Source organism: Phytophthora cinnamomi (assembly GCF_018691715.1).
Source record: "Phytophthora cinnamomi strain GKB4 chromosome Unknown Contig27, whole genome shotgun sequence".
Lineage (NCBI taxonomy): Eukaryota > Oomycota > Peronosporomycetes > Peronosporales > Peronosporaceae > Phytophthora > Phytophthora cinnamomi.
The window spans coordinates 143861-281948 of NW_027150960.1; the positions used below are offsets into that span (position 1 = coordinate 143861).

The 138088-nt window shown below is 52.7% G+C and overlaps 34 protein-coding genes across 34 annotated transcripts in view; 20 read left to right on the forward strand and 14 right to left on the reverse strand.

Moving 5' to 3' along the window:
• Positions 1-8895: 8895 nt before the first annotated feature.
• On the reverse strand, positions 8896-10137 carry IUM83_03878 (exodeoxyribonuclease III; the record flags this gene model as incomplete). The annotated part of the gene is made up of 2 exons (XM_067927911.1): positions 8896-8973; positions 9064-10137. The coding sequence occupies 2 exons, from the start codon at positions 10135-10137 to the stop codon at positions 8896-8898; spliced, it is 1152 nt and encodes a 383-aa protein (XP_067793649.1).
• Positions 10138-17784: 7647 nt separating this feature from the next.
• On the reverse strand, positions 17785-19227 carry IUM83_03879 (bZIP transcription factor 1; the record flags this gene model as incomplete). Its single annotated transcript, XM_067927912.1, has 1 exon — positions 17785-19227. One exon carries the CDS (start codon positions 19225-19227, stop codon positions 17785-17787), a length of 1443 nt encoding a protein of 480 aa, XP_067793792.1.
• A 505-nt stretch (positions 19228-19732) lies between these two features.
• On the forward strand, positions 19733-21286 carry IUM83_03880 (Ribonuclease HI; the record flags this gene model as incomplete). Its single annotated transcript, XM_067927913.1, has 1 exon — positions 19733-21286. One exon carries the CDS (start codon positions 19733-19735, stop codon positions 21284-21286), a length of 1554 nt encoding a protein of 517 aa, XP_067793734.1.
• Positions 21287-24699: 3413 nt separating this feature from the next.
• IUM83_03881 (Zinc finger, RING/FYVE/PHD-type) lies at positions 24700-25735 on the forward strand (the record flags this gene model as incomplete). The annotated part of the gene is made up of 5 exons (XM_067927914.1): positions 24700-24941; positions 24996-25060; positions 25122-25231; positions 25287-25462; positions 25537-25735. 5 exons carry the CDS (start codon positions 24700-24702, stop codon positions 25733-25735), a joined length of 792 nt encoding a protein of 263 aa, XP_067793850.1.
• A 1489-nt stretch (positions 25736-27224) lies between these two features.
• Positions 27225-27875, forward strand: IUM83_03882 (uncharacterized protein; the record flags this gene model as incomplete). Its single annotated transcript, XM_067927915.1, has 1 exon — positions 27225-27875. The coding sequence occupies one exon, from the start codon at positions 27225-27227 to the stop codon at positions 27873-27875; it is 651 nt and encodes a 216-aa protein (XP_067794022.1).
• Positions 27876-29367: 1492 nt separating this feature from the next.
• Positions 29368-34228, reverse strand: IUM83_03883 (Protein translocase subunit secA; the record flags this gene model as incomplete). The annotated part of the gene is made up of 3 exons (XM_067927916.1): positions 29368-29746; positions 33986-34063; positions 34152-34228. The coding sequence occupies 3 exons, from the start codon at positions 34226-34228 to the stop codon at positions 29368-29370; spliced, it is 534 nt and encodes a 177-aa protein (XP_067793849.1).
• A 1168-nt stretch (positions 34229-35396) lies between these two features.
• Positions 35397-39314, forward strand: IUM83_03884 (uncharacterized protein; the record flags this gene model as incomplete). The annotated part of the gene is made up of 2 exons (XM_067927917.1): positions 35397-36188; positions 39192-39314. The coding sequence occupies 2 exons, from the start codon at positions 35397-35399 to the stop codon at positions 39312-39314; spliced, it is 915 nt and encodes a 304-aa protein (XP_067793829.1).
• Positions 39315-40255: 941 nt separating this feature from the next.
• Positions 40256-40995, forward strand: IUM83_03885 (Serine/threonine protein kinase; the record flags this gene model as incomplete). Its single annotated transcript, XM_067927918.1, has 3 exons — positions 40256-40258; positions 40395-40439; positions 40837-40995. The coding sequence occupies 3 exons, from the start codon at positions 40256-40258 to the stop codon at positions 40993-40995; spliced, it is 207 nt and encodes a 68-aa protein (XP_067793852.1).
• A 4088-nt stretch (positions 40996-45083) lies between these two features.
• Positions 45084-45473, forward strand: IUM83_03886 (uncharacterized protein; the record flags this gene model as incomplete). Its single annotated transcript, XM_067927919.1, has 1 exon — positions 45084-45473. The coding sequence occupies one exon, from the start codon at positions 45084-45086 to the stop codon at positions 45471-45473; it is 390 nt and encodes a 129-aa protein (XP_067793851.1).
• A 680-nt stretch (positions 45474-46153) lies between these two features.
• On the forward strand, positions 46154-46516 carry IUM83_03887 (Molybdopterin synthase catalytic subunit; the record flags this gene model as incomplete). Its single annotated transcript, XM_067927920.1, has 1 exon — positions 46154-46516. One exon carries the CDS (start codon positions 46154-46156, stop codon positions 46514-46516), a length of 363 nt encoding a protein of 120 aa, XP_067793735.1.
• Positions 46517-48287: 1771 nt separating this feature from the next.
• IUM83_03888 (tigger transposable element-derived protein 6-like) lies at positions 48288-49823 on the forward strand (the record flags this gene model as incomplete). The annotated part of the gene is made up of 1 exon (XM_067927921.1): positions 48288-49823. One exon carries the CDS (start codon positions 48288-48290, stop codon positions 49821-49823), a length of 1536 nt encoding a protein of 511 aa, XP_067793854.1.
• A 296-nt stretch (positions 49824-50119) lies between these two features.
• Positions 50120-51377, forward strand: IUM83_03889 (peptidase m24; the record flags this gene model as incomplete). The annotated part of the gene is made up of 2 exons (XM_067927922.1): positions 50120-50202; positions 50279-51377. The coding sequence occupies 2 exons, from the start codon at positions 50120-50122 to the stop codon at positions 51375-51377; spliced, it is 1182 nt and encodes a 393-aa protein (XP_067793853.1).
• Positions 51378-51529: 152 nt separating this feature from the next.
• Positions 51530-53956, reverse strand: IUM83_03890 (E3 ubiquitin-protein ligase Smurf1; the record flags this gene model as incomplete). The annotated part of the gene is made up of 1 exon (XM_067927923.1): positions 51530-53956. The coding sequence occupies one exon, from the start codon at positions 53954-53956 to the stop codon at positions 51530-51532; it is 2427 nt and encodes an 808-aa protein (XP_067793669.1).
• An 884-nt stretch (positions 53957-54840) lies between these two features.
• Positions 54841-55576, reverse strand: IUM83_03891 (alcohol dehydrogenase; the record flags this gene model as incomplete). Its single annotated transcript, XM_067927924.1, has 3 exons — positions 54841-55135; positions 55201-55386; positions 55470-55576. 3 exons carry the CDS (start codon positions 55574-55576, stop codon positions 54841-54843), a joined length of 588 nt encoding a protein of 195 aa, XP_067793670.1.
• A 17458-nt stretch (positions 55577-73034) lies between these two features.
• On the reverse strand, positions 73035-73325 carry IUM83_03892 (Gag Polyprotein; the record flags this gene model as incomplete). Its single annotated transcript, XM_067927925.1, has 1 exon — positions 73035-73325. One exon carries the CDS (start codon positions 73323-73325, stop codon positions 73035-73037), a length of 291 nt encoding a protein of 96 aa, XP_067793671.1.
• A 397-nt stretch (positions 73326-73722) lies between these two features.
• On the reverse strand, positions 73723-76143 carry IUM83_03893 (necrosis inducing-like protein NPP1 type; the record flags this gene model as incomplete). The annotated part of the gene is made up of 3 exons (XM_067927926.1): positions 73723-74027; positions 75517-75862; positions 75943-76143. 3 exons carry the CDS (start codon positions 76141-76143, stop codon positions 73723-73725), a joined length of 852 nt encoding a protein of 283 aa, XP_067793672.1.
• A 3531-nt stretch (positions 76144-79674) lies between these two features.
• On the forward strand, positions 79675-80040 carry IUM83_03894 (putative lectin; the record flags this gene model as incomplete). Its single annotated transcript, XM_067927927.1, has 2 exons — positions 79675-79904; positions 79995-80040. 2 exons carry the CDS (start codon positions 79675-79677, stop codon positions 80038-80040), a joined length of 276 nt encoding a protein of 91 aa, XP_067793673.1.
• Positions 80041-84135: 4095 nt separating this feature from the next.
• On the forward strand, positions 84136-84956 carry IUM83_03895 (Replication protein A 70 kDa DNA-binding subunit; the record flags this gene model as incomplete). Its single annotated transcript, XM_067927928.1, has 2 exons — positions 84136-84872; positions 84935-84956. The coding sequence occupies 2 exons, from the start codon at positions 84136-84138 to the stop codon at positions 84954-84956; spliced, it is 759 nt and encodes a 252-aa protein (XP_067793674.1).
• A 6039-nt stretch (positions 84957-90995) lies between these two features.
• IUM83_03896 (putative ubiquitin-specific protease) lies at positions 90996-97997 on the reverse strand (the record flags this gene model as incomplete). The annotated part of the gene is made up of 3 exons (XM_067927929.1): positions 90996-91400; positions 91489-91552; positions 97795-97997. 3 exons carry the CDS (start codon positions 97995-97997, stop codon positions 90996-90998), a joined length of 672 nt encoding a protein of 223 aa, XP_067793675.1.
• A 1142-nt stretch (positions 97998-99139) lies between these two features.
• Positions 99140-102058, forward strand: IUM83_03897 (Zinc finger, RING/FYVE/PHD-type; the record flags this gene model as incomplete). Its single annotated transcript, XM_067927930.1, has 1 exon — positions 99140-102058. One exon carries the CDS (start codon positions 99140-99142, stop codon positions 102056-102058), a length of 2919 nt encoding a protein of 972 aa, XP_067793873.1.
• Positions 102059-102418: 360 nt separating this feature from the next.
• Positions 102419-102970, forward strand: IUM83_03898 (N-acetylaspartate synthetase; the record flags this gene model as incomplete). Its single annotated transcript, XM_067927931.1, has 1 exon — positions 102419-102970. The coding sequence occupies one exon, from the start codon at positions 102419-102421 to the stop codon at positions 102968-102970; it is 552 nt and encodes a 183-aa protein (XP_067793676.1).
• A 1738-nt stretch (positions 102971-104708) lies between these two features.
• IUM83_03899 (uncharacterized protein) lies at positions 104709-107005 on the forward strand (the record flags this gene model as incomplete). Its single annotated transcript, XM_067927932.1, has 4 exons — positions 104709-105268; positions 105346-105440; positions 105515-105591; positions 106928-107005. 4 exons carry the CDS (start codon positions 104709-104711, stop codon positions 107003-107005), a joined length of 810 nt encoding a protein of 269 aa, XP_067793677.1.
• A 686-nt stretch (positions 107006-107691) lies between these two features.
• Positions 107692-109212, reverse strand: IUM83_03900 (berberine-like protein; the record flags this gene model as incomplete). Its single annotated transcript, XM_067927933.1, has 1 exon — positions 107692-109212. The coding sequence occupies one exon, from the start codon at positions 109210-109212 to the stop codon at positions 107692-107694; it is 1521 nt and encodes a 506-aa protein (XP_067793911.1).
• Positions 109213-112388: 3176 nt separating this feature from the next.
• On the reverse strand, positions 112389-113690 carry IUM83_03901 (L-asparaginase, type I; the record flags this gene model as incomplete). The annotated part of the gene is made up of 1 exon (XM_067927934.1): positions 112389-113690. The coding sequence occupies one exon, from the start codon at positions 113688-113690 to the stop codon at positions 112389-112391; it is 1302 nt and encodes a 433-aa protein (XP_067793912.1).
• A 1240-nt stretch (positions 113691-114930) lies between these two features.
• On the forward strand, positions 114931-115618 carry IUM83_03902 (glyceraldehyde-3-phosphate dehydrogenase; the record flags this gene model as incomplete). Its single annotated transcript, XM_067927935.1, has 2 exons — positions 114931-114978; positions 115067-115618. The coding sequence occupies 2 exons, from the start codon at positions 114931-114933 to the stop codon at positions 115616-115618; spliced, it is 600 nt and encodes a 199-aa protein (XP_067793831.1).
• A 1111-nt stretch (positions 115619-116729) lies between these two features.
• IUM83_03903 (Eugenol synthase 1) lies at positions 116730-119874 on the reverse strand (the record flags this gene model as incomplete). Its single annotated transcript, XM_067927936.1, has 6 exons — positions 116730-116991; positions 118772-119164; positions 119231-119352; positions 119425-119518; positions 119585-119685; positions 119758-119874. 6 exons carry the CDS (start codon positions 119872-119874, stop codon positions 116730-116732), a joined length of 1089 nt encoding a protein of 362 aa, XP_067793910.1.
• A 340-nt stretch (positions 119875-120214) lies between these two features.
• IUM83_03904 (uncharacterized protein) lies at positions 120215-120918 on the reverse strand (the record flags this gene model as incomplete). Its single annotated transcript, XM_067927937.1, has 5 exons — positions 120215-120304; positions 120417-120449; positions 120562-120601; positions 120686-120763; positions 120827-120918. 5 exons carry the CDS (start codon positions 120916-120918, stop codon positions 120215-120217), a joined length of 333 nt encoding a protein of 110 aa, XP_067793973.1.
• A 1616-nt stretch (positions 120919-122534) lies between these two features.
• IUM83_03905 (putative lectin) lies at positions 122535-122939 on the forward strand (the record flags this gene model as incomplete). The annotated part of the gene is made up of 1 exon (XM_067927938.1): positions 122535-122939. The coding sequence occupies one exon, from the start codon at positions 122535-122537 to the stop codon at positions 122937-122939; it is 405 nt and encodes a 134-aa protein (XP_067793915.1).
• Positions 122940-126859: 3920 nt separating this feature from the next.
• On the forward strand, positions 126860-127968 carry IUM83_03906 (Eugenol synthase 1; the record flags this gene model as incomplete). Its single annotated transcript, XM_067927939.1, has 5 exons — positions 126860-126976; positions 127049-127149; positions 127216-127309; positions 127382-127503; positions 127596-127968. 5 exons carry the CDS (start codon positions 126860-126862, stop codon positions 127966-127968), a joined length of 807 nt encoding a protein of 268 aa, XP_067793913.1.
• Positions 127969-128345: 377 nt separating this feature from the next.
• On the reverse strand, positions 128346-129095 carry IUM83_03907 (necrosis inducing-like protein NPP1 type; the record flags this gene model as incomplete). Its single annotated transcript, XM_067927940.1, has 1 exon — positions 128346-129095. One exon carries the CDS (start codon positions 129093-129095, stop codon positions 128346-128348), a length of 750 nt encoding a protein of 249 aa, XP_067793914.1.
• A 2581-nt stretch (positions 129096-131676) lies between these two features.
• On the forward strand, positions 131677-132426 carry IUM83_03908 (necrosis inducing-like protein NPP1 type; the record flags this gene model as incomplete). The annotated part of the gene is made up of 1 exon (XM_067927941.1): positions 131677-132426. The coding sequence occupies one exon, from the start codon at positions 131677-131679 to the stop codon at positions 132424-132426; it is 750 nt and encodes a 249-aa protein (XP_067793643.1).
• Positions 132427-133441: 1015 nt separating this feature from the next.
• IUM83_03909 (necrosis inducing-like protein NPP1 type) lies at positions 133442-134155 on the forward strand (the record flags this gene model as incomplete). Its single annotated transcript, XM_067927942.1, has 1 exon — positions 133442-134155. One exon carries the CDS (start codon positions 133442-133444, stop codon positions 134153-134155), a length of 714 nt encoding a protein of 237 aa, XP_067793916.1.
• Positions 134156-136587: 2432 nt separating this feature from the next.
• IUM83_03910 (uncharacterized protein) lies at positions 136588-137461 on the reverse strand (the record flags this gene model as incomplete). The annotated part of the gene is made up of 2 exons (XM_067927943.1): positions 136588-136653; positions 136754-137461. The coding sequence occupies 2 exons, from the start codon at positions 137459-137461 to the stop codon at positions 136588-136590; spliced, it is 774 nt and encodes a 257-aa protein (XP_067793709.1).
• A 281-nt stretch (positions 137462-137742) lies between these two features.
• Positions 137743-138088, forward strand: part of IUM83_03911 (Niemann-Pick C1 protein) — a gene marked incomplete at both ends in the record, with an annotated part of 730 nt that continues 384 nt past the window's right edge. The window contains one exon of the mRNA XM_067927944.1: positions 137743-138088. This exon is cut by the window's right edge and continues 221 nt beyond it. Within this exon, the coding sequence (XP_067793708.1) occupies positions 137743-138088 (346 nt within the window).

The window sequence follows — 138088 nt, forward strand, 5'->3', positions numbered from 1 at the left end:
TTGTCTTTTGGTGATGAAGTTGATTGCATCCGAGCTGAAGTCATTCAGCTCGCTCTCCGCTAGAGGTCCGGCCTCTGCGTGGTTCTTTGCGGTGTCTGCCCCTGCGCAGACCCGTGGTCGTTGTCCTTGTTGGAGGAGTCTGCGCCCGCGCAGACTCAGTGGTTTGTCCATTGTGCAGCTGACACTGTGCAAGTGTCAGGGTTTTCGCGGCTGCTGTATTGCAGTCGTAGATCCTCCCCACTTAAAGGGAGCCATCACCCGAGTAAACTCGGTAGACGTGGATACCGCATGGCATTCATAGAACGGTGTATGCCCGGTCGAGGCATGCACTGAGTTATTGATGGCAAACTCTGCATCGATAAGCACTCGCTCCAGTATTGGAACGAGTGAGCGTAGCTCTTAAATTCACGAGCACGCGATTCACGCGCTCGGTTTGATCGTCCGTCTGCGGATGAACCGCAGTCGACATTGAAAATTGGCTCCCAAGAAGTGTAAACACTTCTAGCCACAGGTGCGCTATGAAGCGCGGGTCTCTGTCCGACACGATGTCGGACGGCATGCCATGGTGTTTGAACACCATGTCGTCGAACAGACGGGCCCACCTGGTCACCTCTGTGCACGCAGCAAGATGTACCATCTTGCTGAAGCGGTCGACGAAGACCACAACACCGGTGTTCCTCCGCCATCCGGGAAGACCAAAGATGAAGTCCAAAGACATGGACTTCCAACACCTGACGGAGTCGGTAGTGATTGTAAAGGAGCCTGCGCGAATGGTGCAGGCTTTAAGCGTTGGCATACCTCGCAAGCACGGATGTACTTGCGCACCCACTTATGCTGGTGGTGCCAGTAGAAGTCGCGCGTGAGAAGGACGTATATCCTCTCACGTCCGAGATGTCCCGCGGTCGGGTCATCATGATAATCGTACATGATCCTGAGTCGCAGGTCATGGTCATTTGGCACGACAACGCGATCCGCGTTGTCGTCGCGTGCATTAAAGCAGTAGTCCGTCGTGCACACGAAAGCGGTGTGCACGCGCTCGAAGGTGCTTGGGCAGCTTCTGACGGGACTTGTCAGAAGGCGCTGTGCCATAGGCCAGCAAGAGCTTCGCGTCCGCGTCGTGCGTGTAGGCGGCCTTCACATTATCCAACAGAGACGAGTGGGTTTGCGATCGTCGCATGCGTCAATGGCATTGACGTCAGCAGCTTCTGCTATCCGGCCGACGTGATAACGCGTCGGCTACATTCAATCTTCCGGGTTTGTACTGACCCGGAAGTTATATTCTGCAAAGAATGAGAGCCATCTCGCCATTCTTTGTGATATGTGTGGACTTCACTGCGGTGCGCAGTGATGGATGGTCGGTGTAGACCACAAACGGTCTACTTCCGCAACAATAAACCGTGGAACACCGCGAGTCCTGCAGGAATTCTCCAGCCGTTCGCAATTCACGCGTAATGACGATTACACAATCACGGCCCTCGTGATCGTGCGATCAATGCGCATCCGATCGCGAAGTCGGATGCGTCACACACAACGTGGAATGGACGATCTTTCAGCCACTGCCAAGATCGGCGCCTCAGTAAGCCCCGCTTGACTGCATCGAATGCCTTTGGCATCGGTGTCCACTTCCACACAGCTTCTTTCTTAAGAAGTTGGACAGCGGGCGATCTTGCCCGCTTAATCCTCCACGCTTGCACAAGTACGTTAAGCCAGAACTACCTGTTCCTTGAAACTTGAAGGTGTTGGCCATTCATTTATCACTCTGACCTTTTTCCGGGCCAGGGCGAACACCATTTTTCCCTACGAGACACCCGAGGACGGGTATCTCGCTTGCCCCGAAGATACACTTCTTCAGGTTCGCGTAGAGCTTATGCTTTCGCATAAGCTCAAGTAGCTTCCGGAGATGCACCCTGTGTATCTCTACGTCGGTCTTCCCGTCCACAGCGCGGCTGTGGATGAACACATCATCGAAGTAGCTCGGCGCGAAGTCGCGCACCGAGCGCAACAAGTGCGTCGCGCACCTATTGAAGGTCGCAGGGGCGTTCTTACGCCTCTGTGGCATTACTAGCCATTCCCAGAGCATGCCGCTTGGCGTGCTCACTGCCGTGAGAGGGATATCGCTCTCACGCAGGAGGATCTGATAGAATCCGTCTCGCAAGTCGAGAGCACTGTAAACGGTGCTCCCGACCATCGAATCGATGATAACATCTTCTCGCGGTATCGGCGTCTGCGCCGGTACCGTCGCATCGTTCAGCTTGTTGTAGGCATGAACGATGCACCATCCGCCCTGTGGCTTTTTTGACACAGAACGTCGGAGCACTGTGGGGGACTTCGATTCCCGCACTTGTGCAGCTTTGCGACGACTTTCAAAGAAGTCGTCGATCGCCTCCACTTGATCTCGAGGCAGTGGCCACTGCCGCGTGACACAGCACTTCGTGCCCGGCACGAGATCAATCTCGTGCTGTATGCCTTTGGCCTGCGGAAGCTCCGCAGGAATCTCTTCCGGAGGCGTCTTGTACCCTCAACATGTAATAGGGACTCGACTTCAGCGAGTCCCACCTTGTTCCTCGAAGCGCTCTCGTTGTCTTCGCACTGAGAGTGTCTTCACTCTCCGTGGTACTTCCCATGAAGAGCTGCCTCAGCTCTTCGCTCTCGCTCTTCGTTCTTTCGCTGTCCGAAAGAACGCAGGCTTGCTCGATGCGTCCATCGTGCAGGTCGCGCGTGAAGCACTTCCAGCTCATAACTGGAAGCGAAGTCAACTCCGACGCCCTCGTCGGAGGATTAGCAAGCCCCATTTCCTGATACTGGAATCCAGTATCGGTGCGCGTCAAGACGTTCAGCGTCTCGACGTCTGGCGTCACCGCCTCTGTCTGCCCGGCAGAGTTCTTGTACCGTCTCGGCCCCGGACCGAGACTTGCGCGGCGTTCTTCGCATGCGCCGTCTTCTTGTTGTGCGGAGCCCGGCTCCGCACGGTGGTTCTTCTGGCCCAGGCCCGGCCATGGACGGTTGTTCGCCGGCGGACCCTGTCCGCGGGCGCGCGGTATCAAGCCCGGCTTGACCGCATGCTTCTTCGTGCAGCCCGGCTGCACGGTAATGTGTTCCTTCGCCGGCAGACCCCGTCTGCGGGCGCGCGATATCAAGCCCGGCTTGATCGCATGGCGCTTCGTCGTACAGCCCGGCTGCACGACAGCATACAAATTGCGTCAGTGCGGGACGTTTGCAACCGCCCGTACTGTTTGCAGCATCAACTCCCGGAGTTGACACGCCTTTGTCACCTCGACGCCAGGTATTGGCGGAGCCCCTCATCACCGAGGGTGCGGCGGCTCCCGGAGTCGACGCGTCGATGTCGACCGGACCTTTTCGGGTCAGAGACTGTCCCATGCGTACTTGAACGCGAGTTTTGGTTCCTGGAACCAGCACATCCTCATCTTCCGACGTCGGCAGCACCGCCGACGTGGATCCCACTTGTGCGCATCCTCGCGCACCCTTGGGCATTCCGGGACAGCGGCATTAAGCGCTGTCTCGACTGGCGAGTCGCGCGCACCCGCTGGTGCGTGCGCTGCGGTAACAGGCACCGCGCTCTGTTCCGAGTCGCGACGAAGCCACGAGCGTGCGCTTCTTCCAGTCAACTACCGGATCATGTCTGCAAGCCACGGCATGCCCATAATAATGTCGAACTTATCGTCCGGTCCAGGACGATAAAGGTTCGAAAACACCGTTGTTTGTACGGGAAGCGCACGTTCACGACGCGCTTCTCGGTCTTCACGATGGCACCTGTTGCCAATCGAACTTCCAGAAGACTTCGAGGTACCTTTACCTCCTCGAAGTCAAGACTCGGTAAACTCCGCAGTCGAACAAAGTTGTTCGACGCGCCCGAATCTACCAAAGTTCGAAGAGAGTCACTCGCTCTCTTCGAGTAAACCTTCAAGATGACTAGGTTCGGCCTGTCATCTTGCTTCTTGCAGCGAGAGCTAGTCTCACTGGGGACTGCAGTCCTCAGCATCGCGCGCCCGATGTCGGCACGCGTGACTGCATTACCAGTAGGGCGCCCCGCGCCTACTGGATGTTCGCAGTTTTTGTTGGTCCGCGGCGATGCCCAGCACCGCCGCGACGGCCACCTCCAGGGGGCATGGGAGCTGTGCACTCCCGTGCAAAGTGACCGATCCTTCCGCAACGGAAGCATCGCACGTTGCCTCCCTGCTGCTGGTAGCCAGCAGTTGTTGCGTTCGAGAGGTCCATTGGTTCTGGACCTCCCGTCCTCACTACCGGGCGCGGTTGCGGCCTCGGCACGTTCGCATGGAGTTTAGCCTACCGCAGGCTAAAATCTTATTGTATTGCGAGAGTAATCGCAGCTTCGAGAGTACTCGGGTACTCTCGGAATAGATAGGTCTTCACAGGCCCATCTCTAAGTCCTTTCATGAACGCGACGACCTTAGTCGCCTCGTCAATTGGAATAGGCACGATATTTGAGACCAAGTATCGTGCGCGCTGCGCGTAAGCATGAACGTCATGCTTACCCTGCTGATGGTCGAGGAACTCCGCCCTCGACCGGAACTCGTTTTGCGGGGCCCAAACGCTTGTCTGAGCTCCTCTTTGACTCGTACGTGCTGAAGCACGTAGGATCGGAGAGTCGGCGTCCATACGCCCAACGCCTGCGCGTCCGCCAAGGCAGGACATGGCGAACGCAACCTCGACAGCGGGTCGACGATCGTCGAGCGCTATGGCTGTGTCGAGCTCGACAAGCCATCGGAGGAGAGGCTCGCCCTCTCTTCCACGTAATTGCTTACGCCCAACTTTAATGGTTGAGCACGCGGTGTCGTCCCCTGACGACGCCGTCACTGAGGAAGCAGCATCGCGCTGCTCCTTCTTCATGATGAACCCCAGAGCAACACCATGTTGCTCCGTCGGCGATAGCGTACGCAGCATTGTGGCTATCGCCGCCTCCCCAATGACTGTTGACAGTCGTTGAAGGACCTCCCACTCTGGGTCAGACAGGTGGGTGCCAGCGCGTGCAACATGCTGCAGGCGTGTGGAGCTCTCCGCGGCACCTCCGTGCTCATGTGGTTCGGCTCCGCGTCGTACACCTTGTACGGACGTCAAGCAGTCGGTCGTTGGACGGACTACAGTGCTACAGGTGTAGTGGGTCTAACTTGACTCACTACTTTAGCTTGACACGTCGCGCTACGTATGAGGAAGCGTAAGTATTTAGTAATATTTAGGTAATATATATTTGAATACACAAATATAATTTAACTTAGATAAGACTCCAAGTAGCTAGTGGTAAAATGAGAACTGTATTGTTTGTAATGATCTCTCCAAATCTCTAAAAACGTATCATCTATGGAGGGTTGGCAGCGGCTGGCTGTCAGAGCCCCGCTAATATGCATGTCTCTGATTGGTAGAAAGATGCTGCTTTCTACCAATAGGATATTTGGGTAGGTGTGGACCACTCATTGTGGTGGCCCACTTCAATGTATCCAATGGTGTGTCATACACCAATGTGAGGAAGTATCTAAGACTTTAACAGATAACCTATCTGTTAAATTCACAAGTGGCTTGTAGCCACTTGTACGTGTAACCCCGTTACAGCATCCACGGATCGCGCGCTGCACGCGCAGCGCGCGGAGAGCCTTGAGCTTTGGAATCACGCGCTGCAGATGATGGTGGAGAACTGAGAGCCCCAGCGGAAGGGAGTGGGGTATCACTCTCAGTTCGCGAACGCTTCGAACTCGAAGCGTCCGATTCGTCCCCTTCACGCGGGCGAACGTTCTTAGCGTGGGGGTCGAGCGACTCCTGACACTGATCTTTCGCTTTGAGGACGAGTCCCTCTCGTCCTCCATGTCTTCATCGTCGTCGTAGAAGTCGACGACGTTGCCATACTTCGCCTTCTGGCGCTCGAAGTAGTCATCAATGGAGAGATGACTCTCCACCGCTTTCGGGTTCTTCTTCTCTTGAGGCGCGCTCATCGTTGTATGAGCGCGGGTTTCTTCTCCAAACGCTGAGAATTGACGAATGGTCAATTCAGAGATTGACGTGCGGGGACCCCACGCGTCTAACCTTAAGGGGGGATGGTGTAACGGGGTTACAAGCACAAGTGGCTACAAGCCACTTGTGCTTTTAACAGATAAGATATCTGTTAAAAGTTTTAGATACTTCCTCACTTTGGTGTATGACACACCAATGGATACATTAAAGTGGGCCACCACAATGAGTGGTCCACACCTACCCAAAGATCCTATTCGTAGAAAGCAGCATGGCATAGTTGGCGGTTGTCGTCTTTGTTGTTTTGGCTTGTGTGGAGACAAAGGCATGAGTTCCTGCAAGAAAGGTAATCGTGATCAGCGCCGCTAGGACGCTGATCATTCGCATATCTGCCTCTAGCTTGGCTCTTGTGAAGTCCTTGATCAATTCAGGGTAAATACCGAAGTGGAAAAAGCGATGGCATGGTAGCCTCAAGGCGTCAACTCACACGCCAGGTTTCAGATGATGATGGGCAATCCGTGATTGCCACTGGCTCTTGTGGATTTAAACGAGAGTGCCACCCTCCACTGAGCGTTTTTAAATGTTAATGATGCGCTCACTTCCTAGAGTGTTTCGTTTAGATCGTGGATGTTTAACTATTCGAAACGAAGCACTTTACCAGACAAAACAATATAATGTTCATTTATGTACCCTCTAGCCCAGAGAAACAGTCCAACAAAGATACAGTAAAAATGGTGAAATCAGGAAAAACTATTATGCATACTTACATAATTAGAATTCTTGCGTATGATGAACACCATTCGAGGCTTCCACGGGTAGCCAACCTGAAGAGCTGACCCAGATTCTCGGTTGTCTATATTTGATGATGGGTTACGGGATGGTTTACAATTCTGCGAACACCAACAAAGCTCTTCTCGAAATTTGGGGAGTGATTTCCAGCTTCAGCTATTACTGAGACTCACAACGACTCACTGCTCTTTTGGAAATCCCAAGTTGAATATCAATTGACGCGGGTGATTTCGCCATTTAAGTCAGCGATCGACTGAATTCATGGTGCAGTTATGTAGGAACACGGTCGCGCCGGCAATCAGACTTCAGTTCTGTTGCTACATGGTGGCAGGGCATCTTCTAACGGAGCCACTTGGTTTGGCCGAACACGATGTTGGACACCAAGTTGGTTTAGACCACCACCTAGCTTTCGATCGAAAAAAACGATGGTACCCGCACAGAATCTTTCACTACAGGGTTGGCTTGTTGGCCTGAGATGATTCTAATCATGATCAAGTTGTCTCTCGGGACGGTAAACCAATGTAGGTTTTGTGGAATCAAGTAGTCGATGGCATCCTCCTCCATTTTCAACATCCCCAACGCTTTGAGAGACGTGACCTTGTAGTAAATTTTGCCGTGTTCCCACCGGTAGCCTCAAGCATCATGAGTCTGCTCCGAGGTCCCAAAGTTATCAAGCAAGCAACACCGCCAAAGTGCGGTGTGCAAACCACATCACTAATGTCATGCGTACGGCAAGATCATCCCAAGGGCAATCATCATGATGACACTGTGGCTACCCAAGCTCCAAACGTAGTAGGATACGAAAAGAGCGGTGGGCTTGACCGCTTGGAGTCGGACCCATTCAAGCCGTAGGCGTGGTCTGAAACGATAGGCTCTCGCAAATTCCCCACAAAAAAAGGGTCTCATAGCTAAAGAAAACGCGCTTGACTCGCTGTCGCCATTTCTCGCTGAGCCACTTCATACTCTTAAGCATATCAAACATTAGTAACAACCGCCCATACAAGTTGTATCCTAATGGCAAGTATTGAATCCGGGTAGTCCAGCCATCATTGCCGATAATAAGAAACAAGTCGGTCATAATACCTTCCACGATCAAATAAAGAAGCGCAGCCCTCTGATAGTTCCTCGATCCATGCGCAGACAACCGCAAACTCTCCTGCACGAAGACCATTGCTTCCTTGTGGTTGATACCCACTCCCATTTCGTCGCACTTTCGACCATAGCATCTGCACACCAAATAGCTTCGACGGATGGTGAGGCCACGATACAGTAGCCAAAGCCTCCCCGCGTGATGCCATATGTTTCCAGTATGAGATCCCCAAAACCCGCTATCCCATGTCCAAGAACACTCCGTTGATGTCATAAGTCCCGAGCACGTTAGCCATGACATGCCTGGTGTTGTCCTGGCACAGCATGTCCTATCCATCAATCTCGTCAGAACGAGTAGAACCTGATGCTGCCATGATACATGAGTAAAGCTGTGGAAATAAGCTGTCGCAGCGCAAGCGGGACGGTGTTCCTGATGGTGAGTTAAGGTGGAATCTCCTAATCCAGTAATTCCCATGCTAAAATTGAGTGAATGACGCTGTAAGTAAAACGATGTCGTGGTCGTTTTCGTAATAGTGTGTAGTCTCGAGGTTCCACCAGATTCCAGTCAGTATGAATCCCTTGGCAGGACGCAGGATCGTCGTGTTCTCCATTTCCTTTTGCGTGCCTGACGGGACTACTAGGGACTGAGGAATTTTGTGCGGCTTGAGGAACTTGGCATAGCTTCGAGCTTGAAGACCTAGAGGCACCAGACCCACAAAGAGTCACACTACCAGCAGCAACCGATGAGCTGAAAACACTCGGTCATTTATCACCTTGATTTTCTGGACAAAGGGTGTCATCGTGTTCCCCGCCAGTGTTATCACGTCGAGCTTCATCTTGGAGTGGTTGGCGAATACTTTGTCAAGGCGGTTGCTGCTTCGGAATAAATCAATTGAAACGAAGGAGTACTCGCGAGTCCCACATGTAGTAGATCATTGGGCTAGGATAAAACACGTTTTGGAGCGGCGTAAGCAATCGGTTTGACCGTGTTTATCGCGATTAGCATACGAAAGATGCTTGCACTCCAAATTCACCAGCTTACTCCAGGCCCCCAAGCTCCAAGCCGATGGGCAAGTGGTCACTGCCGACGACACTCCCGCGAATGTACGACGATCGCTACGCAACCAACCACGGCATAATTCATGTCAGACTTTCTGTTACAATACCCACAATACAAAACCCCTCCCCACCAACAAATACACGTACCACATTCGGCATCAGTTTCTCAGACACGACAAAATAATCCAGGCGCCATCCCTTGTTCTTGATACGCATGTTGTTGCGGTAGCCGAAATACGAGTACTCGACCTTGTCTGGGTGCAGGTGTCGGAACGTGTCGACAAAGCCGCTCTCCAAGATGTTCCCAAAGCTCTCGCGCTCTTCGTCCGTGAAGCCCGCGCTCTTGTGGTTGCCCTTGGGGTTGTGAATATCAATCTCTTGATGGGCGACATTCAGGTCTCCGCACCAGACCACGGGCTTGGTTTTCTCCATCTCCTTCATCTCGCGCAGCATGGCCTTGTCCCACTGGTTAGTGCGGAAGTCCAGGCGCTCCAGCTTGCCGCCAGCATTTGGGACGTACGTGTGTACCAGCCAGAATTTTGGGTACTCGAGCGCCAGAAACCGTCCTTCTTGGTCCTTGCCCCCATTGGCACTCTTGCTCACTCCTTTCGAGTCATGGTCACCCACAATGATCTCGTCCTTGACGCTCAGCGGCTTAGTCTTGCTGAAGATGGCCGTGCTGGCGTAGCCCTTCTTGACGGCGCAGGACCAGTACTGGTGTTCGTACTGCGGCAAAAAGTCCTCGAGCTTCTGCAGCTCGTCACGGCAGATCTTCGTCTCGCTGAGACAGAAAATGTCGGGGTCCTCCTGGGCCACGTAAGCGCGCAGGTGGACACTTTCGTCCCGCTTGAGGACAGCCCGGAGACCATTCACGTTCCACGCGACTATTTTTATTTCAGCGTCGTCCGACCGTTTCGAAACGCCCTCGAACGCTGGAAATGTCTCAATTTTCGCTTTTAGGTCGGCGGAAATGGGCTCAGCTGGCAATGGGCGCGCGCGCTCCTTTTTACCCTTTTGGCCGGCGAAAAGGGCCCCCCACGCGCTCTTGGCGTCCACCGCGGGCTTGGACTTGGAGGCGTTGGGGCTGGGCGACGGCTCCGAGGACACCTCCACAGACACCTTCGCGACCGTCTTGCGCTTCTTCTTGGCCGGAGAGGACGCCGTGACGGCCGCCACCGCCTTCTCTGCAGCCACTTGCAGGCGCTTGCTCTGACGAACCATTTCCAATAATGGGTGTGAAAAATTGAAACCCTATTTTTGTGGATCGGGAGTGCCCATTTTAGAAAAGTTCCCATTATTGTACGTGCAATTCCTTGGAGTCAAATACTTAAGTAGCTGCAGGTCATAACCGTACAACTTCGTGTCGCCGAGGACGAATTTGCCACCCACGAGCTTATCGATAGTGGTGAGATACTGTACGTCGACACCGGCTCCTAGATGAACATCTTCTTTTTCTGGGCTTCTCAGTCTCGCCCTACGGAGCATCCAAAATCGCTGCAGAGAAGAGGCAGCTTTTAGTAAGGTTAATGCATTAAACGCTAGGTAGAGACCGAGAAGCTTAGCTGCGAACCGGGCCATCGCCCTCAAGACATTCTGAGGTGAATAGCACCTGAGAGTGTCTCTTAGAACAACAGAGCTGCCCTATGGATCTGCTGTCGGTAAAATTTGCTTTCCGTGCATTTTGTGGCTACCGTGTTGTTTTCGGTTTTAATCTTGTTACTTGGCTTCCTGTCTTGGGATTCTGGGCTCATGGCTATGAGCCGACAAATGAGGTATTGATACTTGAAACCCATCCTAAAACCCATTTAATTGAATTTATCCCGATTTGAGCTGTATCCCGTTGTTTCATAGGAAGGTATCGTCTGAACTAGGCGCGACTCAACTTATTTGATGAACTTGACAGGGATGTGTCCAAGGCACCACCTAGTTTCCGATGCAGAAAGCCGATCAAATTCGGCGCAACTCTCTTTGTACGGTCAACCTGCTGGCCTGAGATTATCTTAACTATGACTAAAACAATGTTTCGGGGCAGTGAACCAATGTAGCTTCTGTAGAACCAAATAGGTAACATCATTGTCGTCCTCCATCTTCAGCATCCCAAACGCTTTGAGCGCCGTGACCTTATAGTAAAGTCTGTCGTGTTCCCATCGGTACCCTCCAAGCATAATGAGTCTGCTCCGAAGTCCCAAAGTTGTGTCAACACAGCAAGACTCAGCCAACACCGCCAAAGTGCGGTGAGCAAGCCACACATATGTCACCGCGCAGATCACGCGTACCGTAGCAATAATTCCAAGGACAACCAGCACGATCGCACCGTGGCTTATTAGGCTCCAGAAGTAATACGAAACAAAAAGAGCGGTGGGCCTTGACCGCTTCAAGTCGGACCCATTCAAGCCAGAAAGGGTGGTCTGAAACGCGAGGGCACTCGCAAATTCCCCCACAAAAGTGGTCTCATAGCTAAAGAAAACGCGCTTGACTCGCTGTCGCCATTTCTCGCTGAGCCAGTTCATACTTTCTACCATCTCAAATAGTAACAGCATTAACCCAGACAAGTTGTAGCCTAAGGACATGTACTGGATTCGAGTAGTCCAGCCATCATTGCCGATAATAAGAAACAAGTCGGTCATAATACCTTCCACGATCAAATAAAGAAGCGCAGCCCTCTGATAATTCCTCGATCCATGCGCAGACAACCGCAAGCTCTCCTGCACGAAGACCATTGCCTCCTTGTGGTTGATACCCACTCCCATTTCGTCGCACTTTCGACCATAGCATCTGCACACCAAATAGCTTCGACGGATGGTGAGGCCACGATACAGTAGCCAAAGCCCTCCCGCGATGCCATACCAGTATGACATCCTGGATTCTACACTTCCCATGTCGTCTGCCAAGAACACTCCGTTGATGTCATGAGTCCCGAGCACGTTAGCCATGACATACCCGGTGTTGTCCTTGGCACAGTATGTCCCATCAATCTCGTCGTAGAACGAGTAGAACCCGATGCTGCCATGATACATGTATAAGTTGTAGGCCAAGCTGTCGTTGGCGCAAGCGGGCGGTGTTCCTCGATGAGGAGTTGTAGTGGAATTCCCAATCCAGTAATTCCCGTGTATGTTGTACTGAGGAATGACGCTGTGGCAAACGATGCCGTGGTTGGTTTTGTAATAGTGCGTAGCCTCGAGGTTCCACCAGATTCCAGCCAGTATGAATCCCTTGGCAGGGCACAGGGCCGTCGTGTTCTCCATTTCCTTTTGCGTGCCTGACGGGACTACTAGGGACTGAGGAATTTTGTGCGGCTTGAGGAACTTGGCATAGCTTCGAGCTTGGAGACCTAGAGGCACCAGACCCACGACGAGCCACACAACCAGCAGCAACCGATGAGCCGAAAACACTCGGTCATTTATCGCTTTAATTTTCTGAAGTGATGAGCGCCTTTGGATGGACTTCTTCTCCGGTGCAGATGCCGGCACGTGCGTTATAACGCTAAGCTGCATCACAGACAAGATGAAAATTGTAGTGTTCGTTGCCGAGACAGGGGACGGAACTGCTTGAAACGGACGAGGTCTCATATTTTTTTGTGCTTCGCTGCAACAGTTCGTGGCGGTCCCGAAACCGATGATTGAGGCCGAAAGGTCTGGTATTCCGCACCAGTCCAATTCGGGGTTGAACGTCAATTTGTCCCGGGTTCCAGTGGGTCTTGAAGTGGTGCTCCATTGCGAGCGACTGCATTTTCCCTACAGAACTTTACTGGGGTAGGAAGAATGGGAACGGGGTGTGGGGCGGCAGCAACTTTCAGTGAGTTTGTCAACTCATCCAACTTCGGACTTTAGCTGCGGCAAACGTCATGCGCATCTTCACGATGTCCGCCTACTCCGGAGACAGCGCGGCCACGGTCTCGTTGTACTATCAAGGCAAGTTGAGGTTGCCCGTACTTGCTGTTGTAGACAACTTGCATACCGCGGCGAGGGAAGACGGAAGGCAACATAAGCAGCATACGAGGAACAGCAAGAAAAAGAGAAGCGATGTGCTTTCTCAGAAATATCGCGATTCTTGACCGCAGACCTGATCGCCGTGCGCCACCCGTTGCGTTGTCACTTGTAGATCCATGACGGCATCGACTTGACCAGCACCATGTTGCTCATGAATATGTAGGTTGTTTTCACGCCAACTACAACAACTCCGGGTCAAGGAGATCAGAGCGGCCAGAGAGTCGGTCCGATTATTGGTCGCCCAGGATTGAGGCACCTCCCGCTCGATGCTGACACCTCGCTAGTGAGGGAAAACACTGGCGCAAGCCGCATGGCAGTCTGGCGTAGTGCGCTCCTGCCACAGTAGGCCACCAAGGTTTGGGGTCCATTCCTGCCCCGTTCACCGGATAGGCAAACCACAGTCGGGAGCCATCGGTGTATTCGTGGCCATGATCGATCTCCTACCCATGCGCATAGAGGAACATCCGAGCGTTTGCAAGAGTAGAAAATCTCTTCGTGTTAGCCAACCCGTCGTCGAGTTCGGTGTAGATCCTCACGCAACGACCAGAGACATTAGCGTAGTATCTGCTCATACGTTCCACTTGGGCTCGTGAGCGTCTTTTGTCGATTGAGCGCGGGACCGGAAGCACATCAAGCGTTGATAGGACTCAGCTTCACTAGTTTCGCTGCCTCACGCCATCAAATAGCACGCTCGAATCCCATCAACCATAAGTTGATGACTGGTCTCGCGTCCATTCTACTTTGTCTGCCGCTCGGTCTTCATTCACCCCTCCCCCATCGACAAGTATGGGCATGAACTACGACTCGCCGTCCTGTCCGGACAGCAGCTCTGAAGGCAGTACCTACATGGCTTAAGCGACGCGAGTAGCTACAGTGAGAACGAGGAAACGGAAGTGGACGAGGAGCTGGGGTGGAGAGGGTCTAGGAAGTCCCCCCTGCCACTGTTCACGGCATAGGCGGATCAAAGTCAAGAGTCTCGACACCATCCTCGTAATGGTGGCCGTGGTCAACTCGAAGACCGTACTGATTGCTAAACGCGTGGACCTCCTCAAACGTTGGGAACTTCTTGAACGTCGCTGCGAATATCCCCGAGTGTGCATCAGGGTGTCGTTTAAGTCAGTAAAGACCCCTGCATCTACCGATGGCTACGGCGTAGTACCAGTCCAGGTCTTGCTGCTCCTTGTCCTCCTCTTTCTGTGGCGGGAGTGCGCGCCGCAATGGTAAACCAGACTGCAAAGCAGCCTATGTGTGTGTTTTCCCGTATAACCGAGCTTGGGATGTAGTGAACCGTGTGGAAGGGCCCTGGCCAACTAGTAACCACGCCGTGTACCTGGCAGCTTTAGCTGCACTGGAACGTGCAAATATTGAGGACAAGAACAAAACCAAGGTGCTGTTCATCTAATCGGACAGCACATTGCTGGTCGATTCCACGAGTAAGTTGATCTACACGTGGCGCAACAACGGTTGGCGCACGGTAAGTGGAACGGATATCCAGAACCGCGATATCCTGGAGAAGCTGATGGCAGCTCAAGGAAATCGTCGAGTGCAGTGGTGTCGAGTGAACGCCCACTTTTACCGGCGCGATTGGGAATCGTTTTGGAACGAGATTCCAAGGGAGAAAGCGCGCGGAGAGACTCAAGGGAAGTGGAAGGGTATGCAGAGGTGTGTGGTCCGTGAGGTGGAGTGAAGAAGAGGAAATGTGTGTTTTCCAGAGGTTGTGCATATTCAAAAGCTCGGAAGCTCACAGCATTCTATATTTTAGCTATGGTTCAGCCACTCGAACCGAAAGGAAAAGTCGACACCTGTATATCAAATCAATGAGCATGGTCAATTTGCCATCGAGCGTTCCGTGTGCTTTGTAGTTATGCTGACTTACCAAAGTGAACGACATGGAATGTCAGAGTCATCAATACCCACATAAGTAGCGTGGCCTGCACGAATAACATCTGCTTCTCCAACACAAACGCAAGTTGATACACTGCATTAATTCCGCAGTTGCGTTTCGTGATCATCACGAGCACTACAAACGATACGAGTTCCATAAGAGCATACAGGAACATTCTTACGACCATCCCACTGACATTTTCCGGGGTGACGCCGGCCATTTCCGTGTGATATCGGGCGCTGGATTGGTGGACCATCGTATAAATGAACGAGCCATACAGTACAGGAATGATCACCTCCACGTACTCGGTCAAGACAAGGCACTCGGAGGTGAACAGCACCTCAAGTGCATCTTTTAGCACGACGGAGCTGTCCACTACCGATCGTCGACGGCTCAAGTATTTCCAAGGTATTCTCCGAAAGAGATCGTCTGTCTGTGAGGTCTCGTGACTGATAATTACCGATGAAGATGGCTGGATAGAATTTCTGTTGCTTCCGTTCTCTTTTATCTTCTTTACATCTTCAATAGAACTTGGCATTGTAGATGCTGGATGTGACGACAGGCGGGCCAAACTAGGTGAGTGCTCAAACAATTTCGTTGTTGCTCCCAACATGCGAGCATTTTCAAGCGTCACTAATAGTTTGGTGCTCTCCGATGAAGTTGGTGTTCCATACAAGAGAGAACACTAATTCCGGTCCGAGTTTGCCGCTGTAGCACCGCAGACGAGGAACAGAGTTTTCGGGTCGCATCAAGCAAATTGCCATTGTTCGAGTTGTTGGCAGAAATTCGTCGGCAACTTTTCGCGTACGAGCAATAATACGAAACGTTCGCTGATGTAGCTCGTGCAACTCGACCGCGCTCTGCACGATGTCAATAATCACAATAACCACTAGAGTAGTTGTAGACAAACTCTGCATAAACGTTGCCAGGTATAGAGCATCGAAGAAGTCGACAGTTAGAACGACGTGAACAGGGATCATATCTTCTTTGTGCGAAGCCACCATGGTAAACACTTTTTTGATGACCAGTCTGAATAGGGGAAGTAACATCAGCACTGGTAGTTCGTAGTATGTGTGGTTGGCTTTACTATAAAGCACTTGGTAAAAGGGGTACGCGACGTACAGGAAAGCCTGTAGCACTCCCATTTTATTCATTCGACGAAGTAGCGCGTGCTGAGCGAATAGCTCCCAAAACGCGCGAGACCTCATCACGATCCTTATGTAAACAAAAATAATTGAAGAACTTACTCCACCAAGGGTGAACATATAAAATGGAATCGGAAATGTCCACATAGCCGTTGCAGCTATTCCAGCAGAAATTTATCCGAGCCCGGTAATGATGCAATAGAAAATGGTGCGCATAGTAGATATGGTAGGAATGCCAATCCAGAATCGGATTTGAACAGTACTCGCGATCCCGACTGCGATTCCAACCATCCCCACGCGAAACCAGAACCCGTAGTTGGCTTGCCAACCAGCCGCCGGGTCCTGAAGCGGAATACTTCTTGTAACAACACAGCTGTGGCCACAACTAGAGGTGTGCCAATGCTGATAAGCAACCGCACGAGTCAACGATGTTTCTCGAGTATATTCCTCCAGCGCCAGCATCCGTTCAATGGAGTACTTTCCCCCGTAATGAGCGAGTTGAATGGCAAACCATGCGTCGACGACCTTGAGTAACCACGTTTTACAGAATGCGCGAAGTTTATCGCGGCTGGATACAGATAGCGACGATGTTGTGGTCTTTATATTCAATGTGGTAAAGCTGACTTGACGACTGTAACTTTACCACGGTGTTGGATGCTGAGGGTGGCCTCCACCCCATTGCCATTGCCAATTTGCCAATGGTCCTCGTTTCAATTGTCCCACTTCCCTCTGGAACCAGGAAAGCTGATCCTTAGGACTCCTTGCTCTTCCGCAGTCGGCGTCAGATCGTGCACACTCCATCGCAGATCCTCATTCTCCTTTTCCCCGCCAACGGCTCAAACTCAGCGGAAGTGTACAACATGACCAAGAAGAAGGGTTCGTTCTACGTAGTGGTAGTGGTAGTGGTAGTGGGGACGAAGCCGGGGATCTACCGATCGTGGGCCGAAGCCGAGCAGCAGATCAACGGGTTTCCTGCCAACAAACACGAGAAATTCTTCACCGAAGCTGAAGCAGCCGAATACATGGCGATGCACCTGGGCAGCACCGGTCTCGAATACAACCTCAATACCAATCAACCACAACTCCATGAGGACAACCGAGCCGTCGACGACACGAAGGTCCTGGAAACGCTTTTGGGCTCAATGGACATCGGGAAAATCACTGAAAAGGACAAACCGTGGAGAGAAAATCTGCGAGCCAAGCATGGTGATATGCTCGTTGCGTACTGTGCCGGTAGTGCGCCGAGGAATGGACGCGAGGGCTGTACTGGTGCGTACGCGGTCTCGTTTCCTCTTGAGAACATCCAGACTCGTGTTATGGTAGTCACCGACAGGCCAACGAACCATCGCGCGGACTGCCTGGCGGCGGTGGTGGCTACAGTCATTGCCGACGAGCTGGGCCCGGAGCGACACCGATCGATCGCCATTTACACCCGCTATGAGGGGCTGGTGTTTGCAACGGCAGGAGATAATGGGAGGCCCGGGTGGGTCCACGGCTGGCAAGAGAACGGGTGGACGAATGCTAAAAGGAAGCCCATTGCAAACCAGGATGTCTACAAGACGTTACTTGCAGTCGAATTGAAGCGTGCGATTTCTTGGCGTTACCTGGATACAAAAACGGATCCCAGTTGGCTCGCGCAGCTTCATCAGCGAACCCATGACGAAGCTCAGAGCGTTGCAAGCTCTGTGGCTCGCACCGCTACTGGTGCGTAGTCAACGCCCAGCGAATTGTGCGTTCAGCCGACACTCTTTGCTTAAATCTGATGGGGTTCGTCTTTCAGGTAAACATCATTTTCAATTTGTGCGATAGCGCCTATTACGACTTCTGCCTTTACTTTCAGTAGCTACATTCATTTGATGCGTATTGCATCGATGCCACGAAATGTGTTGAAGCCCGTGTGACACATGTGCTGCTTGATCTCAACAAGCGCGCGATTCATGATCTTGGTAAGCGTACATTTCGCCCAAACCTCCTCTCGACGAGTACGTTGATTGCTTGCCTCAACTGTGGCGTTGATCTTAGACCATTCTGTTGGTGGTAAGATCTTAAACATTGGGCTGTCGCAGTTGGCTATTGTGCCGGGCCACACGACCTTGTAAAAGTTATCGATCCATTGGCACGCGTGAACCGCGACTGGTGGATCCTTTGGCATAACGGGATTTAGATTGTCCTCGCATGGATTGGCCATCGTATCGTCAACAAAATCCCAGTACTCGTGGCCCCCTCCTTTAAAGCCGGGCGACGAAATACCAAGATGCGAGAGCGCCGTGTGTTTAATGCCATTGTTAGCCGCTGCGATCGAGTACGCAAACATCTCGGCAATCCACTCATTCGAGACCTGCCGCGTTTTCACGCAGAGGTGGCAGTAGTCATCAACCATACGCAGCATATCGGTCCGTGTCATGATGTATGGCGGACCTATACTGCCGTAGTATTCTGCGCCGTCCTCACGCGAAACATTACCGCACGGTAGACCCTCGCAAACCTTGCTCAGCGCGTCCGCCTTGTCCTCGGCGAATAATCCGCCTTTCAGTGCGTTCCAGTCCTGTGCGAGTGCGACTCCGTTTCTGACGGTGTCATCTACGTTAAACGGGTTACGCGTCCCGTGGTAGAACCTGGACATGTTCCTGCCCGTGTTTGCCTCAAGCGGTCGAAAGAAGAAAAAATCGCCGTCGATAAGCGCGACAAGTTCATGCTTGACCTTCGGAAACGCATTTTGGAGAAAATGGCGCAACCCAAACGGCTTGTTGTACGCCGAGTAAGAGTCATTTGCTCCTGGCTCCGGGTTCACAGCAAAGCTTGGTGTGAAGTGGCGGCGGAAGTCGTAGTACAGCTTGGGCTCCTCCATCACACGCAGCCTCTCACTCTCAGAACAGCCCGACAGAATCTGCGTGATCGGCCCCTTTTGCCCAACCCACGAGGCCGTAAGCTGCACCACTGTCTGCTGAAGCAGCCTGTTGCGTTGGGTGCAGCCCGCGCTGAACACTATGTGCATGTAGCTGCCGTCGTGGTCGGCCGGGAATTCGGCCACCTCCACGTCTGGTACAGTCGTGACTGGTGTGAGACTTGCGTTGGCGGCATCGGACCTGCTGCGCAGCAGATCGCGGATTTCCCGGAGCAATTCTTGGTTCTGCACCTGCGTTTTGAGGACCTCCAAGCCCGACGGGGCGGTGCTGCTCACTTGACTTCTAGACGTCTCGAATCCATAGTAGTTGAGCGCCGTCACGAGAACCACAGAAGCGAGTAACACTGCGGCCTTGGCGGACAGAGACCACCGACGACATGACGGCATCTCTGTGCTGATATTTTGCGGAGTGCGATCAAAGCATTGCGTGTGTTCATGGGTCTCCCCAGCGATGACCCAGAAGACCCATGAACACAACTTACCGCAACCCAGAAGGCACTCCATATGGGATAGCTCACTTGGCTCACAATGACTGAGGGAGAGTATGCAAAGGAACATAGGCATTGCAAGCTCAAATCGCAGGCTGCAACATCTGGGCGGCGAGGCATCGTCCCTCCCAGTATTTATAAACATTTCGTGAACCCGTTTGTGCGTCGGCAGTAAGCATGATACACTGCAGCAAGCCACCGATGCGTGCTCTGCTCGTTCCTCCTGTTCTCATGTGTTGCTATCCTACGTGTTTGAGAAGAACTAAGTGGTAGGCAAACCATAAACCTAAAAATCGGTTCACAACCTGTAGCGCGTCATCACCATTACCGTACGGTACGAGTTTTCGGAACTCTTGTCTTGCATGCACTTGCAGTACGATAGGATTGGGCTCTCCCACAACTGTATGGGCTGGTACGAATACGACTCGGACTCGGGCTACGACTACTATGAGCCTTCGTGGTTCTACGCCGTGGCCGTGGGGCGTCGCACGGGCATCTACACGCGCCACGAGGAGGCGGCAGCGCAGGTGCAGGGCTTCCCGGGCTTCCGTATGCGCAAGTTCAGCGACTACGAGGACGCGCGCGAGTACCTGGAGGAGTTCGACGTGTTCTGCGAGAGTCTGACGGCGGACGGCAGCCTAGAACGAGAAGAAGAAGAAGAAGGAAGAGAAGATCCAGAAGGAGGAGAAGATACGGAAGGAAACAGCTGGTTTTATGCTGTGGCCGTTGGGCGCTCGACGGGGATTTTTTTGGAATTTGAGGATGCCAGGGACCAAATTTTTGGGTACCCGCGCTCCAGGATGGAGAAGTTTCTGGACTATGCTGACGCGGAAGAATATATTGAGAAGAATAAGATTTTATATGAAGAGGAGGAGGAGAAGCAACAACAAGAAGAGAGGAAGACTCGCAATGTTTGGCTTTATGCGGTGGCGGTGGGGCGCTCGACCGGGGTCTACGCGAACTACCAGGAGGCCATGGAGCAGGTGCACGGGTTCTCTGGATTCAGGATGAAGAAGTTCCGGGGTTATGAAGAAGCGGAAGAGTACATCGCTTTCAATCAAATATACTCCAGTGACGAAGAGGAGGAGGAGGAAAGTGAAGAAGAAGAGGAGGAGAAGGAGATTTGGTACTATGCCGTTGCGGTGGGACGCAGAACTGGGGTTTATACGGATTGGCAGGAGGCGCGGGCGCAGGTGCATGGATACTCTGGCTTCCGGATGAAGAAGTTCCGTGACCACAGTGAAGCACAACAGTATATCGGGAACAATCGTGAGCACTGCAGTGATGACGAGGAAGAGAGCGACGAAGAAGATGAAGAGGAGGAGGTCTGGTATTATGCGGTCGCTGTCGGTCGACGCATTGGAATTTACATGGACCGTGACGACGCCCTGGATCAGGTGTATGAGTACTCTGGTTTTAGAATGAAGAAATTCCTCGACTACAGCGCAGCTCTGGAGTATATTGACGTCAACAGGGAGTCTTGTTCAAGCGGTGAGTGGGGGGAGAGCAACGAAGAGGAGGAAGTTACGGTGAAGGAGGAGGTGTGGTTTTATGCAGTCGCGATTGGGCGTAGGACCGGCATCTACACGAACCACGAGGATGCAATCGAGCAAGTGCACGGCTACCCAGGCTTTCGAATGAAGAAGTTTCTCGACTACGATGACGCAGAGGAGTACCTCGACTTTAACCAGGTGTATTTCAGCGAAGAAGATTGGAGGAGCGAGAGTGAACCCGAGCAGGAAATTCAATCCTGGTATTACGCTGTCGCAGTGGGGCGCCGCACAGGGGTGTATACAGACTGGCAGACCGCTCTGGATCAAGTCCACGGTTATTCTGGCTTCCGGATGAAAAAGTACCTGGATTACAATGAAGCACTGGAGTACGTCAGACACAACGAAGTGTACTGCCGTGATGGAGTGCAGGCAAACGATACCGATGGGATGTATGCTGGTTGGTAGTGGGCGCTAATCGATGTAGTGCCGTATGAGCTACTTATGGCAATTTCTCAAACGAAGGGCGTCAGTCTCTTGTTGATTAAGCAGCAATGGATGCGGTTCATAGTCGAGTAAACTTTGGTTAGTATTCATGGACGTGTTGGGTTGGCCACTACTACGGCTGCTTTATTTTTTTTTTTTCAGCAATAGCACTGTTACCTGGGTCTTCCCAACTACAGAGTGTGCACTCCGAGTATCGACTTGTAAGCACGTTGTTGCATACTTTGCAGGTTCTCGATCCTATTTTCTTCGATAACCTGGCGTACTCGGCTCAGATGAAACTTCAGGCAGGGGTCGTTGTCTAAGTATTCTTCCACAGTGAACCGAAAATCTCGATGTCGAGACGCGAAGAATACCAGCATATGACGTATAATAATTAAAACATCTCCAAGCTTTAATTTGGCATTGATACTCATAGGAGCTCCATCCAGCCACTTGCATCGATTTTTTATGGGAAGCCGTTTAACAAATTGCTGATCGAGTTCTCGTATTTTACTCGTAGATTGGGGCCATGTACTCCGATAATGAAGCTCCACGCCATTCTACTCTTACGAGGAGTGTATGGAAACCAATCGACATCGTCTTCGTTAACTTCGGTGATGTCCTCCTCCTCTTTTTGCGTCGAAGTCGTCATTGCACTTGTTCCAAACTTGTGTGTGGTGAGTTTGCATCAATCATTTGAAAGCTGGCTGATTGGGAATTTCTTGGTCACTCCTCATCATTTTAATGTAAAAAGTCTTTGAATGCGCTCCCATTCCTCAACTGACTGAGTCAAGCATGGGTAGAGAGAAGACAGCGAAGATGAGGTGGAGAGGCTGGCGCATACGCTGGACTTGGAACAAGTGGCCGACATTGATATCGATAAGGGCCTCGAGCTGATCCACGAAGTCCACAAGTATTTGGAGAAGATGGATTTTGACAAGAACAAACGCTGTGTCGTTGTACTCGATACAGCTGGAGTCGGTAAAAGCACACTAGTTTCTCTGCTGTTCGGAGAAGGAAAACTGCTTGTCCACCAGGAAAACGCATTTTCACGGGTACTAGTCGCCGAGAAACCGCTTCCTGGTGTCGATATCCACAGTGGCTCCTCCTCCAAAACGCTACTACCGGGTGTGATTCGTACCAGTACTGGTGCTGAGGAAGTTGTGGTATTTGATATGCCTGGTAACCATGACACCCGCGGGCCATTTGCTGAGCTCGTGGTGCATTCGATTTTGAAGTGGATGCTAGCAGAGTATGAGCAAATTATTTTTCTGCTGGTGGCTACCCCTCCTCAAAACCGTCCGCAGGAGATTGATTTGGCAACTACCATCAACAGAGTATATGATGGTAACTCAAATGCAGCCCTCGTGTAAATGAAGTGCGACACGGATTCAGTATGGAATTTTTGGAGGGAATCCATCGCAACAAACGAAAGATCCCCGCATTTGCTCTATTGAAACCAGGTAAATCGGATAACGCAGGACAGGACTATTCATCACAGTATCAGGGAGTTCAACGAGGTGTACTAGACCAGCTCGTGACTCCTGCAGCGCCACCCCTCGAGGTCTCAGCAGGATTAGTCCCTGAATCGGCTCAGCTTTTGCGGCAGAGTTTTTGCCAACGAAGCATTGAAAAGGCACGCGATGCCATTTCTGGGGAATTCCTTCGAATCTTTAGTCATGAGTACTTGCGCCATTCGTTCGATGGTGTCTCGATAATGCTGGATGCAATGGCAAATGAACAACCGCACGATTTCACCGCTATGGCTCAATTACTCCAGCTTATGCTGCCGCGTGTGTTCCCCATTCAAAGTAGACCCTCTGTTGCGAGAGCTACGAAACGACTGCAGCTGATAGAACGATGGAACGGAAAAAGTCTCGTCTTTTGCAAAGAAGAATGGCTGACGGAGGAGTGTCGGAACGTATTGAAGGAAGTCGAGAGTAGTCTTTTCACATTAAAGGAGAAGATTTCCACGTATCGAAAAGTGCTCAAGAAACGGGAAACGAAGACTGTGGTGCTTAGTGTTTGGCACTTACACTTGTCAGAACAAGACACTGCGGACATCAAGGACTTCGTGAGCATGATGCACACACCCATAAGTAATAATGTACCATCGGTCGTTCTGGTGGGATTCTCGCGAGTCACGATCGATATTCCGGTGCGGGTATGGGCCAATGTGATAATTGTTAGTCCATCCGTTCGAACCAGCGCTATTGATTTGTCGGCCGAGAGGAAGCCCCAGCTTGCATTCCTTCCTGTGCTGGACCTGGTAAAGATGGTGTTAATGGTAGACCTGGTCTACACGGTGGGAATCTAGTCGTTGTCTGTTGAAAGTATGAAAACGACGACAGCATAACAAATCTTTTCAAGTCTACTGGCCAACAAGGTGGACCAGGGCAGCACGCAGGACGAGGAGTCGATGGAACAGACGCTGTGTACGACGTGTCGCACTTTGAGGCATCTGCAGAGAAGTTGGTCGAACGACTGTCTTCGTTTGAGAAATGGGAGGCAGTATTCAAGACACTACCAGGAGGAATCAACTTCGAAAAGCGCTACAAAGTAGAATTACCTCCAATAGAATGTGACGTCTTTCGTGCAGCCTTCGGAGCAGCAGCGACAACGGCTTCTGTTGTTGTCATTAGTGCTATCGACCCAGTGGTTGGCGCTATGGGTGGTGTGGTTGGTGGTGGGATTTTATCAACAGCACTTGGGAGAAATAAGAGAACCAAGCTCAAGCTTGAACGAGAAAGGGAACCAGGAACGCGCGGAGTTCCACCCGGTCGCCGAGGAAAGGAGGGGCATGGAGGTCTCGGCGGCGATTTTTTCGTTTATGAATCCGGTGAAAAACTTCTAAAATGGCACGGGAATGGAGCAGTAGGAGCCTCTGGTGAATTCGGAGCGATGAGGGCACCTTCGCGGAACGGCATGGATAGTATCGCTGTGAGAGGAAGTATCGTGCTAGAGTACGACTCATGCGGGAAACGACGCGGAAAACCGTCGATCAACGTTTCGCAAGAGCTCCCGCGTGAACCTCGCAAGCTGAAGCAGAAAGCATTTACGGCTAGTAATCGAGCCCCACCCATCTCGAATCCATTGCTGCCAGTTGAGACTGCCAAGACTCACTACGAGGAGGCTTTTGCTCGTTGAAGTTTTTCCTCAGTGCAAATTTGCGGATATTGTGATGACATAAAACTCAGAAACTCAGTCAGCGCTCGAGTTTGAAGAAAAAGTTAAAGTGTTTAGCGACAAAAATACTGCCACAATTCTTTGTTGTTGGGGGTTGATGCACTGTAGACAGCAAAAATAGTTTGCTAGGTCAACTACAGAATGGTGATCACCACACTCTTCTACGCACTATTGTACCACTCAGGGTCACTTTCAACATTTAAATCAAGATGGAGACTGTGGCGCTGGAGTGGATCAGCTCGTCCGAGGTGGAGCCTCGAGACGTAGTGCAACTCGTGCAACAGCTCAACAATGTTCCCGAAGAAGCTGTGTGTGAAGTTGGTGATATTTTCTCGCGCCGATGTCGTGCAACTGGTTTGACCTTCGGGAATGACAACACACGTCAAACGCGAAATGAAGTGCATCTCAGCTGTGAGCCGCGGGTGGCAGAATTCCTGTGCAAGAAGTTTGGGTAAGGTCGAGATCGCTTTTTTTTGCCGGGAGACTTTACTGACTGTTGTAGCAGAAAGCAGACACAGCATGTTACTGGTGGTGAAGTTATTCGTGTAAGATGCAAACGCGTCTATCCAGGTACGACTGAAGCGTTTAAACGCTTGATAATGTCCTGACGCATTGGCCTACTTCCTTGCAGGAGCCAAGCCACTTGGTAAACTCGTAGTATCTTCATCAGAAAGAGAAATGAGTGCTAGAGGAGATCAAGAAATCGATGACGCTACAAGTCAAGCGAACACGCAGCCAGAGGTGAGTGAGACAAAGTACTGAAGAGTTATCACAACTAAACTCACTTGTTGCACAGGACGCTAGCTCATCAATACCCATCCTACCAATTGAAAAGGTGATAGCACTGATCGACCTCCTCGGTGATAAGGTTGTCGACGCACACGAAGCGTATGAGTTATTCGCCGACGCTGATGCACGTCAGCCTCAACGAATGACAATGTTGGGGCTAACCAAGGCTCTCGCTAGACTTTGGTACGTAAGAAGGCCTTTCAACCTTGGTTATGCGCCTACGTCTACTAACTTTTCGTTCTCACTAATCTTCTTAGCAAGAATGAATGGACAACAAAATCGAGCGACGCAAAGATCGTTGTCGAGCGTCTCCACCACTTGCTGACTAAGCTCATCGCCAGCAAGAATGTCGGTGTGAGACGTCTCCCTTCAGCTACGACAGTTCCGTTCCTCTCCTACACGGACTTCCTGGCATGCTACGTCGCGTACCTTGCCAGTCTCCACTCTCCATCATAAGAGGCACCAATTCACAAAACCTAACAACCTAAGTAGTAAATATATGATGACGTTGAGAAAATAGCATCCAATTCCAGCATGAGAACTCGTCAGACCGATTTAGCGTCCAGGCAACGAAACACACCAACGTAATTTCTCCCACAATTCGAGTCATCGCTTGTCGCGCTGTCAAGTCTCTTCCAGAGCTCCAAAAAGACCCATGAGTCTTCTTTCTTCGACGACAAAAATGCCATCGTCCAGCGAGGGTTCTTCGAGTGGGGTCAGGATCAAGCGAAAGAGTCGACGCCGTCGCACCAGCTCTCCAGACGAGCCTGAGCGCTCTCAGATCGAGTTCGATCCTCCTCGAGAGCGAGCGCATGGCAGTCGGCGAGTCCACCGTGACGTTCAGAACGAGGACGGTTCTACCAGTAGCTGCAGGCGAAGAACCAGTATCGTCAGCTCCAATGCTGAAGGAGTCGGTAGCCGACGCACGCCTACCCACTCGCACCATCGCCATTCAAGCCTCAGTGGGGCTTCCCCACCTCAGGTAGCAAAGCGCCGGCCAGAACAACCGGTCGTACCCCAGGACGCGAGTGTGACAGCACGACGGACTTTGACGTCGTCCGCATCCTCAATTCGACCTTCGAACCGAAAGCGCCTCGATGAGAGTCAGCTTGCCGCGGTAGACCAATCTTATCGATTTGGTGGTCGTCAGCGCAGCAGCGGCAACAACAACGACGCAGAATTCGACGACGATGATCACCAACACCTGATGTTTGGCAAGCTGGGGGCTGGACCTGAGAGTTTATCGATTCCAGGTCAGGAAGACTGGCTCGGTGGGGTCAGTCACAACAATCACGCTGCTGCGCGCGTCACGTTGCCTTCTCGCGCTAGCAAATACCGGAATTTATCTGCTGGGGTGAACAAAAAGTCTCGAGCGCGAGCTCCCGCGGTTCCAGGTAAGGACCTGACCGATCGTCCTCCATCTCGTCAGCGCCACGCCTTCCCCACGCACCTCATTGATGCAAACGCCTTCGACGCGCCTGAGACCACTGGGAGACGCGGAGGCAGCTCGAGCTCAAGCACCAGTAGCTCACGAAGCAGGAGTGATACGGCTTCTCCGTCGGAGGGTGTCACCAGCGATCGCCCGCCGTCGAGATATATGGTCAAGGCCAAACGCAACAGCAATCAGGGTTTATCCCAGGATCCAAAAGCGACATCCAGACGCGGTGTTGTCGAGAAAAATAATGTTTTCTCCTGTAATCAAGCGCACCATGACCCCAAGACGGACGGGTTCGCAGACGTCGACGAAAGCGTTCCACCTCCGTTCAGGATCGAAGTCACGACGGATGCCAGTGAATCAACATTGGATTCGCCTGCTGACACACGTTCAACACCATCTTCAGGTTTGAAGTCAACGAATAACCCTCGCTGGCCCTTTAGCAACCAGGAGCAGCTCTTGCGCATGGCTGTGAGGGGATCTGACGGTAGTCGAGGCAGCGATCAAGCCATGTCGGCCGATCTGGACGCGGGTCAGAGCCCCCTCCAGTGGTTTGGCAAGGACGACCAGATCAACAACGCACACTTGTTTGAGACGGTTATTTCTCTGCCAAGCCCTCGACCTGCACTCGAGCCTGATGTGGACGTTGCGATCGAGGATGACCTCGAGGATAGCGACGGCCCTCAATACCACAGCCGTCGAATCATCAACAAGCAGCAACAACCGCAGCACGAACCACACCACCACATTGAGAATCACTTTCCATCGAGACGAGCTGCTGCAGCGTCGAAACTGGCAGCCCCCACGACTACAATTTCAGTAGGAGAGAAACCGGAGCTGCAGTGGATCCGTTCAAGCACAAACCCGTTCTTCGTTGGATCATCATCACCAGGAGTTGACTACGACTCGATGGATCCGGATACCGCGATCGAGCAAACACCGCTTTACTCGTCCGAGGACCTCATGACTTTAGCAGCAACAGAGATGACGGACCTGCACCTGGACGACTACACAGCGTTAGGAGACGCATCCATGCCAGCTCCGCCACCGTCGACTTCGGGTATGGGGTGGGGCGGGTCAAGACTGCTTCCAGCATCTCGCTCACCACCGCTGCGCACTTCGCTAGGCAAGGACTTCCTCAGTCTCTTTGCCCAACATTAAACTAATGTGATATATGCTGCATCTCCCTTTGTCTCTGCATATCAAACAGTCCTAATCGACCGTGTGTAGGTCGACGGCCCCTGTGATTGTTGACCTTATCTACCTGCTCCATCACAGAGCTGCTAAATTTCATAAACGTTGAAGTTTTGAATGTTTTGGTGTTAAATCCATCACACCCCAACAATAAGTCTAAAATTTCCCTCGTCTCGCATTCTAATGCAGCCAGAAAATAAAGAAAAGCTAGCTGGCAGCTAACATCGATTATCCGGGCTTGCGGCTGTTTATTTCTCAGCCAGATTTCAACTGAAGCCGTGCGCAGGGGTCAAAAACTAGAATGGGGACACTCTGGGGATTGTGAGTGCCGGTTGAAATCTCCGCACAATCAATTATTCTGATTGACAATTACAATAGCAATCCTATTTTCCACAGTTTTACCCGCGCGGCAAGGCAGTGAAGACAATGATGATAGAAGCCGTGAAAGTCGTTACAGGGCTCATCGCTCAGTTTCAGCGCACTATGTCGGGTTTCCTTCCCATTGCGTTAAGGAAGCAAGACCCAGAATGAATCCTGCAAGGACAGCAAGGGAAAGCGTAGCAAGCACTGCTTACGTAGGGCGGGCAGCGCAAGTGGTCTGCAAGTATTGGGCCCCACCTAATAAAGTGCCGTGGGCAGATTGTGTCCGATACAAAATCGAAGTGTTTAATTTCCGTACGTAAACGAATAAAAATGAAAGCATATTACTATTCAATTTTTTTACGAATAAAATACTTAAATATTCTTTTACAGGCCTGTCAGTGACAGCCCGGCAATGTAGGATCTGGGGCGACATAGCAGGCTTCGTTACGAAATCAAATTCCCGTTGCACGTTGTACTTCTTGCACGAATTTAAGAATGCAGGCAGCTGCCTTCGCCGCCTTGCCACCACTCGATTCGATTAGTAGTTGTCGCTCGGAGCCTCCGAGACCGACGGATTGCGTCCCCGACTCGGAGGACGCAATCCGTCTCGTTACCTTACAAAGGTTAAATGTACTCAATACGATTTCAACCTTGAAATGAGGACGCAATCCGCCGGCCTCGCCGCTTCCGAAAAACCAACTTTTCACTTTGCAGCGTGAAATCATCACTTTTCAATTTGCCAACCACTGCGCACCGCACCCTCCCAACCTCTCCTCTTGCGAGCATAATCGCCTTGTCCTCCGAAGCTGCTCTCAGCCACGCCAAACTGCCGGACGAGCAAGTTCGCCAGGCGCTCACGCGCGACTACTCCGCTTCCGGATCGAGTACGACAACTACCTGTCCAACCACTTGCTGCACGCGGTCGTGGCCCTGCATCAGCTCGGCGCCAGCGAACAATAGATCGCCGAGCCTGAATCGCACACCCGCGTTAGAGACATTTACACTTAACTGGGCCAGACTACCAATCGACGACAACAATTTGTTTGGGTGTTTGATTGACATGCAACAAGACACGTGCAGCATGTCAAGGGGCGAGTTACGCCCAGTTGATCGCCAGGTTGCTGAAGCTGCAGTTGCGAAATTTGGTTTCCAGCTTCTCGAACTGTTCTTGATACTTGTCCTGAGCAAAGTCAAGACGAAGACCCGTGTTGTTGATCGAGTCGTCCCCGTGTTCCGTAGATGACGTCGCGTGGATGTGCTTTGGTTGTTCTTCGTGAGCCAGTGGTTCGGCAGCGACATCAATCTTAGGATCCGAGAAATGGTTACCGCGCCACCCTCCTTTCGAGTACCATTGCTGGATGGTAGCAGTGAAGCTCGGGCTGCTAAGGCCATCGCGAGACGCCGCTCCTGCTTTTCCATCCAGACCTTGGGGACCAATCGATCCAGTTGCTTCCCAAACACTCTGACGAGCCGATCTAATCAGAACCACGCCACCTTTTCCACCAGCACCACCTCGCCCACCACTTCCTGGAGGTAGTCGCGGCTTCCCCGGCTCAGAGTCTCTCATAAGTGTAAGGTCCCTCCTCCCTGGGATGCCGTAAGTAAACCCACCGAGCGGCGAATCATCCTGGTTGAATTCAGTTAGAATGAGACCATGCCTCAACTCTCGGGGTAGCTCCTTACCGGCTTTGGAGAGCAGTCCTCGGTCGATTTCGGTCTTGATCGCTTTTAAAACCGCAGCATTGCCATATTTCGAGTCTGCACCGTTAATTCCATCTCCGCCGTTTTGTGCGTCTCCACCACGTTGGCCAGAACTAAGAGTAGCGCATAGCGTTTGACCTACATCGGTGAGGTTGTCACATACCACTGTCAGATTGCCGCCAGGAAGCCCCGGCGTCCCGTGAAGGCCATTTTTTCCAGCATCCTCATTGCACTTCTCAGCGCACGCTGCTTGACCAACTGCAGACAAATCGAAGACATACTTTGTAGTCACTTGAATCGAAGGGCTCACAAGCGCGACGTTCGCCCACATCTGAAGCCCCACGTCAACATCAAGTGAGGCATAGCCGATGATAATCACATTTGGTATCGCTTCAACTCGATCAATAGCCATTTCAAGTTTCTTAACGAACTTTTTGATCGAAGCTTGTTCATCAGACAACCGCAGATGAAATGCACTCACAACCAGAGTGTTTGGAATATTGCGAACCTTTTCGAAGTGACAGTACGACTCCACGGCGTTCTTCAAGCCCACCAGCTTCGCTTTGGCAATTTCCAAGGTACGGTTGGCGTTGGGACTCAGCCAATCACTTATATTGCACAGATATCCACGGCCATTCAGGATGCTTAAGGTGTTCAAACGCTCGCAGGCATTGATTAAGCCTTCGTCATAGCGTAAACGTGCACCTTCGGGAACAAGTCTCGTTAAGGTATCCACCACAGTTTCTGGTGACATCCGACCACCGCACTGGAGTTCATCAAGCGTATAATCAGTCTCGTCAAATTCCTTGCAGTAATTTTCCCACTTATACTCCTCCAGAAAAATGGCTGAGAGACGGTCTTGAACAAACGTAACGCAAGCTGTGGTCATCTGACCCAAGAGAAGTACAGCGGCGTCGGGCAACGGCGTACTGTATTCCGCTGGATGCGAATGAAGGTTTCCCAATGCCGTCAGAATATCATCCTTCCTTCTCGTATACTGCGCAGAATAATCGTGTCCGTCGCAGTTTGCTTGTTTTGGCGCGGGTAATGGAAACATTGGAATATGGGCCTTATTTGCGTCAACACCGTCAAGGTCGAGGTCTGCTATAGTTTGAGGTTCGAAGTCAGTCGCGCACTTCATACAAACGAGAACCGCGTTATCCTCTCGAATGAGAGAGCCATTAATTAGGTCCCTAATCGTAACCCTCTGGAGCCGTTCATGCAGAGGAGAACTCACTAATAGGAAGCGCAAGTTTCCCTGGTTCTTCAACAGCCACTTGTAAATGAAGTGCACCACAAGTTCTGCAAATGGGCCGCGCGTATCTCGACACCCCGGCATATCCCACACAGCGATCATACCGGATCGAAGTCTGACATGGGTCACAACTGGCAGCAGCGTCGATGAGATCGCTCCACCACGGATTTCAACGCCTGGTAAGGGCGGATCAGCAACGAGAGACCGCGAAAGCCGACCTTGGTGGCGAACGATGAGCCGTCCTGTTCCGAAAAGGAAGGAAACGACAGAGCTCTTGCCCGCTCCGGATGGCCCAAGAACTACCACGTTTGTCTTGGACTCGCATTTCAACCCGCTCTCAGCTATAGAGTGCACCAAATAGGCCTCCACCGCCTTGAGGAGATCCAACGCTCGGTAGATGTCCTGCTTGCTGGGCTTATCATTTTGTCCATCCAAGCGGGCAGATAGCTCCTCAATATCATACTCGATATCATCACGCTCACGCGGCATATTGACTCTCGCTAGGTGGTGGCTTGCGCACTGGCAGGTGAAAATCAAAGTGAGACGTTTCTTTTGTAAATTGTGTGGTCACTTTCTATCGTTTCTGGGAGGATAAACGGGATTCGCGTCTTTCCTAGAATGCTCGGAAGCAACTCCTGTTGTAGAATTTAAAACAAAGAGCTCCCGAAAAAAAAAAGGGTGGTATTGGATCGTGAAAAACAAAATGAATTGCGGCCACAGCCGGTGACTTAGACACGCGTTGCATCCGCATTACCCCACGCAGACTTCAGGTCGCTAAAGTTACACTTGCGAAACTTGTCTTGGAGATGCTTGCGAGCGGTCACATGGTTGTCTTTTATAAACTGGAGGCCAAGACTAGAACTGTCCACCGGATTTATGCGTACATCGTAGCAATCGGGGTTGGTAAATTGAGCTCGACTTCGGGTTTCGATATCGTACCATTACACCAACCACCTTTAAGGTACCACTGACACACCGCAGCGGAAAACTTAGGGCTTGCCCGACCACCTCGATTTGGCCGTCCGGAAGCTCCATTTTTACCTCGTTCACTTAACGTGCCAGCTCCTTTCCACACTTCAGGCCGCAAATCCCACCACATGTGTAGTTCCTACCGAAGCAACAGAATGCTGGCGCTTCATGACAAAGCTCCCGACAAGCTCTGGTGGTACGCGCTGACAACCATTACTTCTATCGCCGGATACATGGGCAATTTGTCAACGCGAATGTAGTAGAACTGAAAAGCGCGTTTAATGTATCTGCAATGGGTCATGCGAAAAGTTTGCCACGTTGCAACCATAGACAAACTGTAGATGGGAAACACGTTTGCCTGGACTCGGTGGTGGTAATTTTACTGTGATCTGCAACGAGATTGAAGATACCACTAAAACGCGGCGCGCAACTGTGTCTTGTAGACAGACTGGCTGCAACGCTCAAGATGGGGGTGATGAAACGCAGAGTTTTGTCGTTAACCAGCATCCACTTGAAGATAAAATGCACGAGCAGCTCCACAAATGGCCCCGCGTGTCTCGACTGCCCGGCATATCCCAAGCTGCAATCACCTCGTCACCGACGTACACATGATCGCAAATTGGGAGCAAAGTAGTCGAATCACTTCCACTGCGAATGGCAACTCCAGTGCAGCAGCATTTTCCCCTCGCCAAAGAGGAACGAGACGACTGTGCTTTTACCCGCCCCCGTCGTTCCGAGAACCACAATGTTCGCATCGGGGTTGATGTTGGCGTTGCTGTCGTATACGGAACGCGTCAGATATGCCTCCACCTCGTCGAAAAGAGTCAATCCACGGCCCAGGACGTCTTCAGTGAGGGAATCCGACGACTTCTCCTATTCGGACGCCACAGCTACGATGTCCTCTTCAAGTTTCTCGCGGTCCATGGTTTCTTCGTGGAGAGAATTCAAAATGAATGTCTTGCAGGCAACGGCAATCTTTGATTGATGGACAACCACCAAAGAGCAAGAAAGATTTTGCCCCGTTCCCAAGGCTTTCTCCTTCTTCAACCGCAGAAATACTTGGTACGCCTCACCACTGGCCTCATTTGCTTGAAGCAGTTGGGATCGTGGATGGCAACTTTGCGCTGATATACGAAAACAGGCCCGTCGCAGACTACAGGCAAAATAGTCGTCAGAGCAAACACACTTTGTCAACCTGGGAGACTGGCGTGCTTCAACGGCGCTTCAACGGCGGTATCGTGTCTTTTTGACCATTTGCTCCTAGAGCTCAGTCGCCAATTTCCCCGCAGAAGCGCAAGCAGCTACTAAGATCAAGTGAAGCCTCGCTCAAGCGTCTCACGATGAAGATTTTCGCGTTGTTGCTGCTTCTAGTGGTGGCGATTGCTGCTTCGGTCGTGCCAAGCGCGTATGGGCTTGAGTCGGACGAGAAAGGTACGAAAGCAATGCTTGTGGGCTAAATACTTGGCAGGGTGATCCTAAGCGATTGCTCGTATTTTTCTCAATCTTGTGGACAGGAGCTCACCTGCGTCAACTCCAAGATCCGTCGGATGGGCATGAAAATGCTGCAGGAGGCGGTGACGTTGACACCAACGCTAACCACGGCAACAACGAGATCTACCCCGGTGGCGGGATGTGCTTCCCTGGATCGTGGAACTGGCCGCGTTGCCGCTGGGGGTGCTTCCCTGGGTCTTGGAACTGGCCGCGCTGCCGCTTTGGTGGCGGCTGCTTCCCAGGGGCGTGGAATTGGCCTCGTTGCCGCTACTTCTAAACTGTCCGTGCTGTGCCGCACCTTATGGACGTGCAGAAGAGCGTGAATGGAGCGCTCGAAGCGGGAGTGCATGTCGAAACAGTGTCGTAATGGAATGTCCTGCAAGAAATTGCAATCGTGGGGGTGTTAGTTAGTAAAGCAGGATATGAACAAGAAATTGATGTTTCAAAATCAATGTAGTATGCACCAGCACGACATGAGGTTCTCGAAATTGCGTCGCTCTTGCGTTGTAGCATGGAGCATGAGGTAGTTGCCGACTGACATGGCTGGAGTGTCGAGCTCGGATGACGAATCGGGAGACGCTGCCTCGGGTAGCGGGACATCCGTAGATTTAGGCGAAGTCGGTGGCGGAGTTGGAACTGTTTGCACTGTTCAACTGTCCAAAACGGCTGCGCTGAACGGCTCCACGACTGGTTTTTCGATTGAGTAAGAGGCACTACCCAGTTTGCAGCAAGTGAGAAACCTGAATAATAGCACCCAACACCCAGGAAACAAGCAGGATCGCTACACGGATTGTGCAATGCCGCGGCAGCATTTTCTCCGGTCATGGCTCCACCATCGTTGCCCCTGAACAAGCACGGTACGTGCATGTTCAGCTCTCCTCCAAATGCAGAAAGTGGCGGCATCGTACTGTACAGATACGTGGACGCGGGACTGCCGGGGTGCATTTTACGCCGCAGCACGAGTCGCCATTATGAGCTAGCGCATGCTCATACACCATGGCACGTCGTTGCCAGTAGCAACTGCAGCAAATCTCGGTTCTTCACGGGGTGCCCGTCGACGTGACCCAGCCGTCGTACATCCAGCCGACCGCCCAATTGCTCGTTGAGTTGACCTGTCCGACTAGATGGCCAGCGTCTTCTCGTGCTTGGGGTCTTGAATGTTGGCTCGCTTGATCACTTCCAACGCGGCCAAGTATCTGCTCGGTTGATCGTCACGAAAGAGCCTTTAACCTGCTGAATGACGTCCCAGCTTCGGTTGTGCGGGAAAATGCACGCGTAAACCGCGTGGCGATTGTACTGGTCGTCGTTAATGGCGCTGCCGTCGCAGAAGGCCACCAACGAGTCGGGTTTCTCCGGGTCTGGACCTCAAACACACACATCCCGCGGCGGTAGGCCGCCCACGTCCAAGATCCGTCGGAATGCAGTCGTCCTCGCGGGTCGACCATCATCCCGACAACACCCAGATAGTCTTCCATGACAGCAAAAGTCGCGCACTCCGTCACTCGCGTCTTGTTGTCTTCTCGAAGAACCTCTTCCATGCTTCAGGCGACGAGTAGATACCCGACCATTTGCCCAAATAGAGAGCATAATACTCGACCACCGTCGGGAACAAGCTGGTAGGTAGAAACTCGGGCAGTTAGATAGAAATGCGGGCAGTTAGGTAGAAACTGGGGCAGTTGGATAGAAACTATAGAAACGATTTGGCCGTCATGGCAGCGTCTCCGCTGATGGTGGTGACGCTTGTGGTTCGTCCTCGGCCTGCTGTGGCAGCTCTGGACCATGTTCTCAGGGCGATTTCCTCGTATTTGGATAACTCAGGCTTGATTCCGCTGGATCACGCGAGTGCGTTCGGTCCGATTCGACTCCTGGACCGCATCTGGGAGAACAGCAACCCGGAGACTCAGGGCGAGCGTCGTCGTTGGTCTCTGTGCAAGCACTTGAGAAGCGATGCTCACTACTATCGCTACCAGTTCATGAAGTCGCTGCGGGCTGCGGTGACCCGAGGGGATTTGGGAGTTGTACGCTGGATCATGGAGCATTTTTCGGGTTGCAAGGCGGGCGTCGAAGTTGTGGAAGATGCGGCGCGGCACGGTCGACTGGAGATCCTACAATACCTTTTGGAGTATGAGCGCCAAGGGGGTGGAGAGGATGAAACGAGGAATACTATCTGGTGGGGTACGGATGATCTCGTGAAGGCACTAGAAGGAGGTTTCCCGGAGGTCGCGCGGTGGCTGTACGAGAACACCCCAGAGGCGGATCGAGACCTGTCCAGAGCAATGGAGTTTGCTGTTCGCAGAGGCGACTTGTCAGTGATTCGGTGGTTGCTCGATGTGGTGTACAGGCCTGACCTCAATTTACTCCCGCCGGCGCTCAACGACGCTGCTGCTGGCGGGCATATGGAACTCTTGCAATGGATTTTTGAACAGGGTTACGAGGGCAGGTCGGACCGTGCTCTCGAGGGAGCGGCAAAGAACGGTCGCGCGGATATGGTGGAGTGGCTTGTAAATCACGGAATAACTGAAGGAGGGGACGAAGCTGCTCAAGCAGCTTGCGAGGGAGGCCACTTGTCCATCTTGCGATGGCTACACGATCACAAGTTAGGACACTACGCTCTGGATTCCATGCACAACGCCATCCACAATGGTTACTTACATATTGTGAAATATCTCTATGATGTCCACATTACCGATTCGGCATCTAAAATGATGAGGGAAGCTGCCTTGAACGGGCATCTCGACATTGTGAAATGGCTGCGTGAGAAGTACGAAGACGATGAACTCTTTCCGCCGTTAAATAGTGAGGACAGGTCGAAGAGCCCTGCGATGGACGAAGCAGCGAGCAATGGGCACCTCCATGTGCTGAAGTATCTCCATTCGATATCTGAGTCAAACCGGGAAGGCGGGAAAAGTGGAGGCCCATCGTGCTCCAACCTCGGCTTTCAGGTGTCTGCTGCTCTTGGACACCTCGACGTTGTCAAATGGCTTTATCATACCTACCCGGAACAATGTCGATCCCACCCTACTATAAGTATGGCCGCTATGAACGGTCAACTGGAGATCCTGCAATGGCTTCATGACCACGCAAGTATGGTTTGGACGACTACTGTAATGGATGAGGCGGCTGGTGGTGGTCATCTTTCTGTGGTGAAATGGCTTCACGCGAACCGGACCGAGGGATGCACTGAGTCCGCGATGGACCATGCCGCGTGTTGGGGGCATCTAAATGTTGTCCGATGGCTGAATGACAACCGCTCCGAGGGATGTACTTCTAATGCAATGGATCAGGCTGCTGGACTCGGATACTTCGAAGTGCTGCTATACTTGCGTGATCAGCGGACAGAGGGCAGCACTACGTTAGCTAAGCTTTCTACTCTCGGGCGCGAGCACAAACACATCCTCGCGTGGCTAGAGGAGCACTATCCTGATCCGCTGTGGAATTGATTTTGCGATAGGGAGATGCATCCCTAGGTAGGAAAGCACTGTGCGGAATGCAAAGCAATTTTGTGATGTACTTCATAAAAAAGTATATTTTTTGCAGTAGGCTACGTCAAACAAACTACGTCTGTAGTCATTAGCCTCGATCGTTCTATGCGCTAGCATATGACAGTTCGATGTAATCGAGCATTAAATTCACTCTGCTAGACCTCCACCGATGGCTATGTGACCCATTCGACTGGCTGAAGCGAAGAGGACGACTTTGGGCGGCTGACAGCAGAATATCCAATACTTCGAAGAACATACTTCGATCTAACGCGATCATAATGCATAAGGATACCTTTTAGGATGGATTAAGACATAGAGGCTCAACAAGGTTGTATGCCGCCTAGCAGATATCATAGATCCTGACGCGTACGATTTCTCTATCAAGAGTCCTCGGAACATTTAAGTTTAAAAACGGGCTCAAAAACAAAGCTTAATTCCATGCTTCACAGACGAAGAAATTACGAACTATCGTCTGGATAGTGCTCTTCCAGCCACTCCAGAATGTCAGTTTGTTTGTGCTGCTTAGCAAAAAGCTTCGCAGAAGTAGAGCAACCTTCGGTTTGGTTGGCACGCAAGAACAGTAGCACTTCAAAATGTTCACGGTCAACCGCAAAATCCATTGCGTCAGTGGTCCACCCATTCGGACGATTTGAGTGCATCCAGCGCAGGACTTGCAGGTGCCCATTGCGTGCGGCATAGTCCATCGCGTTGGTGGTGCAGCCTTCACCGCGACTGTCATGGAGCCACTTCACCACCGCTAGATGGCCATTTTCGGCAGCAGAATCCATGACATCGGTCGACCACTCGACGTCAGGCAGTACGTGAAGCCATTGGAGGATCTCGAGACTGCCATTGCGAGCTGCCATGCTCGTAGTGGAAGGCTGGAAACGCAACCTAGGGTATATGTCGTGTAGCCACTTCGCGGTCTCTAAATGGCCCTGGGCGCACGCTGACGACAGTGCCCAGTCCGAGCATGTTCGTCCGTCATTTTGTCCGGCCGCCAGCATTGACGCTGCAATCGAATGCAAAAACTGCAACACGTGCCAATGGCCGTTGCCGGCCGCTCGATCCATGGCAGTGTGGTTCGACAGGCTTCCGCGTGAAGCACCAACTGCTGGAAACAGGGAGGAGTGATCAAATTTGCCGCAAAGCCATATCACGACATCCAGTTGGCCACTCGAAGCTGCATCGATCATCATGCGTGATGGCTCGTATGAGATGCCGACCTCGTACAGATACTCCACGATAGCCAAGTGTCCTTCACGAATAGCGCAGCCCATGGCAAAATGAGGGTACTGCACCAGTTGGCGCTCCAAGAGCCACTGTGCTACAGCGAGATGCCCACCACCGCACGCGACCTGTACAGCCTCTCTGGCCCCTTTCGTGATTCCGTTCTCCACGAGCCACCGGACCATATCCAGTCGACCGTTCTTGGCGGCTTCCTCAAGTGCGTGGTCGGAATTGCCTCCGTAGTTCTGCTCAAATATCCACTGCAGAACCTCCAAGTGACCGCCTGCTGCAGCATCGTTCATCGACGGAAGAGGAAGAGGACAATCCTCTGGGTACACGACGTCAAGAATCCACTGGATCAACCCCATGTCACCTTGGCGCACTGCTGCCTCCATCAGCATCCACACGTTCCTCTCAGCATCGGGAGTGTTCTCATGCAGCCAACGAGCCAAATCGCTATGCCCTCCTTCGATTGCGTACGCCATGTCGTCTCCACCCCAATGAATTACATTCCGTTCTTCGTCTTCCTGGTCCCATTGAGACTCGTACTCGAGCAAAAACTCCAGAATTTCATGTCGACCGCAACGGGAAGCTTCCTCCACGACACGGACGTCTGCCGTGCACCCCGAAAAATGGTTGAGAAGCCACCGCACAATGCTCAAATCCCCGCGATTCACCGCCGCCCAAAGAGATTTCGAGAACTGGAAACGGTAATAGTGGACGTCCGTTCTCAAAAATTGCGAAACCGACCAACTCCCGCCTTGACTCAATTTTGGGGAACTGTTCTCCCAGATGCGGTCCAGCAAGCGAGTCGACCCGAAGGAGCACGCGGAAGCCAGCGGGATCATCACCGACCCGTCCAAGTACGAGGAGATGCAGGCGGCCACATGGTCCAAGGCCGCCACTGCAGGTTGAGAGCTCAATGCGAGCGCCACCGCCGTCAACGCGGTCGACGCCATCGAGTTCGCGATGTTTTATTAATCCGGCGGCTGGAGAGAAACACTAAAGGGGAAATCAGCGGGGTAGGAGCTTCTCCACCAGAGGGCTTCCCACCAGTTGGTCCAGTGACAAACTGGACTCAGGGGCGCTCTTAATTAATGACGGTAGATTTGTAGATTTTGGAATCACTGTGATACGAGTGAGCGTAATCGTCGCTGACAGAGCCAGGGGCGGAATGTACCAGACTAGAAGTATCATGTAGCGCTCCACCCCATTCATCACTGCGCCAGCAGCTCAACATTATATTGGAAATGTTTGAACTGAATAATTATCTGTGGACGCTGTGTACTTGGACTCCAACACCTCGAAGCAGAGTTGACCGCCGGAGCGAGTATCACGGGTGCACTACTTTCCACCGCTCCTTTGTTTCAAGCGACCATACTTTGCCTCATGAACCTCGCAAAAGTTCCCGAGAAGATACCAGAAACACTATATGACCCAGGACTGCCGAATATTGCATTGTTATCTATTGCTAGCATCTACCGAGAATAGATAATTGAACACCACGTCAAGCAAACCCACAATAGGACATTGGAATATCGATCACACACAAATAGATTACAGCAGGGGTCATATTATGACCCCTGCTGTACACAATAAATGCGACATAGCACAAACTGACGTAAGCGAGCGGTTGCGAGGAGCGTAGCAACAGCAAACCCGCGCGGTATTTGCGGAGGCGGGCCGAGCGACGTGCATTCCAGCGAGCCGCGCATTGCACTCGCCAGAACATGTTATCTGTATACCGCGAGCGAAGCCAATCACGGGGGCGCCCAGCCAAGCGGAGCGCGGCAGGTCACCATGACATCCATCCCCATGCGCCATTTTCTTATACAAAGAAATGGAAATTTATCCAAATGGTCGGTGTTCTCTGGGTATTTATATTTGGGATCGAAGCTTTTCATTGGAGGAAATACATTCCCCGACTGGCACGGAGAGTCGTAAACACCTTCTTGTTTACTGACACCACGCGTGCTGTCTGTTCCTCTGATCCAGCTACCACAACAGGACATGAGGACGAGGGCAGGGCAGGGTGGGAAGGTGCTGCCGGAGTAGGATCCCGTTGTCAGGTTGATATGGATACTGCCGTTACATGCAATGTGCGATTTGCTGTGCTGGTGAGATCCTCTCATATGATCCTCGCTGCTGTACATGCGCGTTGCTACAGTGGAAGGTTTTGCCTACTCTGTCAATTGGACAAGTCTGTTCAATAAGATATTAGGGGGTCAGAATTAGCAAATGGTGCAAAAAATATGACCACTTGAACGCCCACGAAATGACCAAACCGGTTCCAAAATATCACCCTTGTCAGATACGATATGAACGGTCATTTTCTATCTGATTATCACTCTACACAAGCCCAGCTTGAGCAGCGCAACAGCCATGCCTCGCGTCTCCCACCGCACGCAGCTCACAGCGGATCGTCAAAGGGGGGCAGGCGTCGCGCGACTACATCGCGTCCTTCTTCCACGCGCTGGCGACGGCGGGCACCGAGTCCAGCGAGGGCTTCGGCGCTATGGCGGACCAGCTGGACGCCATCTTCAAGCGCCTGTCGGGCACGGCCCCGGCCCCGCGAGCAGCGAAACGGTGTCAATGAACTAACTCGTGCAGCTTGTGTTCGTCGTAGGCACGAGCTGCTGAGCCTAAGCCGATGGCAGTTTGGCCATCAACTGTTTGCTGCAAGCCGTCGACGCGAGCCTCTGCAAGCCACGATTTGCCGCTCCACATCTGGGGAGGCGCACAAAGTGGAGAGGAAGCGGATACCTGGATCCAGCGACGCGGGCAAAATGCTCTGGCTCATGCAGAAGATCGGCGTGCTATCCACCACCTTCAAGCCGTCTACTAACGCAAAGACAACACAGCTATCGAACGGCAGCAATTGATCCCCGAAATGCATTAGATAGGGCTCTAGCAGTAGATCGTGAACTTGATCAGGCATTAAAACCCAACGCAATACATGTAGCATGATTGTTTTTGTCTAACACAACTCGTGTTACACGAGTGGCGGGCTTCATCAACGCTCGTACCCGCGCCTCCCTTTGCCTTCAAAGTGTGCGCTGCGCGGGGAAAATCAAGACTGAGGGGAAGCTTGCCGTTGCGGATGGTCGACTTTTCCGACCATTTCAGAAATGGTCGGTCATTTCGGAAATGGTTCACCCAAACAGCTGAACCATTTCTCAAAATGTTATGTCCGCTGACAATAAAAAATGTGGTGACCATTTCGGTCGGAAAATGTCAGCCAAAAAGCTAATTATCACACTTCCCCCCTATTATGACATAATTACATTTGTACAGTAATGAATCCGAAATATCTAATTGTTATTTAATATGTGTTGAGTCAAATGCGGGATATCTAATTGTTATTTAATGTGTGTTGCGTCAAACTAAGTTGGAACTTCTAACGACGAACGAACTTAGACTAAGTACCGACTTCCCTGGCTTGTAGTGGACAACTGCATATAAGAGCGACCAATCAAATTGCAGTATTTAGAGCCAGCTGTCGCCTCGGCATATACGTTTCACTATAATCATTTAGATACAAATTTACCAGTTTGGTACAAGTATTGTGATTCTGATTGCCACTCGTCCCCCCCCCTGCGAGCAGAGATGCCGGAGCGTCCCCACGGACACGAACTCGTCGCAGCTCTCCACCTTCTCGCGCACGGAGCCGTCGTCGTCCGCCATGGCGCAGCGCTAGGGAGCGAGAGACGCAGGGGGTGCAGAGCGAAAGTCATACGGGGGGCGTGCTCTCCTCGCCGCAAGAAGCGGCGCACGTCCTTCTCACCAAGCGAGAAGTTTACTGTTGCTCGAGCTGTAGAGGAGTGCAAGGACGTTCGCAAGGCTAGGTATTCGTGAGTACTATCCTAACCTTAGCGAGTTTGCTTACCAAGTCTAGACGTAAACTAGTGCTGAAGTGGGTACGAATCAAGAGCACACTGTTTTTCCAGTGTTCTGCCAAGAATGGCAGCAGCAAGAAGAAAGCGCGCCGCACCGGAATCGGCACGAAGCTGCCACTGGAGGTAGAGATGGGGCTCGTAAAGTGGGTCAACGTCCTCCGAAAGGAAGGCGTGCCCGTTTCGAGTCTAACGCTGACGCTAGAGGCCTACTTAAGTAGACAGTAGCAGAGGAGTATGGTGTGGAGGGTTTTGGAGGGTCGTGGCCCTGGTTGCACGCCTTCAAAGCCCGACACTAGTGTCCATGAGAGCTAGAACCCGTGCTAGATCGACTCGGACGACGACGGTGGAGATGTCGAGAAGGCTAGATGCTAATAATATTTCAAACCGACCCTCATTCGGTATACATACCGGTAATCGAAAAAGGCAAAGGCTTTTTTTTGCCTGGTACACTGTGCCGGTAAGTGGGGTGTCCACTATAAGCCAGGGAAGTCGGTACGAATGGCAGGAACTCTTGACAGACATATCGCCTGAGGCCAGAGCGTCCACACTTCGGCCTTTGGCGCACTTGGATCCAAGATCTTCTCCGGCGCCTCTTCGGAAGATCCCCCTTCTCGGGCGAGATCTTCCTGCGTGGGGCTGAGAATTGCGGAGGAGGAGATCGAGGCGTCTGGCACGAGCGGCGACATGCCAGGCGATGTCCACCAGATACTTTACTGCCTGCCGCGGCACCAATTTCAAGACCAAGGCGCGTTGGACAAGGCGGACCCTTCGCGTTCATGATGAACAAGACCCGCCAGCACACGAGAGACTCGGTAGCCCTCTCGTGTGTCCCCCGAATGTCACCTACCTAAGCGCATGGGACCTGGTGAACCCCGCGCGTGAGCATGTTATGGAATCCAAGGACTTCCTCGTCTCAGCAACCTTCGTCGTGGCGGCCGCTTGAGCGACGTGGTTGGACGGAAGTGAACTGCGTGGAGCGCGCGAGCTCTATTGAGATTCAGTCTCCGGTTTGTGTATGTCCCCAGCTTCGCTCTTGGCTGCAATGCGACCAGTCCTGCGTTTGCGACGCCTTCTCCAAGATCGACAAAAGAGCCTCGTTTGTCAATGTCGGCGATCGGAAGATGGCAGGACCAGGCAAGACTCGTTCAAGACCGGGTAATTTCCGACTTGGGTAATCGGTTCCGGCCTCCGGGCCCTCTGCCCCCTGTCCCCGCGCTGCGTGTGTTAGCTCAAAGCAACCGCACTAGTCACGTTAAAGGTACGTATGTACTAACCCCCGGACACTTGATCAACGGGTCCGCGTTCCCTCCCGAGTGCCCCAACCACTTCAAGCTGCTTCGTGAAGGCGTGTTGACTTCGACGGGCTGCTGTGAAGAGGAGTACAAGGATTGAATTGACCACAACGGAACACTGGTGACCGACTTCTACTGTCCAAGCACCACCAAGAAAATTGGGCGTCAACCCCCAAGCATGAGTACCAAGACAGCCTTCAAGGCTCAAGAAACATTTATGCCAACGTTGCAATCGCGATTCTAGCCCATGATGGCTACCGGTAACGCAATAGGCTCAGCCTACAGAAAAATCCAGGACTCTATAGTTAAAAACACAAATAAAGGTTCTCTGACCCCCCCCCAGAGCGTCCACACGTTGAGCTTGTATGTACTGTACCGGTGCCATAATATGGACTACATGTTATGTAGACCAGATTTGCATGCGCGATCCTTTGTCAAGGTACCCAACACCGGAAGCGTGAAGGTCATCTTTCAAATTGGACGCTTTCTGGTGGAGGAGAACGTATCGGAGACCGCGGTAATTCGTCACGGGGCCCGTGACACGGGCACAATCTACCGGTACGCATTCGAAGCAAGCTCGAAGCCATCCGAGAAGCAGGATTACTACCGCTGCCGCCTTCGGACGCGTCTACGGCAGCATCTGAGAGCCACAAGCTGCGGGACAAATCTTCAGAATTGGAGCGCAACGATTACATACATGGTACTAGAATTACTTATAGCCGCGCGAAGAGAGTCGTCCCCTGAGTGTAGGTTATCGACGCAGAGCTTCGGCACCGCGCGATTCGGCACCAAGCAGCACGGCTGGAGGCCAGAGCCGCTGCGCCGACGCGGCGGCATCATCGAGCGCAGATGGGATGCCAAAACATGCGACGAGTCGAAAATGCGACGAGGCCAATTGATGGGCACGAAAGGGGCGTAGACGAACGCAAAGTGCAACCCCTGTAGGACCTGCACCACGGCAATCTGCAAGCCAAAGTTCTGCATTGTTTGCCTCTGCTGCCAGAATACACGTGTAACAGTGATGGTGCTGAGCTGAGCTGAGCTGAGCTACATGTATCACGTGAATCACTTGCGTTGAGGCAACGCGACGCCCCGAACAAACATTCTCGCTTGGCCAACGTAGGTGCTGGCTTTGGAACCGCGTGAGTCTTGTTTTTGGCGGTGAATCTCTGGCCACGCACCTGATGCCCAGGCTGCGCAGTGTACCCCGCATCAGTCGCCGCTTCGAACCAAAGTTTTTGGGCGGTGACCGAGGTGCTTCAAACAATCAGGGACAGGCGGCCGGCATCCAATCACCACGGAAGTGTCCACGTCCGAGTTCTGCGCGCTGGCGTAGGGTAGAATGCGCGCGTCGCGCTGCGCGGGGCCAGCCAGTCAGAGGCGGCGCGGAACGTGCCCAACGTTGTGGGCTTCCTCGTTTCATGTTTTCCGGACTGTCATTTCCAAACACACCAGCTCGCCCAAGCCACCGTGCGAAGGCCGCAGCTTCAGCAGCAATGGCAGTGCAGCCCGAAATCCACGCGCTCAAGCTCCAGCAGGCGCAGCCGCAACCCGCCAAATCTCCCCGACGCCTCTCGAAGCGCTCAAGTTTCCGTCGTCGCCACTCTCACCCCGCCCCTGTTGAGCTCCCGGAAAATGTCCGCGCGCTCAAGAACAAAATTCTAGAGACCCATCCGGGCAAGCTGCTGCGCTTCAGCCTCAGCCATATGCGCCACATGGCCACCCCACCCGTAGTCATCCCCGGCGACCTGAGTGACCGACGAGCGACGCGAACGCTCGTGAGCGGCAAGAGCGTGCCTCTGACTATGAACATGTGGGAGAACTGCAAGCGGACCAAGAAGACCAGGCGCTTGGACATGATCGACGAGTACGTCACCTATCGGTGATAGTTCCTCGTGCGCATCCATATCAGTCCCAATTAGTCCACTTGCCGCCGTCGAACGACATTTACAGCGCCGAGGAGTTGCCAGCTACCCCGCCAACATACTTTCGAGTACTAGAAAGCCAGGTAGCCTAATTGAACGCGACACTACCGCACCGCCGTGCAGTATTTAACACAGCGAGCACATCGCCTTGCCGTTTCTTCAAAGGGGTTGGTTTTCTCCTAACATGTGACTGTGCAGTACACGACGAGGTTCTCCACAACAAGGAGGCTGAAACCCCTTACCAATTGGCATTATTCTCCACGTACTAGCATCGCGGTCTGCAAGTCCACCTTGGCAACCTCAAGGTTTCCTGTGGCATCGCGAAAACCCCTCAATATTCGGCAGTCTTCTGTATTATGATAACCGGGGAGGATGCGCCTGATCACTGGCATTGCTAGGACGAACGACTGGCGTAACCACACGGCGGGACAGTTGTAATCGGCCAGATTGGATGTCCTCGAGGGCCATCTCATCACGCGGATTGGACTTGTTCCGGCGTACTTCACGCGGGCCACCATCTCGACCTGGACGTTTCTTGTGGTGACAGGCGCCTTTCGTGCGGTGCATGAACCCCACCTCACTTTTGAATTGGCCCCGCTCAGCTCAATCAGCTCTACAGAGCGCTCGTTTAACAACAAAGCATGGGGCTGCTCCCTCCGCGCAAGAAGACCACCCTGCTCTTCAAGACCCGCCTGAGCGCGCACAAGCGCCCGGACGAGGATCCGCTCGTCACCACCTTGCTGCCGTTGGAGGCGCAGCAACTGAAGACGCGCATCTTGGAAGCTCACCCGGAGTCGTATCTTCGCTTCAGCGTGACTCGCATGCGCCACATCGTAGCTCAGCTGCCAGTGGAGATCCCGGCAGAACTCCGCGGGAAGAACCTCATAGCCACCCGCGTGGCAGGGCACAACGTGCCGTTCACCCGAGGCATGTGGGACCGAAAGATGACGCTGTACAGAAAGCGAATGCTCGACATCATCGGAGAAGGGGTTCACTACCACTGATCGGCGAATTACTCTCCAAACCACACATGTAGACTAACTTGGTGAACAATACAATATGTATAAACTATTGAAGCAATTATTGACGATATGAAACTGAATACGTAGTGTTCGCGTTGAATCATTGAATGAGTTAGTGCAAATTGTGGACGATGCCTCCAGCCTGCAAACGCTTACGCTATCCAAAGTTTTTGACCATCCCAAGACGCTTTGTAGCCTGGCTCCTTCTTTGGTGTCAGCAGGACGCCAAATAGCTTGCGCTTAGAGCGGTCTATCAGCTCCTCAATGTCCAAGTAGCGGTCAATGACGGTGTCACCGTGCTGATGGCCGCGTAGTGAGTACCAGCCTTCCAAAAATCCAAAGGGATGGCCTAGCGAATTCGAGCTCCGTCGAGATAGCGACGCAGCAGGGCGCACGAAACGGAGTCCAGCGACGTGTACTGTCGCGTCAGAGGTGAACGGTAGCATTCTTCACGATCTTCAGCACTTGTCACACCAGGCGCTACATTGGGCGATCTGTACGGCTCTATCTTGCTGGGGAGAGCGACAAAAGCCTCGGAGGGAGGCTTGAACAGTGCACAGGAAACCGAAAAAGGAGGAATATAATACCAAGCTGTTGCACAAGTACTGCTCACCAGAGCTCGTAATCGGGTACCCGAACCCGGGTAAAATGCTTTCCCGACCGAGCATACCCGAACTTCGGACAGGCTATCGCCAACGCTGTAAGACTGTCTAGCCATCGCCGTACGTCGGATCTGAAGAACTTGAAGTTGGAGCTCAGTAGAAAAGCAATTTCTCCACTGCGGGAGCGTAATGTGTAAATCGCGGAGCTCCCTCAAGCCATCGATGCTAGATGATATTCTCGTAGTGAGATCTAATAGCGGTCTCATCAACTGAGGGTAGGCCCATTGAAGAAGAACTCACAGTGTGTTGCACACTTTACTGATGTACCGGGGGAAAAAACAAAATAAAGAGAATCGCTCTGTTTGTAGTATATAATGGGCCGGGTAAGTCCGGGTACCTGAACTTCGCTGTCGGGTGGGTGCGGGCACCCGAAGTGAACCAAGAGATGCGATCGGGCGGAGCGGGTAACTCGAAAATCGTCACTTGCGAGCTCAGCTGCTCACGTCTAGCGTACATCGAGCTACAGACAGTTGCAAACGTCGTTAGTAGTGGTAGGGGTCTAGGTGGAAATACAAGGCTACCGGACAAGCGACTTATTATGTCACTTGTCGAAGTGACTGGGAATGAGACGACAAATTTGACTCAGGACACGAATCATGAACGTCTTCCGGCTTATAATATAGAGTATATCCTGAAATGAAGCTCAGAGAATACATTAAGACCACGTGGCAGGAAAACATCTCACACTTAACCTAAGCAGCAACGCCCTTACCTCGACAAGTATTTAGCAACCTTCAATGCAACCCGTAAGCAGTAGTACCGGATTAACACTACCGGTACGGTCACCCTAAGCAGTATTTTTTAGGAGACTAGCCACACCTCACTTCATGAGGACCATAATCCAGAATGGCTGCCTTTGGTCTCGATTTGGTGCGCTTCCAGAGCGCTGTTAAAATCAGGATGAGCAAGTTGGATTCACCAAGGTGCGAGACCAAATTCACCAAAAACGTCGGAACCAGCAAATACTTCCCAGTACTTATAATATTTTGGATATTCTTTTGCACGGGTGTGTACCGGTCGCAATGGTACACCTCCCGCGCACTGGCTTCTCTCCCATTCATCATCCGCATTCCCCCCGAGAAACACCGTCAATGGCGACTCCAGCGGCGACCAAGCCCAAGCGCTCGCGCTCGTCGTTCACGAACGCGCAGCGGCTGGAGATATGCAACTACCGCGAGCAGAACCCGACGTTGACGCAGAGCCAACTCGCGTCCTGGGCGCAGGAGGCGCTGGCGCTGCCGCGCAAGCCGTCGCAGGCCATGATTTCGAAACTTCTCAAGAGGAAAAATGACCTGGAGACTATGACAATCGAGGAGTTGACCTCCAAGTCGCGCCGCACCGTGCGGTTCCCCAACCTGGACACGGCGCTGGCCCGCTGGGTCGCCTACTGTGAGGAGACGGGCGTCTCCGTCACGGGGGAGTCCATCCGGGCCAAGGCCATGAGGTTCGCCGCCATCCTCCACATCGACACGCCCTTGTCCTTTTCCAACGGGTGGCTCTACAAATTCAATGAACGCCACGGGTTCGGGGGCTTACGGGCACATAAAGACTCTAAGTCGTCCGTGGAGACGGCGGTGCTGGACCTGCAGCGCCGGCTGCAGAGTTACAGTCCTAGAGACATCTTTAGTATGGATGAGACTGGGCTCTTTTTCACAATGTACCCAGACCGGTCGGGCCGCAGGATGACCAAGAGGGTCACGGTGGTATTGAGCTGCAACGCCGACGGGTCGGAGAAGCTCCCGCCGCTGTTCATCGGCAAGGCGGAGAAGCCCCGGGGGTTCACGAGCTCCACGGCTGCCGAGATGAACTATGTGTGCAACTCGAGCACGCTGATGACGCGAGAACTATTCAACAAGTGGCTCAAGGATGCTGACGCTAGATTCGCGCAGCAGCAGAGGAAGTGCATCGTGCTGATTGACGCCGTGGCGGTGCATGCGGGCTTTAATGTGGACGAGCTGAGGAACGTCGAGGTGGCGCTGATTCCGTCCGGAACGGAGGCGAATTTGCAGCCGCTCGTTGTTGGGATTGTGCCGGCGTTTAAGAGGCGATACCGTCGACGCCAGATCCAGCACGCACTGGATCAAGTGGACGCGGATGCGGACATGAGCACGGCCGCCAAGTTTGACACGGTGGGTGTGAAGCAGGCGATGACGTGGTGCATCGAGTGCTGGGATGCGGTCCCGTCCGCGGTGATCGTCAAGAGCTGGCAGGAAACGGGTCTGCTTCACGTGAATGGGAATCTTGCAAATGAGTTTCGTGGTGAGGAAGACGCCATATCGGAGGAGCTCGCTGTTATGCTATCCTGGCTTCATGCGACGGATCCGATGACGGTGGAGGAGCTGCTGGGCTTGCCTGAAGAGAATATCATCATGGAAGAGCCTACCGACGAGGATTTCTGCGCACCTGTCGAGTCCGTGAGGGTCGCTATTCCACATGTTAAACCGAAATTATCCGGCGACGACGGTGGCCTCAGCGCCGAAGAGCTCAAGGAGCGGCTCAAGTGGATTGCCAAACTCCTGATCTATGCTGATGAAAAGGGCGTTCCTGCAGATTCAGTGAGCGGCATGCGCATCCTTCAGCGAGACTTCAGAGACCAGCTCAATAAAAAGCAAGGCGGCTCCAGCTAGGCGTAAAGAGCCTTGTTCTTGAATGTATATCACATTCACACGGGATCCCATCTACAATAGAAACATTTACGTACATGTACACGCACATTTATCGTTAATTGGGCTGCATTCTCGAGCTTGCATGGGTGCTTTAGCATTGAAGCTGAAGCACTTTGTAAAACTGAGAGAGTGGTTGAAGTTGGGTTGTCAAACGGATGCCAGGGTGAGATTTGCCGGCGGTACAGCTTGTACAACAGGATCATTTGCTACGTCATTCTCGATTTCGACCTCGAAGCGCAAGATACCCCTTCATAAGCATGAACGACCTCAAGTACATGGACGCATTCGACCACGACATCGTCAAGCGCAAGGCGGATTTTGAGCGCAAAGTGGCTGACGTGTATGCAAGCTATTCACCGCAAGATAGTCAACATTTCGTGATGGTCTCACTTGTTATATGTCGTGTGTACATCTAGCCGGCGTTTGATGGAGGAGCTAGGCCACGACGCTGTGGTCTTGAGTCTCTCCGCAAACTTCGCATGGATCACTAGTGGTGCTCGCAGTTACGTCTTCATGGCCACGGAAGGTGGTGTCGGATCCATCTACGTGGACGCCACGCGTGTAGCAGTGCTGACAAACGAAATCGAGGGTCACCGCTTAGTGAACGAAGAGATGAGAGGTCTCGAGAGTGAGATCACACTCATCCAAGACCCGTGGTACGCTCAGCGCAGCGCTGTCGACATGGCCAAAGAACTTGCCAAGAGCGACAAAGTGGCGCTGGATGCCGCCGATTCAGTTTTAGCTGCTGGTTTGGCTGAACTGCGCTCCACGTTGACCACGTACGAGATGGACGTCTTCCGTGCTCTCGGTAAAGACTGCGGAGAGCTCATCGGAGAAGTAGCTCGAGCTGTTCGCCCTGACATGACGGAGTGGGAAATCGCCAGTCAACTCTCGGCAAAGATGTGGGCGCGTGGGATCACGCCCGTGGTGATGTTGGTAGCGGCCGATGAGCGCGTCGACAACATCCGTCACCCGCTGCCCACGAAGAAGCGGGTGAAGAACAAGGCGATGCTGGTGATCTGTGGTCAGCGCGCAGGGCTCATCGCTTCCACCACGCGTCTGGTGTATATCACCACCACGCCCAACGCTGCCATTCCTGAGGACTTGTTGCGCCGCCACGAAGCTGCTACATACGTGGACGCCGTGCTAATGGCGAACACGCGCACCGCTGGAGTCCAGGCTGGAGACATGCTCAGGATCGCTCAAGATGCCTACGCTCAGAAGGGTTTCGATGGCGAGTGGAAATTCCACCACCAGGGAGGCTGCGCCGCCTACAAGAGCCGCGAATGGGTAGCCAACGCGTCCGTTAACCGAGTGACAAGCTTGAACCAGGCGTATGCGTGGAATCCGTCCGTCGCAGGGACCAAATCCGAGGATACGGTGCTCTGCTACGCAAACGCTCAGGGAGAGCCTGTCGTGGAAGTCATCACCTCGACCCCAGGTTGGCCGGTGATTGAGCACACCATCGGAGACGTTACGATCGATCGCCCGACGATTCTGCACTTGCAGCTTTGAGCAGCTCTGCATACTGTGCTCGAGATCATCCATAACAAGACCAGACGGTTAGATAGCATCCACGATGTGTAAACAGAGTGAAAAGCGTTCCAGGTCGAATCGATGTCAAACAGGGCCTTAAATACGGCTTCCTTGTTTACTCCACTTCGTCGCTATACAGTTTGTACTTCGCCAGTGGTCTCGGGTGGCTTCCAGAAGAGTGAAAAGAGGTTTGTGATGATAACATCCGCCACATTCATGTCCTCCTCTTCGCCCCCAGCCGCCACCTGCGACTGCGGTTCGATCTGCGAAGCAACAGAAACTCGAAGCTGCTCCAAGTCGACAACCGTTCCTTCGTCAATGACAACTTCTTCATCCAGGTGAGTGTCGGATACGTCGCTCGCGCTTATTACTGAAGCTCCGCCATCACTTAGCGGTGCATCGGCGAGAGGAGGCATCGGACCAGGAGGGCGGTTCAGATCCCGCTTGAAAGTGAGCGTTAGCGGCCTCAAACCTCCTTGTAGCAGCAGCATCACATGGCGAAATGGCGCAGAATCCACCGCGTTTTTGTTTACAGCTACCAGTTCGTCGTAAGACTCGAGAACACCCTTTTTGGCAGCTGCCATGTCTGGCAGTAAGTTCCTCACCGTAGCTCCAGCATCAGGTATATTGGCTTGGAAATGAATTCCAATGGGACCTGCATCTTCAAAAACCACCTCCAAGTACTTGACGCCATCTTCTTCCACTCTTGGGGGTGACGATGGCGGAAGTTCCGCAATAACCGCAGTTGAATTCGATCTAGACGGTCGGGACTCGGACGTTGTGGCGCTGGAGTTGCGAACATGCGGTTTCTGCTGACGCGGGATATTGTCGGCAGAGGATGATGTAGGTGCTGTTCCAAGCAGGCGCGGGTCCGTCCACGTAGTTGTCGTCGTGTATTTGTTGAAGAAAAACACTGCACCCGAAGCCGTCACACGCATCTCCCAGCCAGCCGGCAACGGAGTGGAGAAGTCCTCGATTGTGTGCTTGTGTCCGTCATCAGGAGGGACATGAATGTCCTCAAATACGGTATTTTCGTGGGAAATATGCGGCGTCGAGAAAGAACGCCGCATTACGTTATCAGGGGCAGCGTAGTCGCGTGCCATTGCACTGAAACCTCGAGTGCGGCGAGTGCTACTGGAACTTGCGACCTCTCCTGTCGCTAGGTTGGCATCTTTATCAACTTTATCCATGGAAGCTGCAGCCGTCAAGCGCCGCTGAATTGCGATCTGCACTCGAGGGTCTTCCAGTTCATTGCCGCCGTCGTCTCCCTTTCGGCGGTAGCAAGCAACACCCTCCGTCGTTTTAACTCGTTCGTAATCCACCGGCAGGTCGACGTCACTGCAAAGAGCATCGATTTCACGCAGCTTCACGTCCATCGCGCGTTCGAATTGTGCCTGCCTGTCCGCAGCAGACTCCTTTTGCCGCGCCAACTGATCCTTAAGCTTGGCAACAGCAGCTTGACTGGCCTCTAAATGCAGCTCTTTCTCCTTCAATTGCTCGCGCAACTTCTCAATTTCGACCGAGCTGCTGTCACCATTGACACTGAGTCTCACAACCGCCCCTTCCTTCCTGTATGCAACTTTGTCCTCCTTCACTCTCTCTACCAGCGTCTCGGACGCTTCCAACTCTAGCCGTAGCTGGTTGCTCACGAACTGCACCGCGTCATCGGACAATTTGCCCGTCAAGAACACGCGCGACCCCAAAACTTCCGCAAGCTTGGCAATAGCACCCTCCGCCTCTCGTTTCTGCTGCAGCAACTGCGTCACCGCTTCACTGAGTTTATCCACCAGCGGTTGATGTCCTCTCGTGCGTTCATCGGCCGACACCAACTCGCCCCAGATCTCGGCCAGCTGAGTGTCCACCACGTCCATCATGCGTCCGTTGGTCTTGAGCAGCTGCATAAAGTCCGTCCAACTCTTCTCACTGCGGTTCCCCGACAAAGGAGTATTAATTTTCAGCTCCGAGGTGGGCAGTGGCCCAATACTGAAGTTACTCAGCCCGCTGACCATACTACTAGGCGGGGGTGAGCTTGGGGGCGGCGGTGGAGGAGACAACTCCTCCAGTTTCGTATCAATCGACGGCGCATCGGCCGTCGTCAGGTGCGTCACCGCCCTCTTCGTCGGCGAGGAATATTCCAACGTAGAATATTCCCCATTAGAGTCCATCCTCGGCTGGAAGATATTCACCGTCGAGTCGGGGCTATCTGGAGGCTGCTCTTGCACCTCTCTTGAGTCATATCCACCGTCATTCTGCAGCCACTGCTTCTTCTGGGACTGATAGGCTTGTAATAGCACCCTCCCTCTTGCGATAAGCTGCCTCTCAGATAGCATATCGTCCTCCTCAGTTTGAACCGATTTAGGAGGAGGGATCAGATCTGATTCCATGCCCGCCTCGTCGCTCTTGTCGATGTCGCTGGAACTCTCTAAGGCGGAGAAGGGGATCGGGGCCAGCGCCGTTGACGTCAGAGAAGCGGGGGACGACAGCGACAGCGGAGACACCGACGGGGGCTCGCTGGAGCGCCCGTCCTGCGGCGGCGCAGACGCCACGAAGCGTTCCATCAACGTCCGCAGAGCTTGGGAAATGGTGAACCATCGGGCAGTAAACTCCTTCAGAGGTCACTAAAGTGAGGGATGTAGCCATTCTGAAAATGGATACCTCGTACATGTTTTGGTGGCTTGGATTGCTAGACGGAACTCGTTAGGCCCTGGTTTCTCCGGTATGGATCTGCATGAGCGTTACCAGTTTGAACGAACTTGTGTGTATAACCCGTTTCGCTTCTTATATTATCTAACTCCAGCATTGTCAGTTGTTGCCTACGGCGGAAGATCGTAGTTGTTGTTCAAGCCTAACAAGTTACTGTTTGAGCCCGCGTCACTACGAACCTAAGTACGAATCGCGACTATTGATCGTTAAAAAATGTTAAAAATTCGTTGAGTTACATCGGTCAGAAAAAAAATATCTCCATTTCCGGCCCCCGATCCCGGATTTTATTTGGGGCGTCGACGCTGTCTCATCAAAATTTAATTTTGATTCAAAACCTGCCCTATAATGAGCGCACTTTGCGGGAAACGACAGGAATTTAACTAGGAACTTTGCTTGTGGGTGCATACTATCGAGAGCACGAGGCACGACGACGTGGAGGCTCACGGATCAATAATAGCAGGCCATAAGCGGGGCTAAGGGTAAATGTTAACAGGGAGTCTCTCTAAGGACTGGAACGCTTTGGGGCTTTTGCACAATGAGAAAATCCGAAAATTGACCAATCGATACCAAACTTTCACCACACACTCTTTCATACATTTTATGCATCTTCGCAAAAGAAATTCTCCCAAACATGTTTCGTTCATCTTCATATCGCCTTCCACATGGACTATGTTGACGTTTTCCTAACTATTACTTGAAGTACTATAACTTCATCATCCAATGACGATATATGATTTTGCTACTGCTGCTGCGTGAAGGCTAGGTGTCGTGCGAGGATGCAACCTTCACGATATGTCGTTATAAGTGCCACTTGTTGCGTGACAGGAAGAACAAACGGAATGCAGCCAAAGCCGCCGATCATGATAATGTAGCCGCTGTGCTTGCAAGGCAGATCCTGGATCTTGACGGCCACCTTGTCGCTGTTCTTGAGCGACATCACATACTCCAATGCATCCAAGGTAAAGTTAAGCTTGACGAACTTGACGTCGTCCGTTCCGTAGCGCAGTTTTCCCTTCTTGAATGTCACCAGCACTCTGGGGCGGAGTTGCTTAACGGCTCCGGACACACCGCGAGTCTGACGCCGGGGATAGAAGCGCACTTGGAGATGAGCACCAGCAGAACACTGTTTAGCGTGGTCTCGTCCTTCTTCTTATAACCGTAGTCCGGGTTGGCAAGATGAGGGACCAGCGAGACCATCAAATCGCTGCCAGAACTGTCGAAGAGAAGATTAATCCCGCCAGGGAACGCCTTGTTCAGTACCTCCTCGACGTTCTCCACCGAGTAACTAACGGTCCGATCGTATTCAAGCTCACGGAGAAAGTCTGTTTTTCTGTCCGTATTGCCGGCGTTCTTGGCGAAACCACGGACTGGTCGGTGCCCCCTGCAGCTGCCGTGGCGAAGACCGTCTCGCCCGACTCCATTTTACCAGCTTCTTCCAGAGACGCCAGAGCCCACACCGTGGACGTGAACGACATGGCCTCCGCTGCACTGGACGACGTCTTGACGGTGGTCTGGACGGAGACAACAGTTTACTCGGCAAAAGCCGCGGGGGCTGAAGACACACTCATCAGTTCTGTATAGCCCAATCGTATTATCCTCAAGCATATCATCCTCTAGTTTTTGCTACTCACCAATCTACGTGACGCTGTCGCCAACGAGAACGGAGTCGACACCCTCGCCAACTTCGGTGATGACCCCGACTGCAGTGTAAGAGCACGAACGTGAGCACGAATGGAACCCACCGCTACTTCATCTGATGATTCTGAGACTCACCAGTTTCGAGGCCAGCAGCGAATGGCACCTCCTGATGCCGAACAAAGCTGCTTCGAACACGTCGTTGTCTGCCACACACGCGGCCGTATTCTTGACTACAGCCTTCAACAGCACTTGGCATCGGAAGCTCGACAATCTTGCCGGCGTTACGATTGGGCTCGGTCACTAGCAGGGCTTGATGGCACCGAGGTCTCAAATCGGAGACGGAGCGGGTTGAGCTGGTCAAGGCGAATCAGCAAGATGTCTACTGCCTACATAGGTGGCGGAGTCCATGATGGACAGTTGTTCATTTAGATAGATGAGACGGAACGTGACCTGCATTGAAGCTGGAATCGAGTTTGTTGGCCCACAACAAAGATTTTAAGAAATTGAAACTACGCCGGCAAGATGCAAGCAAATGCCAACGAAGGGAAAGAGTTCTTCGCCGTATTGTTTACTCGACGTGAGGGTGTTTGCTCCGATTTCACGTCCGCCTGCAAACTTGAAGCGCAAAGCGACAAACGCGGACAAATTTTGGGGTTGTCATCTTTCGCTGAGGCAGAAGAGTTGTTTGGGGGAAATGGCATGATGATAGACCCCCAAGGTCATCTGAACGGTGGCGGGTCTTGGACGTGGAGAGCGTATCGACGCGGTTTGTCGCTCTACGAGCTTCCGGCCCTCAAGAAACCTGACACATTGGTGGCGTTCTGCTCCGGGAATGCTATTAACCCGAAACAGTATGACTGTCACGCCGTTTTCGCTTGCATTTTTCCACAAAATCGATCCTGGGACGTCGTCGAGAAAGTGAAGGGACCATCTTTGACCTTCAAGCGTGCCGGGTATCTTGCACTTCTCGAAGTTGTAACGCGAGGAAACTTGGAGGATCCAAAACACGTGGAAACGCTTGTTGTTTACTCGGAAAATGTATCTGTGGTCGATGCAGAAATGGGTCATCAACCGGATGTACGACGGCTGGGTCACCTCGAGCGGGAACCCTGTAAGAAATCGGGACTTGCTGCAAGTGCTGCTGGAGGCTCGTGGGAACCATCGTGCTGTCCATTTCGAGTACGTAAAAGCGGGTAGTGATTCCGCCAACTGGAAATCAAAGTGGATTAATGTTGCCGCTAGCACTGCAAAATCTACGGCACAAGCTGCTGCGAGCAGTGCTACATCTGCAGTTCCTTGGGCACGGATCTGTCAGATGCCCGCACTCAGCTTATCAGGCGATCCAACGAATATTGCGAGGTACGACGTTCTGCAGAAACCTGGGGAGGAGGATGTCATGGATGGCGAGGAAGATGCAGCGGCGGCGTGAGCTCCGAATTATTGAAGAAGCGGGTCTTTTTTTTGTTTTGCTCAGTGGCTACTACTTAGCTGTAATACGGAGTAAATCTACATATTTTCATACACATTTCATTTGCACTTCTAAGCGCACAACATCGATCAGAAGCCATCAATCAACAATGCGGAATCCTTTCCCACTCACAACCTAATTTCCCCAATGGAATCGACCTCACCAGAAAAGAACGTTGACCACACTCTTGCAGAACTGGTGACAGGAGTCGCCGACTTGACTAGGCGGGTGGAGAATCTGGAAAGCTGCTGGCGCTCCCACACGCAACTTCAGTTAGCTCGTCTGAAAGAAATGAGGAAAAGCAAACCGCTATGGAATACGTTTATGCCACCATCAAGAGCTCCAGTTAACGAACATCTACGCAAAGTCAGCGAGGCATTTTACGCCATCGTAAAGATATCATGTGGCGACGAGAGCGGCTACCACACGGGGTTTTGTATTTCCGAAGACGGCTTCTTACTGACAATAAACGACTCGTGCCCAAGTTTCCACGGGGGAAACACGCCCCAGGTTACGTTTTTCGATGGCACCTGTGTCGACTGCACTCACGTCCAGAACATCCAGTGCTGTGGTGTTTCGCTTTCAATACTGAAAGGCGATTTTCCGGTCCCTTTCCTGAAGCCTGATGATCTGTTCATCACGAACGAGTCAGTAGCTCTCGTCCCGTTTGGAGTAGACGATATAGGCTTCCCCAGACCTGTAATTACTAGCGGTCGCGTTCGTACACCGCTCGACACGAACGACAAGTTGGCACGATTGGAGCTGGATAAAAACCCTACTGATGTAAAGGCGGGGGAAATGAAAACCAAAATGTCGGGCGGACCAGTGTTGAGCATGCGTCCTGGATACTTTACAGGTGTCATTACCAGTGCGGAGCAGAACCAAGCGGTTCGCTTCTGTCCAGTTACGCTGACTTCGTCGGTGTGGCTGGCAATCCAGCGTGTGATGAAGCAATACCGTGAAGCGTTTGTGGTCCAAGAACCCAACACAGCGTCTACGAAACAATTTGGATCAGATTGCTGTGCACTGCTTTAATTTCTCGCTCCGCCTTATGCGGTATTGTCGTCATTGCACTTGGCATAACTCGATGGGGAAGAATGGTCGATTACCGATTAGTGGTCTTAGGTTGCACTTGGCATAACTCGGAAGACAACACGACAACTTTTTCGATGCAAATTATAAATTGTGTATACATTCTGCACGTACCCTGTCCATAAGCTCACCTGGGGGTCGATGGCTTGACCAGGTCCCGTTATCTTAGCATCCCACGAAGCAGAGGCCCAAGTGAGCTAAAAACACGAGCTCACGCCGATCAAGCGGGGGGTTGGCGCTCTCTGTCAATTCGAATTCATAGGGAGCGCTCAAATCCTGACGAGTGCGCTCAAATCGAGTGCGCTCAAATCCTGACGAGTGCGCTCGCAGCTCGTGCTCGTTCCCGCGAGCAGTGCCTCTTGCTGTGCTTACGTCATCTGTTCTGGGTCACCCCGTAGGTGATCGCGTAGTTGAGCAATGTCTGGAATCCGACAGATCCGATAATGGAACGTCTCGTAATCACACCCCGGATCGATTTCGAGATCAGGACACTCGCAGCTTCGACGCTTGTGAAAGACACTATCCAATTTCTGAAGTCCACAACACGTCCGCTGTACTCAAGTCAACCACCATGAAGTTCATGCCTTTGGCTCTAATTGCCGCGTTCGTGATTGTCGGTACCTCCACCGCCGACGGCTCCTCCGGCTCCTCCAGTTGCGCAGAATCTGAATGTTCCAAGGATTCCGATCTCGTATGTGGAAGCGATGGCATCACCTACTTGAACCGATGTGAGTTTGACAACGGAAACTGTCGCAACGGGCTGACGTTGAAAGTTTTGCACGGCGGAATGTGCCGGAGGGATGAAATTGGTCAAGTGTGACCTATTTGAGTTCGATAGACGCGATTCTAGCGGATTCGATGGAGTTTCTCCTTCGTGTGACGACACGCGTGCTACAATGTAGTCGTGCTCTGGCAAGATAATGAATCGTCTCGGGAATTGACTACTGTTCAACACATCTTCTTTGCTCTTCTCCAATGATCCTTGAGACTAACGTCAAGCAATGCGCCGAGCACTATGTGCTACTATTAACCCTGATTCATCGTCCATGAATGTGACGACGCCCACCCCTCGTCTACCATTGCATCACCCGTGCGCCCCCATCCCCATCCCCCCTCTCTGTGCTGCATCGAAATGAACGAAACCCCCGCGATAACCTGCGTAAGCGACGCTCGGGAGGTGCTGCGACTGACCCACGTGGGGAAAAGCTCCGTACTGCTCGACTGATCTGCCCGCTGGACGTTCACGAAATCGTGCAAGGTAAATTTGCAGTTCCTGGCCTCCAGGGATGGCAAAAAAAAATGGAAGGATTTTTTCGAAACAAAAAATATCAAAATATTTTCATTTTTATAAATGTTTACCATTTTTATTCATCAAATCCGCTGAAACAGATCACCTGAAGTATCGTATAACACAGTAGCTACCCGAATGCTAGTCTCATCGCCGTCGCGATCAAGTTCGGTGTTGGTTTGCAAGTATTGGACCCCACCTAATAGAGCGCGGTGGGCAGATTGTGTCGAAATACAAAACCGAACTGTTTAATTTCCGAGCTTACACGAATAAAAATAAATAATATTTATTCTATTTTTACGAATAAAATATTTAAAATTGTATTTTAACATTGCCATACCTGCCGTACCCAAGTGAATGAAGAGCAGGGTCTCGACGGCGTCGGCCGTGATGTTGGAGAGGTGGGCGGCTGCCGCTGCGGCCTCGAGATGCTCAAATTGCGCCTGCAGTCTGTCGACGGTAGTAAACCCACGGAATGCAGTGCATGATTGAGGCTGTGGGTAACGGATATTTGGAGGTGGTCAAGGGGATCCCGAGCGAGCTGGATTCTTGGTGCGCGTGACGATTTTGATGATGATTTATCGGGAACGGACTTGTCCCAAGCAGCAAGTTCAGATTCATCTTAATCGCGCAACTAGTGGTGGACATTTCGACGTTCTGGTGTGGTTGCTGCGCAATCACCCAAACCATTGTCGAGGTAATGATGCTGAAATCGAAGCTGCGCTCAATGGACGTCTGGATACTGTGCGTTTATTTTACGAAGCGCTCCGTCAAGGAGATCAGGTATTACAAGATGTGGCCGTGATCGTAGTCAGCCGCTTCACAACTCTCTCCGAAAGCTTGATCCGCGGGAGCGTCGGGGTCTCCAAATGGCGTCCACCGGCTGCATCGATTCCCTTTGGAGAAGTCGACGAACCAGGTACAGCGAGTTGATATCGCAAGCTCGAGCGAGAGTCCACTTTGGCGACCAGTCCAGGAAGGCGCTGAGCGTTTCCACCACGTGGGGCAGCTGCAGAGCGTCCGGGCCATACCGACACACCACGCGGGCGCAAGTTAATGGCCGAATGGCACCATTTTTTTTATAAAAATGAAAATAAAAGATGTTTGATATTTTTATTTCGAAAAATCCTTCCATATTTGTTTTGCACACTGCACTGCTAGCCGCACGCATTGTCCTGCAGCCTGCACTTCAACACCAGGGTTCGGTAGTAGTATCTAGAATAGTAGCATTAGTATATATATTATCACTACTACTACTATAAATACTACTGTAGTACTGGGTTGGAGCCATTAGTAATACTAATTTAATAGTAGTCCATACAAACGTGGATAGTAGTGATATTATCACTACTAATGTGCCCATAGGTATGATCGTGTCCTCCGCTGCTGTTAGGACCCCTCATCCCTCGATTTCGTCACCAGAGTGCCATGTCGGAGACCTCTACTTATTCTGTGCTACCATTAGGCAGTCGTGAACTGTGTACCAAAGTCAAACAAACACTAATGTTCACAGTCGCTTCGTGCCACGATGGTAGGACGACTACAGTCAACAAATAGATGCTGTCACACGAGTAGTCGTCACGTCTTCTGCAGCTTCGTGCTTGGCACGACCGGTACTCAGTCACACCATACAACACCGCCGTAGTCGTTGCTTTTTAAAGTCAGGAGGTGTAACGGGGTTACACGTACAAGTGGCTGCAAGCCACTTGTGAATTTAACAGATAGGTTATCTGTTAAACGTTTTGGATACTTCCTCACATTGGTGTAAGACACACCGATGGATACATTGAAGTGGACCACCACAGTGAGTGGTCCACACATACCCAAAGATCCTATTGGTAGAAAGCAGCATCTTTCTACCAATCAGAGACATGCATATTAGCGGGGCTCTGACAGCCAGCCGCTGTCAACCCTTTCATAGATGATAAACAGTTTTTAGCAGATTTTAGAGGAAGATCAATTTACAAGCAATACAGTTCTCATTTTACCTTAAACTAGCTACTTGGAGTCTTGTCTAAGTTAACTTATATTTGTGTATTCAAATATAGTTAACCTAAGTAATTACTAAGTACTTACGCTTCCTCATACACGTTGCGCAACGTGTAAGCTAAAGTAGTGAGTCAAGTTAGACCCACTACACCTGGTAGCACTTTGTAGTCCGTCCAACGACCGACTGCTTGACGTTCGTACGCGGTGTACGAACGCGGAGCCGAGGACCACATGAGCACGGAGGTGCCCATGGAGAGCTCCAACACGCCTGCAACGCATGTTGCACGCGCTGACTGCCCCCACCTGTCTGACCCAGAGTGGGAGGCCCTCCAACGACTGTCAACAGTCATTGGGGAGGCGGCGATAGCTACAATGCTGCGTACGCTATCGCCGACGGAGCAACATGGTGTTGCTCTGGGGTTCATCATGAAGGAGCAGCGTGACGCTGCTTCCTCAGTGACGGCGTCGTCAGGGACGACACCGCGTGCTCAATCATTAAAGTTGAGCGTAAGCAATTACGTGGGAAGAGAGGGCGAACCTGTAGTGGGTCTAACTTGACTCACTACTTTAGCTTACACGTTGCGCAACGTGTATGAGGAAGCGTAAGTACTTAGTAATTACTTAGGTTAACTATATTTGAATACACAAATATAAGTTAACTTAGACAAGACTCCAAGTAGCTAGTTTAAGGTAAAATGAGAACTGTATTGCTTGTAAATTGATCTTCCTCTAAAATCTGCTAAAAACTGTTTATCATCTATGAAAGGGTTGACAGCGGCTGGCTGTCAGAGCCCCGCTAATATGCATGTCTCTGATTGGTAGAAAGATGCTGCTTTCTACCAATAGGATCTTTGGGTATGTGTGGACCACTCACTGTGGTGGTCCACTTCAATGTATCCATCGGTGTGTCTTACACCAATGTGAGGAAGTATCCAAAACGTTTAACAGATAACCTATCTGTTAAATTCACAAGTGGCTTGCAGCCACTTGTACGTGTAACCCCGTTACATCTCCTCCGATGGCTTGTCGAACTCGACACAGCCATAGCGGCTCGACGCATCGTCGACCCGCTGTCGAAGGTCGCGTTCGCCATGTCCTGCCTTGGCGGACGCGCAAGGAGTTGGGCGTATGGACGCCGACTCTCCGATCCTACGTGCTTCAGCACGTACGAAGTGTTCAAAGAGGAGCTCAAACAAGCGTTTGAGCCCCCGCAAAACGAGTTCCGGTCGAGGGCGGAGTTCCTCGACCTTCAGCAGGGTAAGCATGACGTCCATGCTTACGCGTAGCGCGCACGATATTTGGTATCAAATATCGTGACTAACCCGATTGACGAGGCGACCAAGGTCGTCACGTTCGTGAAAGGGCTTAGAGATGGGCCTGTGAAGACCTATCTCTTCCGAGAGTACCCGAGTACTCTCGAAGCTGCGATCACTCTCGCAATACAATAAGCGTTTAGCCTGCGGCAGGCTAAACTGCATGTGAACGTGCCGAGGCCGCAACCGCGCCCGGTAGCGAGGTCGGGAGGTCCAGAACCAATGGACCTCTCGAATGCAACAACTGCTGGTTATCAGCAGCAGGGAGGTAACGTGCGATGCTTCCGTTGCGGAAGGATCGGTCACTTTGCACGGGAGTGCACAGCTCCCATGCCCCCTGGAGATGGCCGTCGTGGCGATGCTAGGCATCGCCGCGGACCAACAAAAAACGCGAACATCCAGTAGGCGCGGGGTGCCCTACTGGTAATGCAGTCGCGCGTGCCGACATCGGGCACGCGACACTGAGGACTGCAGCCCCCAGTGAGACCAGCTCTCACTGCAAGAAACAAGATGACAGGCCAAACCTAGTCATCTTGAAGGTTTACTCGAAGAGAGCGAGTGACTCTCTTCGAGCTTTGGTAGACTCAGGCGCGTCGAACAACTTTGTTCGACTACGAAGCCTGTCGAGACTTGACTTCGAGGAGGTAGATACACCTCGAAGTCTTCTGGAGGTACGATTGGCAACAGGTGCCATCGTGAAGACTGAGAAGCGCGTCGTGAACGTGCGCTTCTCGTACAAACAACAAGTGTTTGTCGAACACTTTATCGTCCTGGACCTGGACGATAAGTTCGACGTAGTAATGGGCATGCCGTGGCTTGCACGGCATCATCCGGTGATAGACTGGAAGAAGCGCACGCTCGTGCGCTTCGGACGCGACAGCGGAACAGAGAGCGATGGCCCTGTTACCGCAGCGCGCGCACCAGCAGGTGCGCGCGGCTCACCAGTCGAGACAGCGCTTTATGCTGCTGTCCCGGAGTGCCCAAGAAGTGCGCGAGGGCGCGCACAAGTGAGACCCACGTCGGCAATGCTGCCGACGTCGGAAGACAAAAGATGTGTTGGTTCCGGGAACCAACACCCACGTTCAAGCGTGTAGGGACAGTCCCTGACCCGAAGCGGTCAGGTCGACAACGACGCGTCGGCTCCGGGAGCCGACGCACCCTCGGTCATGAGGGGCTCCGCCAATGAATGGCGTCGAGGTGACGAAGGCGTGTCAACTCCGGGAGTTGACGCTGCAAACAGTGCGGACGGTTGCAAACGTACCGCACTGACGCAATTACATGCTGTCGTGCAGCCGGGCTGCACGACGAAGCGCTATGCGATCAAGCCGGGCTTGATATCGCGCGCCCGCAGACAGGGTCTGCCGGCGAAGGATCACATAACCGTGCAGCCGGGCTGCACGAAGGAACATGCGGTCAAGCCGGGCTTGATACCGCGCGCCCGCGGACAGGGTCCGCCGGCGAACGACTGTCCACGGCCGGGCCTGGACAAGAAGAACAACTGTGCGGAGCCCGGCTCCGCACAACAAGAAGACGGCGCAAGCGGAAAACGCTGCGCAAGTCTCGGTCCGGGACCGAGACGCAACAAGAACAGTCTGCTGGGCAGACTGGGGCGGTGACGCCGGACGTCAAGACGCTAAGCGTCTTGACGCGCACCGATACTGGATTCCAGTATCGTGACATGGAACTCGCTAGTCCTCCGACGACGGCGTCGGAGTTGACTTCGCTTCCAGCCATGAGCTGGAATCGCTTCACGCGCGACTTGCACGATGGACGCATCGAGCAAGTCTGCGTTCTTTCGGACAGCGAAAGAACGGCGAGCGAGAGCGAAGAGCTGAGGCAGCTCTTCATGGGAAGTACCACTGAGAGTGAAGACACTCTCAGTGCGAAGACGAAGCGAGAGCGCTTCGAGGAACAAGGTTGGGACTCGCTGAAGTCGAGTCCCTATTACGAACTGTTGAGGGAGTACAAAGACGTACTCCCGGAAGAGATTCCTGCGGAGCTTCCGCAGGATAAGGGCATTCAGCACGAGATTGATCTCGTGCCGGGCACGAAGTACTGTGTCACGCGGCAGTGGCCACTGCCGCGAGAGCAAGTGAAAGCGATCGACGACTTCTTTGAAAGTCGTCGTAAAGCAGGACAAGTGCGGGAATCAAAGTCCCCGCACAGTGCTCCGACGTTCTGTGTCAAGAAGCCACAGGGAGGATGGCGCATCGTTCATGCCTACAACAAGCTGAACGATGCGACGGTACCGGCGCAGACGCCGATACCACGAAAAGATGTTATCATCGGTTCGATGGCCGGGAGCACCGTTTACAGTGCTCTCGACTTGCGAGATGGATTTTATCAAATCCTAATGCGTGAGAGCGATATCCCTCTCACTGCAGTGAGCACGCCAAGCGGCATGCTCCGGGAATGGCTAGTAATGCCACAGGGGCTTAAGAATGCCCCTGCGACTTTCAACAGGTGCGTGACGCACTTGTTGCGCTCGGTGCGCGACTTCGCACCGAGCTACTTCGATGATGTATTCATCCACAGCCGGGCTGTGGACGGGAAGACCGACGTAGAGATGCACAGGGTGCATCTCCGGAAGCTACTTGAGCTTATGCGAAAGCATAAGCTCTACGCGAACCTGAAGAAGTGTATCTTCGGGGCGAGCGAGATACCCGTCCTCGGGTGTCTCGTAGGGAAGAATGGTGTTCGCCCTGACCCGGAAAAGGTCAGAGTGATAAATGAATGGCCAACGCCTTCAAGTGTCAAGGAACTGAGGCAGTTCCTTATTTGGCCACGTACTTGTGCAAGTACGTGGAGGACTATGCGGGCAAGATCCGCCCGCTGTCACAGCTTCTTAAGAAAGAAGCTGTGTGGAATTGGACACCCGATTGCCAAAAGGCATTCAATGCAGTCAAGCGGGGCTTGACTGAGGCGCCGATCTTGGCAGTGGCTGACCAAGATCGCCCATTTCACGTAGTGTGTGACGCATCCGATTTCGCGATCGGATGCGCGTTATGCAGCACGATCACGAGGGCCGTGATCGTGTCGTCTACCAATCGCGTCAGCTGAAGCCAGCTGAGCGCAACTATCCGGTGCATGACAAGGAACTCCTTGCCATGAAGTATGCACTCGCAAAGTTCCGAGTGTACTTGCTTGGGAGTAGACCATTTGTGGTCTACACCGACCATGCTTCACTGCGCACCGCAGTGAAGTCGCCACACATTTCACAAAGAATGGCGAGATGGCTCTCATTCTTTGCGGAGTATAACTTCCGGGTCGAATACAAACCCGGAAGATTGAACGTGGTGGCCGACGCGTTATCACGTCGGCCGGACTATGCAGAAGCTGTTGACGTCAATGCCATTGACGCCATGCGATCGAGCAAACCGACATCATCTCTGTTGGATGACGTGAAGGCCGCGTACGCGCACGACGCGGACGCGAAGCTCTTGCTGGCCTATGGCACAGCGCCTTCTGACAAGTCCCGTCAGAAGCTGCCCAAGCACCTTCGAGCGCGTGCACACCGCTTCCGTGTGCACGACGGACTGCTACTCTACAACGCAGTCGACGACAACGCGGATCACGTTGTCGTGCCAAATGACCATGACCTGCGACTCAGGATCATGTACGAGTATCACGATGCCCCGACTGCGGGACATCTCGGACGTGAGAAGACTTACGTCCTTCTCACGCGCGACTTCTACTGGCACCACCAGTATAAGTGGGTGCGCAAGTACATCCGTGCTTGCGAGGTATGCCAACGCGTAAAGCCTGCGCCATTCGCGCAGGCTCCACTGCAATCACTACCGACTCCGTCGGAGTGTTGGAAGTCCATGTCTTTGGACTTCATCTTTGGTCTTCCCCCGGACAGCGGAGGGAACACCGGTGTTGTGGTCTTTGTAGACCGTTTCAGCAAGATGGTACATCTTGCTGCGGTGCCAGCAGAGGTGACCGCGAAGCAGACGGCCCGTCTGCTCGTCGACATGGTGTTCAAACACCATGGCATGCCGTCCGACATCGTGTCGGACAGAGACCCGCGCTTCACAGCGCACTTGTGGCAAGAAGTGTTTACACTTCTTGGAAGCCAGCTTTCCATGTCGACTGCGGATCATCCGCAGACGGACGGTCAAACCGAGCGCGTGAATCGCGTGCTCGTCGATATGCTGAAGAGCTACGCTCACTCGTTCCAATACTGGAGCGAGTGCTTATCGATGACAGAGTTTGCCATCAATAACTCAGTGCATGCCTCGACCGGGCATACACCGTTCTACGTGAATGCCATGCGGCATCCACGCCTCCCGAGTTTACTCGGAGTGATGGCTCCCACTTTAAGTGGGGGAGGATCTACGACTGCAATACAGCAGCCGCAGAAAACCGCTGACACTTGCACAGTGTCAGCTGCAACAATGGACAAACCACATGAGTCTGCGCAGGGCGCAGACTCCCCCAACAACATGGCCAACGACCACGGGTCTGCGCAGGGCGCAGACACCGCAAAGAACCACGCAGAGGCCGGGCCTCTAGCGGAGAGCGAGCTGAATGACTTCAGCTCGGATGCAATCAGTTTCATCACCAAAAGACAAGCCGTGATTCGGTTTGTCCAAGACACTATAGCAGCTTCTGTTGATCAACAGAAGCTGAACGCAGACAATGCGGGCAGAGTCAACACAAATTAATTTAAAGTTGGTTCATTAGTTTTGTTAGCTACACAAAACCTGCCTAGACATGCAGTTTCGGATTTCGGAGCAAGCAAGCTTGCTCCGCGCTTCATCGGGTCGTTTACTGTGTTGGCACGGCACGGCAACGCATACACGCTAGACATACCGTCTAGCATGCGCCTCCATCCGACCTTTTACGTCGGACGGCTGAAGCCATACCGGCAGCACGAGCCATCTAGCTCGGCTGACCCGAAGCCTCGGCAGGAGCCGAGGCAGAAGCGGAGGACTTGGCCTCGGCGACGAGCAACCTCTCCTCCAGCGCGCGGACGCGCTGGAGCAACCCCTTCATCTGGGTCCCCAGCTCGACCTGGATATTCGAGGCGGTCTGCGAGACCACCGCGACTTGGGCCTTCTGGTTCGCCAGCTCCTGTTTCAGGGCGGCGAACTCAGCGCCCTGCAGACGCTCCACGACGGTCACCCGGTCGTGGAGAGGCGCATACTGATCAGCCCGGGGCTGATCATACCCGGGGCGTGTTCCCACCCCCGCCACCGCCGATCCGTGACGCCCGCGGCTCAACCCGCTGGATTGTTGAGCGGATAGTTGACCATAGTATCCCGAAAACGAACCCTCAAGGGGCTCGTTTTCGTATTCGTTGGAGAGGATTTCCTCCCCATCGAGATCCATGGGAGCCGCGGAACGTCTTGCTGGAGGACGTTCCGGAAATGGTGAGGGCGTACGAGGAGCAGTACGCGCTGGTGCAGCGGAAGTAACACGAGCGCTGCGATCATCGCTAGCGCCCGAACCCTCACGTGCTAAGAACTTAGCACGGAGCTCTTTGAGCCTCTCGGGCACACGGAACGACGTGTACCCGTTCAGGTCGCGGTCGCTCAAGCGGACCGCGCCTGGAAAGCACTTCGTGCACTGAAAGCCCTCGGGCACAGCGCACGGCACATTTGCCTCCTCAGCAGCAACATGAAGTTGCTCCAGCTTTCCACGCTTCGAGTACGTCTCGAAGCGATCACGCGCTTGCTTAATCCGATCACGGTAAGCACTCGGCCTCTTGTTGAAGTTCTCAACAAAGGCGTTCCAGCTTTGACAAAGTGCCTGCCATTCGGGCACTTTGCTGCGAGAAGAGGTCTTCTTGCTTTGAAACCATCGGAGTTCATGAAAGAGTCCGATGTAGTAATCGCGCCTTTGATGCGTTTCCGCATCAAAGTGCAGCTCGGCAGCCACAGCGTCATCTTTGATGGCGCTGCATACGTACAGCGGCACCTCATTCGGAGGTACCGAGTTCCCAAACCGGTCCGCGATCTCGGACGCGGACGGCATCCATGGATCGCGCGCTGCAGGCGCAGCGCGCGGAGAGCCTTGAGGTTTAACATCACGCGCTGCAGCAGCAGCGCGCGGAGTACTGAGAGCCCCAGCTAAAGCGAGTGGGGTATCACTCTCAGTACGCGAACGCTTCGAACTCGAAGCGTCCGATTCGTCCCCTTCACGCGGGCGAACGTTCTTGGTGTGAGGGTCGAGCGATTCGCTCGACACTGAGTCTTTACGCTTTGAGGGCGAGTCCTCCTCGCCCTCCATGTCTTCATCGTCGTCGTCGAAGTCGACGACGTCGCCGTACTTCGCCTTCTGGCGTTCGAAGTAGTCGTCGATGGAGAGATGACTCCCCACCGACTTTGCGGACTTCTTCTGAGGCGCGCTCATCGTTGAATGAGCGCGGGTTTCTTCTCCAAACGCGGAGAATTGACGAATGGTCAATTCCAAAAGATTGACGTGCGGGGACCCCGCGCGTCTAACCTTAAGGGGGGGATGGTGTAACGGGGTTACACGTACAAGTGGCTGCAATCCACTTGTGCTTTTAACAGATAAGTTATTTGTTAAAAGTTTTGGATACTTCCTCACATTGGTGTAAGACACACCGATGGATACATTGAAGTGGACCACCACAGTGAGTGGTCCACACATACCCAAAGATCCTATTGGTAGAAAGCAGCATCTTTCTACCAATCAGAGACATGCATATTAGCGGGGCTCTGACAGCCAGCCGCTGTCAACCCTTTCATAGATGATAAACAGTTTTTAGCAGATTTTAGAGGAAGATCAATTTACAAGCAATACAGTTCTCATTTTACCTTAAACTAGCTACTTGGAGTCTTGTCTAAGTTAACTTATATTTGTGTATTCAAATATAGTTAACCTAAGTAATTACTAAGTACTTACGCTTCCTCATACACGTTGCGCAACGTGTAAGCTAAAGTAGTGAGTCAAGTTAGACCCACTACAGGAGGTATGGAAGGACGATAAGTCATAGGTGGTGAAGGAGGATGACAAGGGTGGAGGAAGTAATAGAGATTAGGCCGTGAGTAGTTGAGTTACTCAGCTCAGCCTGAAGTTGTTATGCTATGTCTAAAAGAATAGAGATACAAAACCGATGACGCGTTAGTGGGCTGCGAAGTAACCCGAGTTCTGACGGTGTTGAGCATGTTGGCATGTTTTTATTACTACCACGCTGAATAAGTAAGTTTTCCACAATGTAACGGAAATGGTTATTGCAGCAATTACCAAGCCACGAGGCACTAGCAAAAGCAAGTCTCGTACGACCAAGCAACTTGAGCTAACGTGTGAAGATGTGGCTATTAGATATGTTGCAGGCCCATCGTAGGTCTGCTAGATGCAGCTCACCTAGTCCGCTTTACTCACGCATAAGACAGTAAGTTTACCTAAGATGATAAACACACAAACACACCAAGAGATGAGGATGAAAACGACCAACCATCACATAATACATGGCGCACAACAATCGCAACTAGACCAGTAACGATTCCAAGCCAGCGAGACCTAGGGTATCGTCCAGAACGTTGACGTAGGTCAATAAGCGACGATACTACTGAGTATGTAATAATATTCGCGCTGCTACTTTATCATAGAGTGTTGCTCTGCGGATCGCAGCAGCCGTGCTTGCCATTTCAGTTAGCACATAGAGGAACCCAGCGTATGAGTCCGAGTCATGCCCTTCAGTGCTGTAGTTGGCGACAAGTTGTCCACCTCCACGACGAACGGCAGGACCTCAGCCCACAACACATTCGGCAAGTTGTCTGCATGCATCACTGCACGCATCTTGTTCACGAGAACTCCATTCATTTTCTCGACGAGGCAGTTTTCTTGCGGAGTGTAATGATGAGTAGGAATAAACGCAATGTAGTGCTTGTCCAAGAACGCTACCAATTCATTACTCGTATACTCTCCTGCTCCATCACTCGTGAACCGGGAAATTCTCTTACCATCAGCAACAATCCCTCCAATAAGCCGCAGGGTGTTGCCAGCAGCTCCACTTTTGTGCTTCTGGACATGGCACCACACGTAACGTGAGCCCTCGACGTGAATCAACTGGAAGTAGCGCATCGTTCCTAGACCTGGTAAATATGTGCCCATGTCACACACACCCGACGTCATCCGCTCAAAGCTCACCGTAGCTCGCTTGTCCGTAGCGTTGCAGTATGTCATTCGTCGTCTCTAGGCAGACATGCAGCTCAAGCATTTCAACTTCGTTCGCAGTTGTTCCGACGAGATGTTCATGCCTTTGACCACATCATGATTCACCATGAACTTCAGCGGGAAGATTATTTCCCGGGTCGTATACCGGTCGGGTCGGCCGAATGGGTCGTGTGATTTTGCCGACCAAATCATCAGGCCCGATCCGTACTAGTTAAGATATCGTGGACTCTGCACGTCGTACAACTCACAAGAAAATCATGCATTCAATACATCAGGGAGTCCCTAGTTCATGGCGTCCGCTACGCTCACTACATCTAGCCCCCTACCACGACGGTTCAACTGCTGAGCGCGCAGCGATGTCTGGTTAGTACGTTGTGCGCTTCATCTCGGTCACTACACGTTTGCAGCTTGGATCTCATCCTCATCTCCGCACTCACTAGGCTCAAATGAGTAGTCCGGAAACACCTCATCACTTGAGACGTCTTCTCCGTCGTCATGATTGCCTTCATTGCCGTCATTGCCCGTATCTCTAAATTCATCAGTGGAAGAATCGTCACTTTCTTCAAATTCTTCTTCGCTTTCAGAGTCATCACAAGCATCCGCTTCGGAGAAAAACACTGGTTCTGGGAGCTCTATACTTTCCTGAATCGCCCGCTGAGCGTTCTTCCTTCTCTTCGCGTTTAACCTGTTGCCTCTTCTTCGCCTACCTTGAGCTACGTTTGTCAATTTTGCAACATAGTTCTGGGAAATGTCTCTGATGACTCGCACGAAAGTGGCAATGTTGGGATGCGGAGAAGGGAATGCTTGGTTCAACTCCCTGTTAAACCGCTCAAGCGGGTTGTTGGTCCTGGCCACCAAACTGTTTTCGAGCCCAAACACGTGAAGGAAGGCCCCATAATGCTTCTGACGAACACGGTAGACACGGCTCTTGACTTGTTCTTCGGTCAAGCCCTTTCGAATCACGTCATCGTCACGATAAAACTCAGCGCTCACTTGCTGCCACACATCATGGACTGACCTCGTCAAGTCACTGATCGAGTAGTTGTCAACCCAGATCTTCATTGCAGTCGTACAGTCAACCATAGAGGTTGCGGGCACCATGGGTTGCCTGCACGTGTGTGTATTCACCAACTCGTAATCACTCTCAGTAGGCCGAATCGCTAAACGAGCTTTGCACCCCGTGCCACGATATACGCTGCATCGGAAAACGATCTTGCGGCTCGAAGCCCAGCCCCGAGTGTAGGAGAAGCCCCTGTGGTTGATTGTGGTAGACGAATTTTTCGTTGATGCCCTCCTTCCCGGTGGGCTTTCTCGGTTTTGATTCGGATTGTCCTGCCTCGTCATTTTGCTGACTACGCTGCCCGTATAAAGAAATTTGAGAAGTGAGCGTTTAATGTCACTGAGTGTGTACCGCATCATGTTGCGATGGTAGCTTCGGATCGTGGATAAGATGGTATTTTCCAGGGTAATATCGGCTGTGCAGATGACAAGACGAGATAAGGTCCAGGTAAGACGGCCATAAGTAAGTTTGTGAACAGATTGCAGTCAGATGTTCGTCGCAATTGGTATAACTTCCACCAAAGAGCGAGCCTGAGCCTCAAAGTATCCGATCATCAGCGACCCCATCCACGACCATTAAAACATACGACCCACTTACACAGACGACCTTCTCGACGACCCGACCAGTATACGACCCGGGAAATAGTCTACCCTTCAGCGATGCTTCATTAAGATGGGCCAACCGCTCGTGCCATCTCATCAGCGGACTTGCATCTGCGTTTAGGGTCGACATCACCACTGCATTGTTCTCGACAAAGGTTCCATTATTCAGCCAATAGTGTTCTCCATGAAAGATGAACTCCAAGCATTTGCCCTCACGCGTTAAAAACATCTTGCAAGGCAACTCATTCGGTGGACTAGTGGTCAATACCCATCCTGATTTCAATAAAAGACCAAGGCTGAGCAAATTCACTGGACCAGAAGGGGAAAACTCCACGTTATCGAGCATTAGTGTCAACGGCATTGATCACCACGGACCCGCACAAATTTCCGTGCGTAATGCCACCGTCCCACATCTTGAACGACGCCTTGGACTTTTTCAATCGCGTAAACAGCTCGCGCTCACTGCAGACATGCGACGTGGTGCCCGAGTCCAGCATCCAGTCGCCGCTCGTGCCGTGCTGACTTCCCTTCATCGCTATGCCGATGAAATATTCACTCTCTGAACTACTGCTGCTACTGCTTTGCTCTTCCTCGTTCGCTTCCACCACGAACCGCATGTAGCCCATTGTACCAGCGGTTGGTGTGCTATTTTGCTTGGGTCCACCAGTGTCTCCGTTTCCACCCTTGTCTTTCTTTTTCTTCTTCTCATTTTCTTGCGTGTTGCTCTTCCCTTGTTTGGCTTCTGACTGCTTACTTTTGTAGTGCAATCAATCTTTTCTCGTGTGACATAGCTTGTGGCAGTGATAGCATCGAAAGGCTCTGCGCTTGCCAGCTCCAGTAGTCTGCACAGGTTTATACTGTCCCGGACCAGCCAAAAGACGGACCTTGCTTTGGTTGTCGGTCCAGAGACTGACCCATTAGCATTACCACCGAGTTGCCGCCATTCGGTGCTCCACTATTCGCAGCTGAGTCTGTATCCATCTTTTCCATTTCATCACGAGACAGCAACGCATTCTTCACTTGTTACAAGGTTGGGCGCACACCCTGCCGGTAGTAAAAGTCAAACTTTGTCGCAAGTTCCCGATGCACCGCACAAACTCCCATCAAGAGTAACTGAGATAATTCATTGTCTTTGATCTCAAAGCCAGGCCCCATGTGTCGAAGCCGCTGACGAAGAGAGTTCATCTCTTGAATGTAATCCGCCATTTTCTTCCCCGGCGTGTACGAGTGCGTGTACGAGTGCGTGTACAGCTCGCGCTTCAGGTGCACCGCATACGAAAAATCTCGCTGCGTCTTCTCAGCGGTCAAAGCCTCCCACATTTCTCTCGCTGTGTCGAAGTTCCACACATTCTGTGCATCAGCACCCTTCACACCACGTATGATTGTCTTCATGGCTAGACGATTACATTCATCATCTGGCGCTGCAACACTGGATCCGTCTCGTGACGGAGTTCAGTACCAGTTACCACACCCCACAATTCTCTCTGCTCCAAGTACAACTTAAGTCGCATCTGATAAACTTCAAAGGTATCGTCAAACTTGGGTGACTTGCTGCTGCCAAGTGGTTTGTGCATTTGCATCACAGGATTAGCACGTGGCTGTCCACCAGGCTGCCCCTGAGGTACTTCACCCACCGCCGCCGCGGGCTGGCCAGCAACTACCGCCGAAACCACTGAAGACTGTCCTCCAGACAGATCCGATACCGCCGTCGGCTGCCCATGCGTGTTCGAGCTTGGGGCTTGTCCACTCGAGCTCATGTTTTGCGTTCCTTGACTCGACGTCACTTGGTTTGGGTCGCTGCTCATTTTAGTTCTGTCCGCAAGCCTTATTTGGGTTCATAACCTAGCAGACACTGCTGCGGAAGATATCGCTAGCAGAGTGCAGGCTGGGTCCTGCTGCGTAGGTGGCCTTGCAGACGAACAGCAAAGAGCGGCTGCGTCACTTAGCTCAACTGGAACGAAAACGAGAATGCTTTCATTGTTCTCTTTCTCTCCTACCGCATACTCCCATATGCAACGCGTCGTACAGGAGGAGGGAAAGCTGTCGGACATGCACAACAGCAACTTCAACAGTAACCCCCCCCTTTAGTCTGTCGTGTCCCAACTAACGGCGCGCGGATCAACTTGTCTCGCGTCCGACCTGGCTCCAGCATGAGCGACCCTCACAGCATTCACCAACGTGAAATGTAGCCATCGGGATCAGCCGATTCCTGCTAGTCGTCAACAGGTTTAGGGAACCCGAGGCGGCGCAAAACTGCCCTGATCTCGTCACTAACTCGGTTGATCGGCGATAGAGGTGCATGTAGGGTTGCCAAACGAGCAGCTCAAACGGGAAATGTGTGGGCTGATCGCACGCACATGTTGGAAATAGATATCGTTCGGAGACGCATGGCTGTGTGGATGCGCCATAAAATGAGAAGGATCTCGCGATAATGGCGCCATTCATCATGGACATCGTGGTCGGACGGGAACATCACCACCTTCCACCCCAGGGAGCATCGAAAATCTGGAGCCTATGGTTCTGCCACAACACCTGGACGGGGTCAAACTCGACGAAGCAATGTGTAGTAGCCTCTATAGTCCGGTAGCCAGGGCGAACACTGTGTCGCGCCAGCGGTGATACTGCATTCAAGTGACCCTGGCCTATAGACTGGAGGTTTATTGGCTAGACTTTCGGTATTTGCCAGTGGGGGTACATTTTACAATTTTTTTGCCAATAATTGGGTCAATTTTATATTGTATTGAGGTCAGTGTAGTCCAGTAATAAATATATATAGAAAAACTGATTATTTATTGTATTGCACTATTTTTTTCCGACCTATGATCTCGACCGGCACGACAGCTTCGTCGATGTCGAAGTTGGTCTCGGTCAGCGAGGCTCGCGCCGCGTCGGTGAGCTGCTCCCACTGGATCAGGTCTTGCGTGGTGCCGATGTCCGTCGTGACACGAAGGCCCTGCTTGGCTCCCCAGTAGGTCGAGTACGAGTCAAGCTTGATACTGGAGCCGACGACATGCTCCGGCTGCACGGGCGCCTCCTTGTGGAAGCTCGGTCCGAAGGACATGGAGACGCCTAGGAGGTTGGAGTGGTCGGCCGAGGGCTGGTCGACCCAGACGACGGCGAACTCCCACTCGTGGCGGTGGCCCGAGTGAAGCTTGTGGACATGCTGGCGGCCCTTGCCTTGGGGAAGTACCAGGCGTACATGATGGCGTACTTGTTGTTGTACCAGGCGGAGCGCGCGTATACCTGGGACCCCCACGCAGATCCCTTGCAGTCGCCGTCGTCGGCGCCGCTCCACTCGAGGCCACCGCTCACCGAGCCGTCCGCCTGAACGGCAGGGTACAGGTGGCATTCATCGATGATGAGGAGCTGAGGTTTGTACTTGATAGCTGCCTCTGCATCCGTGGCGGGTGCGGGTCCACAAACTCCCAGCAGCGGTGTTGGCATCTCCTTAACGCGTCTACGACATCGTACTTCGGATGTCGTTGGAATATCCACAATGCGACATTGAAACGACTGTCGAGCACAGCCGATACCATGGCAGCGGTAGTGCATCCCTCGTGACGATAGCAGTGCAGTCATTGAACGATTTCGAGGTGCCCTCGTTCTGCCGCACGGTCTATAACTACCGTAGTGCATCCTCCAGTCCTGTGGGTGTCCAGCCATTGCACAACTTTGAGGTGGTTATTCTCTGCTGCTGCGTCAAATGCGTGGGCAGTGCACCCTTCACTTCGGTGGACGTGAAGCCATTCCAGGACGCCCAAGAGTCCGTTCTCAGCGGCCTGATCCGTCGCTGTGGTTGTATAGCCCTCAACCCGATTGGCTTGGAGCCAATTACTACTGTAGTAATCACATCGAGGTTGCCATCAGCTGCAGCCTTGTCCATTGCGCCGGTAGTGCAACCTTCGGGTCGTTTTGCGTCGAGCCACTTTACCGCCTCAAGGTGTCCATTTCCTGCTGCGAGGTCCATTGCGTCCGGCGACAGTTTTCCTTTCCTGTTTGCATGGAGCCACTTGACTAGCTGGAGGTTTCCATTTTGTGCCGCGGAGTCCATGGCGATATTTGTGCAACCAATAGGGAGGTGCTTGTGCAGCCACTGCACCATAGCGAAATGGTTGTTCCGTGCACCGCCATCCATCGCAGAGGTAGTAAACTCTTGGGAGGCGTTTTCATGAGGCCACTTTACGATATCAAGGAATCCGTTTCGCGCAGCTAGATCGATCGTCTGCCAAAGAAAATATCCCTCCGGTCGTTGTTCATACAAGAACTTTACAATCTCAAGATACCCTCCTGCAACTGCAGAAAAGAAACCTTGCCTAAAACAACACTCCACACCGCTTTCGTAAAAAAAAATACGCACAGTATCCAGACGTCCATTGAGCGCAGCTTCGACGTCAGCTCCATTACCTCGACATCGTTGTGGGTGATTGCGCAGTAACCACACGAGAACATCGAAATGTCCACCACTAGTTGCGCGATTAAGATGAATCTGAACTTGCTGCTGGGGGGCAACTCCATCCGTCCCCGATAAATCATCACCGAAATCGTCACGCTCGCTACGATCCTGCTGGCTCATAATCCACTTGACCACCTCCAAATATCCGTTACCAACAGCCTCAATCATGCACCGCATTCCGCGGGTTTACTACTGTCGACAGACTGCAGACCACTTGAGCATGTCGAGGTTCCCTTTCCCAGCAGCGGCAGCCAACCACCTCTCCAACATCACGGCCGACGCCGTCGAGACCCTGCTCTTCATCCACTTGGCCAAGTCGAAGTGGCCCCCTCGAATCGCAGCCGCCACCTCTCGATCCGTCCACCACACGTCGCTCCGGTTTGTCGCCAGTCACAGCAGGATCTCCGTTCTACCGCTTGTCATAGCCTCTGCGACCACCGTCGAGTGCACGTGACGCCCCTGATATTTCGTGGACAGTAGCTCGACTAGCGTCATATCCTCCCTTCTCCGTGTCAGTGACGCAGCGCTGAGCATCCCTTCCGCAAACTGCCAATGTCGGACGCCGGGGAACCACAACCCGCTGTCCAGGGGCTGCTGTTCTTGTCTGTCGATGGTGCGGCGCACTAAGAACTGCAAATTGGCCTTGCATACTTTCGTGAACGTCCAGCGGACAGACCAGTCGAGCAGTTCGTGGAGTTTTTCCACCACGTGGGGCAGTCGCAGCACCTCAGACCATTGCGACACGCGACGCTTACGCAGGTTAACGCGGGGATTTCGTCCACTTCGTTGCAGTCCAGAGAGGGGGTGGGGGCGCGCGGGTGATGCTATGGTAGATGAGGGGTGGGCGTCGTCATGCCATGGACGATGAATGACTTTCAGGAGCAGTATTTCGGGAACGAGGTTTTTGGGTTTCTAACATGATTAGAAACACCGGCTCGTTTAGAAACGCGAGTTTTCTGGTCGCAAAAAAAAAACAGTTTGGACACTAAGGTTTTGGATCGGAAATGTTAGAGGAAGGAGTAGCAGAGGAATGGAACAGCGAAGGACAGCGTGAAGGTGCTGAAGGGAGAGGTCTTGGAGGAGGAAGGATGCCCGGAGGTGCTTGTGTATTAGCGGTCAAAAGATGGAGTGAGGACTCAATTATGTGGTCAACATTGTACGGGACAGCCCTATAAGTGAGTCTTATGTTCCCCTGCAAAACATCAGCACGTCGGAGATGCTCAACTTTAGCAGTCAGTATCGGATCAATTTAGTCAAGTCTGCCAAGTATTTCGTTTCTTAAGTACGTTTAAAAGTGCGCCTGGCAGGGTTTAATAGTAACACATTGTGCTTGGCGCTTTGACAATAGTCTCAAGGATCGTTGGAGAAGAACAAAGAATAAGTGTTGAACAGTGGTCAATTCCCGAGACGATTCATTATCTTGCCAGCACACGAAGATTGTAGCACGCGTGCCGTCACACGAAGGAGAAAGCATAAGTCAGACACCATCGAATCCGCTAGAATCGTGTCTGTCGAGCCCAAATATGTCGCACTTGACCGTCTTGAGCTTACCATCTCCCACCTTCATCCCTCCGGCACATTCCGCCGTGCAAAACTTTCAACGTCAGCCCGTTGCGGCAGTTTCCGTTGTCGAACTCACATGAGTTCAAGTAGGTGATGCCATCGCTTCCACATACGAGATCGGAATCCTTGGAACATTCAGATTCGGCGCAACTGGAGGAGCCGGAGGAGTCGTCGGTGGTGGAGGTACCGACAATCACGAATGCGGCAATTAGAGCCAAATGCGTGAACTTCATGGTGGTTGACTTGAGTACAGCGGACGTGTTGTGGTCTTCAGAAATTGGATAGTGGTTTTCACAAGCGAAGCTGCGAGTTCCAGCACTATTGATCCCGACCGTAATAAACGGATCCAGTGCAACACCGTTATCGGTCATAAAAAAAAACGTCAACAAAAACCTCATTAAGGTTTTTAGTCAGGTTGCTGTGATGACCTCCGTGAGTCCGTCTGGCATGATGTGGGGTCCACAGTGTGTGGGCCACACATCATGTGGCAGCTTCACGATCCACGTTGTCTGGGTTTAGAAGCCCTAAGTCAGGAATCCTGACCGCACATTGACGACCCGTCCGTCCTTCACTGCTGGACAGTCGCAATAGGATCACCAGAACCCATGTTGCACGAATGTCGCTCGTGTCATGTGCCCCCCCCGAATAGTGGACCGTCTTAAATTGAACGCTGCCAACTTCAATTTGTGTTCTAGCTTCTGCTGGTACTCGTAAGTAACATTGAGAGTCTATCTCCCCGTGGGCGGTCGACTGGCTACCTGCCGCGAATCAATCAAGCAAGGCGACGAAGGTTGGAGATCCCAGATATCACGGTATCCAATGTGTCCTTTTGTCTAACGAGTCTCCCTGATTTCTAGGGACCCCTCCACCGCCGGCAAACGCTGTCCGTCCGCTCACTTTCCAATCTGCTCCGCGATCCCAAGGCCCCAACCAAGCTCCAAGATCTCTCGCTGCTCGGGATGAACATCTTCGCCGTCACCGCTATCGCCATCGCAGTCCTATCGACCGTCGACGCTGTCGAGCAGGCCTCCGTGCACCTCCGCGTCCACTCCAAGGGCGGGTGCACGATCACCAACGAGTCCCAATGCGACGGCCAGAACTGGACGGGCAGCACGTGCTGCGCGGACACGAGCTACGAGTGCCGCTGGTCCGACGACGGCCAGAATGTCAAGCTCTGCCAGAAGAAACGGTACTAAGTGCCAAGGCGACAACGTCAGCGTTCCTGACCGGCATCGACTGTAACATGCCAGCTCCCTGCACCTGTTTACTTTCGTTGTAGCTGGGCCACCGGCCAAGCTCCCTTCCATGAGGCCACAGATCTGTAGCCAAGTCCAGTTCGTAAAAACTGAAACGAAAACACTATGAATAGTTCATTCATCACGGCATGTAGTAAATGCATGGCGTGGAGTGCTGTCTTGACCGAGGTTTCTTTTCTGCAGTTGCAGGAGGGTATCTTGAGATTGTAAAGTTCTTGTATGAACAACGACCGGAGGGATATTTTCTTTGGCAGACGATCGATCTAGCTGCGCGAAACGGATTCCTTGATATCGTAAAGTGGCCTCATGAAAACGCCTCCCAAGAGTTTACTACCTCTGCGATGGATGGCGGTGCACGGAACAACCATTTCGCTATGGTGCAGTGGCTGCACAAGCACCTCCCTATTGGTTGCACAAATATCGCCATGGACTCCGCGGCACAAAATGGAAACCTCCAGCTAGTCAAGTGGCTCCATGCAAACAGGAAAGGAAAACTGTCGCCGGACGCAATGGACCTCGCAGCAGGAAATGGACACCTTGAGGCGGTAAAGTGGCTCGACGCAAAACGACCCGAAGGTTGCACTACCGGCGCAATGGACAAGGCTGCAGCTGATGGCAACCTCGATGTGATTACTACAGTAGTAATTGGCTCCAAGCCAATCGGGTTGAGGGCTATACAACCACAGCGACGGATCAGGCCGCTGAGAACGGACTCTTGGGCGTCCTGGAATGACTTCACGTCCACCGAAGTGAAGGGTGCACTGCCCGCGCATTTGACGCAGCAGCAGAGAATAACCACCTCAAAGTTGTGCAATGGCTGGACGCCCACAGGACTGGAGGATGCACTACGGTAGCTATAGACCGTGCGGCAGAACGAGGGCACCTCGAAATCGTTCAATGACTGCACTGCTATCGTCACGAGGGATGCACTACCGCTGCCATGGTATCGGCTGTGCTCGACAGTCGTTTCAATGTCGCATTGTGGATATTCCAACGACATCCGAAGTACGATGTCGTAGACGCGTTAAGGAGATGCCAGCACCGCTGCTGGGATTTTGTGGAATGGCCGTACTCGTATGATCCTGCCGTGATTAAGCTCAGCTTTGCGGAGCGTGTCTTGGTCTACTGAGTACACTGCGGTGGCTCACTCTGCGTCCATGACAAATCTGTATTGTTTCAAAGCAGGGGTTTGTTTGTAGTTCAGTACTTTGGCTGAAACTGCGACGATATGCACGGCGGGTGCTCACGTGCTTCCCTCCGATTTTTTTCTATTGTGCCAAAGGTACTAGGATAAATCTTCCAGTCTCAGCTCTTAGTTGTTAGATCAACACTACCGTGCAGAACTTGCAGATTTTGCCTGCATTTAGCTAAATGGTTACAGACTGTAACTTACAGTAGAGCCAAGTTGAAGCCCAAATTCAACCCATGTAGAACCAGGTTGAAGCCCATATTGAACCCATGAAGAAAGCCACATTCAACCCATGTAGGAAGCCCAAATTCAAGGAATGAAAGGGTACTCCAGAACGACCAGTCACAGATATCGATCAAGAAGACAAGTCCAACATGGAGCACACTTCGAGCAAACCGCTGTTGACGTCCGTCCGCGTCGTGTGCCAGTTGGGCCCAGTCGTGCTTCACCTGCCTCATGTAGCTGAGTCGATCAATGAGTTTGTCGACTGCTCCGTGCGCTGGACCCTCGTCAGCGCTAGTCGCGCCAATTTGCCGCACCTGTTTCGTCGTCTCTTGGAGTTTGGCGTAGTCGACCCGTTCCACGGTATCACCAGTCCACGCACCAGCAGCGGCTATCGACAGTGGCAGTTCAATGAAGGGTTGCTGTATTCCGTCCGCAACGGGAATCTGGAGCTGGTGCAGGGGCTAGCGCAACACTTTGAGGGATACCGAGTATGGCGATCGGTAGTTCACCAGGCTATTCGGCTTGGCCGGTTGGAGATCTTACAGTGGCTTGATAGTCACAAGGTCCACACGGACTGGTCGGATTGCTTTGTCGATGACGGGATCCGAGAACAACACTTGGAAGTCGCCAAGTGGCTGTACGAGAAAACGCGGCCGGAACTCGCATCTGCGGTGAAATACTGGGTTATCATTGCAGCGGGCAACGGTGACCTTCCATCGCTTCAGTGGGTCTGCAGTCTTTCCACGATTGCCAACCCTTGGCATGGTCTTGACAAGGCAATACAGCAGTGTCATTTCGATGTGGTAAAGTGGATCTTGGCGACGGAACCAATTGGTTTGAGCACCGATAAACCTCTTGCGATCAATCTGGACGGACCAGCGGCCAATGGACGTCTTGACATGATCGATTGGTTGCTGCGCTATGATCGAGATGCGTGTTTCGTGAACGGAAGTGACCTCGAAGCTGCGCGAAAGGGCCATTTCGAGATCGTACGTCTGCTCCGAACAAACAAGGTCAAGGGTTACTCCGAGCGTGTTCTTAGAGCTGCGGCTGAAGGAGGTCATCTCAACCTTGTGAGGTGGCTGTGCGAGCACGAAACTCCAATTCTGGCTGGTTTCGCGGACAATGCCACCGACATTGCGGCTACAAACGGGTTCCTGGATGTCGTCAAATGGCTACATGAAAATACAACCCAGAGGGCCACCACATTTGCGATGATTGGAGCCGCTGCAAATGGCCACCTTGAAGTCGTTCGGTGGCTCCACCAGAATGCAGCAGAGTCTTGCTCGGCCGACGCTATGGATCATGCTGCCCGGTCCGGACATCTTGAAGTCGTTATTTGGCTCCACGATCATCGTGGCGAAGGATGCACGCCCAGAGCGATGGACGGAGCAGCCAGCAATGGCCACCTCGATGTCGTAAAGTGGCTACATACGAATCGGACCGAGGGGTGCACGACTAAGGCGATAGACAACGCTGCTGCTAATGGACACCTAGCTATCGTGAAGTGGCTGCATTTCCACAGAAGTGAAGGCTGCACCACTGATGCAATGGATTTCGCCGCCGTGAACAACCACTTAAACATCCTGCGCTGGTTACACGAATACAGGGTGGAGGGGTGCACTGCCGCAGCCATGAGAACCACTGCAAACGCAGGTCATGTGGAGACATTTCAATGGTTACTGGCACATCGGTATGTAGGCGATACAGCCGACGCATTGGAACGTGCTGTTCGAAATGGCCATTTCGACATCGTGCGTTGCCTTTACCAAGACGGTCAAGAAGATGCGTTCGCAAAAGCTCTCCGAAATTCCTTCAGAGGCTGTTGCTGCTGGGAATTCATGGAGAGGAGTAGAATCTCCGGCCCCACCCAATTCGAGCGTCGAGTTGTATCGAAATTGTTTGAGTAGGTACGGAGAAGAATGCGATAGCACGTTGTGGTACCATCCAACAGTAAAGGAAGGCGAGAAGTATAGCAGTAGTGTTTGTGGGAAGTTTAGACTAGGACGACCTTGATGCGTCTGGGGTGAATTTTGATCTTGATGGGGCAGGCACATCGTTGTGATGAGTTGACTGATAGGAAATTACATCGATCGATGCAGCATCAAGGACGGAGACTGCATGGCTGCGCACAACGGACACTTGGGCGTCGTCCGCTCGGTATACACGAACATTGTCAAGGGCTGTTCGGACCGGTGTTCATTGCTGTTGTGGGCGCTGGTCATCTACACCTTTTCAACTTCAAAGCGGCAAATTAAAAGTTCAATACGTCAAAATGTAAGTTCAAAACGACACACACAGATAAAGCTGATAATATTGTGTGAGCAATTATGAAGGGGTATAATTTAATAAGGTTTTTCTTAGCGGCAAGAACTCGCGCCAAATCTACTGGACAGCAGCAACACCAACGTTTTGTTTGCGTCCCTCCAACTCATTTCCCATTTTTCAGCACGATATCCTCACCACTCCAAGCCTCTCCGCCACCAAGCTCAATGCGGTACGACGACGCCACCATCAAGCGCGTGTTGCGCGCCGCCAGAGCCGGACAAGACTGGCTCGGCGTTGCTGCCAACAACGACGTGAACCGACGCACTGCGTACCGCTGGATCGCTGCTGCGCAGGAGAGCGATGAGTGAGCCGCGTCTCCAAGAAAGACACGCGGTGACAGGCGCAGCGCCAAGATCGACGACGCGCACGTCGACTATTTGATCTCTCTCTTAGATGAGAACTGCTACCTGACGCTCGACTAGATGGTAGACGCGCTTGAAGGGCGGTTTTCGTTGAAGGTGTCGCGCCAGACGGTCAAGCATCACATCGACGGCAGAACGTACACCGTGAAACAGACCCACCGTGACAACAATTACCGGAACCTCGAGCGCAACCAGTTCCTTCGGCGCGACTACGTCGTCAACCTCCTGGCCTGCAAGGCTGCACGTAAGACTATTTTCTATGTTGATGAGACTAACTTCAAACGGTGGTGTTCTCGTCGCCGCGGCCGGAGCCTAAAAGGCAAGCGCGCGGTCGACAAGAACACGGCAAGTAAGGGTTCCAACATTCACGTGATTGCGTGCATCTCTGAGAACGGCCTCGCGTACTCAGAGAGGCGCTTTGGCTCGTTCACCTCCGATAAATGCAATGAGTTCATGCGGCGCCTTCTTCGTCACATCTCCCTCACGACCCCGCTTGATGACGTCGTTATTGTTGCGGATAACGCCCCCTGTCATGCCAACGTCGATGACGTCTTCAAGGAGGAGGCGTTCTCGGAGGCCAAGCTGCTGCGCCTAGGGCCATACTCGCCCATATTAAACCCGATCGAGAATTGCTTCTCTACCTTCAAGGCGATGGTCAAGCGATTTTTGGCCCGCCATCGCCAAGCTATCCTCGAAGTCCCTCCGCATCGCACCATCAAGGAGCACCGGGAGCAGTATTTGCTGCTGGCAGCGGACCTGCTATTGGAAGAAGCTATTACCCCGGGTCGTTGCCACAGGTGCGCGCTGCATACCATCAAGTTCCAACCAGATGCTATACAGCTGAATGACATGCCTGTAGGCCAAAAGGTAACGCAATATAAAGTGTGGCGTCGGATCTTTTTTATTTTGTGTCGTTTTGAACTTACATTTTGACGTTTTGAACTTGGAGTTTGCCACTTTGAAGTTGAAAAGGTGTAGATGGTGTCACGTGGCTGCACGACCACCGCGGGAAACGCTTACACCAATAATGGGATAATTCTCCCACCCCGGTTGATCATGTAGCGATCAACGGGCATTTGGACACGGTCAAGTGGCTGCACGAGAACACCGCAGAGAGTGTCATCGCTGCCGCCACGGATGCGGCAGCCAATAACAACCACTTCGACATCATCGAGGCTTCCGACCGGAGGTAACTCTGTGGAAGATGAGTGCTGGGATGGTGCATCGTGCTGGATTACCACAACCGTCTTCTCAGCACGAGACCGCAGTGTTGGAACTTTACGCTTTGGTCGATACTGTACTTCCGGTCGACCTCAAATGGACTGATGACCGATGCGAGCTGAACTTGATTGCGCTGGATGGAGGAGAGGCCGCGTTGCCACGCCAAACCATGCGCAGCCAGACTGGCCAGCCTTGCCTTGAGTGGCTACCTTATGCGGAGATACGCCACCTCTTCGCGTGGGCTGCACCGGCCTCTCTCGGACATGCGCCATTTCGCTGGTCGAGGCGCTGCTTGGCAGCGCGGTCACGCACAGATCGTCCAAGCCCTCGCACAACTTTCTTGGAAGGACATCCGTAGCATCACCGGCGCTACAGGCTGGGGTGAACAGATTTTGTACCGCCTGAAACTACAAGCATTCACTCGCTGGGACTCCACGCGTAAACTGGCTGGATGCCCGGTGGCGGAATGTATGCAGCTGGACGTGGATACTTGCCACACATTCTGGTCATGCATAGGAGCATCTTCTCTCTGGATGGTGTTTTACGCTCCATGGGAAGAGATAGGACTGCTGCCTTCAGATCACAGGACGTCGGCTACTTTTGGGCTACAAATCAAAAGCGTTCCCCATGGAATGTGGCTGCTGTTAGATGATTTGCACCGCCACGATACAGAAGCAACGGGAGATGCCATCCGGAGGCATATTTTTGCGCTACTGAACATGTGCTGGAGCCTTGGTGTGGTGACTACGTTGAAAATGATATGGAGGAGACGTTGTCTACATCGAGACCCTCTCGAGGATTCCTCTGCGGAACGGGCGGCTGCAGGCTTACACGGACGCCTTCGCTCTACTTACCTTACCATTCGAGTCATTAGCACTTCTATGACGACTCATCTACATCACGCTGCGGCCGCGCGGTTATGCCATCTTGCGCTGACCTCGCCCTCCCCGGGATTGGCGCACCTGCCTCGCCCGACCCTAGACACACAGCACACATTGCTGGTTCTCGCGGCAACCCAGGACCTGGTAGAGCTGGGTCGGTAATCCTGGGACTTGGCGGGACGACGCTCCAGCCTACTGTTTTGTGGCTGGCTAGTATCTCCTATGCGTCCCAGACAACGAATAATGGTGCTAAATATCGCGCACTGCTCACTGGTTTGCGGTACGCTATGCGTAAGAGCATGCTGCGGCTGCACATAGTGGGAGATAGCAACCTAATTATGACTCAACTGCGAAAGCGGTGTGTGCCGAAATCTCGCCACCTCCAAGGACTCTATGGACAGTGCCGATTGCTGGCTGACCATCTCATGGTGGCCTCCTGGTCACATCACCTACGTCATTACAACAAGACAGCGGACGGGCTTGCCAACATAGCCATTGACACAAAACAGAGTAAGCAGGCGATGGGGGAAGACCTGAGTCGCCTGCCGAACCATTGAACACAAGTGGTCGCGTTCCTCCAAGCGGACGCAGAACACTGGATGAACAACAGTCAGGATAGGGAGGACTTCAGCTGGGCCTCCAACACAGTCATGGGCATGCCTTAGTCGGTGTGCATCTGCTGCCACTCCACTAGCGTAGACAGCAACCCGCTTGTTGATCTGTAAGCAACAGATGCACGGGCATTTTCTTGGTCGTTAGCTGGTCTAATGACTGTAATGTACCTCACCTTAAAACGTAAACTTTGACATCGTCAAGTAGTAGCATGACAACAAGCAGGGAGAATGTATGACGGACGCGATGGATTCGGTGGACATCTCGAGCTGGTGGAATGGCTGATCAATGCGAACGTCTTCATCTTCATTAACAACACAAACTCGTTCCCACCCTGGACCATCCCTTCGGTAGGGCCAGCCAAAGCGAAAACGGGGCCGATAGCCCATGTTTTCAAATAGGCTTAGGTGAATCAATTATCCATGTTTGCCAAAATATATTACGAATAATTTACCGGGGTGGTAATTTATGCTGTCCATGTTTTGGCTGTGTTTCGACATGTCCAAAACATGCTGACAGAACGAGATGAAAATTGAAGACTGAACGACGTATGGAGTTGTCGGTGGCGGTAACCCCCCTCCAATTTGGCATGAATCTCTACTACTCTCTGTTATGTATACATCCCAAGAATCATGGCAGCTCCACGACACAACATGGAAAACATGACAGTCACACAAAATGATGCAGAACATGTATTGCATGCTTAGCAGTTACTTGCTTATTCGTCTATGCTGACATTGTCATTGCTTGTATCGCTAAAGTTCGCCTCGACACGAATAAAATCCCAGCGTCGACGTAGTAGTCCCGTTGGTGAGTAGTCATTGCCTGCCGCTTTATCCAGACGCCACCAAAAGAATAAGATGATGAACAGCCCACAGTTGTCGCTGTCCTTCTGGATGGGGCTGTGCACAGGCGTGATGGTGTGCGGTTGTGGTAGGCTCTTCTCCGAGAGTTCATTCGCCGGCTCTACCAGTAGATTCTGGTTCGCCCACTTGCCAAAACTGTCGTAGCAATAGATCGTCCCCCTTGGCCGGTCTACTACGAGACATGTCCAGTGACTCCCGTTGATGTTGAGCGGCTTGACGACCATGTCTTTGTCAGCACCTGCTAACAGACTCAGTGTACGCGGTGGGATACGCTTGCCTCTTTCAATTGTAGCGTTGTTCTGATACTTCGCCGCAAGTGTCATTGCAAATGCATTGATCAAGTTGTCGTGGTACCAGGTTTTCTCCCGGGCGCAATAAAGATGCGTCCGGTCCAGATGAAATCCGTCTCCAAACCCTTGGAGTCGCTCATTTGGACAAGACTCAATAATCCGTTTAGCCAGCGCAGCAGCACCTTCATCTTTGACGTGCTCATCAGCATCGCTCATTAGTCAGGAGTAACACGACATACCATCTCTGCATGCTTTAAACATGCTCCAACTATACAGCATTGCCATCAATTCCCGGTGAGTAAAATCACCTACGTCTTGAGTGGTAAGCACTCAGCACTCGGTGCTTGCCTCGGGAGGGGAGCACAGGTCCATAGCATCTCCAAACGGTATCTCGCGCTCAATAAGACGGAGGCCTTCTTGAACTATAGACTCAGGAAGCCGGTAGGGTACAACACTTGCAGTAATCACACGCTTCTCCACTAAAATTGGTTTCTTTGTATGTTTGTGGTGTCGCACTTCAAACGTATTGAGGAAAGACGACAACTCGATCAGAGGGGTTATCGATCCTTGTGAAATTCTTCTGCATCCACTACGTCATCTCCGCGCAATGCGTTCCGTAGCTTGGTGCCCTTGTTGTCGTTTCTTCGCTCTTGGCTGACCTGTGCTGCTGCAGCAGCTCTGGTTTTGCGGGGTCGCCCTTGGCACGTTCTTTTCTTGAACTCCTTTATACTTATCTTTTTCTTTGAACGTTCAACAGGGTCAGAACCAATATGCACTTGCGCATCTTTTTCCTCATTCTCTCGATCGTTGATCGCGACCTTTGTCGCGACAATCGAGCTGTCTGTGTCAACTTCCACAATGTCAGGCATGCAAATATTACCTTGGCGCAAATTTTCCCACCATTTCTCTAGATTTTTGAGTGCGCAATTAAATTTGTCATCTGGTAGATCAGTGATTTCGGAGGTGATGCGACTGAATACATCCTGGGCACTCTTGTACTTATCCTGTTACGTCATCTGTTTCTTACGCTTAACCTCGTCACCTCCGGTGCTAATACGCAGTGGAAGCTCAACAGCAGTGAGCTCCTCATCCAATGTGCCAACATGTAGCCATCTATCAATCCGCAAGCATAGTAAAACGTGGATGAAACGTGAACAACGTGGGTCCATGTTAGCAACATCTACGGAAGCATGGGCGAACATGGACAAACAGAACCAGCACATACCGGGCTGGGATCGACGGGTATGACACTATGAGCAGGCTAGCAATGTGTTTGCGGTAGGGCATTGCGTGTCTGCATGGTAGCTTCATTGTCACTGAAAACTCGCACTTGCACATCCAGTTGAACTTGTCAACGCGGTGTGTCCTGCCATCCCAACGCAATGCGACATATAGATCTTCGTCGACAACGGTATAACTTCTTATCGCATCCGGGTTAACTACAAATTTGTACTGCGTCATGACAATGTTGGCCAGCCACTCACTTGTTATTCCGACAAATTGATTCATCTCTTCGTCGAAATGGATATTTCTCTGTGTCATGAACTCGTCTTCCTTTCTGCGCTGGTAGCGAATGACAGTCTCTAGGCATTGCTTCATGGACATTGAGCTGTGTAGGTCAGCTTTGAGCTTTCCAAATAAAGTCTCTAGTCGATTATTTGTGTTATTGCGGAAATATGGGAGATTCATGCGGTACAGCGTTACCCACATTTCCTTTGATGCAGCCCAATTAGCGTCAAAGTAGCTTCACAAGGTGGTGCGACCATCACGACATACAAGCATCTTAGTGTCATCCGCGTGATGCTGAAACTCGTCACTCGACTTGGAATACACCATGCTGGACACGCAAAGTCCACCTGCTTCAAAACGTCGCTAGCGTAGGTTCCGTACTTCTTGTCATCTCTAATTACACTGCGCTGGCGTGAAACAATAAAATGCGAACTTCGGGATACGTACTGCGAAGGACTTCAACCTCGTGTAGGTCTTTGTCCACCATGATCACCACAGTTTTCTCCCAGCCATTTGCAGCCTGAAATTACTCCACCACTTTGATCATGTTCCAGTCTGCATTTCGGTCGATAACCAAGTGTTACACTGCCCAACCATTCCCAAATTGGTACACGATCATCAGTGTACACAACTGGTAGCTGTACCTGGACATGTAGTCAAAACATGGACAAAACATAAAGTTCATGGTCAAAACACGGAAACATGTGAGTGATGTAAGCATCACCAAAACATTTACCTAGTAGAGTCAACCAACAGAATCTCAGGAAAGCGTTTGTATAGTTTTCGCATGTGCTGCGAACAAATGGTAAAGACCGCGGTGCTCCCACTTGCATTCTCATTGACAGAACATACGTTTCCAGGAGCTTCAAGCTTAGAGTTCACCAACAACTCTGCAACTTGGTCCTCACCGCTGAACGTAGCACCTGAAACAGCATTGCATGTATATTAGCTTGACTCCCGAACACTAATTTAGAAGCTCACAACGGAACACGCACCAGACTGCGTGATCTTTCGCGATCATGTTATAGATGTCCCCCAACTAACGTAATGAGGCGAGTTTGCACGAATGTGGTCGTAAATAGAATTCGCTTTACTACCGCTAGCAACCACGAGCTCCGCGTCTTTCTTGATCAGAGAGTCGGTCGGGACTTGACGCACGGAAGGGTACTTCCTGTGAACTTCTTCCGAAACAGGATGGCAGCGACCGTAAAACGCTTTTTCACCCCAATTCTCCAGTTTCCACTGGGTCTATTCACCCACTGAGCTCTGAAATGCATCTCGCATCCAACACCGTTCGCGTTATGCGCTGGGCGCAGTCCTTTGGATCGGATGCGTGTTTTCCATCCATGTGTACTGATGTACACCCTCTGATAAGGGTCTAAATTTTCAGGTACAAGCGGCAACTTCGTGAGAAGCTTCCCGACGTGAGTTTTCATACGAGCAATGTGACCGTTGCGTAATTTCACATTTTGCGTCTCGCGAATTGCGAGAACTGTAAGTGTATCGCGCTGATACTTTCGCAAATACTTTTCAAACGCTTCTCATGATCGGTGGTACGTTTTCAACGGTGGTACGTAGTAGCTTTCGTCGCCACAAACAGCCAGGATCCGTTTTCGACTGCCCTGGCACGACACAGATGCTTGCTCACTGCCGTATTCGCTTGAATCACAATTGCCATCTCCAGGCGACGTACTCTGATCGTCGTCGTTGGCTTCACTCTCATCTTCTTCAATAGCAGCTTCTTTTTCATTTGTTTCATCAACATCTGCATGTATAGCCCCTGTATCTTGTGCGTTGGGGAATACTTCTTCATCGCTTTCACGCACTGATGCAGAGTCGTCTTGGTTCTCGTTCTTCTCATTTTCATCATCGCTGCTACTGCTGGAACTTGCTGTGATATCTATCACTTTGAGTGTCGGCGCTGTCTTTTTTGTGGGACCGTTTTGCTGCATCACAAAACCAAACATGGACAAACACAGCCAACAGCATGGTCAAACATGTGAGAATCATGGATCACTTCATATTACCACACACCTTCACTGACAACCCGAACTTCTCAAAGTGCGCGGACCCAGGGCGCTGTTTGATCAACAACAAGCTGCAACAAGTAGATATACATATGTTAGCGATGTCTTGATTAATGCTCATGACACTTTGAAGTTATTGCTGAGTACTACATGTGCGCTTACAGTGGGGGGGGGGGGGAGGAAACCACTGCCACAATCTACAGCAACGAGCAACCCGCACACACATAATATAAGGTATCGATACAGGCGATAGTTAATAGCAAATCAACCGATCTGCATACCGTGGGCGCAAACGAAGGGGGGGGGGGGGTGCCCAACTGGGTGAGAATGGGGAGGAGGGGGGAAGCGCGCCAGAATCACGATCTACACAAAATACCAGCGCAAACCGCGTGTGACATCTTCTTGTACCACATTCAGTGGGGAGGAGACATGTTAGTTGCAGTACCTTAGCCACAGATCAGCTGAGTGGACCCACAGACCGTCGTCGGTAACGCCCAAGCTGCTCAGTAGTGCCAGAATCACGAGCTACTTCATACAAGAACACAAAGTGTGCGTGAGGGCTGCTCACAACTGGACGTAGCGCAGGGGGAGCACGCACCGTACATTACCTTTCGCCACAGGTAGGAGGGGGGCAAGTGCGGGGGGGGGGGGGGTCTTTTTCGTCGGTGCGCAAGCGGTGGGTGGGGGTCAGTGCTCTCGCGACGCGTGGTAGGAATGTGTGGCTGGCAAAATGAAATTTAAAGCCGCAAGAAATTTGTAATAACAAACATGGCCAAACATGGTTCAAAGCATGTATAAAACATAGTGTTCAAACATGGGCTCTACATTTTCCGATTCGTTTTCTTGATTCCGAGACTCCGTGTTATCCGAAGGTTACATAGTGTGAATTTGTGGGGTCCAAATCTTAACCTAAATCAGTAGGATCCAGAGCTCGCAATCGGGTACCCGAACCCAGGTAAAATGCTTACCCGACCGGATATACCCGAACTTCGGGTAGGGTTCGGGTACTAGAAATTATTTCGGGTGGGTGCGGGGATACCCGAGTCTATCTGTAATGTGTATACAGTATAAAAGCTTGCCTTTGTTATAGATATAGCCCGCTTCTCCGTATTATTTTTATCCAAAGAAATGACAGCGCTTGTACGAGACGCAGGGAGAGTACCGGTGCTTTCAGTGCTACCAACCCGTGCACTGTCGGACGAGCACCTGCTCTTCATCACGGCGCTACTGCTGCTGGGCGAGGCGAATGCTGGCATCGCCAAACCCAGACACCACGGAGGGCGAGGATCCCGGGGTATCCAGGCATCGGAGGGCAATGAGGAGGCTATCGTCAACGTTGCAAGACTATCTAGTCTTCCTCGCATGTCGGATCTGAAGCACTTGAAGTAGGGGCTCGATATCGTCCTCCAACAGCATTCTGAAAATTCGATATTTACTCTGCGAGACGGTAGTAACACGAAGGCGCCGTGCTGGACACAGTTTCGTCACATATATGAAAAGAAGAAGGGTTTTCTGTTCATGGATCTCAGCAATCGTTTTGTCTCATGCAACACATGCGGGAAGATACTTGCTTACATATCCAAACATCGTACAAAACATTAAACGAGCGCATGAAGCGTAGCACGCGTGTCCCAGCAAGTACGGGAATTTCTGGATCGAAAAAGCTGTCGAGAACTGCTACGAATCGAGTCATTAAGGCGACTGGCCGTATGTGTTGTACGGACTTGCGGCCATTCAACATTATATCCGGTGAAGGATTCAAGGAGTTCGCAGCTGTGCTTTACGACATTGAACTACGGTCGAAGCATCCGTGTGACATTCACAAGGTTCTACCCGTCCCCAACACAGTACGAAATAATCTTCAATCCAACATGGTTGTAAGCCACAGGAAGCTGCGGGCAATATGTGATAATCATTTCAGTGATTCCTCTGTTGGGTTTACCACCGATTTGTAGACGGATTCAATCAAGAGCAGGTCGTTCATGTCCGTGACACTAGACTATCTTACAACGGAGTATAAACTGTATACTCGTACGCTGCAAGTTAAAGATGTAGATGGGGTCTCTCACACAGCCAGGTTCCTTTTAGCCGTGTTTACATAATCGTTATTGGATTTTGGGATCCACGACACTTCCCGTTGTACGGCGGTGACAGATTGTGGCTCCAATCTCGGTGGAGCTGGTGGACTTCCATCCGTATATACGTGTCTTCCATGCGCAAACCACAAAATCACCTTGGTAATAATCACCATTCTAAGCAAGACAACAGCCAGGCAACGTGGAGTCGTCTCGACGCCATTTTATCGTTACTACGACGAAGCTCCTGAGGTTTTCCAACTCATCGACCGACGCAAAGCTCTGGTTGGGTACTTCGAAAAGATCAAGCTTCAGATACAAATACCAAGACGCTCAAACAAGAAAATACAACGATTTGGAAGAATTCGCACTTGGTTATTGTGGTACGTATTTTGGATTCTGTTGATGGCGTTACTGCTTTGTTGGGAGCACGGGAAAAATAGTTATGATCAACTGCATTGACAAAGCTCAGCTGGGGGAACTCATCAGATTCCTTCGGCCGTTTTGAGAGGCGACGCAAAAACTTGAGAAATAGAAAGCGCCACTCTCGACTTGGTAGTTTATAACACCATTAGCCACCTCGAACCTCAACTCAAGCGGATTTGGATTGATAAAAACATCGAGTGGTACGCGGAGGGCCATTCGGAATTGATGACCCTCAGAACGTCAAAGTCATCCTCCTTGACAGACAGAATTTATTGACAACCAAGAAGTTGATGAAGCTGAATTCAGTACCCACCCGGTCGCTAGAGTTGCGTCACTGTATGACAGCTCTGATAGATCCACGTCAGAAATGGCGCTTAGAGAAAGTTGGCGTTGCGTCGGCGGATATCACGAAAGGTAAAGATAAATTGGTTGATCTGATGAAGGCACAGACTCGTGCAACCGTACCATCTACTAAACCGTGTGCCGACCGTACTCGCTCGCACAAAAAGAAGAAAACAAGTTCCGCTTCATTCGTCGTGGGTGGTGTAGTCTTGTACTCTTCGGACGAGAGCGCTGACGAAAATGCAGCATGTGTAAACCTTGATGAGCAAGAGGGGTTCAACAAATACATGAGCCTCGACATATTGCAATGGTGGAACTCAACAGGTAAACCAGCATATCCGAAGTTTGCGATGGTGGCAAGGGCGGTACTGTGTATTCCGGAGTCAAGCGCCGTATCGGAAAGAAAGTTCTCCACTGTGGGAACGGAAATGTATAAATCGCTGAATTCCCTCCATCCATTAATGCTATATGATATTCTCGTAGTGAGATCTAATAGCGATCTCATCGACTGAGAGTAAAGATGAACTCACAATATGCTGCACATTTTGTTTTGAATAGCTCTGTTTGTATATAATGGGCCGGATAAAGCTCGGGTACCCAAGGTGAACTAAGGAGTGCGATCGAGCGGGGCGGGTAACCCGAAAATCGCCATTTGCGAACTCTGGTAGGAACATCAGTATGTGGTTTTACATCCAATGAATATTCATGAGCCTAGGGCTCACTATGCTAGATAGTGAGCGTCATACATTTACACCAAGTCAAAGAGAAATGATTCAGTTTGGGATTCGTAGTCAAAGAGGCTTGTGTTGTCTCTTGGAGTCCGTTGGGTGTACGAACTCGCACGTCGTTCTGGTATGAGAACGACCGTTATCCTTAGCTAAGACTCGGTGAGTCTAACCCGTTCTCCTCTGACGCAAATCTACGGCAACCCCGCTGCACTCCGCCTTGATGTCCTACATCTCCGCTTCCTACGACTGTCGGCGTGTTGCCTCGATCATGCCCTGCTACGTTCTTGTCTGGATGGCTAGACTGTGGCACGCGGCGCGATGTAACCACGATTGCTCGATTTCTTCTCTCGCTGAATATTGGATTGTGAAGAATACAGCCAAGTGGGTGGAAGCCATTGCGTCCGTCGATTTGACACCAAGTTAACAATTGCTATACTAAACTCAAGTGAAATACACATGTCTATTTCAATAACGAAACCAAGAGAGATGCCCATGCCAATTTCAATAACGGTTGAAAGGATTCGCGCTATGGTAGCTAAACCGCCACGATAGCGTTGGCAAGCGTTGGAGGACAACGCTCGTACCAGTAGCTATGTAAAGCCTCTCAGTCCGCAGTTAGCACCTGTTCGCTCATCTTGGGTATCCCCCAAGGCCTCGCGGACAGCGGTGGAGCCTTCCATAGGGCCTCAAGGCGAGCCGCCGGCACTGACGAATTCGCGCCATTATCTACTATAATTGCATTAGATAATGGGGCGAAATCGTCAGCACCCGTGCTCGGCCAGCGTCGATGAGCACCCGCGCTGATATTTGAAGTTGGTGGCGAGTGGGACTCGTAATTTACATGGTATCTTTTGATGATCGGGAGGTATTACGCAATCATATCATTGTAGCCCCAGGCACGCGTGCTACAATAGCCGTGCTCTGGCAAAAAAAAATGAATTGTCTCGGGAATTGACTACTGTTCAACACTTATTCTTTGCTCTTCTCCAATGATTCTTGAGACTATTGTAAAAGCGCCGAGCACTATGTGCTACTTACTATGAACCCTGACAGGCGCACTTTTACTCGTACTTGAAAAACGAATGACTTGGTATGTAGACTCGACTATGTTTACTAGATAAAACCGGCATCACTGAATGGCATCCTCCATATTAAATAGGCGCGAAATCTCTGTCGCGAATGATCGAGAATGTGCATGCCAGTCACATAAAATTCAAAGTAGGACTTTGCGACTTGAGCTGGAATGCTCGTAGCGGCAAAGTCCGGAGAGGAGGCCGCAACAGGAGGAGTGGCGAAGAAGTTGGCCCAGTTGCGCGCGGAGGCACTATCGGAGATGCGAACGAGAGCTATGGTGGAGGTGGTCGCGGCATGGGCGGCAAAGACTGAGCTGCGTACGAAAGCACGGCCTGAGATCATGACATGGGAAGAAGTGTGAAGGACAAGAACGATGACAACAACCTCCCGTGAACTGTGACGTCGGGACGGAATTCGTCACGTGTCACGGGTAGGGTAGTTGTGTTGCATAGTTTGCATATTTCCTTTGCTGGGCTACCACCGCGGGTATACCCGTAGGCTGCGCCGAGCGCGGTTTCGGGCGTAGTTGGCCGTCTAAACCGCAATCAAACCAAATCAAATCAAAGACATAAAATACAAAGTAAGGAGCTGAAAATACGCCAATAACTAACGAAAGTACTGAAAACAATGTGAAATACAAAACCAAGTGTAGTGATTGGATCTGATTGGCTCCCCGAATTGCTCACTGAAAATTGTTCAAGGTTCCATCCCGTAGAAGTACTTTACCTTACCGGTCTACAGCCTCGCGTACTTTACCTGTTGCTTCAGGTACATTTCTTCTCCGGCTGCGTGGCTAGGATAACTCTGGCAAGGTAGACTCTCAAGCACCTGCCCATCTATACTATTAGCCAGGATGCTTCTGTAATAACGAATCGTGTTTGTTGTTCGCTGTATCGTTTCTTACACTAGCGGGTGCCGCGTTGGGCTTTCGTGGTACAGGTGCGAGGCTATTTGTTCTGAGTAGCGCTATCCTTGTGGTGTTTACCGCACTTTATACGAAGTGCGCTCTGGGGGAAATGACAATATTCCAGAAATGTTTCCAAATTCTGCCCAAATGACAAATGCTGGCACTCAAAAAATTTCTGACATTCAGAGCTGTAACAGCTAAGTCTCGGTACTGCGCGCCAGGCGGCAATAAAAGCAACAAAAGTAACAAAAGCACAGCCGACAAGAGTCTGCAACAGGATCACCAGGGCCCCGCAACACGAAAGCAGCGCATCGAAACACTAAAACTTGCTCTCGCGCCTACATTTCCGGCCACGAGTGTTGTCACTGGCCTTGCGCGGCTCCGCGTAGCAGGGTCCCATCGAACGAGTCTCCGTCCACTTTCATGCGCACACGCGATGTCGGGTTCATTTGCCCAACGAGACCATCGCTATTACTACACACTACGAGATCTGATCACGAAAAGGCTAGTTATGGCTAGATGCACAGACATACAAGAGTATTTTGAGTTGCATCCGTCGTATCATAGAACTAAATCGTTCGCCGCTCGTCTAATGAGGACCATGCGCCTGCTTCGTAACAAGCACCAAGGGATCGCAGGAGTAGTGGTGATTCACCACTGGTGAATACTGTGCCTGCTGTGAAGGCGCGCGTGCAGGAAAACCCGGCGCCGTGGAGAAGGCCACCGTGGAGGAGATTGGCCTGCGTGTTCTTGAGCAGCACCTTGACGTACGCGGCATGGCGTCCAGCAGCTGCGTGGACACGGCGAGCAGCGCGTCCCAGCGCTTGGCGCGCTTCAGGCCCTGGAACGTCAGCTGCGTTAGGCGCACGAGCCCCGCGCAGTGCAGCTCCGGGTGCACCAGCAGCACGCGCAGGCTCAGCAACTTGTCGACGGCCACGTTGGTGCTCACCAGCAGCGGTGGCATACACTGCGCTCTGAGCAGGCGGAGTTGAAGTCGCCAACCCCGGCGGAAACTCCCAAGAGAGCGAGATGTCACCTGCGAGCTTGCACGTACCGCAATCGCTTCGCCGTCGTTGTTATCGTCTCGGTGCGTCACCTCAGTACCCCGCCAGAGACGTGCGTGCGGGATCGGATTGCGTTTTGACCGTCATGATCATGACTCATGAGCAGTGCCAGCTTGCATCGCAGCACCACGCCGCCGTCGCCCGACTCCTTTTCATTTGTTCGCCCCATTTTGCCGTGCCTGGCGCCAGCAGGCGGCGCCGCGTTCATCTTGCCGCCGGAGCCACACGACTGCAATGAGCACGAACGCCACGTTGGTCGCGTTCAGCTTGGGGGCCCGCTCGGCGCTCCGACATGGCGACGGAGCGTTCCATTACTGCACCCGGGACTCCCCCTCTACGTCACGGGTAAGACGTTGATTCTCCCACTCTGCCCGGCATCGTGCGGCACACCCGCTCGGGCCTGGGGCGTTCGTGCAGAGCTCCGTCGACGTCAGCGAGGAAACTTGAGCTCAAATCGCGGCAGTGCCATCTCTCGTTCTCGTCCACAACGAAGCGCTGATACCTTCGGCCCTTTCGAAGGTTCGAGCGCATTTACATGTATCCTACGCTGCACCAGTCGCCGCTTTTGCTATGACCGCGCAATCGAGCGAGCGTGAGCTGACCGAAAAGCCCGCTTCAAAAGAGGACGTCGCCTATCCACCGCCCACGTATCCAATTGCCGGAGCACACAGCGCAACGCAGCGTGAAGGCTCGAGACCGCTTTATGCCTCGGAGCCATTGTCGCCATCTGCCGGCATAGGCGAGCCAACTGCTGTCGCGTCGAAACCCGCCCCGCATACCCCGCTACCATCATACACAGTCACCTCTCTATACCCCACTCTTCGCTCTCTAAAACACTCTCTACCCCACGCTATCGTCGTAGATGAGTATCATGCTTAACAGGGGATGCGTGTGCTGAATACCTTCTGACTCGATCGTGTCCTTTCCCGTGCGAGGCATAAAGAGTTGGGCAGGATAGGATCCATCCAGTCTGTCTGCACAAGTGCAGCGTAGCTGCTCGACGCGACTCCAGTCCCCGAGCTTCCTTCCGCCCCCTTCGGCCATGTCCTTGGCGCCCGTAGACGACGAGCAGCACGCTCGGCTCTGCGGCCGCGCGCGCGCCAAGGAGATCTTCCAGCCCATGCGCTGGAAGCGCATCGGCGCGTTGCCCGACGAAGCCGCCAAGCTCTACGAGAGCGCGCGGCGCAGCAGCAACAGCAGCAACAACCGCAGCAAGAGCAGCTACAGTCTTCGTGCAGTTCGCCCGCTGCAAGCTTCGCTGGCCGAGGTGGAGGCCGTGCTCACCGGCCAGACGGCGCTGCTCGGGAGGGATGACACGCCCTCGCTGCTCGCGCGCCTGCTGCCGGCCACGTATGTGTCCGGAGGGCGCATCGCGCGCTTCCCGACGCTCGAGCACTCGACCAGCGAGCGCGAGAACGTGGCACTGCAGTACGCGCGCCTCAAGCCCTACTCGGCCCAGCACCAGCAAGAGAGCAAGCACGCCGTGCTGCTCGAGAGCGTGGACAACCACGTGCTACTGGGCTACACGCTGTCCACCAAGCTGCAGCGCTCGGACACGAGCAAGAGGAAGCAGGCCGGGCTGGAGACGCCAGCGCCGGCCTCCGTGCCGTCGCTGCTGCACCTGTACCGCCCCGTGAGCGCGCCCGCCTTCGCCGAGAGGAGACACGACTTCCGCGCCGACCGACTCGCTACCAGCGAGTTCAGCATCACGTACATCATCCAGGAGCTGCCGCCCAACGAGGACGAGGAGCAGCAGAAGGAGAGCAGTGTCACGCTCGAGGTGGTGCTCACGTGCTCGCTGGACCCGCAACAGCCCGAGGCGGCGGTGGACGACGAGGCCAAGGAGCTCCTGCACCAACAGAAGCAGAGACTGCGCCACGACGCGCTGTGTCTGACCAGGTTGCAGCCGTTTATCGACGCCTACCGACAGGAGAAGACGCGGGGCAGTGTGGCAGTCACGCAGACGAGAGAGCCGCAGCACGACCCCAAGGACTGCGACCCCAACATGCTGCGCGGCAGCATGTTCTCGGGTGGACGCACGTGCGGCGTCTGCCACAGGAAGTTCGGGCCGTTCCGCTGGAAGCGCCACTGCGAGTCGTGCGAGAAGATTGTGTGCAACCAGTGCCTGTCAGTGCTGGCGGCGGCGCCGTCGCTCTCGCGCCGCAAGAAGCGCGTGTGCTCGCAGTGTCTGTATGGAGAGACGGCTAATGTGGCGGCGATGCACAAGGCGGCAGCGGACGCTGCCCACGAGGACGGACCTGGGTCGGCAAAGACGCAGGGGTCATCGGAGACCACGACGATGAACGTGTTCCAGTTCCCGAGCTTGGAGTCGTTGGTGACGAAGCACAAGGCGAGCAGGCCGGCAGATCCTGTCGCTACCAGTAGTAGAACCTCGTCAAGGTCTTCTGGTCGGGTGCAGATCGATTTGGGCTTGGACCCTGCATTGGCCATGTCTTCAAGGTCTACCTCCGATCGGCGACGGGCACGCTCTCGGCAGTCGCAACTCTCGCAGGGGTCTGTCGTAAGCACGACCTCCAATACTAGTGCAACGAGCAGCTTCGTCACAGCCACTCCTGATAATCGACGCGTGACGTTGGCCGACCGCACGGACCTTGATGACACTGAATCTGCTATGACCAAGTCGATGCGTACTCGACGCGCCAAGACTGTATTGCTAGATGAACCGCAGACGAAGCCCGTGACCCGCAAGCATCTGAACTTCATCACGCCTTTGTCAGCTTCGGCACCGACACATTCGTTGTATTCCACCTCGGAGGAAGAGAAGGAAGAGGAGGAGCTACTACATGTGAAACCCGTGACTAAGCCTCGCGCGAGTTCGTGTCAGAATTCCATGATGCAGTTTGTACAGCTGAGGACGCCCGAGCCAGACTACGAGCTGGACTTCAGCTGGTACAACATCTTTCCCAAGGCTCCTGTCGATCGTACTGCGACTGAGATGGCTCGCGCTAAATACGTGGAGGTCTCTGGGCTCAAGGTGGATGCCCATTCCCTTGTATTCATGCGTCACGACACCGAACTGGAGGAGCTGGCTCGTCGGGTTCTCACTGTGGCATCGCAGTGGCATGGCTGCAGCATCAATATTGTAGGCAGCTACGAAGTGCACTGCCTTGTGACCGCCTCCAACAAGCCCGAGCTTGATTTGGATGATGAACTGCTTGAACTTGAGGCCTCTCCCGTGACGGTGGATGATATCGTTCCTCGCGAAGAAAGCGTTAGTGCGTACGCAGTACATCACCGCTCTCCGTTCTTCGTGGCTGAGATGGAGCATGACCCGCGCTTCCGCGCGCACCCGCTGCACACAGAGCAAGGGGCTGTATCGTTCCTTAGCTTTCCCATTTATTCGTCGGGTGCGGACACCAGTGGGTCATTGTCTACTGATGGTGAGGCTTATTGCGTGGCTACGCTAGACTTGTGGAAGCGGGATCACGTGCCTGCTAGTAGCCATGTCTCTCACGAGTGGATGGCCAGTGTGGGGGATTTACTACGGAGCGTCAGTGCCCGCCTGGAGGCGTTATCGTTGGAGTCGCACGCGTTCCTCAAGCCTCGTTCTCGCGCTGGTCATTCATTCGGCTCATCTTGCGATTCTAGAAGCAGCACTCGACGAGCGGACTCGATCGTCGACCTGTACGATATTGACAGTGAGTCGGTGGTTGACTCCCCTCCGCTTTCTCAAGCAGAAACGATGGATCGGCTCACGAATCTTTCATACGCCAAAGTTCGCGGCATCGGCTTAGGAGGCATGAGCGGCCCCGGATCGTCGACATGGAAGTACGACAGTGACAACGAGAGCACTACATCCAGCCAGAGCGCGAGCAGCCAGAGCTCGCGCTTCTCGTCGCACCTCTACACAGCAGCAGACATGCACTCAACGATCGAGTCACTATTGCAGCAGGCTTCCAAGACTTCCAAGTACATCAGCGAGACGGGGGTATCCATTTAGACCATAGACGGCTTGAACTAAGAGTGAAGAACTATCAGTTTATCGTGATCATTACACCAGCTTTACCACTTCAACGTGATGCTTGAAGTGTAGGGTGAAAAAAAAAAGAACTCAGCAGTGGTTCAGCATCACCTCAACAGAGATTGCAGGTCACGCTATATAGTGAGCTGGCGCAATGCCAATCAGAAGATCATGCGTGTCATGATTGCGATAGTCGTTCGTATATGGATAGTTGTGTTCATTTCATCATCCACACGAGCAAGACCGCGGATCAATGCAAGCATAACGTCGATCCTCATTATCTCATTTGCCTTATTTCAGTTAGGGCCGAGCTTCGATACTACAGCACAAGCCCACACCATGGTAGTCTCCAGAGTCGCCGATAGTTCATTCCGCCCGACCATCGAAGTCCGAGAGTATCTCCCCGAAGACCGTGCCATGGTCACCAAGATATTTGTCGAGGGGTTAATGGCCTTCGACGACAACGCTGACTTTCGGCATTTGTGGGAAGAGCGTCTGCGCAAAGACCTGACTAGCGACTTCGCCGACATCGAGGCTAGTCACATGGCATCGGGAGGCAACTTCTGGGTCGCAGTGGTAGCGAAAGAAGGATCAAGTAATGTGGCCGGCATCACCGGATTGCAACGCAGGGCTGAGACTGTGGGCCAGGTGCGGCGCTTGTTCGTGGACTCGAATTGCCAACGCATGGGAATTGGACGGAAGCTCATGGCGCAGCTCGAGAGTTGGTCGAAGGAGAACGATATCAAGAGCTTGTTCCTCACGACAAACCCGAAGAAGAAGCAAGCACTGGCGTTTTACGCTGCTCTTGGATACACCAAAGTCGACGAGGTCGTTTACTTCTGGGAGAACCCCCGATATTTCCAAGTCGACAAGTTCGTCAAGCAAGTGTAGATGGCAGTTGTGAGTTTTTCCATGCGCGCCCGTGTGATAACTCGAAAAACGACGTGAGCGCAGTCCGTATCTTCAGAGGTCGTTCTTATCCTTTCCTTTTTACGCAAGAATAAACATCCTGGACATCGATCGCTCATCCAAACGAGAAGATTGGTTGTTTGGACAACTCTTCACCAAAAACTGGCCAAAACATCGCTCATCAAAGCGAGAAGATTGGTTGTTTGAACAACTCCTCATCAACAACTGGCCAAAACATCGCTCATCCTAACACAATGATTTGATGGCCTCATTCTGATAGGCTAAATAGCCGAGCAGTCGCTGGTAAAACTGAAGTTGTTGCAGGCGATGGATGACTCCACAAAGGCAGCCAAGGTTTCCAGCCGCCAGGATGTGTAGCCGGGTAGCAGTGTGCTTGTGTGAATTATGAAAGTTATTTTCATAGCTTTGGTGCTTCATTGTTTCTTTTGCTCCGTCGCACTCAGCTTACCCGCTACCATGACCACCGATACGCCAGTGAAGGTGACTGTCCGTCAGTATCGCCCCGAAGACCATGCCGCCGTCACCAAGCTTTTCGTCGAGGGCTTGATCGCACTTGACGAGAACCTGGAGTATCGCTACATGTGGGAAGAACGTCTTCGCAAGGATCTGACAACCGAATTGGCCGATATCCAAGCGAGCCACATCGCCCCAGGCGGGAACTTTTGGGTCGCAGTCGCGACAACCCAAGCATCGAGCAAGATAGTTGGCATGACGGGGCTCAAGCGAACTTCTAAAGCTGTCGGCGAGGTGCGCCGCGTGTTCGTCGATCAAAGCTGCCAGCGCATGGGCGTCGGCCGCAAGCTAATGACGGAACTGGAAAGCTGGTCGCGCCAGAAAGGAATCAAGCGAGTGTTCTTGACGACAACCGCGACAAACGAAAGGAACCAGGCATTCTACTCCGCCCTCGGGTACACGAAGGCGGATGAAACCCTGTACCTCTGGGAGAGCCCCAAGTACTTCGAAGTCTCCAAGTTCGTCAAGGCGGCCACTGCATGCACTGCATGGCGTGCCGTCGATAAGACCACGAGTTCACCCGCTAAGCAATGCAAGCAGGCTTGCATTTGTCGAATGCAGGACGCAACCAAGTTACTTCGTGCCCGTCTTGCCTTTACAACCTCGTGTTCGTGTTTCTCCAGGTCGCCCATCCACGGAGGCGTTGCAGGCCACCTCTGGACGCCGAGGCGAGCCCGGCCACACAAAACGCAGCCACTTGACGGACGTTGTCGATCGGCGCGCTGAATCCGCAGCCATGTCGGTTAGCATGACGTCCGCGACCATAACCGATCTCGTTCCACTGAAGCACGCCCGACTTCCGCCCTGTTCGTGCACGGTTCTGACCTGTATCCCGCAGCGCTTCAAGGAATTTCGTTCGAGACGTGCATCAGCGACGCGACAATCCAAGCAGCTGTGCGAGTGCATCCATGTGAGGCTCCTCTTCCCTCGTGCTCGGTGTGGCGATGGTAATTGATACTTACGCGCGCGGTCGCACCCATTCAAGAACAGAGACCGTGACTAGCGATCGAGTCGACCAGGCCTGGGTGACACGCACTGGGAGTTGGTAACGGAGCCACGTCAGGCGGGACAATCCGTTCGAGCTGACATCCGATCACTTATCCATTCGACCTGCGCCACGCAGGACTTTCGGGTCATCCGCTGGACATTCGAGCGTACACTAGATACCCAGCCAACCGCATGAGCAATGGAGCGAAGGTCTCGCGTCTCGGCAGTCGAAGACGACTTGGAGCTCGCTGAACGCAGTCCGGAACCATCGCCGGAGAAGCCCATGCTGCCCCCATTCCGTCGCGCTCAGCGGCCGGCACCTCCGTCGCCGCCGGTATCGCCACAGGCGGCAGCACCATCAACAAGTGCAGCTCCGGTGCCTCCGCGTCGATCAATCGGGGACTGGCTGCCTCGTCGGTCGCTGCTGGCGCCGGAGGTGGCACGGCCGTCGGGTGACGACTATGCTCGGGGCAGAGATAGCGACGAACGCAAGAGCGAGGAGGAACCGGAGAGCGAGAAGCCGAGGGATCGAGACCGGCGGCCCAGGAAGAAGCGCCGCAGTCGTATTCTCAGCGAGCTGAGGCCAGTCGACGGACCAGAGAGCGCTTTACCCAGCGTGCCAGCGATCCGCGATGATGGCTCGCAATCCAGCGATGATCCGTTGGAAGCTCCCGACTCGGGCGAGCGAGCGAGAGAGGCCTTCGCGGCTCAACGAGTACGAATGCGCAAGTCGTGGTGCCCAGACCTGCGCATTTACATGTACGATGCTGGGCTGCAGCGGATGGAGAGGTGGCATTGGTGCTCATAATTGCTGTTGTCTGGATGTGTATGTACAGGAAGAACACTCACCCGCTGATCGGAATCTGCGCTGCGCATCGTCACCACCCGTATAAGGGCGGAGATCGCTTCCTCGTGCTGCTCGTTGCGCTGCGTACGTCGCAAGCTTGATTTCCATGGTGGTTTTTGCTCAAGCTCAGCTAACATTCGGTTGGGGTCTGAGTGTAGTGGTGGCGCTGTTGCTTTGCGGGCTTTACGCGATTCGGGACTGCTGTACTGAAGTGCTGAACGTGCCAGTGGCTGTTGTGAGTCGACGACTGGAAACACCGTATTTATTGGAGACTTGGGGACCCCCAACATTTCTACGAGGAGGTAGAAGAGCTGCTGCTGTTGCTGCTGGTGGTTCTTCATCGGCACTCACTAGTGACGGCGCGCGGTGTCTGGCATTCTACGCTGACTGCAGTGTCAGCTCAGCTGTATGTGCTGAAGGCTCAACATGTCGGTCAGTTGACAACGAAAAGAACGAGACGGGGATCCAGCGATGTGTTCCAGATGAGAACCCATCGCAAAAGTGTATTGCTGGAAGTGAATTCACGTGCCCCACGGGCTGGGCATGCAGTAGTAGCACGAAGCTGTGCGTTCCTGCATCCAACTACGTCTGCTATCTTCCTACGAGCGAACACGCAGAGGGGAGAACAGCGATGAAGCTGGCAACGACCGACGGCACTTACACAGCGATCGAAGCCATCTTTCAAATTCTTCAGATCGCTGCAACCAGGCACGTTCCGGAGATACAGCAAGCGTCGGCATCAGGCGACAACACAGTCGAGCAATCACAGTCGCCAACGTATTCACCGAGTACGCCGTTGCCATCGAGTACATCTGCACCAACGCCGTCGGCACCAGCACCAACAACGTCATCTTCATCAGCTGTGTCTTCTCACTCAGTTTCGGGATCTGCGTCGAGTTCCAGCCATTCGTCAAAGTCCTCGGCTTCATCGAGTCTGGATTCGATATCGACTGAAAGTTCGACTTCAACATCTGTCTCCCAGTCACGCTCAAACTCGAGTTCAAGCTCGTCAGGATCATTGTCTTCCGAGAGTTCGATGGTGAAGGTGACTCTGACCAATCCCGTCAACGGCGGTGTATACAGTCTGTCGTCTAGTATGTTGATCCAGTGGCACATAACGCTTCTATCTGGGCCGGATCCGGGGTTCAACACCTTTCGGGTAGACTTTAGCGCTGATAATGGAGCGTTCGACACCATAGCTTCAAGTGTATCAGCGTCTTCATCTACGGGGTCGAGTCATAACGGAAACACCACCACATTCCAGTATGAATGGGACCTAGCGGATAATACTTCGTGGTTATGCACGACGTGTGTGCTAAGAATCTGCGCCCTTGGTCTGGACTCTGCTTCGAGTGAGAACCCCTGCATTCGATCGGATGGACAAACTGTCAGCGACGTAAGCGCAAGGCGTCTTCAGACCACCACCGTTGAAAGCAGCGGGAGCAGTGATGTCGTCACCTTCCGTATCGTGCGTGAAGCATTCAAATGCTCTTGCGGATTGGCACACGAGTCTTTCCTGCTGGCTGCGGTGATTATTGGGGTGTGTATTCCGTTGGTTGTGCTCATCGCAGAGCCTCTCGTTACGTTTTATCGCGATCGTCAAGTACTTGGACTATTCGCACGGCGTGATGGGCCTGTTAGACCAGTGATCGCAGGTTACAGCGCAAGCTCCGCCACTCGAAAGGGGCGGGTCGTTCTCATGTTGGTGCTTCTCGCGCTTTCTGTAGCGTGCGGCTTCGTTGCAGCGCAGATCACGACAACCAACTTTCTGACGGAGAAAGGGAATATTGCTGTCCTTTGGGTGGTGACATTTGCGATTGCAGTGGCGTTGGGGGTGCTGGTGTATTGCACGCTAGTTTGCTTCGTGCTGTTTAGCGTGCGATGGCGACGAGAGCGAACTCATGACCGACGTGAACCATCGGGGCTTAGTGCGTTCCAAACCTCGTTGCTGTCTGACGAAGACATGGTTAGCAACGACAGTATTACGAGTCCTACTTTGAAGTAAGTGACTAGAAAAAAATGTCAACGGAGTAGGGGCATGAACAAGTAGGTAGAGTAGAGTACGTAGAGGTTAGATAATTTTTGAGGTAGAGACTACAAGTAGATAAAGAAGACTACTACTACTTCGAAGTACTTCGTATTCATTAGAAATCCTACCGACCGTAAGGGGCGAACTACACGCGGGAGACGCGTCTACAACTAGCTACTACTACTTCGCAGCAATAGTAGTAGTGCGCAGCAATTGCAGTTTTTACTACCTCATAGGACTTCATTACTTTAGTTCTGAAAATTTGAGGATCTAGTCGACGTTTACATGTTGAGTTTATCCGGTCGTCTAAGCCAGAGCGGGGATGGCTTGCGAGTCCGTGTTGAACATCTCGTTCGGGTCGTACGCCGTCTTGATCTTCTGCAGCCTGGCGAAGTTGCCGCCGCCGTACAGGTACTCGGCCATCTCGTCCACCGTCCACTTCTCGTCACGGTAGGTCGTGAAGCCACCAGGCTGACCACCCGAAGCCTTGTAGGCGTCCACGAACTTGTAGAAGTTGCCGCGCATAGTGGTCATCGTGCTCTCGGCGAACTTGACATCGAAAGTCGGAGTGCGGATGTCCCAACGGATGAGGTGCAGCCTGTCGTCGTGCTTCCAGGCCGACGTGTCCGACTTTACACCCTTGGCGTAGGCGCCGCCCCAGACGTCGATGAAACCAGAGGCCGAGGCGTCCGAGAGCTTGGGGGCGTACGCCGTGTTGGAGAAGAGTGACCAGGCCGTCGTGTTGTCCAGCGGGGTAGAACGGGGGATCGTCACCGACGCAATGTAGAAGTACCGGCGAGGGGAGAGCGCTTCCTTGAAAAGACCGGGGGTCGAGATGTCCTCCGAGTCCCAGAACTCGTACTCGTTCGTCGTGAGCACCATTGACGGAGGCAGGTTCTTCATGAGCGAGCCCAGCACAGTCTTGCTCTTCTCCGGCGAACCGTAGAAGAAGCCCTTCAGGCTCGACGAGGTCTTGAGACTGAAGCGGATAGAAACCAAGTCATCGTTGTCGGCGCCGAGAGCCCAGGTCTGCGTGCCGATGAGAGCATCGACGTTGTCCTGCTGCGTCGGGTTGCTCGAGTTGAAGGCGATGGTGTAGTTCGTCACGCGCAGAGACGGAGGCTCAAGCGTCTTGATCTTGAAGTCCAGCACCACACCCATGGAGCTGGCGGCGCCGCGCACAGCCCAGTACAAGTCGGAGTTCTGCTTGGCGCTGGCGTCCACAATGGAACCGTTGGCGAGGGCCACACGCACGGCCTCAATGTTGTCCAGCACGGTGCCGCTGGCGCGCGACAGGGTACCGAAACCCGAGGCAGCCACACCGGTCATACCAACATCGGGGCAACGGCCATGAGGCAGAGTGCGTTTGAAGCCTTCCCACATGTACTTCGCGGCCTCTGAGATCATGACGGGGCCACCGTACGACAGGAGACCGGTGGACGTGTCGTACTTGAGGTGCTTTAGGTACTTCAGGTTCATGACAAGGGCACCATCGTTGCGGCCGAAACCCATGCTCGAGAAGGAGCGGTTGCCACCCAGAGTGGTCACCTTCACGCCGGCGTCGGCGGCACACTTGAGAGCGGCCGAAACCTGTTCCTCCGTCTTCGGGAAGGCAACGGCTGACGGCACGGGGTTCACACGCGAGTTCCAGGGCTGGATGTCCATGGACCACGTTGAGGTCTTGGGCACCGAGTTTTCGATGCCGGCCTCGTTGAGACACGAACCGATGTCAGCCTGCGTGCCGGCAGCAGATGCGAAACCTTGTTGGGCGACGATGAGGGAGCAGAGAGCGAAAATCGCGCGACTGGCACTGGAGACCGCAACCATGTTGGCTGAATTCCCGAGTTGCTTGGAGACTTGAGTACTGGGCGGCGAATGTGGAAGTGATTAATTTAATTCGACCATCCATCCAGACCTCCTAACTACCTTTAGGGGCAGGAAGAGCTGCAAGAACCCAAGGCAGAGTAAACGGCATCTTCACGGCTTTGAATCGTAAAGTCGTGAGGCATGTTTGTGGTCGAACTTGGCATCCGTTCCAGTGGTCCCGGCTCAGGATCGCGACATATGGCATTTTCACAACACCAGCGCGACAAAAATGGACGCATACGCCGAAGTTGTACAGTATCCGTGATATACATACTTTAGTATTTCCGGTAACCTACCTAAAGATCCATACAGAAAACAAGATATAGAAGGGGTGTATTTCGGTGGTTACCGGTCGCCCCGGGTAAGTCAAATTCAGCCCCATACAAATGCCTATATAAAAAGGTGCTTCCGGCACCAGGCTCTGAGGCCATACAGTGTGTGACCCCGCCACTTTACATATCTGTAAGGATGCCAGAAGGACAAGGGAAGGTCAATCGACGCCGATGGACGTCTAGGATGTCGAGCATGGGCCACGACTCATGTCAGCGGCAGATAAAGCCAGTCTTTTGTGCCGCCATCTGGTCACCACCCGGTCAGCAGAAACTGCGAAAATAAACGGGCGATACGTAAATAACGATAAGTGACATTCGTGCTAACCAGCTGTGAAAATTTGACATAAATAGGAGCAATATTGGTTCTGTTAAGTCGGTGTAAAAACCGTCCATTAATACATGGGATGACCGAAAATTTGAAACGGCCAGAAATATGTCACAGACGGATACATGCAGTGTATTCTAAAGCTAAACAGTGCAATATTGGTGCCACTTCCTGTTAATAGGAGAAGGCTCGAGCAACCGAAAACGAAACCGGCTCTCGGGGCTGGATGTCACAGCCCTCAAATTCCCAAGTGTCCGCTACGAAGGGGATTTTCGGTGTATCTACTGTGCATTTTCGGTTGCTCTAGCACGATCCCACTTCCTATCACTCCACGACTGACGTCATATTAGTAGCTGTGAAGCATAACACGGCCTCAGCCGTTGCCCCATGCATTGACACAACTGAATTGCACTGGGGCATTTCATCTAAGACTCAGTACCCCGACCGGAGTTCTATTGTCTTATTAATACATTAAATGTATCAAATTTTGATCCTATGGCATGTAGGAAGGGTACTTTTAAGTATTCTGATAGAGAGGCTTCAAAATTGCGTTTTCACTGGCACTACCCTTTAAGCCATGTCGAGTTTTTTAGATTTCGGGGGTTCACTATCCTCACATTTTTCCAACTGGGGAATGCTCAATTATAGTGTACTGTTCACTATGGTGAGGTGGAGATAAGTGGCGTTTGACACAGCAGAGCGACAGTACCAAGCCCTGGGGCGTTATTGCCGGTAAGTTAATACCGATCTACTGTACCTCTCTTAATAATATTAACAAATGTAGAGTAGATCGGATACTGTATATGTATCACGGTGATACCCGAGGGCCAATTGTGCAAGACACAAGCGAGCACTATTAATACTTTCCTCCGTAATTCATCGAAATCTCCCTCCGTGTCTTCAAGTGACCATACGTTGCCTCCGTGAACCCCGCAAAAGTTCATGAGATACATATGTCCTGTATTCCGTACTGTGCTGGTACTGTACCTCGTGACATATTAAACCTGGCTATGCTATTCCGCGCCTGGCTCTCTACCAGCGACGATTATGCCACCGTGATACCAAAATCTATTAATCTATTTCTGTTAATAACGGCCGCATCGAAGCACCATTATGCTGTCTCTGAACGGGTACGGCATTGCGTGCGTGCATCACGATGTAGTATCTATTCTCACTGTTCTGTTGCTCGTGATAGGCTGCGCTCGACGCAGAGCGAAGCACTTCAGCTTCTCATTGTGCTCGTGAGGAGGGTACGCGGCTGGAGATGGTGGCGGCCGGCGCTGTGCACGCGTAGCTACAATCGTACCTAGGAGTAGCTTAAACTGATACTGGGCCGTCTTCGCGTTGAGATTGTTGCGCCAGATGCATTCAGGGCGTCTGCCACGTACTGCCACTTCTCCACAAATTTACCGTAGCCGTCCTCGTAGGGATCGTCAGCGACAATTTACTTGAGAAGAAGCGCATCATCGTCGTCCGTGAAGTTCTTGCGCTTGCTGTCCACCATTGCAACGCGTTCAGAAAGAAACGAAGTACTGTGGTTATGCTTGGCTAGCAAACCGCAAGGATGGGTGGTGGTGAGGGAAGTAAAAGTTGTCATCAAATTCGGCGTTTTCACAAGGATTTTGTAATGAAGGTTTCGGGGAAGAAGTGTTTAAAACAGGGTCTTTGGTGGTAGCGGTACAAACTTCCAAATTAAAAAATATTAGTTTAAACAGGAAAGTCTGATGATTTGCTGTTCTCGTTTGAATTTAGGCGCGAACCGACCAACATCACAACCACACGGACACTGGCAACGCGAGCAATGGGCGCTTGGATGAAGAAGCGCGATCTAATCAAGGAGGCTGCCAAACACCCACGTATGAGCCATACGGTATGACCCAGCCTGAGTTTGCAGCATGGGCAATGGCGACGTTTAAGCTACAGCGCCCACCAGCACAGTCGACGATCTCCGATATCCTGAACAACGCTCACGTGAGAGAGCTACGGGGATGGAAAGCAATGAGGGTGACGGATGTAATTCTCCGAGCGTCGCAAATTCTTTCTGGTCTGTAAAACGTTACAACACGTATTCCTTTCACATCCGTATCTTTGTGCCCTCTCATCGGAAGTGGGGGCGAAATCTGTAGTGAAAGCGCTCTCGGCACCTCTCTGTCGTCGAGAAGTTGATTGCGAGTGGCCAGCAATAAGGAGATCTCTTTTGAAGTGCATACAATGTATCCCGCCAAAAAGCAATACATGTACTACTAAAATTTTAGTAGTACCTTGACACTATACACCTCTGCCGCAGAGTCTACGTGTCGTGAAAGAAGATTGAATCCGTCGCAGTGAAGCAAAAAGCGATACAATAACTTTCACACGCAAGTCACAGCCACTAGCGTACTTGAATACGTGCCATCATACTTACAACCTAAAATTCAAGTACAATTTCTATATTGTCAACATTTAAAGCGTTCGTGCATCTGCTAGACCTGGCTAGCATCCTAGTGCGAGGCGAAGCTGCGGACGACGGTCTTGCGGTACTGGCGCGTGCGGCTCATTTCCTCGCCATTTGCTACGGCGTCCACAATGGACAGTTCGCCGCGCAGGTCCGTCTCCATCTTGGCCTTCAGCTCCTTGCCCGCAAAGCCCTTGCCCATAAGGTAGGCCAGCTTGGCGATGCAGGCCTCGATCGTCATGTCCAGAGACGTGATCACGCCCATATTCAGCAGGTTCACGCCCGTGGCGTACGTGTCCAGCTGGGTGCGTCCCTGCACGCATTGCGACGTGATAGTGACTGGAATGTGGGCGTCGATGGCCATCTTGACGAGGCGCAGGAAGCCGTCCTTGCGGAGCGGGGCGTTGCCTGTGCCGTACAGCGCGAACACGAGCGCCTTGCGCTTGTCCTTGTCCTTGGTGGCGTTGTGGCGGTCGATGTAGGCCTCGATGCACTCCTCGTCGAAGCCGGGCACCAGGTGGAAGACGCAGATGTTGGTGGACAGGTCGGTAAAGACGCGGAAGCGCGAGCGCGGGTACGGCAGGATGAGCGGCTGGTCGACGATGGCCTCAACGCCAGTGACCGCGAGCGAGGGGAAGTTGGGTGAGTGGAAGGCGTCCACCGACATATTGGCCACCTTGGTGGTGCGGTTGCCGCGCAGCAGCTTGTTGTTCGAGTAGATGCAGACCTCGGGGATGGCCAGCGAGGCCGCGCACATGACCGACATGATGAGGTTGCGCCGCGCGTCGCTGTGCGGGAAGTGCAGGGGGATCATGGCACCCGAGATGACCACGGGCTTGCCCAGGTACTCGAGCATGAAGCTCAGCGCCGAGGCCGTGTAGGCCATAGTGTCGGTGCCCTGCAGCACCACGAAGCCGTCGTAGTCCCAGTACTTGTGCTCGATCTCGCGCGCGATGGTGCCCCAGTCGTTGGGGGACATGTCGGACGAGTCGATGGGTTCTTCCCACTCGCTGACCGTCACGTGGGGCATGTTCTCGAACTTGAACTCGTCCATCTCGCTGATCTTCTTCTCCAGGAAGCCGCTGCTCGGGTGCAGCACGCCGTGCTCGTCGGGCACCATGCCGAAGGTGCCGCCCGTGTAGATGACCAGGCAGTGCGAGCGCTCGGCCTTGCCGTCCGTGCCCACGCTCAGCGGCGTGGGCGCGCGCACCGAGCCGGGCGACGCGCACAGGTGCTCCGAGTCGCTGCTGAGCGACACGGCCACGGGGCTCACGCCGTCCTGCGCGCCGTCGAAGCTGGCGCTGAAGCTGTTGCTGCCGTCGCGCGTCTTGGACTTGCCCTTGGCCATGGCGTCTCGAATTCGGGCGTGGGGTGCAGTGCGCGGGTCACGGGGCGAAAATGCGAATGAGCCCCACGACCGACGAATGGAGCTGCTCGGCCACGTACTAGAGCAGTGGACCCATTTCCGGAGACTCTGCGAGATCTGATGGATGGGTATTAAAGCCGAAAGAACAATTTGTATGTTTGATCAAGTGTTAGTGAGAGCGGGTGGAAGGGTGGATATGAATATAGAGAGGGTGTGACGAGGTCCGTGTAACGGCTGCGGCCCGGCTATGGCTGCAAGAGACAGGAGGTTGCAGTTCATCCGCGGCGATTTGAGGTCGGCCCTCTTTGAAGCGGACGGGACCTGCGTGTTTGAATGCTCGGGGCGCTTGGACGCGTGCATCGCTTTGCCTTTCAGAGTTGAGAGGTGCGCGTGTGGCTTGTTGAAGCGGACGGGGGTGTCGGTGCTGTTGCATATCGAGGGAGGTGTCTCCTGGTTGGCCCTGCGCCGACGCCCGCCAGCCCTGCGGACCAACCATCTGAGCTTGATGGGCTGCACGATTAGAGCAGCGAGTTCCTGCGCTTGCACTGGTGCAGTCGCGGTAAACTTCAAGCGACTTGTTCGCGCAACGCTACGCTTGTTTGGTACGAGTCGGGGACCACCACTGGCCGGCGCGTTTCGGCGGTGTCCTCGCGAGATCGTTTCGTGACCGGTGCAATGGGACCTTGACGCGGAGGTGGCGACCTCCAAGCAAGCCAGCGGCGAGGTTTGCATCTCATGAGGAACGTGGAGCATGGCGCTCTTTCGGCGGTGGAAGAGCGACGCACGGCCGTACGGTACTGGTCGTATTCAGCTAGTCAAGATGACGAGGGTGTGGAATTGAAGCCGTGCTCTCGCGTCTCCACGAAGGGTATAGGCGACGTGATGGCAAGCTATGCAAACTCTCATTTGGGGTCGAATCTACAAGACTCGTAGGCGTACACAAGGCGTACGCTTCCTCGTCATCAACGCTTTCCAGGACAAAGTAGATAGGTAGTTACTGCGCGAGCATGCGTTGGATTCGCCCATGGACGTTTTGGTGGTGCCATGCACACCGATCTGACGATAGCTACTGTATGTACGCAGTGTGGGGCATTCTGGTGATTCCCTACGAGTCGTGCGATGCATACCAGTACCTGTCGGGAGCATGGATGGAAGGCGGGGAAACCCAATGACTTGGACTAGGAGTAGTATAACCGAGCTGTTTGGGCGAACCATTTCCGAAATGACGAGCCATTTCAGAAATGGAAGAAGTGGTCGACCACCCGAAACGGTAAGTTTCCCTCAGTCTTGAATCTTCCAACTTGCCTCTCTCGCATGCAGCAAGTACGGACGTTGATGTTCCTTTGACGACCCCCAAGGCCCATATCGAGGGCGGCTGCAAGAAGGTGGTGATCTCTGCGCCGCCCAAGGATGCCACGCCCAATTACGTGAAGGGCGTGAACCACAAGGAGTACGACGGCTCGGCGCCCGTGGTGTCGAACGCGTCGTGCACGACCAACTGCCTGGCACCGATGACCAAGATGATCAACGACAAGTCCGGTATCGTGGAGGGTCTGATGACGACCATGCACGCGACGGCGGCGACGCAGCTGCCCGTGGACGGCCCGGCGAAGGACGGCAAGGACTGGCGGCGGCCATGGCTGCGGCCAGAACATCATCCCGTCGTCGACAGGCGCCGCCAAGGCCGCGGGCAAGGTGCTGCCTGGGATGAACGGCAAGCTGACGGGCATGGCATTACACGTGCCGACGCCCGGCGTGTCGGTGGTGGACCTGACGTGCCGCCTGCAGAGCCTGCGTCGATGGATTACATCAAGGCCGCCGTGAAGGCCGCGTCAGAGGGCGAGCTGGTCGGCATCCTTGGCTACACGGAGAACCGGGTGGTGTCGAACGACTTCCTGCACGACATGTAGTGTATAGATCGAGTCGTCAGCTACTAGCAGCAGGGGCTCCGAATATGGCATTTATATTTAGTAAGTAAAGCGTGGCGGGATAAATTATCTAATGCACCTAGATCAATGCAGCAGTAAGTTATGGCATTGATACACATTAACGCGATAAATAATTCCATTCTGAGAAGCATATAGTTTATTATCTACCCCTTCTTCTACCTAGCGCAAGTTATCCACCGTTGTTGCATCCCAGTAAGAGCGATTCTGCCGCAAGAAAAGAATTGTCTCCAGCATCAGCGGCAACAGTCCATGCCATTGATGCCCAAATGTCACTCGTGCTACGCTGAAGAAGCGTTCCACCACGTTAGACGTAGGTGGGATGCTCTTCAGTTGCTCATAAGGGACGCAATCCTGGGCGAGACGTCGACGCTTCTGTAGCCGCTCGACAAACAACTGGGGGGCGTCTTCTTCTTCCGCATTGACTGCATCATCGGCCTGTTTGGCAGCTTCAAACGGCTGCCGAGCGGTCTTTTCGGCCCGCGTCAACCGATGAGTTTTTACTCGCAGCACACGAACACACCCAGACTCAAAGTCTGGGCTGTGCACGATGCTGGTTCGAGGTCCTGCAAAATAACAAAATATACGCATGCACGCGCTTGTTTGCTGCCGGGGACGGCAGCAGCTCAATGATGTCGTCGTCGTCGACGTCGAGGAACTCGAGGAGCTGGAGGTACCTTCGTACCATAGCGATGGCGGAGCTCCGGCGCGTATCCTGGAGAATTACAGGCCGAAGTGGAGTTTTTAACCTATCCCGAAAATAATTACAAAAATAAACAACAGTGTGTGAGGAACACATGGACACATCACAAATACACATTATAGCTCACCGTAGTTTGGCAGATTGTATCAGGGTACGTATCTTAATCATAAGCGCCTGAACGGCAGCTAAGTCCTCTTCGTGGAATGCCATGTCCTCTTGAACAGCAAGGTTCAGGCGGCGGCTTGCGCATCCCACAAGCGCTACGCCCATGATAGTTGCGAGCCGGCGGTTCACGGAGCAGTTGTCAGCTACAAGGAGGCGACACTGCTCCAGCTGAACGCCATAGTCGCGGGGCAGCATGGTGGCGAGGAACTAGAGGTGACCTTGGGCGGAGAGGTCCTCGTCCAGCGCGTCGAGCAACGGCGCAATGCTTAGCAGCGGTGTCTTTAGACAGCCACTTACCTCGTCACAGGCAAACACGGCAAGGTAGTGGTCGGACTCGTGTGTCCAGCCGTCGAGCATGATGCCAAATCGCGCAGGGATTTCTGACGCGATTGAACACTCGACGGCCACGACGACCCCATCCATACCAGCCCGCAACGTCTCTTGCGAAATGGGGTCCAGGTTCGAAAAGCTGAATAACATAAAAAAAAAGTATTATTGTTAGTTTCACAAACAGCATAAGCACAACAATACGAAGTACGTATGTGCCGTACCGCCTAGCCTCACGACTCTCTCAGAAGGCGAGAGGCAGATTACACATGACGATCCACGTCATCCAGCCATGCAAATTGAGTGCTGAGTGGCGGACGAAGTTGACGAGTGACCCTGTCTCCGCTGTTGTAGCGTCGAGCATGACCGTCTCGTAGTCAGGGTGCTCCCTTCTGACGTGTTGCATCAGGTTAGAGTACCCATTCCGATGGGTTTGCTTCCGCACCGTGCCGCAACGGCAACGGAAATACTCAAGAATGACCTCGTCGTTCTCGTCGCGGTACGGGCTGACCGGGGGGGGGGGGGGGGGGTTGAAAACGGTTTGGTGATTTCGTGGGCGCTCAAGTGGTGATATTTTTTGCCAATTTTGCCCCCCCTATTGGATAGATTTCGACAGACTGAGTCATGCTAATCATATACTAGGGCTTCGCGAAGGTTGGGATAGGAGGAAAAGGATAGACTCGAACGGAGTAATTTCTCCGGCCACATCAAAGGGTATATATACCAGATAGATACCTGCAATTGGACACAAACACCACATCAAAGTGTATACCAGTTAGATACCGGCATACCGGTAGACTGGACGGACGTCGGACGCCGCCTCGCTGGGCTAGGCTATTCGCTATACTCCTATCCCAGTAAAATAGACAACATGGAGCACACGATACACGGCTTCCCTGGTCCACAGTGAACCGTGAGTGAACGCATTCAGCCGCTATTAGCAGCGCGGCGGTTGCCCGTTTTACAAAAGGTGGCAGCGCAGCCTCGGCCAAAGACTCCGTGGCTGGCATTGACGCCACAGGCGGCGGCTTTAGCGGCTGCAGAGCGGTATCAGCAGAACTTCAAAGGCAGTGACTGGTACATATACCTGGTCTCCTTGGTAGCGGTGGCCTGGGCCTCTCCAGCTTTATTAATAGTATTATTTGGTATAACGACATCACATACCAGCTCCGTAGTGCCGCGCGCAGACGTAGGACCTCACGAGCAAGCGGTCCGCTTAGTGGGCCGACTGACAGCGTGCCATTGTTATTGGCCGGTATGGCCACGTCCACGAACTGCGCGAGTTCGAGTCGCTAAGGCATGTTTTGACGAGCAAGTCACCACTTACATGCAAATGGCACCGCAGTTGGTTTGTAGTTGAGTGGCTGAGGACTGCCGCGATGCGTGCACACGATCGCTCTATTCTATGCAATAGACTATCAGCACCTCTATCGCCGGTCAACCGAGTTCAATCCTGATAGTGACGACGGTTTTGCGCAGCCAGGGGTTCCCTGAACCTGTTGATGACGACGCTCAACTCGCAGTTGCGCGTGTATGGATACCTCAGCCTTAGGTTTGATTTAGTTTCGCTTAGTCAGCACTACAAGTCTACCTCCCCAGTTAATCAACTTTATTCTTCTCTTATTTCGCAACAGAAACAATGTTCCGCAGTGTCATTTAGCGGGCTTGAGGTTTGACATCTGGGAGTTCCGCAAACGCTCTCAGTGTATCGAACAAATGAGTATGAGCAACGAGCTCATCGCACCGATGGTGACTCTTGCTGTTTGTGAGGGCTTATGATGCCTGATCGTACTCAAACTCGCACGGGTGGCTCAACATGATGTATGGTATTAAACGTCAACATTCTACCACTACAGTGGCCCCTTGTTTGTAGTACGCCGCTGCGTGTACCGAGATTTCCGCTGTCAGCCCTCTCGACCTACACCTCATACAGCGTCGGATTCCAATCCGGGAAAAACTTGCTCACCGTCTTCTTCACCTCTTCTTCCGTCCCAGGAACGCAGCGCCCATCGCCGATGCGCGTTAGAATGTACGCTACGGAGTCGGTGTCGTAGTTCTTCTTGGTCGCCTCGTAATCCACCACCTTCAGCTCAATCTTCTTTCCAAACTTCTTTTCAGCCATAGCAGCGATCTCCTTGGGGGACATCCGGTTGCTTTCGATTGAGAACTGAGCCCACTCCAATGAAGCCTTCGGTGCAGTCACCAGCACGTGCGCGACGAAGCGACCGAAGTCAGTCCGCGAAACGAGGCCAAGCTTTGCGTTGCCTTCGCCAATCACGCTCATCACCCCCTCCTCGAAGTTGAAGCCAAGAACACTGAAGGACACAAAAATTAATCGGGTTAACATCATGTATCACGGCGGATCTCTTATGCATACTCACAACGGCAAATACTCGAACCAAAACCCACTGAAGAAGAGGGCATAGGGTAGATCCAGCTCCTTCAACATGCCGCGGACCTTCTGCTTGGTAATGTTGGCTCCGTCTTCGTCAGGCATACCAAACTATCGGTACATCACGGTGGTGTTTAAGATTGACATGCTTGGGCACCATCTATCCAGAGAAGATCAACTTACCTCCGTGGGCACGAATAGCTGGACACCAGCCGCTTTGGCTGCTCGAGCGATACCAAACTGAACGGCGTGGTGTCGCGCATCGACCGTGCAAACACTAATATCAACGACATTAAGGTTAGTGAACGCAATCACATTGTGATAGCTGGCAGCATACACTTACACAACTTCGCTATCGGCCAAAGCTCCCTGTAGCGATGCCTCGTCGTCGTAGTTCGCCTTCACGATAGACGCGCCTCGTTCCTTGAAGGTCTGGAGCTCAGGCTTCATGAACAGGAGCGCTGGTCAGGTACCAAAACGTACGCGCGCCTACAGTGGGGTTGTACAATATCATACCTTGGTGTCGTCCCGAGTCAAAATCGTCACAATGGCGTTGGCTTTGAGCAGACCATCAACGACGCTGGAGCCGACTCCGCCAGCACCGACGACCGCAAACTTGGTAAAGGTGGACATAAGTGGAGGTGCTGAGGCTTGGTGGGGCTTGCGTTGTCGCTGTTGCGAGAAGATTGAGTTATGATCCACAACTCAATGCGAAGAATTCCTCGATCAGGAAGAAAGAAGCCCGCTCAAGGCAGTCACGGCTGCGTTGAAGGTGTAATTTTCTGACAGATTGCGAGACATTGGAGTGTAATGACCCGCAATCATGATGAGTTCATCAATTACAGAGAGAAATCCAGACAGGCTATTAAAATACATACCATGTTATGGTATCACTACTTACTAAAGATGTCTGTAAGAGAGGATTCATTTTATCTTCTATCATGACTCGTTTGCTTCCTTTTGATTCCTCTCGCTACCTCATTCGCAACTCAGGCATCACGACGAACACTTTTCGAAGGGCTCGTGGGCCGTTGATCTTGACCGGGGTTAGTTGGCGCACATTCTTGGCCGGATTGGAAATTCGTGTTCACAACAGTGGGAGAGTGGGCACCTGGTCAGTTTGAGTTTTTGGCGAGGTACATTACAGTCATTTAGTTATAGTAACGACTAAAAACCTGGTGAGGAGGCCCGTTATATCTTTCTTTTGGCTGTCCCGACGCGCCATCATAACGTAATCCCTGGCTTCCACCCGCACGGCGACTTGCTTTGCTCTTCGGGTCGCTCATGGGGAGCTCATGAGGAGGTCAATCTTGCGCAGACGGTTTCGCCGCGTAGTTTGGCCCGAGGCTTACTGTACAATCTACATGTATTAGTATTAGAGTCGCAAGGGCCGGAGACACACTAAGTTTCAGTATGGTAGCGTAGTATCGACATGCGGTCTTACATGGCGGAGTGCAGCTTGCGCGACAGACAAGCGGAAAGCCCCGCGATACAGGAGCCGCTAGTGCACTCACAGACGAAGCTAACGAGCCGTTAAACACGTCCAACAGAGCCGTATCGGAGTAGCAGTGGCCGGCGACGTTACCTCGGTGTCCTGAGAACCAACGATGCGCCCGTTATATTTAGTAGGAAGAGGTGGTGCGACTTACCTACAGGTGGAGGTCCATTTACTACCATGTCGCATGTTTATGTCTTCGAATTATTTTATCTCAGAGATCGATCTAAGCCCTAAATCCGAGCGACAAAATATCTGCAAACCACAATACATAATACTGTACATATTATACATAAAATATACAGATTGAATATTATTCAATCGGTACTGGATCTCAACGGGGTCATCATGATCTTGGTTGGAGCTTCTTCGTGAAACAAGTTCATCAATTACACAACCCCCCTTTTGAATTCGGCCACATTCCCTATCATTCTCGACAGAGACTCCTGGTCTAGTTACTATGGAGGAAGCCATGCAGTGATGCCGGTTTTTCCCGTTGTTGTCTGTACTACTTCTTAGTAAACTTAGTCGACTCTGCCAAGTCTTTCGTTTTTCAAGTACGTTTAAAAGTGCGCGTGGCAGGGTTAATAGTAGCACGTATTGCTACTTTGACAATAGTGTCAATAATCATGGGAGAAGAGCAAAGAAGAAGTGTAGAACAGTAGTCAATTCCCGAGACGATTCATTATCTTGCCAGCGCACGACTATTGTAGCACGCGTGCCGTCACACGAAGGAGAAAGCTTAAGCCAGACACCTTTGAATCCGCTAGAATCGTATCTATCGAACCCAATAGGTCACACCTGACAGTCTTGAGCTTACCATCTCCCACCTTCATCCCTCCGGCACATTCCGCCGTGTGCAACTGTCAACGTCATCCCGTTGCGACAGTTTCCGTTGTCGAACTCACATCGGTTCAAGTAGGTGATGCCATCGCTTCCACAGACGAGATCGGAAACCTGGGAACATACAGCCACGCCGCAATCGGGGGAGTCGAAGGAGCCGTCGATGGCTGAGGTGCCAGCAACCGCGAATGCGGCGATTAGAGCCAAAGGCGTGAACCTCATGGTGTTTGACTTGAGTACAGCGGACGTGTTGCGGTCTTCAGAAATTGGATAGTGATTTCCACAAACGTCGAGGCTGCGAGTTCCCGCGCAATTGATCCCGACCGTAATAAACGGATCCAGTGCGACACCGTTATCTGTCATAATCATGTTGCTGCGATTACCTCCGTCTGGCACGGTGTGGCAGCTTCAGGATCCAGTTTGTCTGGGTTCAGAAGCCCTGAGTCAGGAATCCTGACCGCACTTTGACGACCTGTCCGTCCTTCACTGCTGGACAGTCGCCATAGGACAACCAGACCCCAATGTTGCACGAATGTCGCTCGTGTCATGTGCGCCCCCCCCCCCGAATAGTGGACCGTCTTAAATTGAACGCTGCCAACTTCAATTTGTGTTCTAGCTTCTGCTGGTACGCGCAAGATGGCGATGTCCCAGTCGAACAGCGCTGCTCGCTCGCCAGCACTAGGACTTGCATGTGAAAAGTAAAGTGAAGTAAAGCATTGGGAGTCTATCTCCCCGTGGGCGGTCGACTGGCTGCCTGCCGCGAATCAATCAAGCAAGGCGACGAAGGTTGGAGATCCCAGATATCACGGTATCCAATGCGTCCTTGTGTCTAACGAGTCTCCCTGATTTCTAGGCACCCCTCCACCGCCGGCAAACGCTGTCCGTCCGCTCACTTTCCAATCTGCTCCGCGATCCCAAGGCCCCAACCAAGCTCCAAGATCGCTCGCTGCCCGAGATGAAGATCTTCGCCGTCACCGCCATCGCGATCACAGTCCTATCGACCGTCGACGCTGTCGAGCAGGCCTCCGTGCACCTCCGCGTCCACTCCAAGGGCGGGTGCACGATCACCAACGAGTCCCAATGCGACGGCCAGAACTGGACGGGCAGCACGTGCTGCGCGGACTCGAGCTACGAGTGCCGCTGGTCCGACGACGGTCAGAACGTCAAGCGCTGTCAAAAGAAGTGGTGGAACCAGCAGCAGAAGAACCCGGAGAAGGGTGGATGGTGCACGATCACCAACGAGTCCCAATGCGACGGCCAGAACTGGACGGGCAGCACGTGCTGCGCGGACTCGAGCTACGAGTGCCGCTGGTCCGACGACGGTCAGAACGTCAAGCGCTGCCAGAAGAAACGGTACTAAGTGCCAAGGTGACAACACCAACGCTCCTGACCGGCATCGACTGCAACACGCCAGCATCTCCCTGCACCTGTTTACTTTCGTTGTAGCTGGGCACCGCCCAAGCTCCATTCTATGAGGCCGCAGATTTGTAGCCGAGTCCAGTTCGTAAAAACTGAAATGAAAACACTATGAATGGTTCATTCATCACAGCATGTCGTAAATGCATGGTCCGTCAAGGAGATCAGGTATTACAAGATGTGGCCGTGATCGTAGTCAGCCGCTTCACAACTCTCTCCGAAAGCTTGATCTACCGGAGCGTCGGGATCTCCAAATGGCGTCCACCGGCTGCATCGATTCCCTTTGAAGAAGTCGACGAACCAGGTACAGCGAGTTGATATCGCAAGCTCGAGCGAGAGTCCACTTTGGCGACCAGTCCAGGAAGGCGCTGAGCGTTTCCACCACGTGGGGCAGCTGCAGAGCGTCCGGGCCATATCGACACACCACGCGGGCGCAGGTTAACGGCCGAATAGCTCCACACGTCTCGGCATCCGGAGGGGGTGGAGTTAGGTCGGTCATGGGGGGGCCTCTTGCGATCTTGCAGTGTAAACACAGAAATTCGCAGTTCGAAGAACTGTCGTTTGGGGCTGTTTTTCGGATGTCATCAAGTAACATTGGTGCAACATTATCCTTCTCCAGCCGCTCGAAACTAGTCCCCGACGAGCCGAGAGATCTACATAGACTGTCTTGCACTGCGAGAGGCTTGAGCTATGAATTTGAAGGTGTGCACTAGCAGAAAAGTTGAAGATTGTGAGTTATGAAGGCACCGACGGCACTGTGCAACGCTAACCACCGCTAGCATGCGAAGTCGAGGTAGAAGATAGGTGGCAGCACTCACCACCACGTCCAAATGTTCGCTTTAACAGCTCTGTTCATCGCACGAGTCGTACGACCCTCTCGTCGGTGAGCGTACAGCCACTTGACGAAGTCTAGATGTGGCGCCGTCCATGGGAGATGTTATACCGTCTTCTTGGTGATGAGCATGGAGGCACTACACCACCTCGAGACGGCCGTTGGTCGCAGCGATAGCCATCGCGTCAACAGTGCAGCATTCGCTTCTTTTCGACATCAAGATGCCCAGCAGGGGCCGCCATGCCCATGGCCTCAGTAGAGCAGCCTCCTTTTGTGTTCCCACTCAGCCATTGCACCAGCTCGAGATGCCCACAATGAGAGCATAAATACACTAATAACTACGAAATTTCTGAAAAGTATATCCAATACAAAAAACAAGTGTAGCGGTTGAATCTGATTGGCTCCCAGAATTACTCAGAGTAAAATGTGTGGTTGTTTGCACGACAAGGAGAGAGAGTGCACGACGGACGCGATGGATTCGGTAGAGGCTAAGGGAAATCCTTTGTTCAAAGTGCGTGAGTCAGGGTTAATAGTACCACATAGTGCTCGGCGCTTTGACAATAGTTTCAAGAATCAATAGAACTCCATTGGAGAAGAGCAAAGAAGAAGTGTTGAGAAGTAGTCCCGAGACGACTCATTATTTTGCCAGCGCACGACTATTGTAGCACACGTGCCGTCACACGAAGGAGCAGGCTTAAGTCATACACCTTTGAATCCGCTAGAATCGATCTATCGAACCCAATAGCTCACACCTAACAGTTTTGAGCTTATCTCCCACCTTCATTCCCCCGGCACATTCCGCCGTGTGCAACTGTCAACGTCATCCCTTTGCGGCTGTTTCCGTTGTCGAACTCACATAAGTTCAAGTAGGTGACGCCATCGCTTCCACATACGAGATCGGAAACCTAGGGACATTCAACCACGGCGCAACTGGAGGAGCCGGAGGAGTTGTCGGTGGCGGAGGTGCCGACTGTCATGAATGCGGCAATTAGAGCCAAAGGCGTGAACTTCATGGTGGTTGACTTGAGTTCAGCGGACGTGTTGTGGCCTTCAGAAATCGGGTAGTGATTTTCACAAGCGTCGAAGCTGCAAGTTTCCGCACCTGGTCTCGCCGACCGTAATAAACGGATCCAGTGCTACACCGTTCATACAGTAATCAAGTCACCAAAAAACCTCATTAAGGTTTTTAGCCAGGTTGCTGCGATGACCCATGTCCGGCACACTTTGTCTGGGTTCAGAAGCCGTAGCACACCATCAACGGCTTCTTGCTTCTCGACCACCGTGCAGGTCTTCCGTTCCTTGGTCTCTCTGGCAATGAGATCTTACCGCCCTGCGGACAACTTGACGATGATAAGACCTCGAAGGTTTCCCTCCATATGAAAATCTATTATAGCCAACAGAAGCGCTCTATTCTTATCCCGTGCTCATGATTGGATGTATATGTGCGGCCTTAAATTCGATCTTTGGCCTTAAACTTATGATTTATTGCCTTAGTGATTTTCACACTGCGAGCTCGCGCACATGGTCTCGTAATCAAACTCGGGTGTGATTACACAAATTCCGCTGAAATCTGCTGTTTCGTAAATACCGGTACAGTCAAACCTGTTTATATGAGGGCCGTTCTTAACGGAGCGGGTGTGCGGTAGGCTCGGTAGGCCGGGGTAGGCTGCGCACCGGCTCTGTGCAGCAGTCGGGACTAATTTTTGATCACGGATCGGTAGGCTCCCTACGCCCTACGCGAGGGGTGTGTGTGCGCTGTCCGTGGTAGGCTGCCCAGATTCAGACTCCCCATCCAACTGGATCGCCCTCGAGAGTTGCTGCGCACCATTGTCTAGCCCAGCGCGAGCTCCTTTGAATAATCTTCTCTAATGGCAAGCGCCTGCGTCGCTGCAGCGACACACACGACAATGTCATTCATCTCTTCATCACTGGACGAACTGCTCCATTCCTCGTCGTCCGAATCGACTAGCTGAGGGAACACCACAGGGGGTTCGGGGCGTTTCGTGAATGAGACAATTTCTCGGACACAGGTACAGTCTGGTACAACGGCCTACCGCCCTACACTCCGTCATTCTTATCGACGACGCGCAGAGTGGTACTCTCTACGCACACCGCACACCCAGCCTACCGCTCCGTTAAGAACGGCCCTGAGGCCCCGTTGGTGGCCATCTACAACAATGACTCATATAAAATGGACTCGGTTAAAAACAATTATGTGGTGCACGTAAAGAAATCGCGTATAATTCGCTACCGCTTTGACTTCACCGTAGTCTTCCGAACCAAAGCGGTCACGGTCTGTAAAGCTCTTCGTTCTCTATCAGTCTGCTCTCCGCATTGATGCAGAAATGCAGACAGCTCCATGCAGTGTCTCAGAGCGATGGCAGGTTGAATTGTGGGTTCCTGGTCCTCCTCCTCCTCCTCCTGCTCGTCCTGCCAGATACTCACTAGCGCTCACAGCGCCCTCCAACTTCGATAAAATCGCTGTCAACTCCTCCATCTCATTGCTGGATACCGCCTCAATGTAATTCGTGTCAGCGCGGACATTGCGAGGGAAGGGGGCTTGCGTTGGGCGTTGGGCGTTGAGCTTAAAGAGTGTGTGGTCGTGAACAGTGTGAATCAAATAAACAGGTTAGACCTAATTTGGTCCTCCAAAATGTGACTCATATACCTTGTATACATATAAACAGCGGTTATACAAAAACTAAGTAAAATATTTGGTAGCAACAAAGCTTGCATCAAATAAATGGCAAGGCTCAAATAGGGAGGATCATATAAACAGGTTTGACTGTATACCAGAATTACCCTAACCCGCTGAAATCTGTGTGTAACCTGTTTGAAGCTATTGATGAACTCATCATGATTGCGGGTCATCGAACTCCAAGAGTATTACACGTTCAACGCAGCCGTGACTGCCTTGAGCGGGCTTCTTTCTTCCTGATCGAGGAATTCTTCGCATTGAGTTGTGGATCATAACTCAATCTTCTCGCAACAGCGACAACGCAAGCCCCCACCAAGCCTCAGCATCTCCACTTATGTCCACCTTTACCAAGTTTGCGGTCGTCGGTGCTGGCGGAGTCGGCTCCAGCGTCGTTGATGGCCTGCTCAAAGCCAACGCCATTGTGACGATTTTGACTCGGGACGACACCAAGGTATGATATTGTACAACCCCACTGTAGGCGCGCGTACGTTTTGGTACCTGACCAGCGCTCCTGTTCATGAAGCCTGAGCTCCAGACCTTCAAGGAACGAGGCGCGTCTATCGTGAAGGCGAACTACGACGACGAGGCATCGCTACAGGGAGCTTTGGCCGATAGCGAAGTTGTGTAAGTGTATGCTGCCAGCTATCACAATGTGATTGCGTTCACTAACCTTAATGTCGTTGATATTAGTGTTTGCACGGTCGATGCGCGACACCACGCCGTTCAGTTTGGTATCGCTCGAGCAGCCAAAGCGGCTGGTGTCCAGCTATTCGTGCCCACGGAGGTAAGTTGATCTTCTCTGGATAGATGGTGCCCAAGCATGTCAATCTTAAACACCACCGTGATGTACCGATAGTTTGGTATGCCTGACGAGGACGGAGCCAACATTACCAAGCAGAAGGTCCGCGGCATGTTGAAGGAGCTGGATCTACCCTATGCCCTCTTCTTCAGTGGGTTTTGGTTCGAGTATTTGCCGTTGTGAGTATGCATAAGAGATCCGCCGTGATACATGATGTTAACCCGATTAATTTTTGTGTCCTTCAGTGTTCTTGGCTTCCAACTTCGAGGAGGGGGGTGATGAGCGTGATTGGCGAAGGCAACGCAAAGCTTGGCCTCGTTTCGCGGACTGACTTCGGTCGCTTCGTCGCGCACGTGCTGGTGACTGTACCGAAGGCTTCATTGGAGTGGGCTCAGTTCTCAATCGAAAGCAACCGGATGTCCCCCAAGGAGATCGCTGCTATGGCTGAAAAGAAGTTTGGAAAGAAGATTGAACTGAAGGTGGTGGACTACGAGGCGACCAAGAAGAACTACGACACCGACTCCGTAGCGTACATTCTAACGCGCATCGGCGATGGGCGCTGCGTTCCTGGGACGGAAGAAGAGGTGAAGAAGACGGTGAGCAAGTTTTTCCCGGATTGGAATCCGACGCTGTATGAGGTGTAGGTCGAGAGGGCTGACAGCGGAAATCTCGGTACACGCAGCGGTGTACTACAAACAAGGGGCTACTGTAGTGGTAGAATGTTGACGTTTAATACCATACATCATGTTGAGCCACCCGTGCGAGTTTGAGTACGATCAGGCATCATAAGCCCTCAAGAACAGCAAGAGTAACTATCGGTACGATGAGCTAGTTGCACATACTCAAATGCAATTCCAGAAAGCTTTCGTCATAAATTGTGATGCAGTACAACATCACAGACATTGTATTGCAAGATAAAAAAGAAAGCAAGTCTATGGCTATGCAAACTCGACTGGCCAAGTGCAATTGCAGCCAATCCAGTCACTGAAGTTGTTTCGGATGCTGGACAGGCTGGTTCTACCTAAAACGGATAGGTGCTATTGAGCTTCAGCTGGAAGACGTCGTCCTTGAGCGGCATCTCGACCGGCACGACAGCTTCGTCGATGTCGAAGTTGGTCTCGGTCAGCGAGGCTCGCGCCGCGTCGGTGAGCTGCTCCCACTGGATCAGGTCTTGCGTGGTGCCGATGTCCGTCGTGACACGAAGGCCCTGCTTGGCTCCCCAGAAGGTCGAGTACGAGTCAAGCTTGATACTGGAGCCGACGACATGCTCCGGCTGCACGGGCGCCTCCTTGTGGAAGCTCGGTCCGAAGGACATGGAGACGCCTAGGAGGTTGGAGTGGTCGGCCGAGGGCTGGTCGACCCAGACGACGGCGAACTCCCACTCGTGGCGGTGGCCCGAGTGAAGCTTGTGGACATGCTGGCGGCCCTTGCCCTTGGGGAAGTACCAGGCGTACATGATGGCGTACTTGTTGTTGTACCAGGCGGAGCGCGCGTACACCTGGGACCCCCACGCAGATCCCTTGCAGTCGCCGTCGTCGGCGCCGCTCCACTCGAGGCCACCGCTCACCGAGCCGTCCGCCTGAACGGCAGGGTACGGGTGGCATCCGTCGGTGATGTGGAGCTGCGGTTTGTACTTGACAGCGGCAGCCTCTGCATCCGTGGCGGGTACGGGTTGGGCGAACGGGTGCACTTGGTCATGGTCGATCGAGTCGAAGGCCTGTACCGCGGCGAGCGGGGCGATGGCGGCGAGGATGAGGGTGAGAAAGTTCATTGTGGTCGAGCGAACGAGCTTTCTGGTACGCAGGTTGTTGGTTGATGTGTGTCCGACGCGGGGAGTTCGGGAATGGGTCTTGTTGTGGTGGAAGTGGGCAAGGTTGGTTCTCTACATACACCAACAGCCCGTACGATACCAGAAGCACGCACTTACTGGTGAGGAAATGCACCCACAAGGTCTGTCACGAACAGAACAAGCTCAGGCAACTGCTCCTCTGCGGGATCTGCCCCTTGCTTGGATACGATTCACTGTCCGCGTTTCGCGACGAGGGTGCAAACGCTCGATAACGACGGGGCCTGGATCCGTGACTCACAAAAACCAGCTATAATGACGGGACGTATTTCACTAGGCGGAGGCTCGAAAGGATACGTGTAATGGCCATCCTGAGCCACCAGAACCATGATAAGAAGTTGGTGCCGTCGGAACAGTTTCCAGTTATACAGATCGCTTTTGTCTGATGCTCATTGAGTTCCCGGGAAGAACCAGCTTTGGCAGGGCGGGACCCAACGACTCGGATCAGAAGCTCGCTCCTGAAGATTAGCATAGGCCTCCAATTCAGCATCATACACGCCCAGACACCGATTATGGGACGGATGGTGCACGGAAACTCGACTCGTCAACTGGGAGGACTTCACGGCGGGGGTATCGCGACTCGGAATAGTCTTCACCCAAGAATAACTACCGTTTACTATTGGTACTACTGTGAATTTGGCTTTCGACGCATTCATAGCACAATTCTATTGATACATGAACAAGCATTTGCCGTAAGCTTTTGCCGTAAGCTATTCAGAGCACAATACGTATACATGTATAGTTTTTCAACGAATTCGTCTTCACTGTACCAGGTGCCGGAGCCCCGCAGCCTCGAAAGTTTTCACCGGCAGCAGCTCCGCAAAGTGATCGGCGTCCACTACCCCGATCGGATTTCCAAATTAGGCGACTCGAACGAATGTCAGATAAGCTGCTGTGTATTGCATCTCTAGCACGAAACCAAGTTCATGCATGAGCTGAGCAAAATTCTCCTCCACTTCGCGTCCAAGCCTGCTCCGAGTCGCGATACCCTCGCCGTGAAGTCCTCCCAGTTGACGAGTCGAGTTTCCGTGCACCATCCGTCCCATAATCGGTGTCTGGGCGTGTATGCAGTGTGGATAAAGCCGCACCCTTGCGGCTTTATTTCGTCCAGGGCTCTGTCGCGATTTGCTAGATAAAGCCGCAAGCAAATTCAAAAAGCCGAATAGAGCCGGCCCTATAAAGCCGAAGATAACTCCGCGAGATTGGCTATACAACGGTATACGAGAGGCTATACCTACTTGTATACTCGGCTAATTTGTGTGGGGTTTGTGTCGGAAAGTTCCTGCTCAGGTGAGCACCACAACACAACCCCCCCTCAAGTTCCCGTCCAAATCAGTATACAGCCAGCCTACTCATACAACAAGCCTACCCTGGCACGATGGGGCGCCTCCAGGGCTATGAGCGGCAGCATTTCATTGAGACGGGCTTACCGAAGAAGGGCGACAGGCTCCAGCTTTGGTGCAAGCATTTTCATGCAGCTTACGGCGACGAACAAAGATCTGATCCTGCACCTGCGCCCAAGATCGTCACAGGGCGAAATACCAACTATGTGAGCCACCTCAAGCGTTGTGAGTACTTCCTTGAGGCAGTCACACTGCGCAAGGTTGCCCCTCCTCCCTTTGAATGTGTTACTCTTCACGAAGCGTTGATGCGCAGCGCCCTGCGGCCTATACCCAGACCCAATGTGGCGAGGACCCGACATCGGGGGGATGACGTCAGTGATAGTGTTTCGACGGCTGGAGTTTCCACGGCCAGCTCCGACAGCCCAATTAGGTACGATTTGTCCGGTAATGTCCGGATATTGGCCGCCACTTGCCCCACAAATAAAGCCACGGCTTTATCGATAAAGCCGCGGCTAAATTATAAAGCCGATCGGCTAAAAAATCGATAAAGCCGAAAAGCCGAAAATAAAGCCGCGGCTTTATCCAACACTGGTGTATGATGCTGAATTGGAGGCCTATGCTAATCTTCAGGAGCGAGCTTCTGATCCGAGTCGTTGGGTCCCGCCCTGCCAAAGCTGGTTCTTCCCGGGAACTCAATGAGCATCAGACAAAAGCGATCTGTATAACTGGAAACTGTTCCGACGGCACCAACTTCTTATCATGGTTCTGGTGGCTCAGGATGGCCATTACACGTATCCTTTCGAGCCTCCGCCTAGTGAAATACGTCCCGTCATTATAGCTGGTTTTTGTGAGTCACGGATCCAGGCCCCGTCGTTATCGAGCGTTTGCACCCTCGTCGCGAAACGCGGACAGTGAATCGTATCCAAGCAAGGGGCAGATCCCGCAGAGGAGCAGTTGCCTGAGCTTGTTCTGTTCGTGACAGACCTTGTGGGTGCATTTCCTCACCAGTAAGTGCGTGCTTCTGGTATCGTACGGGCTGTTGGTGTATGTAGAGAACCAACCTTGCCCACTTCCACCACAACAAGACCCATTCCCGAACTCCCCGCGTCGGACACACATCAACCAACAACCTGCGTACCAGAAAGCTCGTTCGCTCGACCACAATGAACTTTCTCACCCTCATCCTCGCCGCCATCGCCCCGCTCGCCGCGGTACAGGCCTTCGACTCGATCGACCATGACCAAGTGCACCCGTTCGCCCAACCCGTACCCGCCACGGATGCAGAGGCTGCCGCTGTCAAGTACAAACCGCAGCTCCACATCACCGACGGATGCCACCCGTACCCTGCCGTTCAGGCGGACGGCTCGGTGAGCGGTGGCCTCGAGTGGAGCGGCGCCGACGACGGCGACTGCAAGGGATCTGCGTGGGGGTCCCAGGTGTACGCGCGCTCCGCCTGGTACAACAACAAGTACGCCATCATGTACGCCTGGTACTTCCCCAAGGGCAAGGGCCGCCAGCATGTCCACAAGCTTCACTCGGGCCACCGCCACGAGTGGGAGTTCGCCGTCGTCTGGGTCGACCAGCCCTCGGCCGACCACTCCAACCTCCTAGGCGTCTCCATGTCCTTCGGACCGAGCTTCCACAAGGAGGCGCCCGTGCAGCCGGAGCATGTCGTCGGCTCCAGTATCAAGCTTGACTCGTACTCGACCTTCTGGGGAGCCAAGCAGGGCCTTCGTGTCACGACGGACATCGGCACCACGCAAGACCTGATCCAGTGGGAGCAGCTCACCGACGCGGCGCGAGCCTCGCTGACCGAGACCAACTTCGACATCGACGAAGCTGTCGTGCCGGTCGAGATGCCGCTCAAGGACGACGTCTTCCAGCTGAAGCTCAATAGCACCTATCCGTTTTAGGTAGAACCAGCCTGTCCAGCATCCGAAACAACTTCAGTGACTGGATTGACTGCAATTGCACTTGGCTGGTCGAGTTTGGGGTTTGATGATTATAAGTAAGCTTGGTTTGGTATCTCGATAGCAATGCACACTACAAAACATGATGTGGTTTTCAAAAATTGCACTCGTTGGTTTGAGAATGTGCCGTAGCTCGATAACTACCGCTGTGCCCATGATTTCGTGACGAGAATCCATGATGTGTTCACAGCTGTTCTCTACGGGCGGTAACCCACTCAGTTTTCGAGTTCAGGTTGACAGAGGTCTTTGATCCATACTTGAACTTAGTTTTGACTCATCGTGGATTCCTGCAGTTGCAGCAGTCACGCTTGAAGACCATCATGCGCATGGCGAGATGGCTAACAAAACAATGACAGGCATGAGTTGGCAATTCTTAGTATTCTGCATGAACTCGCTCCACCGCGGCTCTGTATGATCCGATTGAACTTTATGATACGAAGCCCCTGATCCTAGATCAGTGAATCAGGTGATCAGCGAAACAGCATTTGATCCGTACATTTCTATCGTTTTGTCCTGAGAAGAGAAGCGAAGAGCAAGGATGAAACAAAAGATACACTACAAAGCTCTCCCCCGTTATGCGCGTGCCATCTCTGCTGAATTAAATCGTACAACATCAATAAAATACAGTCTCTTCCAATCCCATCAATAATCCCTTTCAAATACGATTGATGTACCCATGCGCATAACGGGGAGGAGTACTGTACATCCGTAAATCGTACTTCAGTATGTGCAAGCATAACAACGATAGTAAGGAAATCCCACAAAAGTTTAGCAAATCCCATGAAGGAACGCTAGATCATTTCGATCCGTGCTCAACCTTGAATTCGACCAAACTGAGCTTGCTGTTCGTACTGTAGAGCCTTTCACACACGGAGATCACTTCCGAATTACCTTCGTCGGGCTCACAGCACAGCAAAACCCAAGCAACATGAAGTTTCTCCCTCTCATCCTCGCAGCCATGTCTTCTCTCGGCGCAGCCCACGCCGTGACCATGATCGATCACGACCAAGTGCGTCCGTTCATTCAACCTGGGGCTACTACGAACAAGGAAAAGGCTGCTGTCAAGTACAAACCGCAGCTCCATATTACCGACGGATGTCATCCATACCCTGCTGTCCAGGAGGACGGCTCTGTTAGCGGCGGTTTGGAGTGGACTGGCGACGACGTCGGAGAGTGCAAGAGGTCCCCGTGGGGATCCCAGGTGTATTCACGCGCTGACTCGTACGAAGGGAAGTACGCCATCATGTATGCTTGGTACTTCCCCAAGGGCAAGGGGCATGCCCATAGGCACCACGATGGCCATCGCCACGCCTGGGAATTTGCGATCGTCTGGCTGAGTCGTCCCTCGGCTAACGAATCGGTGATCCAGGGAGTCACAACGTCCGTCGGAGGCGGCTTTCATCACGAGGTCCCCATGGAACCCGAGCATGTGGTCGGCTCAAGCGTTAAACTCGACTCCTACTCCACTTACTGGGGAGCCAAGCAGGGACTTCGAGTCACGTCGACAGTTGGAGAGTTCCAAGATTTGATTCAGTGGGAGCAGCTTACAGATGCAGCCCGAGAGGCTTTGAGTGACGCTGATTTCGATATCGATGGTGGCAAACCAGCTGTCGAGATGCCTCTGAAGGACGACGTTTTTCAGGAAAATCTCGTAGATGGATACCCCTTTTAACCTTGTCATTTTCGTCATTTTCTATTGAGCAAGAAATAGACTCCACATTACTCCTTTCTTTTCCAATTGCTCAACTCAAATCCCCGAAGTCTAGATGTCAATAGAGACCTTGTGCAGCTGTAGCAAGGGATACTGTAAAAGAGAACTGTGACGCTAACTTTTTTCTCTGTAAGAAAAAATTGATTACAGGCGCGAATACCGCATGAGAATTATATCGGCACCAATTTCTTGATCGTAGTCTTCACTAGATGTATCGTGCTGCTCCATACTCGAACTCGGTGCGCTTATGAACGTACACCCATTCCACCAATGCCCAGTATTGATCCTCGTTCTCCGATTGAAAACGTTTCAGAAAATATGCATTGTTCACGTCACTGCGCTCACGGAGAAGAAACCACGCAACCTCTAGGTGATATTCATATAAAGCGCGGTGAAAAGCAGCAGTGGTACACCCTTCATTTCGATTGGTGTTTAGCCAACGCACCACCTCCAGCCTCCCGAGCTCTGCGGCAGCGTCCGTGGCGTCAGTGGTGCACCCCTCGGTTCGGTTTTCACTTAGCCACGTCACGACCTCTAGGTGTCCGTTTCTTGCTGCTCCATTCATCGCTCTAGTAGTACATCCTTCTCTTCTTGTAGCATGTAGCCATCGGACAACATCGAGGTGGCCATTTGCGGCGGCACCATCCATGGCATCTGCTGTACAACCTTCAGTCCGGTTGCCGTGCAGCCACTGCACGACATCCAGATGTCCATTTCTGGCAGCGCCATCCATCGCAGCAGTTGTACATCCTTCGTACCAATTTTCGTGGAGCCATTTTACGGTACCAAGGTGACCGTTTTCTGCTGCGCCATCCATAGTCGCAGCGGTGCATGTTTCCGATGTGTTCTCTACCAGCCAGTTCACAACCCCCAAATGTCCATTTCTAGCAGCAAGATCAACTACTTGCATGGGCGAGTTTAACTCGGGTTGGAATGGGTTTCGCGAAAATATCCTAGTATTTTGTGTTGATGGCTTCAGCTGCAACACGCTTCGTTCAGATACCGTATAGCCCACTGAATGTGCGTACAGCCATTTGATGATATCGAGGTGGCCACCTTCAGCAGCTCCAGCAAACGCATCGGAAAAACTATAGCCTGACACGTCGTTCGTGTGAAGCATACGAACAATATCGAAACATCCATTACGCGCGGCTGTAAGCGCTCCTCGAACGATGCGCATTTTACCTGGGAATCTGCACGAGACCCACTCAAGCACATCACGACTTCGGTGATCAACTGCAGCGTCAACGAATACCCAAAAATCGCGCGACTCTAAGTCAATTCCACCTTGGTCCACGAGCCACTTCGCTATCTCCAAGCACCCATGGTCAACCGCAGCCATCAAAGCATTTCGAAGGTTCATCTCTGCAGAATGATTCACAATCCACTGTAGCATCGGTAGGTTTCCGAGCTGTGCTGCGTACCTTGTCCGATTTTCCAGCGTCGACACGTCTGGAGATGCCATTATTCTGCCTTCCAACCACCTGGCTAGCTCGAAATGATTTCTTGCGATCGCTTCGGTAACTGTGTTCTGTACCCATTGGGCATCACTGCGATTGACTGCCAACCACTCCACGATCTCCAACTTTCCTGTCCTGACGGCTTGGTTCATCACCTTATTCGACATGTGGCATCCCACAAATTCCGTCGATAACAACCTGACCATCTCTAAATTTCCGGCGGATACAGCATTGAGCATGCAGGCTTCAAACTGCCACTGACGGTAGTTCGAGTTTCTCTTGGTACAGTCGAAAGGCTCGAGTTTGTCTTCCACGATCAGCCTACGAACCAAATGCAGCAAGTTCGCGTTGCAAGCTTGAGTGATTGTCCACTTGGACGACCAGTCGAGGCACGCATTCAGCTCGGCCACGACGTGAGGCATCCGAAGTACGTTGGGGCCATAGCGAGAAACCGCGACAACACTTGGTACCTCTTGCTGAAGATTGACATCGAACTTGACGCCAGGCGGTAGCAACTCGATGAATTTCGCACGTAGCTCCAGCCGACGGCGTTCACTCATGGCAAGGGTTCCCAGCTTGGGAAATGTCGGCAGGAATGAGTTCGCCGGGATGCTGAACACGTGGGTACAATATTCACTGCAAACGTTAATCAACCCATGAAGAACTGCAGCCAACCACTGCATACTGAACACAACAAATAGCTAGAGCACATCGCTGAAATGCATGTCAAGACCCGGCGCCAAGCCAGCACGCAGCTAGACGTCTATTGTTCTCGTCATAGCTGTACGTTCATAAGCCGCACCGTTTATAAACGCCTGCAGGCATTGCACCAGCACGCAAACCGACTGCAAGAGCTCGTCGTCCGAGTGCTCAAGCACAATGTCCAAATAAATGCCTTGCACCCTGATTCTCGCAACGCCGCACGCGTCCACACTACTGCTTCTTGGCGTTGTATGCCAGACTCTCCTGGTTCAGCGGGTTGTCCGGCGACTTGCGCCACTAAAAAAAAGAAATAAATCACACCCACAGCGCCAGCACAAAGCACATTAACTTCCCCGACCACCCAACTAACCCGCCGTCCCTCCCACGCATCCCGTACCATCTCGCTGAGCTTCTGCTTGTACTGCGAGAGCTTGAGCCCGGGGTAGTCCTCCTTGAGCTGCGGCATCATGACCTCCTCGTAGGCCTTGTACGCGGCCTTGGCCCTGCGCTCCGGGTGCTTCTCCAGCTCCTTGTCGCCCACGCTGAGCAGGTCCAGCGCCGCGTCCAGGCTGCGCGCCTCGCCGTCCTCGTCCTGGCTCCTGTTCCTGTTGGCCGAGAAGCTCGTGTCGAACTTGATGGCCTTGCGGCCAGGCTTGGCGGCCGCGCGGGCCTCCTCCGCCTCTCGCAGCGCGGCCATCTCGGCCTGCGTGAGCTTGCCGCTGGAGGGCGAGGGCGAGGGCGAGGGCTTCTTGGAGCCGCGGTTGCTCTTCTTGACGGCGGGCTTGAGCGCCTCCTCCCAGGGCCTGGCCGCCTCCTTCGCCGTCTTCTTCTGCTTGCGGATGGAGCGCTTGTCCTCGTCCAGCGCGTGCTCCTCCAGCGCCAGCAGCTTCTGCTTCTCCGCCTTCTGCGCCTCCTTCTCGGCGCGCTTGCGCTCCTCCTCCTGGCGGCGGGCGGCGCCGCGCGCGTCCGAGCCCTTGGCCCAGTCGGCCGACTCGGCGGCGGCGTCGGCCGCGGCCTTCACCGCGTCCTTGGACGCCTTGGCGGCCGCCTTCTTGGCCTTGGCCGCCTCCACCTTGGTGTTCACGCCGCCCTGCTTCTTGGCCATATTGGGTGGGTGGTTGGTCGTGGTACGTTGATTGGATACTGGGCGTGAGTGTGTGTGAAGATGGAAGGCGGTGGAGATGGGGGGAGAGGGGGGTGGTGATGGACATGACATCCGTCCGGTATTACATACGGTTGGTGTGAAAGGTAATATCTTAACAGGACGGGGGACGACCTTACGAATTAAAAGTGTAGGGTCTCAATCCAATCAGATTATCATGCGCATTTGATTGGACCAGTTTGTAGGAACGATTATTGCATGTAACAACGTTAAGAAGTGTAGCCATGTCGTCGTACAGCAAGACGGTGGGGGGCAAGTTGCAGCTCAAGGGCGGCCTGTCGCTCAAGCCCGCGAAGCACAAGAAGCACAAGAAGGAGAAAAAGGAGAAGAATAAGAAGAGAGCGAGGGAGGAAGAGAACCAAGAGGAGAAGCAGCCGTTCGAGCTGGTCAAGACGCGCGGCTCCGGCCGTCTGCTGAGCTCGGGCACGACGCTCATGGGCCAGGTGGGCTCCAGGTTCCTGCAGGAGCTGAGCGTGGGCGACGCCGTCGTGATCCAGCACCCGACGTCGCTGCTGGAGGAGACGCGCATCGTGCGCATGGTGCTGAGCGACGTGTCCGCCAGCGTGAGCT